The 110,616-nt window shown below is 37.1% G+C and overlaps 1 protein-coding gene across 2 annotated transcripts; it reads left to right on the top strand.

The window, feature by feature from the left end:
* The first annotated feature begins 16,769 nt into the window (after positions 1 to 16,769).
* col5a1 (procollagen, type V, alpha 1) lies at positions 16,770 to 103,011 on the top strand. 2 transcript variants are annotated; one of them, XM_053478602.1, is made up of 66 exons: positions 16,770 to 17,213; positions 42,708 to 42,875; positions 48,187 to 48,400; positions 51,208 to 51,370; positions 57,690 to 57,821; positions 66,946 to 67,068; positions 67,558 to 67,926; positions 68,155 to 68,574; positions 69,116 to 69,172; positions 72,144 to 72,185; positions 72,629 to 72,691; positions 72,885 to 72,959; positions 74,653 to 74,745; positions 75,003 to 75,059; positions 75,244 to 75,297; positions 75,415 to 75,468; positions 76,136 to 76,189; positions 76,517 to 76,570; positions 76,713 to 76,766; positions 76,890 to 76,934; positions 78,696 to 78,749; positions 78,940 to 78,984; positions 79,276 to 79,329; positions 79,531 to 79,575; positions 79,699 to 79,752; positions 80,804 to 80,848; positions 80,972 to 81,025; positions 81,508 to 81,552; positions 81,679 to 81,732; positions 83,001 to 83,108; positions 83,977 to 84,030; positions 84,124 to 84,177; positions 84,293 to 84,337; positions 84,454 to 84,507; positions 86,205 to 86,249; positions 86,392 to 86,445; positions 86,547 to 86,600; positions 86,898 to 86,951; positions 87,194 to 87,301; positions 87,477 to 87,566; positions 88,470 to 88,523; positions 88,901 to 89,008; positions 89,381 to 89,488; positions 89,597 to 89,650; positions 89,767 to 89,820; positions 91,003 to 91,110; positions 91,249 to 91,302; positions 91,591 to 91,698; positions 92,038 to 92,091; positions 92,338 to 92,445; positions 92,559 to 92,612; positions 92,710 to 92,763; positions 92,869 to 92,922; positions 93,035 to 93,088; positions 93,213 to 93,320; positions 93,534 to 93,587; positions 93,726 to 93,779; positions 93,979 to 94,086; positions 94,975 to 95,028; positions 95,177 to 95,212; positions 95,301 to 95,354; positions 95,598 to 95,859; positions 96,074 to 96,186; positions 98,160 to 98,228; positions 99,926 to 100,159; positions 100,664 to 103,011. In XM_053478602.1, exons 1-66 carry the CDS (start codon positions 17,102 to 17,104, stop codon positions 100,808 to 100,810), a joined length of 5,892 nt encoding a protein of 1,963 aa, XP_053334577.1. In that variant the 5' UTR covers positions 16,770 to 17,101; the 3' UTR covers positions 100,811 to 103,011. The 2 variants fall into 2 exon arrangements, with proteins under 2 accessions (XP_053334577.1, XP_053334576.1); XM_053478601.1 differs by lacking the exon at positions 98,160 to 98,228 and adding an exon at positions 98,026 to 98,094.
* The last annotated feature ends 7,605 nt before the right edge of the window (positions 103,012 to 110,616 follow it).

Here is a 110,616-nt window from a genome sequence, read left to right as displayed (position 1 = left end):
TGGTAATGTCAGCATACCATCAAGAAAGACGAACCACATCCAACAGGAGTAACTGTGGACACAAGAGGAAGCAGCCTGAAAGGGATGTCTGGATGCTATCCCGGATTGTATCCAAAAAACATATAACCACAGCTGCCCAACTCACTGCAGGATTAAATGTCCAACTCAACTCTAATGTTTTCACCCAATGGTTCAAACATTGTATCCTGAAGGCCTCCCATGACCTGCACAGTCACCAGATCTAAATATTATTGAGCCACTTTGGGGTGTTTTGGAGGTGTGAGTCAGGAAACGTTTTCCTCCACCTGCAACACGTAGTGAGCTGACCACTATTCTGCAAGAAAAATGGCTCAAAATTCCTTTGGCCACTGTGCAGAACTTGTATCTGTCATTCCCAAGACAAATTGATGCTGTATTGGCCGCAAAAGGAGGCCCTACACCATACTAATGAATTATTGTGGTCTAAAACTAGGCGTTTCAGTTTCATTGTCCAACCCCTGTATACGTCATATATGGCATGTATACATGTATACATATATCACAACACTGAATACATTCAGTACATTACTGTACACCAATTTACAATATGTGAATTGTGTACATTTTTTAACAATAAAAATTATACATTACCTGACCAAGTGTTGCCATTTCAGAAAAGCCTTAATATTGGGCTTTATCAAGCAAGGAAAATGACTAAAGAGATTTGAATTACTGGAACTGGGTTAGCATATTTATTGATAATGTGTTAAAACACCTTTTAAAACATTACCAAAACCTGGAAAATTAGGGCTAAACTGTGAGTATGTCAGCATGTAAAAACCATGCATTTGTGTAAGAGCAATTCCATATACACACAATGAGATGAGAATTCATACAGTAGAATTGGGATTATAGAACTGTGTAGACATAAAAAAAAATTATTGACAATTTTTTATTGACAAAAGGCAGAAAAAAGGCTTGGACATAAAGATTGGACTGGAGCAAGGGAAAAAGGTCATGTGGTCTAATAAGTTTAGATTGACCTACAGTAAAAAAAAATTAAAAAAAAAAGCCACCCCAATGAAAAAATGTTTAGTAACAAGTTGCATCGCATTTTTAAGTTTATTCAACTTTTAGAGAAATTTGCTGGCCAAACAAAATATTTCACATTGTTTATCTGGTACAAAGTTTAAAATTGTAAGTTGACTCAACTTACAGTTTAAATATTTAAGTCAGCTCAAGCAATATTGGTTGTGGGCTCAATGAATTATGTTTCTCTAATTATGTTTCTCTTTACTTAGCCTACATTTTCATCTACTCAAAAAGGTAAGTTGTCTCCGATTGTAGCCCATTGATGTAGTTGTTTCAAGTGATTGTTTTTCCATAAAAACAAATTGGCCTAACGACACCCCAACAATTAACATGCACAAGCATTACTTAAAAAACTTTAATCTTAAGGTAAAAAAGTGGTCTGCATAAAACAAGAGAACACAGATTCTATTTTGTTTAAAGGTCTATAAAAAATACCTGGATAACACCAGATGCTTATAAGTATTCTACTGATTTTTTTTATATTTCATTATCATAACCTTTTTTAAAACTAGCAAAAATAAACAGTTCTTCCTAATGTGTTAGACACAAAAAAAAAGAGTTTATGGCAACAAGCGTTTGTTTCTGAACATATTAATCTGAGGTGAGTGTGTCTCTCCAAGTCCAATAGGAATTGTTTGGATGGCTTTATACAGTAGGTGGACGTCCAGTCCTTTTGGAATTAAATGTTTTGAGCACAGACCTGACCAAACATCACTTCTAAAGCTGCTACATAGTCACCCTGGGCTTTTACAGCTTCAACAGCTTGTTTATGCGCCTCTAGTGGATCCAAAAGGCCATTCGTCACCCCTCTAACCCAATCCTCCACAGCAAATTTTTGTTTAAAAACAACAAGAGTAGTTTTGTAAAGACAATAATAAATACATTTTACAGAACATTTAGTTATGATAAAAATTGAAGCTATGAATAAGGCTATACACCAACAGTGTGTGTAAAAGAAAATCTAGAAAATTTAGATGTATTTCTGGAAATGTAATGATGTGGTAAAGCTACGTATTGTTTCATATTCCAAAGGGACTGATATTTTCACTTTGTCATTCTCGGGTGAAACTACAAGTTTGGAGTGATGTTTTAAGTTAACCGGGTATGTACTTAATTCAGTTTTTCCTGGCAGTTTTTATATATATAAAAAAAGAGAAATGGTTATGAAAGATTAGTTCCCCAACTCCTGTACAGTGCGGTAACATGTTTGCAGATCAGGTGGAGGAGGTGTGGATCTTCACGATGCAACGTATGGTACGCTGCTGTTGCAAGATCTGGCAGAAGATCAGGTCAGCTTTGCAAGCAGTAGCACAAAGAGTCTGGCATTGATTCCAAGTGTTAAAAGTGCATTTGATAACTGCTCACTGGAACTATCAATATGTGGTTCAAAAAGGTACCAATGGAAGTGAATAGAATCAAAAAGGTTGCAGAAACTTTAGGAATTGTAAAAGACTAAAAGATGTACACATTCTACATGTGTTACATTCAAGTGCAGTATACTCCTAAAGAGGTGGGCATTGTCAAAGTCCCATTCAAGAAAGGCCTTCATGAATATACAGTAATTACAAAGGGTTTTTATCAGGCACAGATTGACTATTTTATCTGGACCCCGACGCTTTTCTGATAAATTTGAATAATTAATTTACAGTATAACCTCGGATTACAAGTAATGCGGTTTGCGTGTGTTCCTCAAGACGAGCAAAGACTTGAAAAACGAGTATTGTCTTTGTTTACAGGTACCGAGTATCATGTATGCGCTTTTATACGCATGCGCTTCTTGTTTTGATGCTGAGCATTACGTGATCACAACTGAGCCAATGGTTTCTCTTTCGATCGAGAGAGAGAGAGAGCTGCGGAATTGTAGGTAATTGTCTCCCCTGCTAAGTCTTAGTGCTCATCTCTCACTGGTATAATCAACATCCGTGCACACGTGTACTGTTTACTATAACACTGTGACCACATGTGTGTGTAAAACATATTTTATTTTGTGTTTGTAAGCGTGTGTGTACAGTGCACGTGTATTGTTTACTATAACGCACGTGTGTGCACGCGTGTAAAGCAAAAGCAAGTCTCATTAGAGGGTAAAGATCAATTTTTCCCTCCCTCTCTGCATCATCCTGTCGTGTTTCACTTTACCTTTGAAAAGAATCGTGACAGAGCAGAGTTTCTGTGATTCATTTCAAAGATAAAGTGCAGGTTTATTTATTTATTTATTTTTTTACTTTAAAGCAGTGGTATTCTGTAAGTATGCGCTCACACGAGTGTGACTAGCGATGTTCCTTGCAAATTTTTCCTGTGCGCATAAACTGAAACACTTATCTGTCTGGATTTATTTTTAAATTTTTACTTTTTTTTAAGGTAAATTCCAGGTTAATTTTTTGATTTTTACTTTATATTTTGAATTAATTATTTTTATGTATTTATTTTTTGGGGGCTGTAGAATGAATAATTTGAGTTTCCATTATTTCTTATGGGAAAATTAAATTTGGTTTACGAGTGTCTTTGAATATGAGCCCACTACCGGAACGAATTAGGCTCGTAATCCGAGGTCCCACTGTACCAGTAATCTATTGCTTTTCTCTTTTAAGGAGGGCATGGCTATACACAAAAGTTTACTTTGTATAGACAAAGTATGCTGAAGAAACAAACCAAAAGCGCAAACCAGGATAGCTTATTAAAAAAGGAAAGTAGAATATGAAAACTTAACCTTCAAAGATGAATGGAAAGATCAATATATGTTTATTCTTTTAGTGGGAAGTGTAAAACCGGTTTGTCTTATATGTTCCAAAACTTTGGCGATAACAACAAGTGGTAATGTGAATTGCCACTATGAGATAAACACAGGTAGTTAGAGCAAACATATCCGCAGTGACGAAGATGCCAACTCTCATGCATCGAGTGTGAGACTCATGCAATCATTCTTTTTTAAACAATCGCACTTTCAAAACAGTTGTCTGTGGAAGACATGAGAAAAATCACTGAGCTCCAGCCTCATAAATCATCGTTCGTGCCTTCTTTACTTTTTTCCCTCTAAGTGAAGACAAAGAATATTTGCGTAATACGGATGACATTAGTACACATTTAGAGCTGTGTGAAGGCATTTCTCAAACGCAAAAGAAGGAATAACAACGGTCATAACAGTCATAATAGTTATAATATAGTTCAGCTGTTCCCACTGCTCAGATGTGTAATGAGATAAAAAAAAATGTAAGTTGCTCTGGATAAGAGCGTCTGTTAAATGTAAATGTTACGCTGGATGCCCTTCCTGATGCAACCCTAACATTTTATTTGGGCTTGGGACCGGCACTACTTCCAGTGGCTGGGGTTAACAATCTAATGATATAAATTGACATTCAAATACATTTACAGACTGCAGCACACTGCAGTTACACACCAGGTGGAGCATTAAAGAGTGAGTGAGGGCAGTGACATAGTATCAACCAAAGCGAGAAATACATATTTATAGTGGCATAAAAATATTTGCTGATTAATACAGAATCACGTGTTTGAGAGAGAAATAGAGAATCACAATCATACATGCAGTACAACCCCACTCAATTATTTTTCCTTTATTTCCCTTTTTATGTGTCCATAATGATTCTTCTTTCTACTTTCTCAACTTAGAGAGTACTGTAGTAGTAGTAGTTTGCTTTTTGCATCGTTTCTTCAACGATAGTTTTATTACTAATATCACGATGACTGCACAGTTAATATGTGTTTATATATATTTTTTATATTTTTTTTCCTGTTGGTATTTTGTGACTTGATTCCGAGCTTTGCCAATACGTGTGTATGCAGGAATGTGTTGTGTTTTATTCTCTTTTAATAAAGTGTATTAGCCCCAGAGTGTTCTTATAAATATAAAAAATAATACATTTTGTGAATAATTAAGCTCAATATGAAATTGTAATTTTATTTGTCCTTTGTCCAAAGAATCTCACTCCAAGCTTTTTTAAAAAGTTGGCATCTAGGGCAGCAGTCCGAGGTGAGGGCATGTAAAATGCTCGAACTGAGAGCACAGTATGAGAGAGCACCCAATGGCTTTTCACATTCATTTACAGCCTAGCAGCATGCAAATTAAGATTCATTTATTAAAATCTGTTTATTGTATAACATAGTTACTGAAGAGTGACAATAAATATTATTGAAATGCTTTGGAAATTTAAAATAGCTTATTTTTCATTAAAAAATAATTGCCTTCCCATATCTGATACAAGATTAACTTGTACTAGAATGATTGGAAGAGAAGAATATGTAAAAAAAAAAAAAAATTACCAAACCATGCAACATATGGGATCATCTTTAACAACAGCGTAGCCAGTGTTATGGTACGGGTATACAGTATATAGCTGCTAATGGAATTGAGTCACTGATTTATTATTGATGTGAATTCTGATAGATGTAGCAGATTAAATTCTGAAGTGTCTAGAGCAATACAATTTTCCTAGGGTCGGTAAAGTGCTGCAAAACTGATACAATGGCACTTTATAGTAGAAGATGGATAATCATACCCAAATAATAATTGAGCATGCTATTCACTCATTACATTCAATTTAAAAAAATTGTATTTAATTTACACAGTGCTTTTAACAATTGACATTGTCACAAAACAGTTTTACAGACATATAAATTTAAGATTTTATATATATATATATATATATATATATATATATATATATATATATATATATATATATATATATATATATATATATATATATATATATAAATTAAGTTTATAGCTTTATACTGTCCCTAATGAGCAAGTCAGATGTTGCAGTTGCAAGGAAAACGCCCTTAAATAAAATAAGGCAGAAATCTGGAGATGAACCAGACTCAAAAGAGAACCCATCATTATTTGGAATATATCCAACCAACCATAAATCCCTTCAATAACTGCATGATATATGGTGAATATGCAGTTGTATGCCATGAAATTCAGTTTACATCAAGTCTGTTTTGTTGAGGATACCAGTTCACTGATAGGGCCTTGGGTATAAAACTGGCTTACTCTCAACTAGTAGCTCTGCTTTATGGTGGGTCCACTATCAACAACTTTATCTTGCTGATGTTCAGTAGAAACTTCTCATGGTTCTCATGGCACCAGATCTCCACTCTTTTAATCTCCTACTGGTAGTCCTTCTCATCATTACCAGTGAATATCATAATTTTATCCTTAGTAGAGCTACTCTACTGAGTGGCTAATCCTGACTTTGTATATGACAATATCAGTTTTTATTTAATTATTAAAAGTAATACATTATTAAATTCATATCCAAAAGTAGTTTAAAAATAAGATCTGTGCTAAAATATTTAAAAGATTGAAAACCTGAAATGTTTTTTTTAAGACATTGTATGCCATTATCTAATGTAGAATAAATTTAAGTAGACTTTGGACTGACCCAAGGATTTTGTGAAGGGATACTGTATGTACAGTATGGGGATATGTATTGCATTGTGTTACTTGTATAATTGCTAGTATGATGCTGTTAAATTTTAAGCAGTTTAAATGGTTTTAAATGTGCATGTTTGAAGTACTGGTCTCATATTAGGCTTTTTAAAGCAGACATGGCAACCCCTCTCAAGTCCTCTTGTACCTAAAACAAAAACAGCAGTTTTGTGACAATGCTAAAAATATCACTGAGATGTCAGTTATGTTGTTAGTTTATTTTGAAACACAAAAAGGAAAGCAATGAAGAGAGTATTTGAGTTTTTTTTTTTTTTTTCAAAGTACTTCCAAAACTTGAATTAAAACCCAGAAATCAAACTGCCTACAAATATTTAGCACATGATCCTTAGGGAACCTTACCAGACTGTTTCCATATAAAACTGATGAAATGTACCTGAGACCACTGATGCATATTTAAAGATAAAGGGCTGTTAGACAAAATATTGAACTTGTTTGTTTTATTGCTATTTAATACAAAGATTTTAATTGCATTATTCACAAGAAAAACATCTTGGCCTTATAGACTTTTGCATAATAAAGTATTTTTGTCATACCCTTCACTGTATATTAAACTTTGCAGATGGTGGAACGACAGGTTTTCCCACACTAATGGGCAATGACTTTACTGACAGCCTAGTTTTGACAGCCACCAGTGTGACCAGAGCACTGTGACAGGTCAGTGATGTTGTTGCTTGTGTCACATTGATGGCCACACTGGTAGCCTCAAAAGATAAAACAGTACTTCCAGACATGTCCTGTAGTTGATTGATAATGCTCTGATGGGTCTTTGGTTAAAAAAATGACTGATGAAATGAATGAAATTTTTTTCGTTCCAAATGCCTTCCAATTTAGAGTCATGCCCTTCACATCTCACTGGCATCACAAGAGTCTTCAAGATACAGATAGCCCTCTTCTTTGATGGCCACTGGCCTTAGAACGCTCATGGCCCTTGTGTGTTTTAACCTAGAAGCAGGACACCCAAAATACATCAACCCTTCTCTCTCTACACTTGAAAAATCCTCAACCATGGGGTTAGTCTGGCCCTATAGACTGGGTGTGCTCTGTAAGGGCCATATTTCATTCTTGTAATTTGTTTTTGTGTTTATTTCATTTCAATTTATTAGTTAAGCATTAAGCATTAAGTCTGCTAGTTTAAGCATTAAGCTTTAAGTCCGATAAGTGTATTAGTTTAAGCATTTAGTATTATACTCGTAAGTTGTATTGTGACATCATTTCATAAATTGTTCTGTGACATCATCCCACAGTGATGTAGCTGTATGTCTATCACGCATGTTAGTTGTTCAGTTGTTGTTAAGACGGAAGGATACAGAAAGGTTTGGAGCACACAAGCTTTTGACTTTACATGTTCGTGCATGTTATTCACAAGTTCTGACGCGTGTCTTTTTGTTACACAGTGTCACTGACGACTCCAGACGTTTGTTGATTTCTTTGTCTCTTGTTTTATTTTCAACATCAAAGTACAACAGTTGTTACAGTTTCTTGCATAAATCCACTGTAGTCACGACAAGTCGTTTGCTGTGTTATGTAGCTTCAGTAGATTACAGTTACAACAACTTATTTTACTGTATCTTTTAGCTTACAGTCTCATAATATCACGTGACCTTGGGTAGACCGTTCCTTTAAGGTGCTTGTCATTATGGGTTTGGCACTTACGGGCACGCTGTTGTCTGGAGACGTGATGGCAGTCTGAGGTATTCTGTTGCCGCACTGTGCTTGTAAAGTTCATCATATTCATGTGCACCACTTGGTTCGATGGTCACGCTCTGTCTTGCGGAACCTTTTCGTTCTTCATGACCCTGATACATTTTTCACGTTATCACGGTCAAAAGCTTGCTCCGCTGCAAAAATGAAGATAAGTGATTTAAGTGTGATAAGTGATTTAAGTGTGGTCCAAATGATATTTCTAAATTTAAGATGCTATAGTTTCTGTGTATTAAAAAAATGTGGCAAACCTTGTAACACTCAACAGCACCATGAATCACTCATATCCATGGTCTCATAGGCTTATTACTGCCTTTCTAATGTGGTCCAGGTGTTTGCACTCTCCATGGCCCCCTATGAGCAGAACATGGGATTTCTATGTTAAAAACTATTCCTAAAGCTGCCTAAGAAGAAGAGCCTACATATAAAACGCTGAGGAGTTTATTCTCTGATAAGCTTGCCATGCTGAATCAGTTAGGTGTCTGTAGGTCCTACTTCAACCTGGATAATGGTAAATATATGTAAATCGCCTTCTAAAAGGCGAGACTTCATTCCAGATTCCGACAGCACAGTAAGTCAATCCAGACCCATCCTGGGTTGATGCCAGCATTCTCTGCCACCATAAAGCAGCTAGCGGGGCAGACACAGGGACAACAGGGCGTGGAAACAAATGCTATTTTATTTAGGAAGAAAACAGGGGGAAATGTGCAGGTCAGGGAAAGTCACTCGATGAGAGACTGAGAGAGTACAAGTAGTCCCAGACTTACGAATTAGTTCCATTCCTGGAGCACGTTTATAAGTTGGATTTGTTCTTAAGTCCGACAAAGTGAGTCTTATACGCCTTTGACATGAATAAAGCATACCAATCCACTTGACTAAATCTCTGTCCTATTTCTCCACACCAAAAACTGTAACTGGGCCCAAGGACATAAATCTCACACAAGAAATTTACCAGTGTTGTCTCTGCGCCTTTAAATCACAAGGGGAATCCAAGACGGCGTTTTTCTCAGAGATGTTTTTCCCTGCATGGACAGTGAAGTATGTTTTGTTGAGAATTTTCTGAAATTAGGTTTATTCACCATCAGGCCAGCTTTATAGGACAGCCATTTTCTATTATCGTGCTCCTGGACCAATTAATTGAAACCATTGAGACAGACTCATTTCACACCCCCACATGCACACACAAACAATATAATGGACTTTGGACATTTTATACATTGACTTACATACTGACGATATTGTGTATAATTGTAATTATTGGTATCTGGTGCACTGCAGTGTCTATTCTTTGTACAATACACGTGAGCTATTTCCACAATTTGTTTGTATATATAAATTTTTGTAGCCTTTTCATATCTGCGGAAACTTGGAGCTTTTAGGTGTCCAAAAGTAGCAATTGCCGTTATTAGTTAGTTAACAGGCCGGCTGGATGAGGCTGAAGGGAAAGGAGCCGAGGAGGTAGTGTGGCTGATATCTATACCAATTTGCCTAAAGTGATTGTAGCTAGGTTTTTTTATTCCCATATCATTGATAAAAAATATTAGTGCACACATTCATTTAATGTGGGTGGGAATGACCAGAGGATCATAATCTGGTTCTCTTCCATGAAAATCACATTTAAAAAAAAATTCAGCCTCAAGCCTTTAATCTTGGCTCCCGTAGTTTGTGCAGCTGTATAATCCCCTGTGATTATTCTTCCATGAAACTGATTATTGCATGCTCTACTATTTGCAACATAAGTTGTTAAATATGTGGTGCTTCCCTTAGCTTGGATTTGAATAGGCCTGTTCATACTGTTTATTCACCTATTCCTTGAAGATTTGAAACAAGTATGTTAAACTTTTATCAGAAATAAATGAAATGCAACTGGAATTTTTAGTCTATTATCTTCATGGTATTCTTCACTGATGTTTGTGTCATACCTAATGTTTGTGTAATACTCCAGTGCTCAAAGTCTTTGCAGCTTGGGGCAAATTCTCCTTTTCTTTATATAAAGCTGTGCTGTGCTGCACTTCTTTATACTTACATTTTCAGGCGTATGTGTTTGTTTTTGCCTAAAACTGTTTTAGTTATGCCTGGTAGTAGATTAACTCTTGCATTGTAAAAGGAGTCTGAGTTAATTGCTGTGACCACTACAAACACTTGGGTGGAGTAAAGCACAGATCTTGCTTTTTATTTATGTTGCCATAGACTAAGTCTTAAATTATTGTCCATATAGCTGTGTGTTTGCCTGGAAAAAGAAGCATTTAAGTGTAGAACCACATGTGGGACTGTGTAAGGTTCGTCACATGTTTCAGTTAACATGTAAGGTCTGTAATCTTGTCAGATAAGTGTTAAATGTTTCCTGTTTGCTGCCATTACGTTTTACCATCACATGGTACATTTCAAACAATTTGTGTCCAATAAAAAGGATGTGAAGTTGATTTTACATGAACAGAACATTTTAAGGACAATCATTTCTGTAAACAAGCAGCACAATTTTTAATCATACCTAAAATGTTCCTTCTGGTTGTCTTCACTGGATTTTCTGACTTCTTGCTGTGACACAAGGAATGGTTTATCACTAAAACTAAATGGCTTGGTTAATATTATTCTAGAAAAAACCTTTCTAGTTTCAGTCTTTTTATTTTGTGTCTTAAAACCTTCATATCAACCAACAAAAGCTCAACCTTAGAAAGAAATAACATTTTTAAATAATTAATTATTTATTGACCTTTTGCTAGTAGTCTTAACAAACATCTCTAAACAGAAATTGGAGAAGAACATCAGAGGGGACTGCATCACTAGCTGGAGTTTTTTGGAAAAGAAGTTGTTAATGGTGAATTACTTTAAAATAGAAAATAATGGTGGATTCTGTGAGATGGACAAACAGCAGACTTAAGAAAGTGGAAAAGAAAGAGAAATAAATGTAAGGGAGACAGCTTGGGCATTAAAAGTTTAACAACTAGGATTTCTATTAGTCATCTACACAAATCAAACAGTTAGCGATGCCAGGGTCAGAGACATCACAGGTCCTGACTTTCTTTTAATTACTTTGTCATAATTACGAGTGTGTGGATTTCACCTGGACAGGTTACATAGATGCTCAACAGTGATTTGCTGAATTGTACTGCCAATACTGTCATCTAGTTCTGCCTACAGTAAGAACACTAACTGCGCTAGTTTTGCACTCATAAACTGTGATAAATCTGTGTTTTTGCATTGGCACTGCTAGAGTTTGGCCGGTGCTCCATCTTGACTGCATTAAAAGTGCTTTTAACAACATGAGAAATATAGCTTTTTCCCAAGCCGTGACAAACAATTAGTGCATGAATGTTTTTTACCATATAATACTAGACCCATTTTGTTGGTATAAAGTAAGAAAGTGCTTAAAATATATCTAATATATAATCTAATCTAAAAGAAAGAAAGAAAGAAAGAAAGAAAGAACTTGCACATGAAGACCGGATTTACCCCCTGGCTTGGCCTCTTGCCTGACAAACAGCTTTGTGTGTGTGTGTGTGTGTGTAAACGCACATCAGCGTGAGCTCAAGGTGTAAGTGTGTGTTCATACATGCTGGGGTGGCAGTGTAAAAGCTCTTCATCACTCTTTCATTTATGGTGGTGGAGGATCTGAGGAATGACAGATGTGTGTGTTGTGTGTGCTGTCATATGTGGTTCCAGCATCTCAAGAATCAGAAAAGGACAAAGAGCAAGTCATAAAAGCTACATTAATTGCAAAATATCTCTCCAGGAGTTTCACTGGAAGTGTTAATATATACTTTTGAATTTTAACATGGAAAAAGTATCATTTAAATTTAAAAAAAAAGTATTTGTTTCCTTTCTAAAACCATACATACTAAAATTATAAATTATTATTTCTTTCTAAATGGTCTGGTTGCACTCTAAGTACTTTTCCATATGTTCAGAAAGATTTGTGCTGGTATGTGAACAAACTCTACTATTTGTATTTGCTTGCATTTTAGGTTCGATTTCTTCTCTTTCCCTCACAAGTCACTACTGTTGGTTTCTATATTCGCTTCCTCTGTACTTCTTTCTGATCATTCTCCTAGTTTAGTGTCCTAGTTTAACCAGATGTGGCTTGGTCCCGCCATTATAAATTTAAAACACTGGATAAATTAATATTGGTTATGAGACCTATGATTAGTTTCGGAATAGAAATAGCATTAGTAAAAAAAAATTTTTTTACTATTTTATTCATATGAAATTGATTAAAATCTTGTCACATATTCCTCTTTCATACATTTCTGCCTCTTAGTATCTGTGCATCTTTTGTGAGTTTACACTATTACTAAATTTTTATGACAAAAATAAAAATTGGCTGATACACTGTAAAAAATGATTTTGGTGGGTGGTAAATACTACCCTTGCAAATAGTCTACCATTTACCTATTATTTTTGTCATCAAGTTTAATTATATAATAATGAGTAAAATTCACCCACACTACCTAATTATTTATAGTAATAACTGCAACCTAAAAAAACATTGTAATATATACCCCAAAACATTGGATCTGTTGTAAGCATGAGCTATTTGAGGCACATGTTCATTTGTAAAGCTTCTGGGCTGAAGGTAAGATATCTTTGTAATATGCTGTCTATTTATCATATCATGAAAGCAAAGGGTAACATTTATTCTTATCTCTCATAAGGTTTGTGGTCATGTTCGATGAGAAGTTCACATTTGTAGCTTTCTTTAGGCAAACATTTGTCATAACAAGCTAGCTTAGCTAATGTTAATGTACAGGAGAAAAAGTATTTTTCCCCGCATTAGTTAGGTATAAGTACGGAAAAAAAACACGATTTCAAACGTTTTACCGGTAATATAATACTGTCTCGTATTTTATGCCTGTAAAGTAATAAAGCACAATCCGTTTTAAGTTACTGAAACATTAGCTAGTAAGATTGCCAACTCTTATACAGTAGCTAGCTACTGGCTGCCTTATCCAAAGTCTAGGCTAACAGATAAAGTTAACGAAAAAGATAGAAATAACTTTAATTACAGAAAGCTAACGTTTAAATATAAGTATTTGTGTTTTTTGCTGGTAAAACAAGAAGTTTGGAGTTAAGCTTTAGCAACAGCATTTAAAATATGCACTTGCCTGATCTTAAAGATGTGTTTAAGAATGTTTGTCACTCAAATAAATGTTATTTTTGTGTTGGAAAAATGATAGACATATTAACTTAATTGTAGATAAATTTTTACTTCAGCAAGCGTGCATAAATTAAAAATACAATTGTCCAGTATATGATGCTGACAGTGCTGTTGTTGATATTGAGTTTAACATAGTGTTGAAATCTAGAACACTTGTTTTCTAAATTATGTCTTTAATCTATTTCTTCATTAAAATGAAAAGGTTTGATACAAACTACTTAAAATTAGGACAGTCACACAACATTTTCCTTTTGTAACATGGATATAACTGACTTTAAGATGTGCTTTTATGAGCTATGATTAGGTCAATGCCATATATGTGTTAAAAATAAAGAATTGTTATAATCCTATGTTCAATGACAATTTGAAATGTTTATAAAAGTGTGCATATGTCTGTCTGTAGGATTTGGATTTTCCTGTCTGTATGAATTGGACTCATTTGTCTGCATGGGGTGCATTTGTCTGCCTTTGACTGTTTAGGTAAACTCAGCTAAACTCCACACTGAATGGAATAGAGTGCTTCCTTGCTTTATGTTGGGGACAGTTACACAAGTACGGTTATTCAGTGTTATTCTCTTATTCTGGTATTTTTATAAAAGATAGTTTTGTACCTCGTTTCTTTGTTATTTGATTGTTTAATAAAAAAAAAATATATATATAATCATAATCTACTGTGTCGGGTGAACTTTTTAAATGAAGTTAAACTTTTCTGATTAAATTATGGCTAGTTAGTCATAAACTACCTATAGAATCTACCCAAAAAATGTGAGGTAACAATTTGCATTTAATTTGTTTGGGTACATTTCACCCCATATTTTTCGTAAAAAGTACCAAAATAAATTAGCTATAACATGCTAATTTAAAATAGGTAAAGCCTACTCATTGCATAAACATAATGTTACTTAATTTTAGTAAGTAATTCATCATGTGATGCAATGGGTAGGCTTTACCTAATTTTAATTTTCATGTTATAGCTAATTTATTTTGGTACTTTTTACGAAAAATATGGGGTGAAATGTACCCAAACAAATTAAATGCAAATTGTTACCTCACATTTTTTGGGTGGATTCTATAGGTAGTTTTTTACAGTGTATATATCAGAGTTTTATTGATTTGGTTACCATTTTAGATCTTGGGGAATCAAAGGACACAGTTTTATCCCAGCTTTTAGTTTGGTAGAGTTATTAACCAAGTGTTATATGCCCCTAGTGGTTATGGATTAACATTATAACAAGTGCTAACAGAGGTGCACTGGAGATAAATGTTTTTTGTATTCATAGGTTTCATTTTTTTCTCTAATTAGGTGTTTTTAACTGCTTATGTAACTGCCTAAATTTTTACTGGCTCTTTAAATTGCAATTATCAAATTTAGCAAATGCATCATAATTGTTGCACCAATTGTTTATGAATTCATCTGATTTCAGAAAAGCTGAAGCTGTATATATTGAATGCCTTTACAATTTAATTAAACAAATTAAACAGGTGGCAAATTTAGGTTTGTAATATGAATAAATTGTTATTAATGTCATCCTGTCACTCCAAAATCATAAACAACTCCTGGCCTCTAAGCTCCATATCATTTCTGTGATGCATTGACTAAGTTTGGTTCCAGCTGTCCATTGTGTCACAGGTACAAGCAGAAAACTAGAAGTTTATATTAGTATCCTTTTATGTGGACATTGGCATGGAGTATTCTTTTAAAGGAAAACAACCTTCATTGTGATTGTAAAATATGTCTTCTGCTTCTTCTCTATAAAGCATTCATAAAGGCTCTAATCTGACACGATAAATCTCTAGCATGAGCATTGCGAAGCGTGTGTGTTGTGCACGCTTAATTTTATGTGGTTATGTAAAACCATAATAAAAATCATCTGATCATACAGAGTCTTGATATTAGGCAAATGCAACATCACATAAACTATCCTTTCTGACTTTATCAGTCTCTCACATAATTGTAAAGGAATTTTGCCCCATTCTTCTTTATAACATTGCTTAATTTCATTGAGGTTTTGGGGCATTTACTTATGCACAGATCTCTTAATATTTATCACAGGATTTTAACTGGGTTGAGGTCTGGACTTTGACTAGGCCATTCTGAAAAAACTTTTTTTTTCTTTTGCAGCAATTCTAATGTAGATTTTGGATGTGCAATTAGGATCATTGTACTGTTGCAATCACCCAATATTTAGCTGTCAGAGATGGTTTTAAATTTGCTTCTAGATACTCTGGTATACAAAAGAGTTCATGGTTGATTCAATGACAACAAGGTGCCCAGCTACTTTGGCTGCAAAACGAGCTCAAATAATTATCACTAAATTGCTGTGCTTGACAGTGGGTATGAGGTGTTTTGCTAAAATGCAAATGTTTTCCAAACATGGCGCTTGGCATAAATACTTAAATAAGTAAGTTTCCAATTCTTATGCTTTTATGAAGGTCAGCACCTGGCTGCAAGTTCCTGTGGGGTATTGTACTGTATTGCCCATGTTTTTCTTTTTGGCTTAGTTTTTTTTATTGTGTAATACTAAGAGCTATATTCAAATTATTTTATTATGTTTTTACATAAACACACACACACACACACACACACACATCTCTTATGCTTTATCCAGCCTATACTGGAGTCACATCACAGAAATAATTCCAGCTCTGTGTTTGTGTGTGGGGTGGTAGATCAAACGGCTAAGGCTCCGGGTTACTGATCAGAAGACTGGGGGTTCAAGCTGCCATTGTTGGCCCCTTAGCCATGACCACATCATTGACCCTGTGTTCTGACTCCAGCTTCCTAACAACGCTGTGTTGTATACATAAAGCCTTTTGTCACTGGGTGCAATGACACCAGTCCATTGCAGGGCAAGATGCACCTATAACATTCACACCCCACATAGATGGATGGATGGATGGATAGATAGATAGATAGATAGATGGATGGATGGATGGATAGATAGATAGATAGATAGATAGATAGATAGATAGATAGATAGATAGATAGATAGATAGATAGATAGATAGATAGATGTTTTGGTACTCAGCTTTTAAAAAAATGTTTAACAGTTTCGACTTTACTATTGCAGCAGTATTTAGTGAAGTTGCAGGCTAATGTCGCAAGCTAATGTTGACTTTTGATTGCATATCAGACGAGCGGAGAAATTTTCCGGAATGTAATGTGGGGAAATAGAAAGAAAACTAGCCCCCCCAACATCCTTTGTGCACCAATGAGATACTCTTTATTTTCCCGTGTGTCGCTCCCATTCGTCTCACAGAATGTGGGAATGCGCCCCCACCGCAACAACCCCTGCGCACCAATGAGGCGCCCCTTTTTCTCTGGGGGTGTATCCCATTCGTCTGTCAGGGTGTGGGAATGCCTCCTTTCTGCCTTTGGCTCGGAGCGCTTTGAGTGACGCGCTCGCAGGAGCAGCGCATCATTTCAGCTGGGAAGGAAAGCGCGGCGCGGGCGAGAGAGTGAGAGAAAGAGCGCGCAAGTCCCCCGTCTCACTGATCGTCACGCGCGAGGACCTCCTGAATTCTCCCTTGAACCGAATGGCTGTATAAGAGACTCGGTCCCCGCAACTCCTCATCTTCTTTCTCTTCTCCATCTCATCTGGGCCACACGAGTTGCTTCCTTCTGTACCGGGCCGCGCTTGGCATAAAAAAAAAACCCCAAAGCAGTCCTACTTCTTTTCCGTCGCAGGCGCGTGTGGACGGCCATGGATAGCCAAATTAAATGGAAAGCAAAACGGAGGCTAAAGGGCGCGCGGCTTGCTCTAGCGATGCTCGTCCTTTTCGCCGTAGCAACCACGTCGTCGCGCGCTGGACCAGGTAAGTGACGCGTGCCTGTAGACCGGGGTGGGGCTTTAATAGGTGAGGACTGGTCAACCTGCAATATACTATAGATACGTGAATAGACTTAAAGTAGCCCTGCTGCTTCCAAAGTGACCAGTGCATTTATATGTATTTATATTGTTTCTTATACCATTTTCTTAAGCGTTTAGTTAGAATATAATCTGTTGCTTTGTTAATAAATCACGTAGGCAGTGATTTGAAGAGGGGTTGCAACTTTTTCTTTTCGACCCTGCAGACGGAGAGAGACTGCGCTATCTGTTGCTACATGATTAGGACAGGGCCACATAATATCTCTTGCTCTGAGCTGTAACGGTGTGTGCTGTCCGCATCCTTGCCAGGCTCGAACACTCCCGGAGAGATTCTCTGCGAGCTGGTTGTAAAGTTAAATGATACAACAAAAGTAAATCTAATTTAAGTTTAATGCTTGCGGCTGGAATTTATCCGTGGCACATACATACTTCGTATACATATAAACGTGCAGTTTGGATTATATTCCAGGGCAAAGTTGAAAAATAAGATCAAACACTTCGCTCACAAATTTGAAAGATTATAAAATAAACTAGATGACTGCAAAGAAAGCACTTTTACTGTGCTCTTTTAAGATCCTTGGCAGAAAATATCCGTTTTCCACGAACCGTAGACGTAATTGGAAAAATATGCGCACCCAGGAACCAAAGGCATGAAGTTAAGTGTTCGCATTTCTGCTTCTTTTTCTTCTTAATAATAATAATAATAATAATAATAATTCATGTCGTGCGCCACATTTTATCGTATTATACTTAGTTACGTGTTTTAAATCTTTAAATGAAATCTCCAAAGCGCAAACTATCTTGAAGCCTCGAGCGCAAGAAGGGCGGAGCTTGGGAGCCGCGCGCGCCCGTTATGTTGGGTGGAGCGGCCGCGTGTCACCTCTCCTCGCGCACGAGAGAGATGCTGAAGTCGGGACCACTAATGACTTTTTTTGGACTTTAGCAAAACCCATTTCTTTAACGCATTTCAAACATATATATCTGAAGGTTACAGAAAGTGGCCTGGATTAATCAAATTTCTTAACTAGCATTATAAAGTAAGTTATGCCTTATAGTAATATGTTTATGCTTAAAAGTTCAAACAAGTATTTATGTGTCTGCTCGGAAGCTGTTTGAAATGACTATTAAGCCTTAAATCTCACCAGCCTTTAAACTGATTGTGTACAAGCTTTGTACATGTAATATATATGTTTTTTTTTTAACTCCAATTTAGTCAGTAAGAACAATGTTGTGTCAAATGGGCTTCCCTTTTTTTATCCTTTTCTTCTCAGTCTCTCCAATCTGTCCCAGGGAATAGAGGGAGGGCCTGAGGAGGAGAGAATAAGGGGTAAAGCGAATGGGAGGAGGAGCTCTTTCTATGTGGGATTCTTCAGGAGTCTGTTCATAGCTTGTACATTTTTAATTCTTAGCTCTTGACTCTTACCAGTATACAATTTTAACCACCAGTATATTAAACAGCATGGAAAAAGGTGAATACGCTCTCCTATTTGACATTTTTGGGTCAATTACAGCAAATTACAGCTCTACATTACAGTTTGACTGTAAAGTTTAAATATAGAATAAATCATTGTTTAAATGGCAATATACCCCCAGACACCGGATTTGATCCTCACCTTCAGTTTGGGTGTTTGCTTGTTCTTCTTGCAATTGGTAGGTTTCCTCCATAAATTCTACTTTCCTCCTACAATCCACAGACATGCGGTGTTGGCTGATGTGGGTGTGTGTATCTTCCCTGCAATAGACTGACATTGACTTGTGCCCTATAGAACTGAGAGGCTCCAGGCCCTCTGTGGCCCTACATAGGAATAGGCCATATAGATAATGGAAGGATGTTTAATGTAAATGCTAAATATAACATTTAAATGTTAAACATAAATGTTAACATTTAGCGTATTAACATATTAAATATAAAACCTAACATTTAAATTTAAAATAGAGAATGTCATTGTTTAATTCATATGCCAACCCCTGTCCATTCAGAGTGTGCAGCACTAAGAGAACACAGAGCTGCTGGGGTTACCAGTTTTGTGCCATTTTGTGCTAGCTGTTTACTAGAAAATCAAGTCTGCTCACTATAGTTTATAGCAGAGTTACTGCCAAGTTCTTATAGAAATCAATCATTTATAATTAAATCAAATAAATTTCCACTAACATATACTATTACACAATTTCCAAACCATGATGCTGGATGACCTACTCGCTTGCATAATTTAGCATTTTTCCCTGCTTGCTAGAATCAGCTAATCTAATATATCATGAAACTGTCAACCCTACAGGCTTTATGTTTTTTAGTACACACGTAGAGAGGGCAGGAGTAATTAAAAAAATTATGAAGAATTAAGGTTTAACAGTTGGGCTTTAAATTTCACATTAGGATATAGTAAATAATTATATTTATATTTAATCTTTTACATTGACATTTATATATTCATGTTGAACATTTAGTCTAAAATTTAAAACTCAATATGGAAATATGTCAGAGTAGCTTTAACTTTTAACAGATTAACTTTTTAGTTGTTAATCTGAAGTCAGAGATGTATTTTTTCTTTTTATCTGTAAAAATGTCAGTCATTTAAAGCGAAAGCTGTGTGACAGTTGAGGTGTTCTGATTGATAGTTGCCCTATAATTAAGATTCATAGGCTTTTCTAGAGACATAGCTCTCCATGCAGTAAACAACTTAGAGATTCCAGCTAAAATGAATTATGAGGCTGTGCTTTTCAAAATAGCATATACAGTACAAGATAGATAGGACAAAAAGGACTGTCATGTTTTGCTGTGGTTGCTGTGATGTGAACTGTTTCTTAAAAGTAAAATAGGAGGAATGTTTACTAAAAGCCAATTAGCTAACACAAGTGTATCTTATGACTCATATAAAATAATTAAAATTTATTAAACTCAAACTTAGTCAATCCCCAAGGAATAGATAATAACACTTGCCCTTTCTCAACTGTAACTTGTCCTCTATTTTTTATAAAAATTTTTGCATGTGTAAGACCAAGTTGGGTAGTTAATGTTTAAATCAAAAAGATTATTAAAGGTTTGAGTGCAAATGAATTAGCTCTGAAATATGAAAAGGTTTATTGGATGCCATATTTAATATTAGTTTGGTTTTGTAATTATTACACATTGGAAATCTTCTGAGTTAAATACTGTCTAAATGTTTGATGTCAACACTAACTTTGTTGTGTTGCAGTTATGTATTTAATGTATAATGTTACACATTAAAAAAAACATTTAAATATTTATTTGCTGTTTTTATAAACTCTAAATGATTAAGGACAGTTGTCTTGATAAATTTAATTAGAACAGTATTTTAAGGGATTAAAAAAGAATAAGAAGAGTTTAAAAAAAGGACAGAATGGGGTGGGGCAGCAAAAGACAATAAGAAAGGAATTTCTCTTGGTGGGTAAGGATGTGTAGAAGGTAGAGTTCCAGGAGAGAGAAGTCATGGGAATAAGGGTTAAAGATCAGATGTTTAGGATCATGACCCCAACAGATGATGACTACACCAGGGGGTTTATAGCTGTCTCCCCTGAGGCACATTGAGTAAAAAAAGCATGGTGCAGCTAGGGTGGCTGTACTTGGAGTTTGTGGCCATGATGCAAATTATGATTGTTGGTATGTGTCTAAGAGACATATGTTTGTGTCCTTTGCTGGGCCATGTAAATTTACATCCATGTGCAGGTCTCACTGACAAATGCTTGTTTCTTAAATTGTGGTCAGGGACCTAGTTTATTTATCCAAGATATTTTCTAATCAATCAATTTGGTTTGATTTTTCATATTATAAATACAATTGCACCTTTATTAAAAAACCCATGCCTCGCACCAGGCTGTACCTAAGTATTAATGAATGAAGCTTGTTAATGCATTATGCAGCGATGTTTAAACGCTTGCATTTAATTATTTGGACTTCCAACAGACTTCCTATAGCACCTCCAACAGACTTCCTATAGCACCACCTCATCTGTAGTGAAATTTTTTTTTAGCTTCTCTGCCACATTTTTGTGCTTTTTCTCAAATGGTTTCCTGATGTCTGTGCTTGCTGTATACTTGCTTTTTCTACATTAAATAACACAAAAAAAAAGGTAAAAAAATTGGTGAAATGTGTGTCTGCGAGTGTGGCTGAGTATGTGTGTGTGTTCTAGGTTCCCAGACTTGGAGTGTTGAAAATTGTGAGTTTTATGTTTCAGGAGATGGTATGCACTATGAATAGACTCTTTGACCACTCTGTGTGGGAACCCCTTTTGTTTTATTATGATTAACAAAAAGAATGGGGGGTTAGACACACACATATCACACATACACATATTACATCGTACTATATCCAACCACAAATATGCTTTCTTTATAGTAAAATTGTTCTTTATTGATTGTCTGTTGCTCTTCTGTGTGACTGAGGGAATCTCTGGTGTATAGGTGAGTGTAATATGGCTCCCTATAGGAAGAAGGTTTGTGTTGTGATGGACAGACATTTTGAACAGTTTTCCTCTACAACATCTGGAAAGAGTCATGAAGCAGTCTATGGATCTGGAGAAAAAAGAAAGGGAGAAAAAAACAGGGAGAAAAAGCGGAAAGAATGTGTTCCAGATGTTTTTATCCGTCTTCTGGTGGAACGAGGGAAAGGGGAAAGAAATAGTGTTTCATTTACAGAACAAACACATCTCTCATGCGGAAAAGGAAGAAAAAAAAACGTTTCGGAAGAAAAACTTTTGCTACCTGGGGGGCTTAGGGTGGAGTACCGGGTGTGAATTTTACATAGATCATAAACCAGCAGAATGAATTGATAAAGTGCATGTAGAAACTGAGTTGGTTTTTTTTTTTTTTTTTTTTTTTTTTTGGGGGGGGGGGGGTATGTTGTGTGTGTCTGTGTGTCTGTGTGTGTGTCTGTGTGTCTGTGAATGGTTATAGGTCCTGGACTACAAAGTAGGAGAATTTGCAGTAAATTGTCTATGTTCTGTTGAACGTTGGCTTTATAAGTATGTGCTTGTTTGCATGTTTGTTTGCATTATAATTACATTTCCAACTAAAACTCCCATAAACATAGTTTCCAGGAAAAAACTCATAATTATGTTGCATGACCTTTAATCAAACAATGCAACACACTGCTGCAAAAGCGAGAGACAGTGAGTGAGAGACTAAAAGAGGAGAGTGAACTATGATTGGTGCTCTGAGAAAGAGAGAGAGAGAGAGAGAGAGAGAGAGAATAAGCTTTTAGAAGGAAAGCCCCATTTGAACAGTCTGCATCTGATTACACACAGAGTGTAAAAAGCCTGTTTTGTGTTATGGAATATTAGGATGAGGACTGGAATCTGAGTGACATACATAGTTTGTGTGTGTGTGTGTGTGTAGTGGTGACCTCTTTCTGTGAACCCGATGCTTGGATGTCACTCTTTTAACTCTGAAAGAGGGCATTATGGTTTCTAGTGAACTTTTATGGCCAGCAAAGTGAAAAAAATCTGTCAGTTTTATGACTGAGAAAAAAACCTGGACAAATTCCTGCTAAAGAAAGAATAATTATAAAATATTACTTGCTTTTATAGTAATCACACTATATCATCAGATAACAAGATACAAAGTTTTCCATATAATGATCAACTGAATTATGCGCAATAAACAAATAATTTACTCACAATATTTACAGTTTTTATTATTGCCTCAACGTGCCTCGACGTGAACTCCACAAGACCTCTAAAGGTGTACTGTGGTATCCAGGACCTTTAAGAGCGTTTTTTTTACTTTAGGCACAATTTATGTGTACCGTGCTTTAAAGCAATTGTTCCTCCTCTCCACTTCTGCGATGTCCAGTGTATGCATTGTTTTTTGTGCTCAGTTCTTGTGTGCGCTTGCTTATTTATACCCTCCAATACAGCAGGTGGCAGTGTGCACCTACTTGGTTTGTGACCCGCTATTAAGCACGAGAGAATTAGAAAACGACGAAGTTAACTTGCAATGCCTTATATTATTGATATTTTAGGAAAAATGTCAAGAGCAATCCTCTCCTGCCTTCCTACTTTATCAGCTATGCCTTTGTGACACTGATGACATCGAGTCTAAACAGAGATCTATGTTCGTTCTCAGATATGATTGCTTCTATAACTGATTAGATTTGTGCCCGAGTACGCTGTATTGTTCTTAAGACCACCTCTTCAAGTGGACTCAGGCACAGTTCCTAAACCTGGAACGACTGTGTTTTCACAAACTGAACCAGAGACACGAAAGTGCTCTCGGAAAGGATCCCAGGACCCTAATGTAAAAATAAGACATCAACAACAGATCCTTTAAATTATGAGGTGAAGTGTTCATGCATCAGATCTGGAAAATCTGGAGACCATGTTCTTCAAACCACGAGTTCTCCTCCCTTGGATTTCTTTTGAAAGGGCCGACCAGTGCAGACCAGGCACACTCATGGAGTGTCAGAGAGAAATAATTACATAGTGAGGGCATGTTGAATGAGCTTTCTGTGAGGGGCAGTTAAGGTTCCTAGGTACAAAGTACAACACTCTCTTTTTTTTGTGGCTTTCTGGTTTGTGGCTCTGATATATAATATTTAGTCATATATTTTATGAATATTTTATCATAATTTCATCATTACTTCTCGACTTTAGCAATGCTAACGGTGTGCATTAGCATTATAGCATAACAAACACAACCGCACAAGTTGTAAACACTGGGTGCAAAGTGAGAGAGAAGGCGTGGTTATGTGAAGAGGCAGAGTGAGAGTGGGGGCAGGGCTGGGTTGAGACCCAGACTGTGGGTGGGGATCCAGGATTGTGGAGATGCAGAGGGAGGGTGGATATAGGGTTGCAGGGAGAGGCAGAGGTGAAAGTGGGTCAAAGCTATTTGGAGGGAGAATAGGCGGGGCTAGGTGGAAGCGTAAAGGGAGAGGCAGAGCAGGCCACGTGGAGGCGCAGAGGGAGAGCGGGACAGGGCAGTCCAGACACGCAGAGGGAGAGAAATTCCTCCTGACAGGTGTCACTGTAATGAGATAATCATTGTTATTAACTTCACCTATCAGTGGTCTTTCTAATGAGCTTGATATGACAAATGTGTTTTATATGTGATATTTGATGATAAATAAGTCATTAAATAAGTATAAGATAGGTTGTGATAATTAATAACCCGACATGGACGAGTAAAGTGACAGCATAAACCAAGGCAGCTAACACTTCATAATAATCTACAATTGACTGTATGACCTTGTGGAACTTTGGAAATGTTTATTTTCTTAACTTTAGTAAGTCCCTTTTGTTTATGAAACTTGCAGAGATCAGGGATTTTGCTTAACTACAAATTATTGCTGAGTGCTGTTTTCAACTGATACTTAACATTAGGCATGTATACTTACATTAGCTTGATTAAGGCGATGTAAAAGCTTGGAAAATCTCTTCACTAACTTTGCTAAAAGATTAGAAGCGCAGCTGGTTTTAAGAGCTTTAAAAGTCCCCATGACTGCTGCAAACACCACTCCTTTATAGTTGATGAATAAATATTATGTGATGTGATGTGATGTGATGTGTGTGTGTGTGTGTGTGTGTGTGTGTGTGTGTGTGTGTGTGTGTGTGTGTGCACTTTTATGTTAAGAGAATGCCAAGCAGGTCTGGACAGGAGACAGGGACCTATTAATGCTCTGCAATAGCATGGAAATCTGGCACTCCTTGCCTAGCACTGGAACATCTCTTTCTGCCGTGCACACACACACACACACACACACACACACACACACACACACACACACACACAGTTGTACCTTGTAAAATTCTTACATCTAAAACGTTGAGACTTGCTAATTAATGCTAATTAATTCCTGGAGCCACCTGCATGCATTTTTTTTTATAAACTTGGATGTAACTTTTTATATGTGATTATTTAATTTGGTTTCAATGCCATTTTTTAATCCCTGGTAAATTATATAGTTTAGTAAGCTAAACCTTAGTACAGTCATGCGTTAGCAGTGCGATGCATAAATCATGTAGATGCAGGTAAATAGCTTAATGGTTTTATTTAATGTCAGAAAAAAAATGTAACTGGCAAATGATTGAGTGAGCAGCATTTAGGAGAAAATGCATTGTTGGTGTAAGAGCTCAGAGGAGAATAGCCTGGGAAGACTAATTCGAGCTGACAGGAACTAACATAGCCACTCTTTACAACCATGGCGAGCAGAAAAACATCCTAGCATGCACAAAACATTAAGGCTTGTGGGGGGATGGGCTACGAGAGCAGATGTTTACCTTTGCCAATCAAAGGCCAGTAAGAAATGACACATTCTACCTTCTTTCACTTAACAGTATGTGTACTCATTCTCACTCTATCTGTCTGTTAAATCATGTTATCGTGCATGAGCTCTTAGATCAACAGTGTAATGAGTCACCGTTTCCAGCTGCATGAGCACATCGTGACCAAAAATATTTTAGATGGAATTTTTTATGTCTTTTGCTCACCACAAAACAAGTATGCTATTTACACTTTATAGGACGTTTTTACTATCGCGCATGTTAGTGAAAGATGAAAGACAGACATAAAGAGTAATATAGAAGCCTAGCATGGTGAGTCAGCTTTTGCAGCTTCAGGAGGACTGGAATAATAAAACCCCCTTTTCAGCAGAGATGAAAAAGCAAAGACATTTTTTTTTTGTATCTGTATCTGAATATTTATCTACGTTATTCTTAATCTCCTCCTAGATTCATCAGTGTTCTCATTAACATGACAGCCTGTACCTCATTTTCCTGTTCATCTCTTACGAGGCAACAAAAACGGGTCTATAGCTGTGTAAAAAAGAGTAGAGTTGTTAAACTTTTTGCATGGCTCTTTACAGGTGTCCAAGTTAGTAATCAGGTTACTTTTGGAAGAACCGAAGGAAAAAAGAAATGGTGTGGATATGTCTCATGTATTCCCGAAATGACTTCACCTCACAGGTTAGAACAATTAGAAATTGCTGACTCTGTTGAAATAAATTTCGTCAACTGTTTCTGTCTGTGCTTGTACGTCACCTGTTCAGATTCTTTTTTTTTTTGGTGATTGTAACACGATTTCAGAGGCATTTACTATTAATTTAGCCTCTATCTAAAAGCAGTCCATGCACATTCAAAGCCCATCTCACTTCTGTTCAGATAAGATTTTATGCACAAGAAATACCAGGGGGAAAGCCGCAGTTAGGTTTAGAAGTACAATGTAGTTCAGTGAGGATATACAGCATCGAAGCCTGAGTCCATCAGAGCATGCTGTGTAGCACAGCTGTTCTGCGGCAGCTTATTTCATCCTGTGTGTGTGTGTGTGTGTTGTATTAAACATCTCTTGAGTCAGATTTTCCATTTCAGATTAAAAACTCAGTGGAAGCGAGTGAGAATGCCAGAGATGAGGAAAACAGGAAGAGAAAGCACACATTTAATTTACAATTAAATCCTGAATGAGCGAGACATGCTTTATGAAAATAATCTGTGCGAGGGAGAATTATCATATGTTTTATACATATAGAAATGAAACATCAGTGAGCAGGAACTGAAAATAGTTCACTCACATTTACACCTTAATGTCACGACGGTTTCAGAAATCAGAATCACAATAGTGTGTGTGTTACTCTGTGCACAGAACTCTGCACTAATTCTTGCATCGAGTCATTGTTAGTGTGTTCAGATATTTCCCTAAACAGTTTAAACGTCCCCCTCTTCCCCGTTCCTTATACGGCAGTACTTACTATGGTTTATCGGCCTGGATTTTCATACATGTGCATGGCTTGTGCAATGGCAGTATTTGGGGTTGATGTTGTAACAGATGGACGTGACATGAAAAACTTTTGTATTTGTATTACTCAAGTGATAGTACAAGATTTAAATACATCCTTTTTCTGTGAAAACTAGATAATGTGTGTGTTAAACACACATTATCTAGTTTTCACAGACCCATAACCATTAAAAGCTGATCAGCAGCGTGTCTAAGAACAGCAGACAGATATAGGGGTTCATTATGCTTTCGTGTGTGTGTATGAGAGAGTGAGTGAGTGAGTAAGTGAGTGTGTGCTCCTTATCTTGCCTTTTTCCTGTTCTCTCAGGATAAAGTATGCGTTTTACTCTCAGTGGAAGAAAAAAGAGAAAGAGACACGAGGGAGTTGGGGATTCTCTCTTTTTCTTCAATGGCTGCCAACTCATTTTTTTGCTGTCTCCTGCATTTTTACATTCATTTCCTCTCCTGTTTTTCTTTTTTTTTTTTTTTTTTCAAAATGTGTTCCGGAGTGACTTCACTGACAAATGAAATTCCTTTCGTAAGAGCTGTGGTTTTTATCTTTACTGTTAAGAAGCATTAGCTTTTAATGCATATTACAATAGGTGAAAAAAAGTTTATAAAAATTTCTAAAAAGCTTGATTTCCTGAACCACATCCTGTCATTTTATTTTTTTGCAGTCATGAGTACATGTTGGCATGGGACACTTTGTACAGTCAAACACAGATGTTCTCTCTGCTAGCATGAGAGCTATTTAGTAAACCAGCTGTTCTGGATCACGAGAACGCCACATAGACGCAGTAACGTCATGCACAGTTATCTGTGTTTCTGTAATTAATAGCATTATATGCTTCTCTGAAAACAATTAGGATTGGTGTGTGTTCTGTTGTAATGCAGTGTGACTGAAAATCTCAGCTGTGGATCATCAATGCCTGGCAGTAACACACTGTTATATTAAAATCTTTAATTTAAGATATACCAATGTTTATTCATACACACACACAAACACACACACGTGTATTTTCTATTACTTTTTTATAAATGTTGTTCTGCTCTTAAGCATTAAATAACAGTTGATATATTCTAAAGATATTGGAACTTTTATATTGGAATGTGTAAAACTTCTCATGTTTGACCCAAAAAATTTTCATTATTATGGGATGCTTGCGTTTTCCCTTAGTTGCCAGGCAACATCATCAAACAAACATCTCTATAATTGTTTAGTGTCCTGTGAAAGAGGTCAGGTGTGTGTTTGTGTGTGTGTGTGTGTGTGTGTGTGTGTGTGTGTGTGTGTGTGTGTGTGTGTGTGTGTGTGTAAAATAAAGGAATGTTAATCTTGAAAAGTGAACTGTCTAAACAGATTCTAAGTTTCCTCCCCTGCTGTGTGTGTGTGTGTGTGTGTGTGTGTGTGTGTGTGTGTGTGTGTGTGTGTGTGAGTGTTTAAGTGTTTAAGTGCTCTAAAGGTTAGTGGTTCCATTTGCACACGACAACAGATCTGTTAAATGCCAGAATGAAGTAGGCCATTACAGGTGGTGTGTGTGTGTGTGTGTGTGAGTGTGTGTGTGTGTGTGTGTGTGTGAGTGTGAATGTGAGCACTACCATAGTGAGCACTTACTAGGACATGTTTTGACTTACCTAAACAGGGCATTGTTTGGCTTTCAGCTTAAATGTGGCCTGCCATGCCATTGTCAAGGTGTAACTATATTGGGATTTGAATTGAAGCATCGATTTAACAGGCAACAAATAGAAATTAGTCAGCTATGTAATTAGTATCAAAAAAGTTTAGAGAACTGGTGTGAAAAAAAATATCTTTTTTTATCTTTTTTATCTATCTTTTTTCTAAGTTATCTATCTAACATCTATCTGAACAACTCTTAACTTTTTTATTTATAACAGTCCTGCTTTCTGTCATCATCATTCCCTAATGAACTTTAGGAATGTATCAAAATCTGAACAAAAGAATAAAAGGAGGCTGCTACATTAAATTCTGCACTATCAGCAGACAGAGGGATAATGAATATGAATATTATTATTATTACTGATATTCTTCTTCTTTTTCTTCTTCTTATTATTATAGATTTTCTTACAATAATGAACAAATAATTTGCTCTGTTATAAGACATAATTATTAGTTAATGGCTATCGCTCTGTGTTTAACCCAGTTTCTGATTTCAATTTCAGAAATTCAAAAAATTATATAGCTTCCAGCTTAAATTCTTGTCATTGCTAAATATGTTTTTTTTTCACTTTCTTTTGAATCTACCCTACCTCTATAAAGTACTTCCTGAAAGTATTATAGAAAAGAAATTGTGCTTTTAGAGATTGTATCTCTGTAAAGCTGTAAATGGAATATTGTTTGCACACGATTATTAGCCCGAAACATAAGTATTTGATTGATGATGATTTAATCTAAACTCTATATGTTGAATCTGAAGCCTGTGTGATTATCAAGATTAACCTGTACTGAGAAAGGAATAGAAACTTAATGTGTATTAATTAATGCATTACCTAAAAAAACATTATCCTACAATTGCAATTACAAGTGTAGATTTTCAATTAAACATTATTTATTACATACTGTATCAGTCTTATTCAAGTAGTATAGAGGTTGTTAATGTTGGTGCAGCACATCTCATACCAATGATTCAAGTTTGCTACATTGCTAAGGACCATTGCATGCAAGAACAATAATATTTAAAATTAAAGTTTGGATTTAAAGTTTGTTTAAAATTGAGGTGCATATAAGTACATTACAAAAGGTTTTTAATAGTAATACATTTATAAATTTTCCTGCTCTGGCTCCAGGATGAAAGTACAATGCAAGTAATTGGGGTCAAATTCCACAAGTCTTGCTCTCTCAACTCTTTTTCCCAGGAAATAGCTTGTACGGCTATTTCCATGAAAATAAAAGAGCTAAATCTGTACTAAATACATCATAATGATCATCATGTTCCGAGTGACACACTTTGCAAACCATGATCAGAACTGCATAATTTGTAATGAACAAGCCCTAAGGTATTGTACTCACAGGCACCCCAATTTTACTTTACAACAGACATGAAAAAATCAGAACTGGCCATTTAAATACCAATCATCTGGAACAATCATATAAAGTAGCTAACTCTGACTTGAGACATGGAGTGCAGTACAGTGCTTACTGGTGTAAGAGGATTTACTGAGGGATACAGGTAACTCTCGTCTTAGGAAAACCTATGCAATCTCACCATGGACACAATGACATGAATAGTGGGAGGATCTCAGTCGTCTGTCTCGTGTATTACATCGAGCATCTTTTACAAGCACCACGTAAGGGGGATGTGCATCACTGTGAAGGGGAACCACACTTGGTCTAAATGTTCACACCAAAAACCTATTCTGGGGATGGGGGTAGGGGGAGATGTGTCAGAGTAGGTTCATTTGTTTTCTATTTTAACATTCAAGTGGCAATAAGAGAACGCTAATTTTGGAGGTAGGGCATGCCTTACTTTATCCTGACTACCTGCAAATAGATTGCTGATCTTGTATTCAGGCAGAAATGACAAATGCAGCTTCACTGACGTTGGAAACATTTGCACAAATCTTATCTAATTATAAGGCTCGGCTGTCTATAAAGGTCTGGTTTTAGTTTAGAAACCATAATTACCATGTCCTTGGCATCACGAAAGGCAGGAAAAATAGTTTTAAAAAGTTTAACCCACCACGTTACTTAGTGCTGGTCTTTATACAGATCTGGACATACAGATTCAACATGTTAATAATAAGCATTTATATGTTTTTGCAAATGAAATAAGCTTTGTTTACTTAAATTATATGATTTCTTTTAATTGTATTTTTGTACTGAAACATGCACAATCTTTAGTGAAAGTCAGTGTCATCATAATGTCAGATGATGCGTCTAGGTTTATTGGCACTATGAATAATTCTTAGTAGTGGAATTAAAATCCCTTTGTGTTTGTGTGTGTATGTGTGTGAGAGAGAGAGAGACAAATTGATTCCTGACAACCACACACACGCGCGCGCACACACACACACACACACACACACACACACACACACACAAACTTCCTGTGGTATTTATGGGGGGAAACATGGAGCTGTATAAATGTTGTCTTAGTAAACTAGTACGGCTGTTTTTACACTCCTTGTGGCTCCTCTAAGGGTATCGTAGACATACCCAAACAGGAGGGTATGTATACACACACATACACACACATACATACACACACACACACACAAAGTGCAAATACATCATTGTAATAAGACAAGACTGATGCCCCTAAACTGATTTGTACTCTGTGGTTTAGCATTCATTATGACCGCCTCGGTGTGTGTGTGTGTGTGTGTGTGTGTGTGTGTTTGCTGGGAGGCTTTAGATGTTGTGACATTTTCCTAAACCACAGCAAGCTGTGAAAGATAAAAATGTTAAATATATCAAATGCACACACACACACACACACACACACACAGCTAATGAAGTTACAAGTTAAGTTAGTTGAGTTACAAACATAACTGCACTTTAATTATTCACGCTTGATCACGCACCTTATACTGTATGTATCAGTAAGGAAATGGTCGTTTTCAGCGTATGTGATCTGCGCTGAGGGAATGTAATTCACTTATGATTATTTAAGAATATTATTATTTTAATAACCAATTCATGTAGGCTTAGTTGTATTTATTTTACAAATCTGTTCATCCAGATCTCCAACCCAACCCATGTGTTAAAAAAGCAATCAAAGCATATAAATATTTTCAGGAATGTTTCAGGACGTTTATATGCATGGTTCTGCCATCAGTAGGAGTCATATACAGTACATACAAACTTTATAAATTCCATCTAAAATCTGTCAGCCAGATCATGAAGTTGCTGAGTCATTTGGTGCAAATCCATATGGATAAGTTAAGACCTGTTAAAAAGTTAAAAATCAGTTACAAATCAGATTCTAAACTCTTTACCGTGCTCACACGCTCTGGTTTGTTTTGCAAACATGGCTATGAGTCTCGCGTGGCTGGTAAGTGAAGCTAATGATACACAATTAGCAATCAGGCAAACTGCAGACCGAAATTAACACACGCCTTAAATGAAGCTGAGGTGTTATCCCAAATAGGATTACCATTGTGGATTCTGGAAAATGAGTTTAACATAGCACAGGTGAAATGTGTTTTTTTTTCTAATAGAAAATTGCGATTCAGATTAGTGCTGCACAATTAGTAGCATGCAAATGAAAATCACAGTTTGGACCTGTGCAATTCTTTTATCGCTAAAGGCTGCAGTTTGTTACAGATGATATACCCATAATCAGGAGTTTATATACTCCAGTTAATAATTAAAGTTTTTAAAATAACTTTAAGTTCATATAAATATTAACTGTGAGTTAATATTGCAAAATATTCTTTTAATGTGATAATTTGTCCAAGTATTTGCCATTAGCCTTGATAAATATGCTTAGTTACAAAATGGTATATTTAATACTTATATATTACAGTTATATATTACATACGGCCCTAGTATGAATCTCACCTTTAAGCTTAGATCTCTTGTGTTTGATAAATGTGTGTAAATGTATATGCTTATGCATTTGTCGTCACCTTTTCCAGGGTGTATGCCACCTTGTGCCTGGCATAGGCTCCAGACCCTACCCAGAATAAGCAGGATAGACAATAGATGAGTGAATTAAATATGGGTATGTGAGGCATGTGGCATGTGGCAATATGGGTATTGAGTAGTTTTGCCACTTCACAGTTCCCTTTTAGTCCTGAGCTAGGGTATCCTCAGTCGGCTGGGCATAGCTGTAGGTCTTTTTGTTTGTGTTTTTGTTTAAGCACAACAGATTAGATTGCGCCACCAAAAGTCTAGATTTGTCTTGATATCAGAGTTGCTGTGTGCACACTGTTTCTGGGTTAAATTATAAGTAGCACACCCGCCCGGCTCTTATACAGGTGCATAAGGTTTTACTGGATTGTCATAAAAGTAAAGTCATAAGATTTTTGACAGCTGAGATTCCAATTCCAACTGTGACTGATTTTATATATATTTAATATGTGAAGACCTCAAGGGCAAGATAATGAAGACTTTTTTTTTTACAAAAAACCAAAACATGATATTTTTTTTAGCATGTCATATGTATGAAATTACTGTGTAATTCTTGTTAAGGACATTCAGTTCACCCTCTAAATATCCACTTATGTGTGTGTGTGTTTGTGTGTGTGTGTGTGTGTGTGTGTGTGTGTCTGCGTCACCTTGTGGGATTTGGCATCAGGTCTTGTGGGCACTGGCTAACCCTCACGGTCTTTTGGTCACTTGTCTAACTTTATCCATGTTGGTGTGTGTGTATATGTGTGTGAAAGAGTGGGTGTGTTCGTGGAACCACATGTAAATGAGAGCTTTCTCCTTATTGTTTTGCCTCAAGTTTAAATATATAAATCACATGAAACTCAATAACATGGCGGCGGTTTGACAGACGACAGTAGGCCATCTATGATTGACAATTAAAGGGCGTTTCTGAAATAACAGATCACTTTGAGGATATTTAGAGGCTTTAAGGCTTCTTCACTTTGTGGATTTGTTATTTATTCATAATTCAAATTATGTAGTATTGCAAAGAACAATATTATTTTTCTTCATGGACATTCAGGATATTCATTCGTTCGTGAGCAGACTATCCTTTTCAGGGTTTTGGTGGATGTGGAGCCAATCCCCGAAACACTGGACATGAATAAACGCTAGATGGGATGCCAATTCATGATGTGGCACCACACACATTTAACCACATATTTCTCCTAAGGGCAATTTAGAAATTCTAGTTCACCTTCTGGCATTTCTGTAACGATGTGGGTTGAAACAAGAGACCCCAGAGGAAATCCAAAAGATATCCATAAAATCTTAGAAAAGCACTTTTACTAATGATACTGACATTATAAGGATGTTCACGTCAAAACAGTACTTGAAAAGTGATGAAATTTTTTCATGAATGAAGGTGTAAAACCTGCATTTTTAGGTGTAATATAAAAAATTGTCATAAAATGTCAAATAAAATTTAACAAATTCTATTGTCAATTCGTTAATGATGTCATTGCGCTTGATTTTCACACAAACTATAAACACTCTGACATCATGTAGGTGTTGGGTTTACTGGAGTGACATGAGTAATATTGTGATGGCTTAACACTTAATCTTACTTTTCTTAACATTTCTTAACTCCTATAATTGCCTTCTTTAAGCTGCATCTAATCGTTATATATTATTTCTAATAAATTTTTGTTTCTTGCTTTAGATTTTATTTTATTAGGAGAGTTTATTGTATTTTTAATAAAACATTCCTCTTTATTATCTTGATTGCTAGTTACCACTTTCAGAATTTTATAAATGCCACAGTTATATGGAAATTAGCTTTGACCCTCAAGCTAAATGTCAAAGCTAATTTCCATATAACTGTGGCATTTATAATCCAATTAATCGATTTAATAATCAATAAAATAATCAATTATCAAAATAGTCATTGGTTGCAGCCCTGGTAATGAGACTCGAGTAAACGATACAAGTGTTTTAAAGAAGGCCATACATATTGATCCTGGCTGAGGTGGATTGGAACACCCAGTCCTTAAAAATCTAGGGATAACTGGTTGCTAACGTGGAAGAGTAAACACAATCAAAAAACACCACTTGCACATTACAGGAGTTCCTGGGAGGCCAGTGTTTCAGACATGAAGTGGGCAGTCCGATCATGGCTCTACCTTGATGGTATTCAAGCACTAGTGCTAGTGGGATAAGTGCATCCGTGTAGCAGGGGATTATATAGAGAAATAAAAGTGGTTTTACACTCTTTGTGATCTGTCTAAATAATTCAGATACTTTACACAATAAGGTATACATATTTTTATATCTCTCACTCCCCACTTCTATCCATCTGAATGTGATTAAAGTAGGTGACTAGGATCTCAAAGGTGACTACAGTGACATTATTGAAATGCTGCTTTGACTCTTTAGTGTGTGTTTAAAAACAAAGGCTAGTGTGTGTGTGTGTGTGTGTGTGTGTGTGTGTGCACCTGCATAAGTGAAAATTGGGGACAAATATCAGAGTATACATCAGTTGGTCAATTGGGGACCTCTCGCCATACACACAGGTCCCCAATTGATTTAGGATTCAAAACGTGTTCAGGAGGCCAAAAAGTATACTGGTATAAAAATCTCCCCCACCCCCCCAAAAAAGTCCCCAATTTTTTTGGGGAAGGGGAGGTGTGTTCGCTTTGCAGTGCCTCTAGTGAAAGTGTGCGGTAAATATGTAGTCTGCGATGTTAGAAACAATTATAATACATTAATAATGTTTATCAATCTACACTAAAAGTTTTGTTTAAATGTAGCACGACTTTACCCCTATGATGCTAATACATGCTAATGCCACACACTGCTGCTACACACTGATTCTACACAGTAATGATACATGAACAAACCAATTTTTCTTTCCTTAATGGGAGGTTCAATTGTTTTATTTATGATTTTGTGATTAATGTTTAATGACGATGTTTAACATGGTAAAATGCAAGAAGACGTCTTTTGTCGCAACGCGCGTGTGACCCGGAGGCCTTACACACGGTGCGCCCCAGGAGCTCACCGGGAGTAAACAACAGCCCTAGGTAAGTGGAATCTTATATCTTCTCATGCCAAAAACAAAACAAAACGCGTAGTTTGTTAGCGCCTAGTTATTTACCGATGTATTATGTTAGAATTAAAGCGGAATGGAGCGAGCCAAGCGCTCAGGCTGCTGAGAGCTAATTTATTTACACTCACTCTCGCTCTCTCTCTCTCTCTCTGAATTCCAAGTTTTAATTAATACTCAGTAAATAGTCTGAATAACAGACAGCTTTCTCCGCTTCGTGTTTATGCTGTTTGTACTTGTTATTTATGGGAAAAGTTCAGTTAGCAAGTTTTAGAAGTTTGTCTAGGTGTACAGTTGATTAATAATGTAGTGATGTTTTGTTTCACTTAAACACTTTTAAATAATGATTACATGTGTTTTTGGGCTTTATAAACATGCAGTGTGTTGAAAGAAGATGATAATGTGGCAGTTATCATTATTAATGTTGTGATAAACAGTAGATGCTTGTGCTGTTTATAAGTCAAGCCACTGGTAGCGTTTACTCCAATCTAAACATAAAAATGTCCAGAATCAGGAAGATTAATTTAGGTATTTGCATGTTATTATACATTAATACACTGCTGTTAAATATTTATTCAGCATGAAATTAGCATTAAACCAATAAATTCAGAAGCTGAAGTGTGAGACTGCGTCATATGACTGGACTGTTTTTTTTTTTTGCAGATGTCTGCAGAGATCCAGGGTTCAGCCTAAAGGTGAAGCTGAGCATCATATCAGAGCTGCAGTTGAGATGCCAGATGTTTAAGGATGTTATATTGATGTTTGCAAAGGTATGTGTTTATTTAATCCTATTCTTTACATTTTATTAATACTGATACCTTTTGCCTAACATATGACAGATTTGTTTTTACTGCAAAACAAATTTTATTTGATTTTAAATGGGGTTTAAACATTTTACAGTATTTACAATACAAAACCAAAAAATAGAAAGTAGTGTAACAATGTTTTTTTTTAAATACACTGCTGTAAAAAAAGGGTTTTATATTTCTTTTGTATATTTGTCACACTTAAATGGTTCTGATCTTTAAAAAGAAACCCAAGTAAATGAAAAATGCAGTGTTTTAAAAACTACACACTACAGCAACAATTCCCACCATGGTAATCCTTTTAAAAATACAATAACAATCTGCCACAACTTCATATGTGTCTTTTTACACAGCGTTCATCTAATTGTTAATTTATTTAAAAACTATCTCCTCAGTAGTGCTTCCTGTCAGTAAGTGCATGTCTGTTAGGTTTGAAAACATGAGTAAGACATTTCTTCGTTTTAGTCTTGGAGGTAAATTCTGATTAGTATGAGGTAGCCATAGTCTGTTTCAGTAGGATTTGGCTGTAGAGACCCCATTTGTCAGTACACATGTGTGTAATGGTCCCCATTTTTTCACGTGGAAATGAGTGAAATCTATAAACCCAAATGTGTTGGCTTAGGTCCTCATTTGGACATGCAGTGTGCATGTTTGGTGTATGAGGTAGACCTTACCTGTGGGAGTAGACCTTGCTTTAGGCAGCTAAGACTCTAAGTTGTTGATTTGGTGGTCTGACGATCTGGGTTCGATCCCTGCCTTTGGTGCCAATTCCAAGTCTTGTTAGAAAAAATTGAGGGTTTTTTCTCCACAGGAAAGGCATCTGGCATAAAACCTGTGCCCCTGAATATTTCATACAACCACAAGACAGCACTTAATCTCCCCCTATAACATTTCACAAAATTGGAGAATACAGATAGAGGAATAGAGATTTGACCATTCCTCTTTGCACAATCCTTCTAGATCATCCAGAGTCCTGGGTCCTCTCTAATGCACTTTCCCCCTCAGCTCAACCTTTATATAATTTTTTTTTCTCTTTTTTTATTAATATTCTGTCCTTAAAATAATCCTATGGTAAAAATTATAGACACTTTATTTCTTTGCAAATGGGCAAACTTACAAAATCTTTACGTACAGTTTTTGTTCCTAGAGCTCGTTCGTAAGTTCAATTTGTTTGTAAGTCCAACAAACATTGTCTAAACTGTTCCATGATGTTCCATAATTTTAGAAATACCAGCTTCATCGCTGCTTTTTTTTACACTTGCTTCCAGACATCCTATAAAGTACAATAACGTACACTACACCACAGCCACTTGCAGAGGATGCACGCTGCACGCAGTGACAATGTACCCTGAATATGTAATCTACTTTTGCAATTAAACATTTGCGAATCTACATGTTTGTATCTTTGAAGGCCTAACTCGAATGTTCATATGCTATTATCAGAAAAGCATCAGGGTCTGGATAGAGCTGTCACTCGGTCCGGATCTGGACCGCAGTCCACCATTTAGTGATGGATGATCTATAGTGTACTATAGTGTCTGGTCTGTAGTGTAACCTTACAGTTTCAGTGCTTTTAGTGATAACTGTATGTGTACACACAAACATACACAGCAAGGTAAATGTTTACAAAATGCATAGAACAATCCAAATTAATGTATTGTGCCTTCCAGTACAAACTGATTCTGTCATTTGTAAGGAAAATTGTAGTAGTAAGGACATGATAGTAATGTCATGTTTCTGTTTGCATAATGAACGAAAGTAATTCATAGTATAAAGTAGTATAGTATAAAGTATAAAGTTCTTGATGAAAAGTTTTATTGTGGAATGTTTTAATGCTTTCTAAATGTAAATGTAAAAAGATATGTTGTATAATCTTGCTGATGGTGTCCTTTTTTTTGTTTGTTTCTTTTTTTCAGTGAGTGAAATCTCATCATCCAGTACTGAGGAGCAGGAGGAAGATAAGAAGCATTTAGTTGGAAGTCCTAATTCTGAGGAAGCATTGTTACGATTTGCCCTTAGTTATATTAAAAGGACTTTAAATACTTGGCTACATTTGCTTATTTACAACTCGCATAAAGTGGTGGTATGTGGTACACACCTGATTTAGTAGCACTTTACTTGCTTTACATTTTATTCAACAAGCAATTTTCACTAAAATAACTTTTAATTTATTTCAAATTAAACCCAAGAAATCATAAAAAAATGTTTATGATTTTTTGTTTTTTATATTGGGTAAAACTTTCTACAACAATCTTGAGATTTTTGTTCTTTTTAAGATTGTCCCTAAAGTGGACCATAAGTCCTGAATGTCTGCAGACTCAGGCGTAAGTAAAAGTTTCAGGTGTTAAAAAAAGGGTTTTTATCAAAAATCCTGAGTATGATAGTGTTCATCTATGGCTCTCAAATAACACAAATCACTGTTTATTATTTTAATACTCCCTCTGGAAAGCAGTGTCCCCAAAAGTAGTAAATATGTCATACGTCCCCATTTACCTTCTATGCAGGTGTGTGTGTGTGTGTGTGTGTATGCGTGTGTGTATTAGCACATGGATTACTTTAAAAAGCTTGTCACAAAGCAGTTATTAAGTGTGTGTGGTCTGGATACCTGAAACCCTTGAGGAAGAGTGAAAGCGACAGATTGAGTAAGAGATACACAGAAACACTGTGCTGGTTTACTGACTGCTGGTATCTTTAAGTGTCTATCCCAGTACAATCACTGATTTTAATGTAACCTGTACCTCATAAAGGTTAGAGTATAAACCTCAGGTTAAATAAGGTGACAACTAATTAAACCTTGTAGGAGGGAATTAACTATGCTAACGGTTTAATTTAATACAGTGGCATGTAATTTAACCAAATGCTTAGAATAGAACAGCATTTACATTCTGGAACATTTGCTGGCAAAAACATTATGGGGACCCTGAGGTAAAGTAGTTACCTTTTGATGTGATCTTACTTGTCCAAGGTGTGACATCACCAAAAACTAGCCAATCGCATTTAGTGCACAGTAGCTGTCCTTAAAGTTAAAATTTCTACCCATAAAATAATAAACTATTTTTTGTTGCTGTTTAGTTAGTTAGTACAAAGATGGTGAACAAATAGGAAATATTAATAATTCCTGTTTTGTTCAAATATCTTAAACCTTCAACTAGAGAAAAAAACATTTGTAATGAGAAAAAAACATTTGAAAAAAAAATGTAATGCTTTCCACATTCTTAAACGAGGCATAAATTAGCATGGTAGATGTCCCTCAGAGCTTTATAAGCAGTGTTGCAAGCAGTATGGACAAAAATTAAGCTACCTTTAAAATGCTACTTCAGGTTGTTTTTTTACTATTCTAAAGCATAGTTTTATTTATAAAAAATAAACGTGTAAATATTAGAATGTTTGTGAATGAGTTGTTGTATACTGAGCTGCTTTTATCACATAGATCTAACAAATCTGACATCAGGCTCACTTGCATGTATTTCCCTACATCTGGCAGCAATAAAATACATGGCCAAATGTGTGCATACTATTGCACACCTAGACATGCGTTTCTTTGTTTACTAAAACGAAGACGCCCACATGTGTCTTCTGCATCACAGTGTGCCTGTGCATAAAGCAAGGTCCATAAAGTCAAGGTTTACCAAAGGTGATGTGAAGGAATTAAGTATCTCAACCCTACTTCACATTGAATTGGAAAACTGACTAGGCCTTCTGATTTAGCCACACTAATGCTCCTGCGAGTGAAGAAGGGCAAAGGGTTTAGTTGGTTTTGAAATGGACATATATGAATGTGATTTCATATATGTCCATTTCAGTACGTACTGTATATCCAACACTGACTGAAACTTTCAGTGTCTTCGTTTCATCATCAAATTGTCTTGCACTCTTTCCAGCTTTGTCTGTCTTTATCTCTTTCCTTCTGTTATTTTGTTATAATTTTGTCTAACAAATGATCAGTAACTATGTAACAATGTAACAAGGTGCAAATGTTGTGATGATGTGCATTGATAAATTCATTATGTACTTGATGCACTATTTGAAAACCAAAGATCTCAACCTGTACATCCCATAAAATTAAAATATACAGTGAGCATGTACAATATACATGCTGGTCATATACTCAAATTTCTCTGTGGAGAGCCTGTGCCATAACCAAAATCGTCTGCACTTGTAAAATATTAGGCGATAGCTCTGGGTCACAACAGTCAACACAGATTACAAGTTATACAGTACGATTGTTTAATGTATGTCAGCTGTTGGGAGATGGCTTTGGAGCTCTATTTCTATTTAAGTCATGCCTTAGGCACTGCTATGCAACTTAACATGTCTCAGTAATAGGTTCACATATGTGTCTTTTCTCTACATAGTGTTTATTACAGGCAGTATCTGAGATCAAGGCGCGGATTAGACATGTTTAAATGGGGAACACTTTAAAGGAATTTATGGTGTCTTTGAAAAGTACAAAATAGCTGTCAAGGTACTCATTTGTTTGTAGACATATACATTTATAATGATCGCACTGTACATGTTCAGAGCAAGCAAAGCAAGTGACAAAGAAAGTTTTAGACTATACATACCGTGTACATATAACTGACAGTTACATTACAATTCTCACATGAAAATAATTAGAGGTGTCTGTTTTACAGTTCAACTACACCTCTTTTTTTTAGGACTTTTTTTCCACCAGATTTTCTTTCAGAATTATTTATGGCGAATTTTCACCCATCAGGCAGTTCTCCCCATCTCACCACAGCTACCAACCAGGGACAGTGAGGGCATTTATTCATGACAATCACTTGATTCCGCCACATGAAGTCAACTGACCATATCTTTTCAAACTTCAGGGCACACTGTAACATACTCAAAGGAAATCCCACTTCCACCTATGTGAGCACACAGACACCCATGATTGCTAATGTTGCTGTGATTGAAAAAAATGTAAGAATGACACCCCAAAGTTCCTGAAAGCAAGGCCAGATTTGCGCCCTTGGACTCCCAATCAAGTTTTGCTGGGATTCCTACTCACAGTCTGTGGATGATAGGAAAAACTATAATAATAATAATAATAATAATAATAATAATAATAATATAGGAAAATAAATTACAGTACTTGATGATTAATGTTCTATGAAACTTTTCAAATGCAAAGATTAGTGACTTATCATGAATATGCATGTGGAAACACCAAGGAGCAGCCTGGTACAAAAATGTTTTTGGTCTCCATAGCTAGATTTTCCATTCATGATAACTGTGGGAGTGATTTTTTTTATGTTAAAAGTACTGAAGAGATCATTGTGGGAGCAACATTGATGGAGTGACACCACAATAAGAAATTGGTCAGAACGCAATTTGTTAGTTAGTTACATTGTTAACTGTTTAATTCCATTGTTACTACGTCCTTATTAAGCTCTTCATATGTCTTGCTTTGACCATGTCCTCACCAGTGTTTAAAAAATTGTGGCAGCTCAATGTCAAAAGGGACAGTCTTACATTGTTACTGGTTTCCACTGCCTTCCAGCCAAGTTGTACAAATTCTTACTGCATTCACCCATTTTTCTGCGGACATAGTAGGTCCGGTCTTGGAGACATCACTTTAGCTAACCAGTAAACTGAATTGGTAAAGTTTAACTTGTACAAGAAAGGAGTTGACACAGGATGACGTGTAGCATATGGATAATAGAGTTCAATCAAATGCAAAGTAATTTTATCATATAAATCAAAGTCAGCCGTTTTAACATTTTAGCTAAGATAAAGCTAAGCTAGCTAGCTTGTCGTAACTGAGGTACGTAAATGTGAAACTGCTAGGCTCTGTTTCTTCCACTTTTGTTCCATTTCAGGTTTAATTAGGGTTTAGATGGGTCAGCTCCTGCCAAGTTGGCGATGACCAGAGCTCCCACAGTTGAGCTTTAAAATAGCTAGCTGGTTCTTTTAGTAGTTAGCTAGCTGGTCCTAAACTTATTTAACAGCAAACAAAAAGGCAAAAACGTTTTTAAAAAAAAGGCAAAAGTGATTTAAACTTAAATCGCCTTATTTATTTATTTTATTTTTATATTATAACTTTTAACTTTTTATACATGGACTCATTCATCTTTTCCTGGATTACTTTTTTTGTCTTTGTGGGAAAAAGTTGGAAGAACTGAGAGTCAGACCCATGTTTAAGCAAAACAGAGACGCTTGTGTATTTTTATGCAAATTATTACTTTTTTGAACATGAAAGCATCGAATGTGTATATTTATATGTGTCTCTCTCTCTCTCTCTCTCTCTCTCTGCAGTGGGTCCAGCTGACCTTCTGAAGATTTTAGATTTTCCAAGTTTGCCGGACGGCGTAACGAAAACTACAGGCTTCTGCACACACAGAAAGTCATCGAAAGGGCCTGATGTAGCCTACAAAGTAACCAAAGATGCTCAGCTCAGTGCTCCTACCAAGCAGCTCTACCCCTGTGAGTGGACACATGTATGCATTCACATGCAGTTAAGCACATCCACACACTCCACACTTCATTGTGGCCTAAAGAGAAGCCAGAACTGCTCAACAATTTTGTGACATATATATTATTAAATGAGAATACTTTTTAATGCATTACTGTCACGGATGGCTAAAATTAACTAAGTAATAGGTATTATGTATAATAAGTAATAAGCATAATGTCAAAGTTTTGGCAGATTTGGAATTCTACATGTGTGCATATGCAAGAATAACTGTGTTAAACAAATTTGCTTGTGTTTCCAATTCTGCACTGGAAAAGAGACAGAGAGAGAAGAGAGAAACCACACGTTCAGAACTTTCTGCTGATGTGGCAAATGCATGTGCCTCTTAATGTTTTTATGAAGCACACACTCTTTCTATCCAAGTACTTTTCAATTTTAGGATTTAATGCCTATTTCTTGAGTGTGGATGCTGTGGGGGAAGGGGAATAGGGGGTAGGGGGTGATGGGGTTTGTGGGTGATGCATCTACATATGTTCTACAGCCCCTTTTATTGCTCATAGCCCACAAGTAGAACACAGAGCCATAAAACTGCCAAAGACTCTCAATTTAGTAGGAATGCACCTGAGACTATCCCAAGAATTTAAACGAGGGGGAAGGGTAGAGAGAGAGAGAGAGAGAGAGAGAGCAAAAAAAAGAAGAGGGGAAAGAACGAGTGAGTCTAAATGAAAAGACAGAGACACTGAGAAAAGAACAGAGGAGACAGAGAGGCCGTTCAGCTCATTTTAGAGTGTCTGGTTTCTGTGTGTGTGTGTGTGTGTGTGTGTGTGTGTGTGTGTGTGTGTGTGTGTGTGTGTGTGTGTTCCGACAGCAGCACTCGCCTATAAGATTATGTCCTAATGTTTTCCACAGACAGACTGAGGTCATTCTTGCACCCTTTCCCCCTTTCATTCTTTCTTTTTTCCCCCACTTTATGTAGACATGCTTGCTCTCTTTTAAAGAGACGTACTCATGTAGGGACATAAACCTATAATGCTAAATTAAAGTTGCCAGCGTTCTTGCCTCAAGCAAAATATAGACACAAAGTGTGATGGAAAAGTTTAGGTGTATAATCAGAAGTAACGCTTCTGGAAGGAGTGATTCTACAGCTGTGCCAGCCTCCTTTAGCAAAGAAATTGATTTAAATTAGGGCTATACGATAAAAAAAAAAAAAAAAAAAATAATATATATATATATATATATATATATATATATATATATATATATAACATTGCGATTATGTTGACACATATTGAGATTTAAAATACAATATGTTACTATTAAATGTACTAAATGTACCATTTTGTATTCAAACATATTTATCTAGGCTAACAGCAAGTAATGGCAGAAATTACAACATTAAGAGAATGTTTTTCCTCTTTTATAATAACCTAAAAATACATAAATCGTAATAATAATAATAATAATAATAATAATAATCAATTATTGACAAACGTGCCATAAATTTCTGATTATGCATGTATTACCTGTAGTAAATTACAGCCTTCTGCAATAGAATAATTGTACTTATCCATATTCTGATTTCGATTAGTTCTGCAGCAATAGTTTAAATGTATTAGAATGGCATTTTTAAAAAGAACCCTGCTTTCATCCTCCATGCAAAATCTTAAGACAAACAGAGAAGCAAAACGTGACCCTTTTAAGTCAAGAGCCTTTTTTATTTTAATAACCCAAATACTCGCTCAAGTTTGACTGCAACCCAGATTAAGAAAACATCCTGCAAAAAGAGTAAAGGAATCCCAAAATAAACAGTCCAACTGTACACATTATTCCCAGTCTGTGTCTAAATATAGTAGTCAGAACACTGCTGTCTCAGGTTTCTATTAGAAAGCACAACCTCCTGTACTACCATCACCAGTATCTCTAGGAGAAAGTAAGCTTGTTGCTTATTCTCAGTTTGGAAGTAGAGATTACGTCTCATGTTTTAATACAGTTTATGCAGTATTGTCAATTGAACAAGAAAAAAAAGATTTAAATCAAATCAAAACTATTGTTGATAGTATCAACAATTAGATTAAAAAAAACTGTGTTGTGTACTAAAATTAAGATTCTAATTAAAAGTAGTTTTTTTTTTTCAATAGAGTAAAACTGCCTAATTAAAATTTAGAGCCTGGATTGGTTTAGTCGCCTTACACCTCCAGGGTCTAGGTTCGATTCCCGCCTGGGGGTCTATGTGCTTGGGATTTGGATGTTGAGTGTGTGTGGGTGTGTGTGTGTGGGTGTTCCCAAATTGCCCAAAGTGTGTGAATGAGTGTGTGAGTGTGTGTATGTGTGTGTCCTGCATCCAGAGTGTACCCCACCTCGTGCCCTAAGTCTCCTGGGATAGGCTCCAGGCCCCCCGCGCCCCTGTACACAGGATAAAGCAGTAAACAGTAGATGAGTAAGTGAGTGAGTGAGAATAAAACTAAAGCATAGTGTAGGTGTTAAGTTTAAAAAAAGTTTAACCTATTTCTTAAAACTTAAATAAACACTTGCACCATGCGTGTGTTTGAGCAGAATGTGCTACAGAGTTCACAAAAATAAATTAACCAGTCTTTGTAAAAGTTACACAGCACCCCTTGTGCACAAAAGGAGTAAATTTGTTATAGGTAAATTGAACAAAATAAGAAAAAAACATAAACTTTTTGTTAGTCCATTTTTAAGGCCTATTAGGACTTCCCTCTTCGTTATTCTCTAAATCAGGCCTTTGGCTCGCTTAGTTTATTTGCATGCATGTAAAGCTTTAAACACAATAAATGAAATTTAAACTGTAATCTTGATTCTGGTTATAAAATATACAGTACATTAAAAAATTTAAAAAAACAACACGAATTTTTAATATTTTAGATTCTTCAAAGTTTACCTTGATGCACACTCTTGGCAGCCAACAAATATTCAATATACTGATCAACCATAACATTAAAACTATTAACATTAAACCTAATTAGATTTTAAATTTCCCTTGTACAACTGTGGGTCTCTACCCTGATGAGAGGGCCTCTTTTCATGTGCCATGGGTTGCGGGGTGGGGTCTCAGTGGATTGGACTTGTTTGTCCCATGCTTCCCATGCGTGCTCATTAGATTAGGATCATCTCTTTTCCTGAAGGTCCCATGCCCAGCAGGCTGTGTTGTACTGGGTGTTTTGATACCTTTCTACCTTGGCCAGAATTAACTTTATTCAGCGATTTGTGCTGCATTATTTTTTCTGTGGGATTAAACAGGCTAGAGTTGGTCACTATGGGCACGGGTAAGAATTGGGTGCCAATGATTTACCAGTTTACTGGTGTATAGTTAGTGATGACTAATGTTCACTTAATCTGTCAGTGGTCATAATGTTAAGGCTGATTGGTGTTTACGGAATCTCTGATTGGTGTATTTGGAAAACACCACTTTCAGGTGATTACAGTTGAGACTGAAAGATCAAAAAAAGGCCAAGAGTGAAGTGACAATGAAGTCTCTCATCAAAGCAAAAGGGAACTACTTTAAGACATTTTAAACATTAAAAGCAATTTTTTTGGCTCACTATATAATTATGCAAATGAGTTTTTTAATAGTTATGTTGCATTTAGGATTGTTCTACAAGGCAGATAATCCTAAAATTTAAGACAAACTCTTGAATGAGTAGTCATGTCCAAGCTTTTGAATGCTACTGTAACTCTAACTCAGTAATTTGAGCTCAATACCTAGTTAACAATTTCTCATTAACTTTGTTCTTAACAGACAACCAATGGAACATCACCCTGTTCATCCCTGTACAATTATCCTAAACCACCTTCTACACAACTACACTTACACCTGCAGCAGATTTAGGACATTGACTTATTGTTATTGAACCTGCCCTTAAACTTGTTTTTCCACCAACACAACACTTTTAAAAAAGGTTTTCTGGAACATACCTAAAATACCAAAAAGAGAACAGACAGTCTCTAGGTCTAGACAAACCAAACACCTGCTGTAATGCACTACAGAACTCGCCACTAACAGATTCAGCTAAGCTACTGCTGTTGTTCACTACTGTCACATAAGACATGAAAATGAAAGAAAAAAAGATTACCAAGCTGGGAATAATGTAGAAAACTTGCTTCAAAAGCACAAAAGAAATATTCATACTGTAAAGTGCAAAAAAAGACCAATATTTTAAAGATAAGACAAGAACAGCAGAATGTTCCATTAGAAGAAAAAGGCGTGGGAGCTTTAAGAAGTAAACTGTGAAACTGAAGGAGGAGAGGAACGAGGGATAATGAGAAAGCCATACTCTCCACATGAACCTGGAACGCCTTCACCCTCCCCTTCTCCCTTTCTTTCTCTTTCTCTCTCTTCTCATTTTTTTTCTTAGCCTTTTTGGAACCATAAGGTCTACATCCGTAAATAAAGAATTGTAAAACATTTGGTTGTGTGTGTGTGTGTGTGAGAGAGAGAGAGAGAGAGAGTGTGTGTGTTTGCAGGATAACTACAAAAACTAACTTCCTGTTTAACTAGCTTAAAATTTCCCAGAGGTCTTCGCGGCAGCTGTTTGGCAAGAGAAAGAGAGAGAGAGTAAAAGAGAGTGTGTTTTACAGAGGAAAAAACTAAGACTGTAGTCATGTCTGGTTTTCTCTTCAAAGTCTCGGACTGCTTCATTCCGCCCTCTTCTCCTTTTAGTCTTTGTCTGGTTTAGGTTGTTTAGCCTTGAGTTCGTCAAGTCGCTCCATCCTTTATTTCATAATTTCCATTGCTCCAAGCAGACACCATCTTTCATTAATTTTCATACACATTCTCTCCTCCTAACACTTTCCCTTTTTCATCATTTTCTCTCTCTCTCTCTCTCTCTCTCTCTCTCTCTCTCTCTCTCTGTCTCTTGCTGCTGCAGAGAGACACAGGCAAAGTAAGCAAACAGACAAATATATAGGAGAAGGATAGAAATCAATCAATCAATATAATCAATGATGGGGTGGTGGGTTGTGGCTTCACACAAGGCACAAAGATGGAAGCTGATTTTAAACAAACAAATTCTTATTTGATTGGATCTGTTCAGATGGGAAAATTTCTGACCTTAATATTATTTAAGCAATATCACACAAGAGGGTGTGCCATTATGCTAAATATCAGAACGGCTGTGACGCGGTCGTAGGCATGGCGGTGCAGTCCAAGTTTCAATGATATCTTGGCCGTGCTGATATACCGTGTGTTGTTTTACACACACCATATAATGTTGGATCATATCTCTAATGTGGCATTTAATTTTTGAAAGGTTTCATGATTTGACATTTATGATTTTTTTTCTAATTGTTTCCCCATACCTGCAGCTTCCGTTTTTCCAGAAGACTTCTCTATCGTGGCGACTGTGCGGCCGAATAAGGGTAGCCAGGCGTTCCTGCTCTCCATCTATAACGAGCAGGGCATGCAGCAGCTGGGCATTGAGGTGGGCCGCTCTCCTGTCTTCCTCTATGAGGACCACCTGGGAAAGCCAGGCCCTGAGGACTACCCTCTCTTCAGAGGAGTAAACCTGGCAGACGGAAAGTACGACACACAGACCGTTACACATATACCCACATAAACATACAGACAAAAAGACATATACAGGTACATACTGCCAAAATCAGAAGTGAGACATCTGAAGAGAAAAAACGAAATATATATTAAACTATATGTTCTCCTGAACCTGCTTCTTTTTAAGCTATCAGTCAGTATCGCTATTTGTTGCAGTATCAACTAAAAAATTTAAAAAGGAAACATTGTTAGTTTGTTTGTTTGAATGACATAGTTCCATCATTTTTCAGGCAGGGAAAGTTATTTATATTTAAGGATGGGTTCTGTATGGCCATGTTTTGGATTCTGCTAATTTAGCTCTCTGCTGTTGCCAGACAAAGTTAATAGTGACTATACCTCCACATTTCAACACGTTTAAACATTGCCTTTTAAACTTGAAAAACAAACTCAGGGGATAGAAATACAGAAATTTGAATAGAAATACTTTGTTGATAGAGAGAACATAGAGAAGGGCAAAAGTAACTCAGGTAACCAGTCTGTATAAATAGGGTCAGCAGAAAAGCAACTCAAAATGCCCATGAGCTTCAATACTTGCTCACCCTTCTGGCAACCAAGAACAGACATCTGAAGTTGCAGTGGGCACAGACTCACCAAAACTGGTCAGGTGGAAACTGGAAAATCTGGTCTGATTTTTGCAGAGCCACAGGTCAGAATCTGGCTACATAGACCTAACCTGCCTTGTGTCAACAATCCAGGCTGGTGAAGGTGATGCAATGGCGTAAAGAATGTTTTTTTTGGTACTGAGCAAGTTGGTTTAAAACTCGTTTCATTAACAAGCTCAATGTTCTTCAGTGGCCATCCTCATCACTGGATTCGAATCCAGTAGAACACCTATAGCATGTAGTACGGGACAATTGCAGCATGGACATTAACCTGCAAAATCTGCAGCAATTGTGTATTGTAATCATATCATCAAGCGCCAATCTCAAAGGAATGTTTCCAACATCTTGTGGAATCCATGCCATAAAGACCTGAGGCTGTTTGGAAAGCAAAAGAAGGTCCTATGAAGTATTAGTATAGCAGTCCTAATGAAGTGTTCAGAGAGTGTACTGCTAGTATATTGCTCCATTAATATGCATTGTCTCAGATTCTCTGATGTTCTCTGTGCAAACAAACAAGTTTTTTATGGACTTTAAGAGACTTAATTCTGAATTAATAGTGTCGCATTCCAGACGAATTACTTGTGTGTCAAATCCTCTGAAAAGTAACACAGCTGAGCTGTCTAAGTTCCGTTTTGGGGGATTTCCATGTATGTGTGTTTATTTACTTATCAGTCCGGTCATTTGATCCTTATATCCAGTCTGAGTTTTTTTTTTGTTAGTTTGTTTTCACGATTTCAAACTACATTCTTGGATTTTTTTGTGGACCTTCATGGAGGTGGAAATGCTTTTTTCAGGTTTTATGACTGCGTTGTGAACAGTATCTTACTTCAGTTCAAATTCTCACTAATTAGTCACTAAATATTTTTCCCGGGAAGATCCAGCTGTTTTTTACTTATTTTCTTAGAGAGTAGTGTATATTGTATATTTTACTATTCTCATGTTATAGTGCATCTGCTGTACTGTAACTAGTTGTTTACTCTTGCTTAGAGAGAACTAGCACTGGTGTTCTATGAGTTTATGGTTATGAGAATATTGAGTTGAACTCAAGTATACCCTATACTGTTGAGTTTGTTTTTAAATTCAACCCGTCATATCAAGTCAAGTTTTTTCAATACTCCAGGAGCTGAAATGTATCATATTTCAATTTTGCAAAAAAAATGTTTATAAAAACATATCTTTCTGAACCTTCAAAAAAAACTGAGAAATGTTAATACTAAACACTGTTTTAAAGAACTTTAATGCAAACTATCCAAGCTGGATGCTCTAGTTATGAGAGAGAAAACATGCATTTGTTTCATGCATCGTTATTTTTGGGGCTAGCGAGAAATCCTGGTGTGAATTTGAGGCTGAGGATTTCCTCTTTCTTGCTTAATAAATACTTAAAATTCAACAAAATTTCCCTTTGGCTCTTCTTGAGAAAATTTTCATTGGCCATATCTCAGCAACTGGACATGACACAATAATGCACTTAATATTAAAAATGGAGCTTATTGAACCAGGAATCTATGCAGAAAAGATGCAGAATCCAAATCACAGAAAATTTCCCTTAATGTTTAATGTGTCACAAATAAAGTGGAATTTAAGCAGAATATAAACTGCTGCTCAAACTGCCCATTGCTTCTCCAAACAATCAAGTTTGATGAATAGTGTTTATTTCTTACTGGTAAACAGTAAAGACACTGTTGTTACTATTAATGTGTGTATATGTTGTATTTATGCCAATCCAATTCACATATGTGCTAAAAATTAGGTCATTTAATCTAACAGTGCCTGTGATTTACTGAGGAATAAAGCAGTTGTCTATAGAAGGTGATAGTTATTAAGAGGAAGAGCAGCATCAAGCAAAAATTGTATAACTATAATTTATTTTTAAAAAGGCCACGTTGCCTAATAAGGTTTTCCAGTAAAGTCATTGTCAGGCGATCACTAGTTTTTCATGGTAAAGGGTTATCAAAGCTGTTCACCAAGTTACACACTGTAGCTACAGTACACATACATTATTGATGTGTTATTCACACACACACACACACACACACGCACACACACACACACACACCACACACACACACACACACACTTTCCCATTTCGCATCCATGCCTAATTATTTTACATGTACTGAACAAGCCTTTTGATTAAGCGCACGCGTGTGTGTGTGTGTGTGTGTGTGTGTGTAGGTGGCACCGAGTGGCCATCAGCGTCCATAAGCAGAGCGTTACACTGATTGTGGATTGTAAGAAGCAGACGACACGCAAATTGGCACGAAGCCCGAACCCCATCATCGACACTAAAGGGATTGTGGTGTTTGGTACACGCATTCTGGATGAAGAAGTGTTTGAGGTAAGAAAACACACACGCACACACACACACACACACACACACACACACACACACACACACACACACACACACACACACACACACGTTGTCTTATAGCCTTCTTGACTGCCAGATGCTTTTAGGGCATGTATTTGTAAAGTGCAGGTGTGGAGTGTGTGTGTGTGTGTGTGCGTGTGTTTGAGTGTGTGTGTGTGTGTTGCATGTGTGTTGCGTGGGTGTGTGTGTGTTTGCCATCGTGTTAAGCTCATAGTTGTGGGAATGTACCAGACAAATTTGGCTTCATACTACCTGACACTAGGGAAGAGTTATTGCAGTTGGCGTGTGTGCGTGCGTGTGTGTGTGTGTGTCTGTGTGTGTGTGTGTGCCTGATTTTTCGCCCTCACTCCGCTCACAGTTGAGTGAAAGCTTATAATTAACATTTACAAGATGTGAAAGGCTTTAGTTGCATTGCACACAGCCAGGATTGAGTTTTAGAAGCCTCGGACCACTATGAAGTTCGGCCACCACACATAACCCACACACGCACACACACAAACACACGCTAACGAACTAATTGCAAATAAGATTTCTATACTTTTTTCTCTCTACTTATCCATAAGCATCCGTGAACCATCACTCCTGCACATTCAGACTGGTGCAGCACTGAGCCATGTTTTTATATATTTATATATATATTTTTTATATATATATATATATTATATATATTTTTATACCTAAATCCTAAATAAACCTAAATAAATTCTTTAGTTCTGTCATTAGATTACTAAAATAATTTTAGCTGAATGGAAGAGAAAGGCACAAAGGGAAGGCAGACAGAGACAGACAGACAGACAGACAGACAGACAGATAGATAGATAGATAGATAGACAGACAGATAGATAGACAGATAGATAGATAGACAGATAGATAGATAGATAGATAGATAGACAGATAGATAGACAGATAGATAGATAGACAGATAGATAGATAGATAGATAGATAGATAGATAGATAGATAGATAGATAGAGTACTTTTTAATGCATAACTGAAATTAAAATGTTAAAGCAGTCAGTTCACAGATTGAACAACAACTTGCAAGCTGTGAACTGATTGCAACAAGGTGTAGAACAATATTAAGGTTAGGTTAAAGTAAAGTGGTAAAGTTGTAGAAAAATAAAAACCCTATAATACACTGTTTGCAATACAGTCAAGTGGGAATCTGAAAACTGCACATTAAGATGCATAAATGAGACCAAGAGAGGTACAGTAGAGAAACAGGCACAGAGGGAGGGAGAAGGACAGAGGCACAGACAGACAGACAGAGAGAGGGGGGGAAGGAGTGGGAGAGAAAGAAAAGAGGAAAACTGGAAAAGTCTCTAAAGGTGTTCAGCATGGAAAGTTATGGTCATTGTGACATGTTCAGGCGTTGAACTTCAGTCTTGTTTCATGACATCATCTAGAATCTGGAGTTTTCCATGGCACTCACATCCATCACCCTTTGTGTGTGTGTGTGTGTGTGTGTGTGTGTGTGCGTGTGCGTGTGTGGTGTGCGTGTGTGTGTGCGTGTGTGTGTGTGTGTGTGTGGACACGTATGCATTCGGTTGTACTGGTGCAGACAAGGCTGGGGGGGGCGGGGCTATATATTATACACTCTATAATAAAGCACTGTGTCGGTGTAACTGAGTTAAAGCATGTAAGTTCAGTTGACTTGCATTTGATTTACACTCGTTCTCCGGGAGGGACATCTATCTTCTCTGTTGTTCATTTTCTCATCTGTTGCTGTCTGTTATTTTGTTCTGTCCATCCTCAGCATGAAGTCTCCGTACTGTCCCTGGATGCCAAATTTGCACATGCTCGGCATACGGACAGATTTTTAGCAGACTTTCCACTGGAAGTGGTTTGGTCAATAGGATTACTGCTGAGCTAGTCAGTGCCGCTTTGTACTGTGCAGCTTATCGTGCTTTCATGCTATCAGCTCAGTTATAATGTCACGCTAACTGTTCAGTTCAGCTGTACCTGCTAGCGTTGATTGCTAACTTGAAGTGAGTTTGAAGGCAAGTTTGCTTAGTGCTGAGTAACGTCAGCTTCACTAGAAAGCCAGCCTGGCGATTGTGATCGGCGCTGTTTTGTGCTAGCAAAGGCACTGTTACACACACCTCTCATAGGGTTAGTATTATGATAAGTTTGCGTAAAAGTCATTTGGTCAAAATATCAATTATGCACTTTGGTCTATCAAGAATGTAGCATGTTGCACCAGTGTGCTATGTTCAAGTGTATCTAAGAAAATAAGGGTTGGATGTATTGCAACATGGATGGCTGGATTTGGGTTTTCTTTCTGCAGGAGAACTGAATTAGAATAATTTGTTACAGATGCAGGTCCATAATTCACCGAGAAGTCCCAGAGACTTGAAGCAGGACATCTGCAACTTTTTTTCTTTGCAAAACTGCAAAGTTCAGCAATCCTGTAATGCACCTTTGTCCGGTCGGGACTGCAGACAGGAAAATAGAGCTAATCCCTAAACACCCAGAAACCCCTGCTGGGCAGGCGGAAAAGTGAGACTCGGAGAGCAGTGAGGTGGTGGGCATTCTTGTTGCTTTTGGCAGACAGTTTAAGGTCTAATGACGCTCTTTGTATGTGTGTGTGTGTGTGTGTGTGTGTGAGAGAGAGAGAGAGAGAGAGAGAGAGAGAGAGAGAGAGAAAAGCAAGTGTGTGTGTGTGTGTGTACAAGACAGAATTGTCCATTTGGAACTTGCTCTCCTCCTTTTGGCTCACTTTAGTTTATGTTTATTTGTTCTTCTCTGCCCCCTGGTGGACAAGAAATAAATATGAAAAGGTGTAAGAGCATTTGTGTAGTCGCTAGACTTTATTCATTCATTCATCCATCCATCCATCCATCCATTCATTAATTCATTCACTTCTTTATTTATTTAAAGCACTATTTGTGACATTATCATTATAAAGACATTTTATACCTTTATGTTATGTTTCCACCTTCACATTTTCCTCTAATTTTCCACAAATAAATAATCATTATTTAAAAGTAATTATTTGTGAATAGAACGATTTCAATTAGTTGTGTAGAAATAGGTTTAACAATCTGATATTAGCGTGATATTCTGATGGCTAGACGACAGGGTCAGTGCAACTCCGAAACTGCAGCTTCTGTGTGGCGTTCCTGGGCTGCAGCGGGCAGGACATACCAAAAGCGGCCCAAGGTATAAAAACCGGTGAACTAACGACCGGGTTATGAGCAGCCAAGAATTGGTGTTGCACATAGAGAGTGAAGGCTGGCCCAGGGTTCCCATACTGTACTGATGAACCACGTTCTTTTTCACATCATGTGTGTGCATCAATTTACTGGGAAAGAAATGGCATAAGGATGCACTGTGGGAAGTGGCAGTTCCATGTTTTGAGCAATGTTCTGCTGGCAAACATTGATAAGACTTAAATTCCTAACGTTTGCATATTTCAGTTGGTCTTGTGAGTGAATTTTGTTTTTTAAGTAAATAAAAACTTCACCTATCTGTCAGGACCTGCTACATGGACCCAATGTCACACCATTTGTTACGCAGTAGATGAACAAAGTATTGTGAGAAGAGACACTTCTGTTTGCATCCTCAGCCGTGGCTGATCTTAGCAAACGCTCACAGGTTGGGCTAACCTTCAAAAAGAAAGGAACCTGCAGTAAGGATGTATCATGCTTTAGAGGAAGATACTGGAGGTCCTCCCTCTAATGCATGATATATCCAGACTAAGCATTTGCTTCAACACTTTAACCTGAAGGAATGCACCATGATTGATGTGTTCCTCTTCCTAACTACAGTAAAATCAGGTACAAAACATCAGTGAACTGACATTTACCTTTTATTTACATTTAGGCATTTGGCAGACTTTTATACTGAATGTACAGGAATAATTTGCAGAAATCACTCATTCATTTATGAGTGTTGAGTTTTTTTTTTTTTTTTAATGAAACAAAAAGTATTGTCATATTTTCTACATGTCTTTAAGTCCCCAAGATGTTAAAAATCAAAATGGCAAACTATTTTGTCAAAAGTCTTTGGGTTATGTTAGTGGGAATTTTGTATGATTTGGCAAAAAGCTATAAATCCCAACAGCCTTGTCATAATGGATAAATCAGCCTGCAGTTGTGTCTGTTGTCATTTAAGTAGGCAGGTTAGTATTGATAATATATTGTCATTTTGTTGTGAGTCAAAAAGAAAGTAGTGGCAGCACATTAGATTAAGGAAAAAATGTTGCAAACACAAGGCATTCTTCTTTACCAGTGTTAGATCCATGTCTGTACGGCTCACTATCATATCACAGGTATGGCTCATATAACATCTGTTCTTGCATCATCGACAGTGTGTCCCATCAGTGGGATACGTAGGCTTAAAACAGGATGGAGCTGACACAACACAACGCAAAGTCACTTCTGCATCTTTTACGTTTTGTAATGTTATTGCTTTGTTTAATCTTCCTTAGAAAATGTTTCCGTAAGTATTTCATGACTTCTAAATGCCGGGAAAAAACAGTCTAAGTGAAAACAGGAGCAATAGGAAAAGAGATGATAGTTTGGGAAGTGAAACAAACTGTTGCTCTACAAACTTACTCCACCACAGTGCCTACACTGCAGCATCCCTCATAGCTTCGTCAAGTGTATACCATGATGTTAGCACAATATCCAAACTGCTGTAACGGAACCGATTGGGGACAGAAAAAAAGACGACAGGAGACACCAATATTTTTATTATTATTTATTTAGATTTACAAGAGAACGAAAAAAGTTTTAAAAAGTGAAAACATAGTTGCATCCGCACACACTCAGGCACACACACACACACATACAGTACACACACACACACACACACACACACACACACACACACACACACACATACAGACACACACACACATACACAGGTGCACTTAGTGTCCAGGGTGCTCAGGGTGTGGGAGAAGGTGAGGTGCAGAAAGGGGAGCCGGCCTCTTTGCTGGGGCTTTTTTATCTACTTGCCATTATTACACATTATGGGAAGCCATTAGGGTTAAACTTGGTGACATGAATATTTGCGTAAAAAACAATTAACATGTAAAAAAAAAATCTAGATTAATCACATGCATTAACACATACTTGAAATATAGAAACTTGATCCTGTATATTATTCTAAATCTAATATTGTTATTTTTCAATGACATTTTCCTAGATATTAAAATGGTAAAATATAAATAATGGAGTTTTTAAATGTTACATCATTTGGTCCGAAATTCTTGCTAACAGCTCATATACAGTATAACACACAATCCAAGCAGCTGAGTGTGATATGGTGTATTTAACACAAATGAAGTCATAAGAAAAGTTACAGCTGCTTACTTTTAGCTCCTGCCCCGCCTGTACACTGTGCGCTCGAGCCGTCCCTATGATATTATTTGAGGCCCTGCTAAAAGTTTTCTACCATCCTCCAATCTCCGCTAAGCCTGGAGAGCCTTCTGTTCCCTACCCTCTATCTTCTGTCTTTCTCTCTCTCTCTCACTCTCTCTCTCTCTCTCTCTCTCTCTCTCTCTTGTGCATGCTTTCTTCCCTTTTTTCTCCTCTTGGTGACCCTTGTAAATCTTCCTCATTAGATGATGTGTATGTGTGTATGCATGTGTGTGCATACAAGTCTGTTCATGCCGGAATCTAAAAACATGTCAGTGGCTTCATTTATCTACACAGCTGAGTTTAAACTCATGCCGGGATGTCTTTGTGTAGGAGTGTTTCCAAATGTCAGTGTGCCAGAATGTATGTGTGTTAGAGAGTAAGAGCAAGATTCAGTAAACTGTTATAACTGTATAATAAACAGTCACACAGTCAAGAGATGTGATTGAATGCAAGTCAGCTGCTGCTGAAAGTAAGTGCAATGTGCATGTGCTCTGTGTGCATCCGTGCGTGTGTCCTGTTCTTACTCGTACTCTCAGCAGAATTTTTGTTTGTTTTATTTATTTAATTATTTACTTACATACTTATTTATAAAGTGAGATTTAAATGGCAGATTTATGGTGTGAGTGCTGCAATGAAATTATTACTTCCTGTTTCCTGCGCAATCTTCATTTCAGTGTCAACTGTATCAGTGCTATCATTGTTACGCATTGCCAGTTCTCAAGTCATGTTGACGTACTCTAGCAGAGCTCTGGGACTCAATGCTAGCTAAAAGCTAACGCTTCACAGTCTGATCATTAAATGATCATTGTTGCCTCGTGATTAATTTTTATGTGTGTTGCATTCTGTGTTTCTTAAATTAGATTGTCTCGCTGATGGTTTTTTTGAAAGTCGTGTGTTTTTGTTTTGTTTTTTGCAGGGTGATATTCAGCAGCTGATGATCATAGCGGACCATCGTGCTGCGTATGACTACTGTGAACATTATAGCCCCGACTGTGAGGTTCCTGCTCAGGAGCAGCCACAAAACCAGGACCCCAACACAGATGAATATGTGAGTGTTTTCTTCACTCAGACTCGAGACCCTGATGAATATGTGAATTTTCTCTAGGCATTCTTTAAATCTTTCATCTGAGCGCTCTTTGGAGTGCAGTTTTCTCTATATTTTCCTTAAAGATGTGCAGCTTTGTAAGCATCTTTACAATGCAGAGACAAATATGTCAGTTTTTCCTCTAAACATGGACAAATGCAGATGCTGTGAAATTTCAAACATTAACAATATAATGAGGATTTGCTCAAAACACTCTGCACAACTTCTATCCAGTCTTAAAACACCGGATGATTTTCTGTATACATTGTGTAAACATAGACAGCTAGAAGTTTTCCCTCCCTATGCACAGTGTTTTTATGGTACTGTAACTTAAGTATAAGGTAAGGCATTTAAATTGCATTGTAAAAAAAATACAATATAAATGAATCTCTCATGTATCCTACATTTATTTTACATCAAATTAATATTTCAAGCCTTTTTCTATTAATTTGGATTATTATGGCTTACAGCTCATAAAAAATCCAGTTTCTTAAAATCGCAATAGTTTATTTAGAGTTTAAGTAACTTACTATTCATACAGTTTAAACGCAGTGTCTCATGTTCATTACATGCAACTACAATCAGGGGGAAACTGCGAACCTAACACTTGTCCAGAAGATGGTTATTGACAACCTCCACATGGAGGGGAAGCCACAGGAGGTCATCAGGCTGGCTGTTCGCAACGTGCTATGTCGAAGCATATTCATGAAAAGAAAACATGTGTTAGTACCCTGTGCAAAAGCAACAGGAATGACCACAGTCTAAAGAAGGTTGTAAAGCAAAACTGATTCAACTTGAGAAAGCTTTACATGGTGTAAATTGAAGTGGGAGTGAGTGCATCAAGAGCCACCAAGCATAGTCTTCAGGTAATCAAGCCATTCCTGACCCAGAGACAATTTACAAGTGTCTTGCCTGGGCTAAGAATAAAAAGAACTGGACCATTGCTCAGTGGATAAAAGATCGCTTTAGGCTCTTAGTCAAACCCTCTTTGTTAAATGTCCATTTTATTTGTAAATCAAGGTCCTATTGTCTGGAGGAAGGAGGGCACAGATTCCAAGTAGCTTGAAGTTTCCAGTCCTTAATCATGGTGTTTCACCTCAATTCCAAGGCCATTTATCAGGGGATTTTAAAGCTCTTCATGCTTCCATCTACTGACAAGCTTTATGGAGATGGCAAATTTCCCATTCACCTTCCCACCGTGGCAAAACTACAACCAAACTAGTTTGCTGAACATGATATTACTATGCATGATAGACCCTAAACTCAAATTCTTTTGGGTATTGTTATAAATAAGAAACATCCAACCCAACACTACAGAAGAGCCTGACAGAATCTTTTAATTTTTATTTGATCTTAAACAAAAAAATTTTATTTTGAGATTAAAATTTATGAGCTATTTTCATGAGCTGTAAGCCATATACAGTATACATACACTACCATTCAACAGTTAGGGGCCACTTTCTAACTCCATGATCATTCCTGGTTTTTATTTCTTTCTACATTGTAAAGGAATGCTGAAGGCGTCCAAAAATGCATTAATCTCCTTTGAACAGTTGATATTGAGATGTTTCTGCTACTGGTGCTCTGTAAAGACTTCCTAACGCCTCTAATCTAAGGTGCTGTTAATTGGTCATTTTTCAGGCTGATAACTCTAAATGAACTTCTTGTCTGTGGCAGAGATAGGTTTTGGTCTCGCCCTCCTGGGATGGCCTTCATGAGAGCCAGTTTCATTATGGTGCTTGACGGATTTTGCAAATGCACTTGACAATACTGTTCTTGCAAAAACTATTACAGAAACGCACAAAAACTGTTGTTTTTGTTAGTTGTTATTTTAAGACACAGAGGTCTTAAAAATATTTTACAATAAAAATAATTACCTAATTCTATATGTGTTATTTTATAGTTTTGAAATCCCCAGTATTGTTGTAGAATGTAGCAAATAAATCATTAAACAAAAACAAAGAAATTTGCAAGTGACCCCAAACTTTTAAATGGACAAAATGACAGAAATACCTGTGGAGACATGCAAAAAGCTGGTCAGTAATTATAGGAAGTCAACAAAGGCTGTTCTATTGATCATTGAGAAGGATATGAATAATTTTGGACATGACACTTTTTATGTAAATAAAAGATAAGTAATAATTTATTCCACAATGATTCCTTTTGTACATCGTCTTGTTATCTTCCAGGAGAATATATATATATATAATATATATATATATTGCTTTACATGCAATTAGAATATATGAGTTTCACATTTTGAATTAAACTACAAAAAAAATCCATCATATTTAGACTTTTTGAGATGCACTGTAGCCTGTATGTATTTAAGTTGAAACAAATACAGATTATAATTTAGTATTTCAAATATAAAACAAAACATGAGCATGTCATAAGCACGATGCACGAAACCACAAGCAAGATGAATAGCGCTGTTCAAGGCGACTTTCATATTGTTACGTAAATGATAATAGCAACACAAATGATTATGATAAAGGTCATTTGACATGCCGGGTCTCATGGGTAATTTAGTTCAGTAAATATCAGAAAAAATACATTGGACAAAAATATTAAAAAAAAGTCAGATTAGAATTTCATCTTTCATTTGCTCATATTTCCAACCAGATGTGTTAAACTCCTTAGAACATGTCACGTACTGTTTAAACCCACTTGTTTGTCAAGTAATCTGAAATATTGCAACATGAGACTGACAGGTGTTTCTTGTTGCCCATATTGGTCTTTTGCCCTGAATGTCTACTCTCAGTTTGGGTTTCACTTGTGAAGACTGCATGTGTTGTTAGAATGCATAAACCATAAAGTCCAAAGAGCTGTTTATGGAAGAAAAGCAAGATATTTTGAAGCAGTTTTGAATTTTTCAAGAAAAAAAAGAAGAAAACCACAGGTGTACTAACAGCCAAATATCAAATAAGGCAAACAAAACAACAACAGGTGATGACAGAAAGATCAACATAAGAGATGTATAAATAAGCCCAAAAACAGCTGTCAATACCATCACCAACCACCTCAACAGGGCAGGGGTGAAGGTATCATAATTCACCACTTTGAAGAAGACTTATATAAGAAATATCTTGGCCATCCTTTAAGATGCAATCCACTCATTCGCTTGCTCAGCAGAAAGAATCAGAAGGACAGATTGAATTTCATAAAAGAAATAAAGTGATGAGCCACAAAAGTTCAAACGATAACTAAAAGAAGCTGCATACAAATAGTAACCCAAGCAGAGTTGCAAAGTTTAAGGGTTTCCTTTAATTTACTATAATTCATCTGTTTTTGTACTTTTGCTCACCTTAAACTTGCAAGGTCTTTTGGTCTCCAACTGTCTTCGGTGTAAAAGAGTAAAAGCTTTTTGTGGGGACTGTTTACCAACATAAATCAATAACCTAAATCAAGTTCATCTTAAATCAATAAGCATTTGGATGAAACTTGAAGATCAGAGATTAAGATCTTTTGTGTGTGTACTGTGTGTGTGTGTGTGTGTGTGTGTGTGTGTGTGTGTGTGTGTGTGTACTCTGTGTGTGTGTACTCTGTGTGTGTGTGTGTGTGTGTGTGTGTGTGTGTGTGTGTGTGTGTGTACTGTATGTGTGTACTGTATGTGTGTGTGTGTAAGGCTGCATGAATGTGTGTTTTGATTAAACCAGAAAAGAACAGAATACACTTTGTTTTGAGAAAGTGTTAGAAAAAAATGTCTGAATTAATTTGTTCTGGATTGTTTCCTTGTGCCTGAGGCTAGAATTTTTTTTCCATAGTAAAAAATGATCTCATTCTCTGACAGAAAGAGATAAGGAGAGAGAGAGAGAGAGAGAGAGAGAAATGAATGCAGATCTTGTTTTGTGAAAATGTATATTATGCGAATTAAGACTTAAAAAAAGACTGGGTCAGCCAGGATACAGTGCCCCCAAGCTGGTTAAGAGCTCAACAGTGGCAGTTTGGCAGGGCCAGGGCTTGAACGCTTGACTTAACTGTTTTGACCAATGACTGCCTCATATAAAAATGTAATACAACATTTTTAAAAATATTTCTTACACTTTTTACACAAGTGAATCAACTAAAACCAGACAAATTATATTCCTAATTTGCTTAAAATATTTTTCTGTAACACTTTTTTAAAAAATAATAATCAACTATTATTAAATAGATTACCGTAATAGTAATGGTTGCTTGGTTTGATACCCAGCATTTGGATATAGGGCATCCTTATTGCTGGTCCCATACTTGGATAAAGTGTGCCATATAAGTAATTAATTAAGTAACAACAACATCAGCCATTATTTCTGATGTTATTTTCATAGTTATTTCAAGACACAAAAGTAAGCTGTTCTGAAAGTTTTTGCAACAACAGTTTCGTCAAGTGTTTTTCCAAAATCCATCAAGCAACATGATGAAACTGGTTCTCACGAAGACCATCCCAGGAAAGCTAAAATCTAGTCTAAAATAACCAATTAACAGCATCTCAGATTAAGTAGCAGAGACATCTCAATATAAACTGTTCATATGAGATTGTGGCATATTTTGGATGCCTTACAAAAATGTGGATGTTTTTACAATAGACATGAAGAAAGATGAAGAAAGACCACTTTTGACTGGTAGTGTATTATAGTTCCCTTTTAAAGGCTACACTCGATGCTTGCATATATGCAATATGTGAAAACGCTATGGGAAACATCTTGTCATGTTGCCGGTTGTGAAGCATGTGTGTATCAAACACGCCAAATTTTTGGCTTATACAGTATAACTCCGGCCGGATGACGTCATTTAATAAGACGCACCTGCAGGTTATAAAAAGGAGTGAACGGAAAACATTCCTCAGATTCTTGTCTTCACCTAGTTGTGTGTGCGTGTCTGTGTCTAACCAGCAAAATAAATGTTTAACTCACCAATAATGGCAGAGATGTCCCTCCATGTGTATAATCCATATCGGAGGGCGATCTCTACACTTTACTGCTTCGATTAAGTGCTACGCGCGCGCCTCGCATTCCTTGAGAAGCTTCGAGCCGCCGCGCATTCCTGGGGTTTAAACTCGTGCATCCGGCAGAGCTGCGAGAGACGGATTTAAAAACTCCTTTCTTTCGCGTTCTCATCGGATCGGGAAATTCCTCTGTCTCTTCGTGCAACAAAGCACAGGGCTCGTGCTATCGGCCGTTTTATGGCTGCGATGGTTTCCGCGGAGAGGCACTTGTGGTTGAATCTCAGGGGCATCAAGGAGAAGGATCGTGCATTCCTCCTTGATGCCCCCATCTAGCCTTCCGGCCTATTTGGCGATGTCGTTAACTCGGAACTATTAGGTTCATGAGGCGAAGTTATATAACAAGCCTTTAGGAAATTCCTTCCCCGCCGTGCTCAAGAGTCGGGACTGTCGGCCACCCGGGTCTGACTCTTGCGAGGCGTGAAACACACAAGGAGAGTGTTTTTGAGCCAGGCACCCCCTCGTAAGATTGGGGTACGTCGCACAATCCGCCTCAAAAGAGGTCAGACTAGCATATTGTCTTCTTCACAAAGAAGCCCTAAGGTTCATGTGCCCAGGACCGTGGGGGGTGGCCCACCAATGGGGAGAGGCATGCAGAATTCCTTTCAAAGAATCTCCTGGCACCCCCAGGAGATCGGTGTTCTTGCTCCGCCACCACTTGTGTTTCGGGCAACACCAGTCTCCAATAAAATGTTAGTTCTTCGTTTTTTTCCTGCTATGTTTCAGGATGCCGAACATCTAACATCCCCTGCTCCCTGTTTAACCAAGCCGCCGAGACTTTGCCCCTTTTTGAGAAACTGGCAGCGTGGAAGCTACTGCCAAGTATATCTCCTTGGGTACTAAGCACTGTAGAGAGAAACTACAGGATTCAGTTCTCACATTACCCTCCGCGTTTCAATGGCGTGGTCTCCACTTCCATGAAGCCGGAAAGTGCGCATCTGCTGACAGAAGTTGCTGGAAAATGGGGCCATGTAACATGTTCCCCTACCAGACAGAGAGTCAGGCTACTACAGTCGGGGGGCTGCGTCCAATTTTTAGATTTTGCGGGCTTTACCGCTATCTAAAAATAAATCAATAGAAATATTGCTAAAACACAGGAGGTACACACGCACATACACAAAATACATGGATGTAGTTCTGGCTCTTACGACTCCAGAGCATCCGTATTTGAATTACATGACTGGCTGGCCCAGTCTCAGTAGCTAGCGTTTCGACATCAGCATGTCGTCCTAGCTCATCTTTGTTTTTTAGGATTGAGATCCAACGTGAGAAACGTGAGAAAGCGTGCTCTTTACTGTTCATAGGACAACATATTTGGGTGTCACATGGGATTTAAGCGTAAGTAGGCACAGCTGTCTCCCGCTCGTGTCGAATCCATTCTCAACACCCTCAAGGAAATCAAGCTAGACCAGAAAGTGACCATCACTTTCAGAGATCTTAGCTCTTATGGCAGCTGTATCCACGGTGACACCTTTGGGCGTTCTGCACATGAGAGCATTTCAGTTGCGGCTAAGAACCAGGAAATTTAACTCTAGGGCCAATCCCCAATAAAAGTTACGTGCCAGGTGCTTCGTACCCTTCCTATGTGGTTCAGACCCCGGTTTCTGACTCGCAGATGCTAACGACAGACGCTTCCCTCATGGGCTGGGATGCGGTCTTAGTCCAGCCCAAGGGAGCTGGAGAGGCTATCTTCTCGCGCGGCACATCAATTGCCTCAAAATGATGGTTCTATTTCTGGCCCTAAAGCACTTCCTCTAGCAGTTGAGACTATCACGTCCTAGTGCGGGTGGACAACAATATGGCAGTCTCATATATTAATCGCCAGGGCGGACTGTGCTCGCACACTAAATAGCTAGCGCACCAGGTTCCTGTCCCCCAGGGCGATTTACAATCTGGGAAAATTTCATGTAGCAGAGGTGGACCTCTTTGCCTCGCAAGATCAGCAAATGTCCCCTTTACTACTCTCTGACTCTTCCAGCCCCTGGGTCTGGACGCCTTGGTGATCCCTGAACGGGACCAACTAAGTCAAGCTGGTCTTCCAACCAGCGTAATTAAGACTATTCTAAGTGCTAGGGCTGCCTCCTCTAGAAGAGCTTATGCCCTCAAATGGAAGCAGGTAGACCCAGTCCACTGCCAAATTGTTTCAGTGCTAAATGGCCATTACCTCTATAAGAGGATCAGAGATCTGTTAGTCTCCCCATCCTGCCTAGACTTTGCTCCTGGGCTAGTCAGGGCCATTTTGCATCCTCACTGAACTATCTTCTAAAAGTTCCATTCCCAACATGCACCCTATTGTTTTGAAGCCTTCTGTCCTCCGCCTTTACAGCTTCGGACAGGAGAGACTTCACTCACTGCGTCCAGTACGTGCTCTTCACATTTACATCCACCGCATCAGCCAGTGGCGTAAGTCAGAGCAGCTTTTACATGTTTTGTGGCCGCAAGCTGCGTGAGAGATGCTATTGCCCTTTCCTATGAGGCGCGTGGGCTCACTTCGCCTCTAGGAATCAGGGCTCATTCAACTCGGGGAATCACCTCATCTATTACACTAGCAAGAGGTATTCCCCTGCAGCAAGTGTGTGACGCGGAGAGTTGGTCCTTTCCACACACATTTGCCAATATGCATCCTATTGTTTTGAAGCCTTCTGTCCTCCGCCTTTACAGCTTCGGAGCAGGAGAGACTTCACTTACTGTGTCCAGTACGTGCTCTTCAGATTTACGTCCACTGCATCAGCTAGTAGCGTAAGTCAGAGCAGCTTTTACATGTTCTGGGGCCGCAACCGGGGGGCGGCCGCCACTACACTGGGCTATTGCCCTCTTCTATGAGGGGCGTGGGCTCACTTCGCCTCTAGGAATCAGGGCTCATTCAACTCGGGGAATCACCTCATCTATTACACTAGCAAGAGGTATTCCCCTGCAGCAAGTGTGTGACGCGGAGAGTTGGTCCTTTCCACACACATTTGCCAATATGCATCCTATTGTTTTGAAGCCTTCTGTCCTCCGCCTTTACAGCTTCGGAGCAGGAGAGACTTCACTTACTGTGTCCAGTACGTGCTCTTCAGATTTACGTCCACTGCATCAGCTACAGTAGTAGCGTAAGTCAGAGCAGCTTTTACATGTTCTGGGGCCGCAACCGGGGGGCGACCGCCACTACACTGGGCTATTGCCCTCTTCTATGAGGGGCGTGGGCTCACTTCGCCTCTAGGAATCGGGGCTCATTCAACCAGGGGGATCGCCTCATCTATTGCACTAGCAAGAGGTATTCCCCTGCAGCAAGTGTGTGATGCAGAGGGTTGTACACATTTGTTACATTTATAGTCTGGATGTTCATGCTACTCCGGGCTCACGGGTCCTCGAGTCAGCTACCCAGACATAGTTCATTGTCACAGCAAAGTAACCTGAGACGTTCTCTCTGTGCACAAAACAGGTGATGTCACTAATTGGCTTTCATCTATTTGGCTGAAGAGTTAGTTAGTTGCTAGTTAGACTTACTTCGTTTAGTTAAATGATGAAAAAAAAATATGTGGCTGGACTCTTACTTTCTGAAGCAGAAGTGTCCCCCTCTGCCCAAAAATGGCTAAAACTAGAGAATTCTCAAGTTAATTGCAAACTTCTGTGGCAAATTTCTGTACATGATCTTCAGGATTCAATAAAGCAGGCATGGATTAAGTAAGTGATACCAGAGTACTGCAGACACCTTTTTGACTCTAAGTCAGAGAGTCTATTGCTTTATTCTTCTTATCTATAATTTACAAATTTGTAAAAAAGAAATTGTCTCAGTACTTTGGCCACCCTGTATCACCTGTAAACATATTAATGCTAACTTAATAATAAGATTATGGCTTGACTTAATTAGAGGTGGTTTGAATGTGCTCAGAATAGTGTGGGAAATTTATCTGTTTTTTTTATTATTATTTGTGAAAAATATTGTGAAGCTAGATTCATTTCTGACACATATAGTAGTTGTTTTGTAAAAAGACTGAATCTTTCTTGTAATCATTTTAATAAAATAAAAGACAAGTGTAATTTAGAACACCCCTATGATTAAATTAGAATTTTGTTAGAAAGGTTAAAAAAAGGATATTAAATGGTTTCTTTTTTAAATAGAACACCGAAGATGACACCTACTACTATGAGTACCCATACTATGATGACTTGGATGCAGAAAAGAACGAGGAGTCATCAGTAACCCCTGACAGGGCCCCAGATTCAGGACCAATCATCACAAAGGTAAACATTAAAGGCAATTTTAAGATGCTTTAGTACAGGAATGTGTAAATTAGTTAATTTCATAAAACATCCTTAAGGCATAAATTAATGACTTATTCAATTCAATTTACTTATGACTGTAAATTGTTGTAAAAACCATTAATTGTTGATAATATGTATGACATTTTATAGCTTTAGAGTTTAAGACAAACCGATTGATAGGTAGTTATTGCCACAGTTTAGAAGGGCATTTATTTGTATGGATGTATGTAGTTTTTACACTTTAAACCATGTTCTGTTATTCTGCTCAGTCAAAAGTCCCAGATTGGCTTGAACGCCCCCTATGTATTACCAACAGCGTTGCTGTTGTTGTTTTTGTTGTTTTGGATATTTTTCTTACATTTATTAAGAGCTTTTGATTATTACAGTGCAGAAAATGTCTTTATTATGACACGTGTTTGTATGCCATATCCTTTGAGGATGTAATATCACTCTCTTTTTTTGACACAGGAAACTGTGTCCACAGTATTTGAAGGAGAAGGACATTCAAGTTCTTCAAGTGCTCCCCCTACCGCAGAAACTGCTGGTGAGCCATACGATGACTACAGTGATCCGGAATACTACGAAGTGGCAACTTCCTCGCCCGCCACACGCGCACACATAGGTACCGGGGAAGATCTGGACCTGAGCAGTAGATTAGATCTGAGTCTTGGTGGAGGAGTGGACAAGCACATCATTACTTCAGGAGGAGAAGGTGGAGGAGAACAGACATCCAGCTCTAGTAGCTCTGGTTCAAGCTCTGTTTCCGGCACAGGACATGCATCTGTTTCTATATCCAGTTCTGAATCTGGAACCAGTTCTAGCGCTCCCTCCATCTCGGTAAGTTTATGTAATTTAGATGGAATATTTTTTGTTGTTGTAGAACATTGGAGTTTATGTCAGTTCACTGGCACCTCCTAGTGTGTCAGCAGATTACCTAGTGAAGAGAATCATTAACTAAGTAGGGGTTGGTCACACAACTAATAACAGATGCAGCAAAACAACAATTTCTTTAAATTTATTATTCTCCATTATCTATTGTTATGTGACTTTTGTCTCTGTTTGTAGGAGGATAATTATGATAACTATGATACCTATGGTGAGTACACTGATACTTATGGTGAGGGTGAGGGCACTACTGGCCAAGGTGCATCTACTTCTGTTGGGAGTGGAACTGTTTCTGTTGGGAGCGAATCATCCTCAGTGAGCGGCGGCTCTGTTTCTGCTGGAGTTGGTTCCGAGTCTGTGAGCAGTTCAGCTGGGGCTGGTGGTGTGTCTACTAGCGCCGGGACTGATCTGGGCGTGGAAACATCCGAGAGAAAATTTACAGAAGAGAATATTGATGATTATACAGACCCGGATTCATTTAAGGAAGATACCATCACAGGTCTCACCGACTCTGACCTGGACAAGGTTTACTCTGATTACAAAGACTATTACGGTGAAGTCGAAGAAAAAGTTTTGCCTGCTGAGACGGACAGTTACCAGGTAGCGCTCACAACAGGTCATAACCCTCCAGTATTTTAATTAAGCACAAGCACAAGCTTACAAAACGTCTCCCATGTGCCGATTTTGTATGGATTTGTTGCAGATTTAAGATTTATGTAAATGCAGTCCAATCTAAACATAACTACTAAGAGCCATATTATAATATAATATATTATTTTAATATAATGATTATAGATTATATATATACATAACTATACTATAAACTGATCAGTTTATTTGGTGTTAAACAAATGCTACAGTTTAACTGTTTAAGAGTAACATAGATTAAACAACACCATATTCTACAAACAAAGCACCAAGTTATTGTTCATCATGCTAGACTGTAAACATTACAACACTGCTTGAACCAGTACATGCAAACTTTATATCATACCAGGTAGATACTGTCGCAAGATATAGCTTAGAACGCAATGTTACTTCAAGATACCAGCTTGCGAGAATGTTAAGTGTACATTGTTGTTTTCTGGAAGTGTGGTTGTGTGTCTTTGAGTAGTTTAAACTAATGTTTTTGTCTATGAAGGTGGAAGGGTCAAGAGGAGAGAAGGGACAGAAAGGAGAGCCAGCCATCATTGAACCAGTAAGTGTCTGCCATCTAATAAAATCCCCCCAGCCTGATCCCGATTCCCGTAGCATATGGATACCTCCTGTACACTCAGTGGTTAAGGCATTGGACTACGGTTCGAAAGATCCCAGATTCAAATCCAACAACCACCAAGTTGCCACTGTTGGGCCCTTGAGCAAGGCCCTTAACCCTCAGTTGCTCAGATGCATAATGAGTATAATGAGATTTTTTTTTTAAATGTAAGTCGCTCTGTAAATAAGGGCATCTGCCAAATCCCTAGATGTGGATGCATATATTCAACCATAAACACAATTCAGAGAAAGAAAAAGAAGAACAGAAACCCAGCTGAGAATTTCCTGTATTTATGTTTGAAATATGTTTAACTGCACTTCATTACTCCAGTTAATAGTAAATATTGTTGCTACTGCTGTTCAGTAGCTCTCAGTATCTATTCTCAATAACTGTTTTGAGTAAGAGCATTGAAGCTGTTCTGCCAGTTTATGTCTTTTTTTTTTTTTTTTTTTGATTATAATTTTTTTCCTGTTTGTAGGTAGAAATTCAGCAGGCTACAGCTTTTGTCAGAGAAAAAAAAAACACTTGAGGCATACCAATCTGGAGAAGGTCATAGGGTTTATCTAAAAGGAAGTCTGCAGGATTTATTGTCATATCCCCCATATAGTCCTGACCTCACTCCAAGCCTTTTATACTAGTTTGGACCACCTTGAAGGTAACCAAGTACTAGTGAAACACAGGGATAAGTGCATTAATGAAGGAGGGAATCATTTAGAGAAATAAAGCTACTTTTTACTCTTATAACTGTATTTATATTATTCCCAGTTTGACTTGAGCCCCCCCTGTATTATATTATGAGATAAATGTTTATTTACTGTGCAGATATGCAGGGTAGCACAGTTAATCGCATTGTATGGATATTATTTGCTCTATAAGTTTACTGTTTATACAGCAGGTTTTTTTTCTAAATGTGTTAGTCCTGCAGATGTTTCTAAGTGATGAAGGTTCAAAAGGGTTAACCGCATTCTGTTGATATTGTGAGAACTTTAATATGGCATATGTAAACACGTTTCAGAAAAAGAACAGAATCAGAAGAGTTACAGATTCTCCCGTTGGGCACGTGGGGAGTAAAAAATGCATGCAAAATTAACACTGAAATAATTCCTAAAGTTTTCTTTTGAGTTTGACTCACACCATGTGGAGTTCAATCAAGCAAATGTGGTTATGGTTAGTTCAGCTCTGCTGGTTTGCTGGAATATGAAACAGTCCAGACTGCAGACTGTAATTAATTACATGCAGTGGAAACCTCTTCTTTTCTCATTCGGCCTCTTAACAGCCTGCCTTTCCCCCAGTCTCTCTCTCTCTCTCTCTCTCTCTCTCTCTCTCTCAGCCCCACCACCTCTGTCTCATTTGTTTATCTTGCTGTCCCTGGTAAATGCGACTGGTGATGCTGAACAGCTGTGTTTTTTCAAACAAATGTCACCGTGTCCCATACACACATTCTGGCTGTTATTAAATGTTTTTCTTTGTGCAGTGATGCTGAAATCAGAGGAATGCTTTTCATCCACACAGCCACACCCGTCTATAACTTGCTGGCCAGGCATTTGATCATTTAATATTATGTTATTTGTATTTAACTGTGTCCAAATGTGCGCGCGCACACATACACACACACACACACACACACACACACACACACACACACACACACACACATACAAAACACACAAATTCCCCCATTCTTAAAGAATGTCCATTCTCACCAAAACCATTTCCCATTTTGGCCAGTGGCATGTCCCCATCATTGGGTCACAGATCACTTTCGGGCCTATTCATTGTTCCATAGAGCACTGGAATCACATCCAGATGGTCAACTCACCATGCCCCATTCTCCATCTGCTTTTCTCCTGTATTTCATCTGTGATTCTGTACTGGCTGAATTGGCCAAACCCCAGGCCACTGGATCAAGTTTTGTCATGGCATCATTAAAATTACCATGAAATCATTAAAGCCATAGTTTGTTGATATATGCTCATGCCTTTGTTTGGTCATTTTTTTCCTCAGTCATTATTAGGATCTGCCGTGTACTACTGTGGTACAGTATCAAGTGCTATTTTAACTGGTACCTAAAGTGGTGTATTAAAACAAATTTGGAGAGGTGCAGGGGCTACTGAATTGCACAACAGAAATGCATTTACTCCATCTTTAGGAGATTGTGAGTTTGAGGCCCTACAGTGCAATAGCAATTTAGTTTTAGGAAGCAAAATAGACCATACACTCTGACTGGAAGGAATACATGAAGTCCTCAATACATTCTCAGTATGATATTAGGCTGCTACTCAATATACAAATAATTTAATGTAAAAAGGATCAGGAAGCAAAGAATAAATATCAATATTTGACAATTTATCTATATATAAAACAGATAAAGTGGCAAATAAAATGTGAATATGCCTGTGTTTTTGAAAATGCACTTCAAAATAGAGAACAAAGCGCCCAGACATGTTTACCATCACACAGAGCCTTGAAGTATTTACATTTATCTAGAGCGACTTACATTTTTATCTCATTCTACATCTGAGCAGTTGAGGGTTAAGGGTCTTGCTTAAGGGCCCAACTTACAGGATACGGGTTACGGGATTTGAACCTGGCATCTTTCAAACCATAGTCCAATGCCTTAAACTCTAAGCTACCCTTGACCTCATGTATTCAAGGCTCTAAATCTTATCCCATAACGTCTACCAGCCAGCTCCATATATTATTCATACTGTTCATGAATCATTTGGTGTTGTCTTAACTTGCACTCCGCTGTCTGTCTTTTAAAATCAACTGAATTGTGAGTAGTGACGAGGCTTTTGTTGATCAATCTCTGTCTCTCTCCCTCTTTCTCTCTCTCTCTCTCTCTCTCTCCCTCTTTCTCTCTCTCTCTCTCTCTCTCTCTCTCTCTCTTTCTCTCTCTCTCTCTCTCTCTCAGGGAATGTTGGTGGAGGGCCCCCCTGGTCCTGAGGGCCCAACTGTAAGTCTGTCTGAATGTTTTATTTTGTGTGTGCATGTGTGTCTACGTCGGTAAGCTTACGTTTGAGCAAAGCTGCATAATTACTAAAGCAAACCACGATTCCTTTTCTATTCTACACATGCTTTGAGAATTTACAAAGGAGAACTCGCACACACACAGGGTTGACTTTGGCACCATCACAGCATTGGGAGAAGAGAATGACGACGTGCATAAATTAAATACAGTTATCACTTTCTCTCTCTCTCTCTCTCTCTCTCTCTCTTTCTTTCTCTCTTTCTCTCACCTCTCTACCCTATCTCTCTCTCTCTCTCTCTCTCCACATAGTGTCATAGGTTGAATTGTGAGTTGACCTCAGAGAGTAAAAGAAAGGAAAATCAACCTAAATCTTCAAGTGTTTGTTTGTGTGTTTATGTATATATGACATTTGTCCAATTTATGTGTAGGGTCTCCCTGGTCCTCCAGGAACATCAGGAGCCCCAGGCTCTCCAGGAGATCCAGGAGAGAGGGTGAGTAACTACAGCAGCATTTTATATATGTGAACAGTAATATCTGTTATCATCAACTCATCAACTGAACCATGTTACAGGTTTCTGTAATAATAGGAATAGACACTAACTGACACAGGGACCCTCGTTTTAATTCCTCCTTAATATTAAGTAGTGTCTCATTATATCACTCACAATCCTTTATTTAATCTAGGGCCCTCCTGGTCGCCCTGGTCTTCCTGGAGCTGATGGACTGCCAGGACCTCCAGGGACCGTCCTGATGCTGCCTGTATGTAAAATACAATCACAGACCAATTGGTTAACAGGTTTGGACAGGTTTTTCCTAGAAAGCATGCGGATGTTACACTGTGTAACCACTCGGAGGAGTGCCAGCTAGAGTAAAGTCTGTCTTGTCAGCATGATATACTAAAAATTGTAAAAGGAGCTCTTGGAAGGTGCAGAAGAAAACCGTTTGCCTTATTCTCAGAAGATCACATACTGTACTCAGTGCCACAGCCATGAGCACGCAGAAAGGGGAGATGGCGATGACGTCATCGTCTTTGCTGTCCCCTGTTGGAAGCTGTTGTGCAATAGAAGACAGCTTCCTAATAAGTGGGAAATTAGTGACAACATCTGGGAAAATGAGTTTATTACATAATTATTGCCCAGATACAGATGCAACATCAAACTAGGAATGTGGCAATTTTCCACAAGGCAATCATAGCCAAAAAAAAAAAGAAAAACAACACACTGAGAAAAAAATTCATATCCTGTATATTCCTTCAGAACAATTCCATGCAGCCATGCGATTGATTTACACCTGATAGAGTTGCACTGGTAATCTTGAAATAGCCTCTCGGTTTGATAAGAGACTAATGTTTTATGGCAAATACACCGATCAGCCGATCATTAACAACACCAACAGGATATTGAATAACACTAATTATCAATTTTATACCAGTAAACTGGGAACAGGATCATGGTCACCCAATTTTATTAATGCCTGTAAAGAAAAACAGGCTTGTCCAGCCTGATCCCACAGAAAAGCTAATACAGCACAAATTGCCACAAAGTCTAAGTTGGACTTGAGAGAAAGGTACCCACACCTAGTGCACCACAACCTACTGCACTTTGGCCTAGCAGAAAAGACCACTGACCTGGCCTCCAAACTTTCCAGATCCCAATCCAACCAAGCAGCCATGTGACACTCTGGATAGTGGCACAAGGGACCCAAAATCTAGGTGATTTTACTGTTGATGGTTCAAATATTTTGGCTGATCTGTGTTGTAAATGTGTTTACCTTTTTAAATAATCTTGACATTTATTAGCTTCATTCTGCTTTTAGTGTATATCACACTAGGGCTATGGCTGTGATATGTGATCCAAAGATGATGATAATAATAATGATAGTATACTGAAATCATTTCGGTTATTATCTCGGGCCAGGATTCATTTTGAATTTGTTTTCACCCATTCTGTTACATCATGTCTCCAGTAAATTGTGTTAATTATTTATCAAGGTAATACAGCAAGACAGAATATAATAAACCACCTTATATGCTTACAAACGTGATACGTATTTAAATTAAAATAAATTTAGCATGTCCGACTTCAGTACTCTGGGTCACTCTTAGGATAAGCATTCAATCAGATTAACATCTGATTAAATAGAACAAATTCAGTGCTGATTCATGAGGCCGTCGTGGGTTCGGTTTGATTTAATTGTATTAATTTTATTTAATTATGGAAAATAAAAATGGTCATCTGGAACTCTAATCGAGCACATCCTGCAATCCCAAAATAGTAGTGATCCTATTCAGCCACCAGGTGGCAGCACTAGTACATAGATAGAAACTTCAGGCAGGTCTGCAATAAAGTGTTTATTTTTTTGTAGTTTGCAACTTATTGCATGTTTATAGTAATAATAATATCTTAATAAATAATTAATACTATTTTCTCTCTTTCTCTCTGTCTCTCTCTAGTTCCGGATGGCCTCAGGGGGAGATGGTGGCCATAAAGGCCCTGCAGTTTCTGCCCAAGAGGCTCAGATGCAGGCCATTATGCAGCAGGCCAGAGTATGCACACACACACACACACACACACACACACACTTTTAATCAGATACATAATCAGCAATATTAAAGCAAATCTTGGTACGAGAACATTTTGTACTTCACTAAAGAATAGTATGTGCCAAGCTGCTAGCCAGAACTTCATAAAAGTCCAGGGCCTTGTCAGAGCAGCTATTTTGTTCTGAAAGCACACCATGTTTATTTCAGTTCATACACATACTTTCACACACTTATCAGTGTTTTGTCTGTATTCCATATAGCTGGCAATGAGAGGTCCAACTGGTCCAATGGGCTTGACTGGTCGTCCTGGACCTCTGGTATGGTTCATTCCTGTTTTTCCCTTCGCTCTTTTTTTTATTATAATTTTTTTTTCAATGCTATCTTGACTGTGTAAAGCTGCTTTGCGGCAATGAAAATTGCTAAAAGCGCTATACAAATAAAATTGAATTGAATTGAATTGAATTTTGCTGATTTCTATATTATTTAATTTTCCTTTTTTAGGGTCCTCCTGGTTTGACTGGAATTAAAGGTGAATCTGGAGAGCAGGGACAACAGGTGTGTGCTACTATATTGTCCATAATTAACCCCAATGTCTGGTGTACTATGGAATTCTGAAACAAGTGTGTGTGTGTGTGTGTGTGTGTGTGTGTGTGTGTGTGTGTGTGTGTGCAGGGTCTTCGTGGTCCAATGGGTTCCATTGGCCCTCCTGGAAAGCCTGGTAGAAGAGTAAGTATATTTAGTTTTTAAAAAATCACTTTTGCAGTTTATTTTACAATTTATTTTGATAGGAATAATTTTTTTCCACCTGCACAATCACTAATATTCTTCCAAAAAAAGTAGTATTCCTCACACCAGCACTATCTTCCACAACACCATAATATCCCTTATACAAGCTCTGATGCCATTTATATACAGTTTTGTTCCACATATTGTCACATCCCACTGTTGTTTTATATAATCACACTAAAATCCTCTGCAAAGCCATAAAGTCCCTTACACATTAACTAATATCTCTTCCACAACCACTAGTATTGCTCACAGAGTGGCTAATGTTCATTAAATTAACAAATATTTTTCATACAGTCATTAATATCCCTCACAAAGTCGCAAATGACCCTTATATTAAGTAGTATCACTCAAGCAGTTGCCTTACAGAGTCAATAACATGTCTTACATTCACTAATATTTCTTGCACAGTTGCTAATAACCCCCACACAGTCGCTAATATTCCTCATGTTAGCATATATCCCTCACACAGTCGCTTATAACCCCCACACAGTCGCTAATATCCCTCATGTTAGCATATATTCCTCACACAGTCACTAATATCCCTAACATATTAGTGTATGTGTTAGGCTTTTTATGCACGTCTTGTGTGTCTATTTGTTTCCAGGGTCGCCCTGGAGCAGATGGAGCCAGAGGCATGCCTGGACAAACTGGACCAAAGGTAAACACAAACACATTATTCTGTATATTATATACGTTACACACACACACACACACACACACACACACACAGACACACACACACACACACACAAACAAATTCTGTTGAACTTTGATGATTTATTTTTCAAAACAGTATGGTAAGTCTTATTGGTTTGCTATATATTAACTCATCTGGAACTGATAGTTTAGGAGACTATCCCAAGTTGACAAGTTGAAATTGCAAGTTGAGGGATTGTTTTTGGGTGGCTTTTACCATTCGTAGACAGGAAATTGCACTTGCAAGCTTTTCCTACTGATCCACTTTGTGTGCGTGTGTGTTATGCAGGGAGACAGAGGTTTTGATGGCCTTGCTGGATTACCTGGAGAAAAGGGACATAGGGTAAGTGACAAGTTATTGCTTATTATTATTATTATTATTATTATTATATTTACAAATTTTGCTTCATAACATTGTCTTCAAGTTTCTAGTCTTTTATTAAACACAAATGAAGTTTATGAATCGTTTTTTTGGATTTTTTTAGGGTGAGCCTGGACCTCAAGGCCCCCCTGGACCTTCTGGAGAGGACGGAGAAAGAGTGAGAAATTTGTCTTTTATGTTTTCTCCTTCACCTCTGCCACCATTATCTTTTTTCTTTCTGCATCCCTTTATCTTTCACAACTGCAACTTTTTAACCATTAATGTCTTTTGTATGTGCCAGGGAGACGATGGTGAGGTTGGACCTAGGGGTCTGCCTGGCGAACCAGTGAGTTCTAATCTAATCGCACACATACACACACAATTTATGAGAGGCAGACAATGATGGTATACTCTACCGCATTTATTATAATGATAAATCTGAACAAACACCAAGCCCAGAGAAAAACACAGGATTTCAAACTGCATAACTGTAAAGCCCTGTACAAGGTATTTTACAAGGTATTAATTACAAACCAGTTCTACAGGAGTAATAGTGAGAGATAGTCGGTCTTAGTTATGTTTAAAGCGTGTATTGTAAATCCTTGAAGTACCTTTGCAAATTTGCTGAATTCTTGGAGCTAGTGAAGTTCACTATGCAGTCTCTAACATGAACCTTGTCAGCAACAGGTGCAAATAATGACAGATGGTAAGGCCTGTGATTGGTATACTGGTGATGCTGATTGCTGAGTGTTTGGTTCAGATAAGGGGGGTAATGAGGTTGCTGCTAATGTGTTGCATAAAAGGCCTAAAAATATTATTTAAAATTTGTTTATGTAACTCTTTGCGATTTGTTTTATCTAGTGGTCGACCAGCACAGCACCTTTAACCCAGTTATAGTTCCACTCCATAGCGTATCACTTAGTAATGACAGGATCCTTTGCTTTTTATTCTTTATATATCCTCTGTATTTTGATTTTTGATTTTCCACAGTAGCAGCGACCGAAGTGCTTACTTTACATAATATTGAAATGCGTGTAACTTGGGTTAATTTAAAAGATAAAAGATAGCTCCTGTCATTACTTAAAAGAGTAATGTTATGCAGATTAATAGCCTATGTAATATTCATTAATTATTAATCACAAAATATGTTGATTCTATACAAATTGCTATTATTGACTACATTAATAAGAAATTGTCATTGATAGCACTAAATACTGTGTGAAATTGATGCCAGATCTTGTGTGAGCTCCAGGTTATGTCCAGATGTACATTATACTTTTTAAAGTTCTCTTTGTGCTGGTTAGTTTCACCTCTTACAGTGAAACTTCTTAATTACTGTATCATCAGATAAAGCTAAAAGAGCAGAGCTCCTGAAGTTTCTTGTACTCACAAGTCCAGTTTCAATCACTGTGGCTACATGATTTCACCTTCTTATGTTATAAAAGACTTACATTTTGGGTCCTAAAATTTAGATTTTGGCTTCTAAATATCAAGGCCTTAGGAGCCTATTCATGTTTGCCTAAAGGCTTGTAAGTTCTGCAAAAGTATTTATGTGACTCTGATGAGACAGATTTAATGTGTGAGTTATTATTATTATTTTTATTATTATTATTATTATTATTATTATTATTTATTTATTATATTTAATTAGATTTATTGCTCATTCTCTAAGCAGATAAAATATTTAGGGGAAACAAACTCAAATCTTTTTTTAAGTGACACCAGATGATTTAATTATATATTATTACAGTCTACAGTTTCAGAGTATCCACTATTAGTATATTGTAAGTCTTGGAATGAGGACAAGACAGTCCTTATGGTTTACAGCACTAATACGAATACAGGTCAGTCAGGTGTATGAAGAGAATTATGCAGCTATAAAACAGTCATTTCTAATTATATGCAACAGCCAGCAGGGGCTGCTCCAGTCAGATTAATGTTGTCAAATTAGTGTACATTATGAGTATAAATGTAAAAATCTTATAATAACTTTTTTCAGAAAATTATTGAATTTGAATTATGTGACAAATGATGATTAGCCTTCACTGAGCAATCATTATCATCTTAACTTTCACTGAAACATTCTCCTATTCTCTTATTATTTTAGGGTCCTCGTGGTTTGTTAGGGCCCAAAGGACCGCAGGGATCTCCTGGAGCTCCGGTAAGTCTCTCATTGAGTCTTCTAACATTTCGGTGCATTTTAAATTAAGTCTATATATAAAGTAGGCAGATACAATTATAATTACAATTATTACAACTTTAATCACCATGAAGTGGTTACTGAAAATAAATGAATAAACTATTATAATTCAGTAAGGTCTGATTATAGGTTCTGAACTGTTTGTCCACAGGGTGTGACAGGAATGGACGGCCATCCTGGTCCAAAAGGAAACATTGTGAGCGTGTTTCACTTACACAAACACAGACGAACAAGAATGACATGCCATTCATTTAGAAAGCTATAATATTAATGTTCACGTATAATATAAATGTAATAAATTATAACTGCCTAATTTTTGATCACATATGATTATCAGACATATAAACAATGGAAGAGAGAGAGAGAGATTAAATTAATATATAAAGACAATTTACATCTTGCTGTGTGTAGTTAAGCTTTGTGATCTTTTGGCCAAGTGTTTATGGTCTTTTCTTGAATTGGACAAAGAGCTTTTTGTTTTTCTCAGGGGCCTCAAGGAGAGCCTGGTCCACCAGGACAGCAAGGAAACCCCGGTGCTCAGGTAAGTGTGAGACCATGTTTGCTCTCCAACTGCATGATCACCAGATCACTGCTGGTTTCTCTACAAGCCAGTCAATTTTTTTATTCAATTAGCATCCATAAGATCATTCATGCTCTTAGTGTCTAAACTTGTTTTTCAAGTGGAAGAGAGCATTCTTTTATAAAATGAGGTAACTGAACTAACCTTAAATTTCCTTTACAGGGACTTCCAGGACCTCAAGGAGCCATTGGAACCCCAGGAGAGAAGGTAATGTGTATCTGTGTGTTTATGTGTGTTTCCAAGTATCAACAATGGGTAAAAGAATAAATACAGAGTCTGAAATGAGAACAAGACTGGATCATTCCTTTACGTATTTCAATATTTTTGCAGGGTCCAACAGGAAAACCAGGTTTACCAGGCATGCCAGGAGCTGATGGACCTCCGGTCAGCATGAAATTCACACACGCACACACACGCACACACGCACACACACACACACACAAAGGTGCAGCTTTACACACTATACAGTATTTTACAAGAAACAGCCTTTTTCATTTAGCAGCTGTAGAGTTAAGGATAACGAAATAAGAAAGTACATGACAAAAAGTACATAAAGACTACATAATATGAGGGGTGGTTAAGTCAAACCTAGACTTACCTAGCCAGTGTTTAGGACGTAAAACAGGTAGTCAGATCATGGCTTTGCCGTACTGTGAAAACTTTCTACTTTGAGGGCATCCAAGCACTAGTGAATTACTGGGATAAGTGCATTAGTGTAGCAAGATATTATATAGAGAAAAGAAGGTATTTTTTTTATTACCTCTCATAAAAGTTTTTTTTTTAATTGTGCGCAATAAAAATTCCCGGTTTGACCTGAACAACCCCGTATATAGAGAAACGGAAGTACATGGATTTAATATAACTATGTGAATATGTTTCAAAATTATGTAGTTATGTACAGTACATATATGAACTATGTTTAAACTAAACTTATATATTATTATAATTATTATTACATATATGTTATATATTGGTAGTGGTGGCTCAGTCGGTTAAGTCTGTGGGTTACTGGGTTACTGATCGGAAGGTTGGGGGTTCGAGCCCCAGCATCGCCAAGTTGCCACTGTTGAGCCCTTGAGCAAGGCACTTAACTCTATCTGCTCCAGGGGCGCTGTAAGCTGGCTGACCCTGCCCTCTGACCCCAGTTTCCTAATTGGGATATGCGAAAAAGACATTTCACTGTGCTGTAAAGTACATGTGACAAATAATTTAATATTCTTCTTCTTCTTCTTCATAAACATATTAACATGTAAAAATATTTACATATAAACCATTTGTTAATGATTTAACTTATCTATAAACTGTTCTGGTTTAAATGTCTACACAATATATATTGCAGCAGTTCATGTCACATCTGAGAGATTTATATTTATTCTATAAAATTTTTGATTATATTTGTGTAATTAATGATCTCTCACCATTTCTACACACACAGGGTCACCCTGGAAAGGAAGGGCCATCTGGTGAGAAAGGTCACCTGGTAAGAAAAATCGAATTTACGTTTATATTTGCTATCTCTCTGTTATTTGATGATTGAAAGTCTGATATGATCACATACAACTTTTTTCTCTTCTTTTTCTTCTTCTCCCTCTTTTGCTCTCAGGGACCACCTGGAGCACAAGGACCGATTGGATATCCTGGCCCGCGAGGCGTGAAGGTAAGTGCTCTTGTGATGAATTCTAGAAGGGACTGCGCTTACAATGTTTTGACTTACTTTTTTTTAACTAAACAATTTTATCTTCTGATTAATTGTGCTACAGACAGTAATGTTGGACGCAGTTGAGTAGCTTAATTAGTGCACTTGTTCTGGTACCTTATTGTTTCTATAGTAAAAATGTACACAGTGACTCATATTAGTGATGGTCTACATACTCTGAAATACTAATAAATTGATTAAACAAGAAAAATATGAAAAGTTATTTAATTTACATGGCCACTTTGTAAGCTTTTTAGTAATGAAGAGTCACAGCATCCCGGCAGTAATTGCATGTGTAGTGGTGTCCTTATACCTTACTTATGTCCTGATATATAAAACCAGATAAGTGAACTATGGATCTTGCTTTGTAATGATTTTGCAGTGACTTGCAGCTTTATTTGTCTTTATTATTTAATCATTTTTTTTGGTCTTACTCCATCTAGGGTGCTGATGGAGTTCGGGGATTAAAGGGAAACAAGGGTGAAAAGGTACAGTGTGCCCTTATGTCGTGTTTGTCTATTTTATGCACTAATCCAGAAGGTGATGCTAAAACTATGCTAGTTGAAAAAGATGTATTTATATATATGCCCTCTTTTTTTACTTCTTTCCCTTAGGGAGAAGATGGTTTCCCTGGATTTAAAGGAGATATGGGTATCAAGGGTGATCGGGTAAGTTGTTGGTTATTATGTTCTTTATGTATGTTTTGTGGATAAACGTTTCCATCAAGACAGACTGGATATTGGAAATGGTTGAAATCGCGATTAGATATTTGTTTTTTTTACAAATGGCACAGTAACTTTTAATGATGTCATTTTACAAGTGCTTTAAGAAAATGCAGTCAAGCCACATGCAACAATAACAATTAGGAAAAAGTGTCCATAGAAAAACCAAAATGCAATATTTGTATCCAGTGTTTTAATGTAATGATAGTGTAAACAAAAAGATCAGTTATACAGTACAATGAATACAGCATGATGTTGAGTTACATGTCCCATTTGAATGCCAGATCCCTTTATAGGTACACAGTTAATCCACACTGTGTCAGCGAACATTGAGCTCAGTTATCAATTAAAAATGGCTACAGTATGTTATGGGTGGTGGATCATTCTGACTAGCATCACCATGCATTAGCGTGTGAAGCTATAGTAGCAGATAACTGCTGCGTTCAAACACTGGATTCACTTCTTTTTAGATATAAATAAACATCGTTTACATTTATAGTAGTTTCATATTTTATTTTAATATTTAACTTTATTACTTTCATTTTTTGCCTGGAGTGTTGTGTTCTCAACCAAGCAATGACATTAAACACTTCTGCAACTCCCCCAACACTAGGGTGACCATATTTTGATTTCCAAAAAAGAGGATGATCGGCACGGCCTCCAGACGAATTCAGACAAGCTTCTTGGTGGTTGATGAACATTATTTATTATACTTCAATGTTGAAGAAATAAACATTTTATTATTTCATTTAATAAAATGAAATCTGTAAAAACTTATAACAAAATAATAGCTCTATTTAATATTAAATATTGTTTTCAATATGCAATGCAAAAAATTATTTTTGCAATGTCAGAGTCAGGAAATGCCTTTTTAAGCAAAGTACTGGTGCAATCCATGGACCTGTAACTGTGGTGATGTTTCACTGTTGATGAGGTCTTCACGCCGCAGACCTGCCCACAAGGCAGCATCCCGTAATTACATCACGCAAAAAATTAGTACCCTAGTATTGTGTGCAAAACGCCAGTCAATTTACGTACACGCGTAACGGTCCTATGAAAAACCGTACATTTTCGTGAATTTATAAAACCTGCTAGGACGCCCCGGTATGTAAAAAGGGGACATGTCCGGGCAAAAGAGGACGGTTGGCCACCCTACCCAACACTTATGTGCACTGTAGTAATGTGTGTGTAATGTGTGTGTTTGTGTGACCCAGGGTGAGATTGGACCTGCAGGACCTAGAGGAGAGGATGGTCCTGAAGGACCTAAAGGACGAGCTGGACTTCCTGGAGATGCCGGACCTCTTGGACCAAATGGAGAGAAGGTGCGTGTGTGTGTGTGTGTGTGTGTGTGTGTGTGTGTGTGTGTGTGTGAGAGAAAGAGAGAAAGAGAGAGAGAAAAAGCTTTAATATTCAAGCTTAGAGAATTAGGCTAGAACAAACATGAAACTCTAAAATTAACACACTCCAGCTCTCCCCATCCCTTCCTCTTCCTGCTCCTGTCACTACAGGCTGTCACCACATTTTGGCTTTCATGGAATATACTTAAAGTAATGCAAGACCTGCCGGTCCTGCTTCATGTGTACTGTAAAAACAATACAAAAAAGGGGGATGATCAAACCAAACCATAACTTTTGATTATGTAGAATAACTTGCTGAATGTTCACACGAATGAGTCACTAGGATCGTCATTCACAGACGTAAAGCATTCTTTAACACATTTGCACTATTCAGATGTTTTACTGTGGCTGAGTATCATCACCATACTGTGCTATGAAGTCTTAAAAAAGTCAATCGAGTCTACACCATCATCATAAGACATTCCACACAAGTCCCAGTTTGACTTGAACACCCTTTGCATATAACAAATTCCACCACAGGACATTTGTTCCCAGCACAGTTTGTAAACATTGGCAGAAGAGTAACGAGTGGGCCCTGCATATCCACAGAAAAAAAGTAGTTTACTTGGTCATGTCAAGAAGAAAAAATATTCCACTGTCCATTTTTTAAGACACATGTCCAGTCCAGCAATACTGCTTGTTGCAAAGACAGCAGTAAACCTGATTAGATAGAAAACTGTTAGATAGGAATATATCTGCAATGCTACTGTACATCAAGGTGTATAGTAATCTGTGTATAATCTGACTGTGGCCTCCTGATCTAAAATATGATCATTTGTTTGAATGCTTTTAGGGCAAGCTTGGAGTTCCAGGATTGCCAGGTTATCCTGGAAGACAAGGGCCAAAGGTAAGTTTTATGGCTCTCATTGCCTCTCATCTCTTTTTTCCTTTACATAATAAAACATCATCTGTTATATTTTCTCTGTTCTTTACTTTAAAGGGTTCTCAAGGATTCCAAGGCTTCCCAGGAGCCAATGGAGAAAAGGGAACAAGGGTATGACATTATGATGATAACTCTACACAATCCACAACATTCAACAAGTTTTCCAAACCAGTTCATTCAGTGTAAATTCACATAATGTGACTAATTATGTCTCCGTCTTTTGTAGGGAATAGCTGGAAAGCCTGGACCACGAGGACAGCGAGGACCTACTGTAAGATTCTTCTTACTTTTAAAAAAAAAACATGCATACAAATGGATGTTAACAAAAGTTTAGCACAAGAAACTGATCCAGTGCCTATGCTTCTGTTTTTCTCTCTCTTTCTACAGGGCCCTCGTGGGGAAAGAGGACCTAGGGGGCCGACAGGAAAAGCAGGTCCAAAGGTAACTGTCTTTTAATTTCACTAGACACAGGAGTTCTGGTAAAGTATAAATAGCCAAACCACAGTATTGGTGCTGATTTGATCATTTTATGTTAAACATATAATACAGAAAATGTGTGTGCCAAAGAAGCTACTACTGAAGTGTATGCAACATTGAAGTGACCAATCTTGCTTCCCTAAACATTTTAAGTTGCTAACTTTAGCAATTTTGAGGAGATGATTTTATATGTGCCCAAAAATGGCATATTTTTCAGCATTATAATGTCTTGCTTATAACAATAAAACTTTTTTAATGCTAATTGTACATATTTCTTTGGTACTAAAACTTAAATAAAAGTATTCCGTGCAAAATTAAGGACTTTTGCCTCTCCCCCCCAAAAAATCTGTAGTGTTCGTGACAATTTCAAATCCATGTTGCAATATCTTAAAAATTTTACAATTTAGAATAATACGCACTTTCAGACTTGTCTTTCCATGTGACATTTAAATTGGCCAAGTTTCTTCTGAATGACAATTAAGACCATTGATAGATTTGAATACAAGAAAGGTGTTGATACAAATTAAGTTAATGTGTTTTTTTAATCTAATAAAAATATAATATGTATGCATATTTACAAAAAAATAAAGCATAGTTCGGGTGATAAGAACCATTAAGTATTATAAAAAATGGTGTTATATCTGAAAATTAAAATCTTAACCTAAGTGAGACACTTTCGTAGAATAAATTAAAGTATAAACTAATATTTAGAATAAATTCTAATGTATGTTCTATTGTCCACATGACCACAATGCTGAATAATACAGTCCATTCTGAAATAATTGCAACAGCAAGGTTTTTTTCAATTGTCTTACAGTAGCTACACAGTGGAGAAATTAAGATATGCAATTGAAAAAGCGTGGCCGCTTCTGAAATGTCAAAAGTGGACAGTGATTGGACAGTAATCCAAAATACACCGTCAATCAACAGACTTTAACTCAAAACCAAGCAGCAGTTAACTTTCTGAAGAGGAGACTCAAAAGAGGAACCTCCCAAAACTAACAACAGCTGCAGTGATGCTGCAAAGATGGTGCAGTCCAAGTCTCACAAAAAGTCTCCCAGTTTATGATGTCATTGTGTCTCTGGCTTGATGCAGTTGTTGCAAGCAAGGGACATGCAATTAAATATTGGAGTTTATTCACTCTTCAGTTGCTTTCTAATAATTTTGCTCACCTTAACAATAAAATCAATCAAAATAGTGGTCTGTCACTTTCTTAGTGCAAGTGTGTTTAACAGTTTCAGATCTAAATGTCATGGTATGAAAACTTACATTACTCCTCACATTTATCTTTTGATGAAACCAAATGCAAAAATCATCCTTTAATAATAATAATAATAATAATAATAATAATAATAATAATAATTAAATTTAAAATAACAGAGGATTAATTAGTTAGCTAGTTCACACTGCTTAATTCACCATATATATGAAGGTTAGAATGAGATATTATTAAATAAATATTCTTAAATTAAAAGTGGAATTGTTATCATTGATCTATGCTCATCAATGCTCAATGCAGCATTAAATAATTAAAATAAAACATTAAAAGGTTAAAATATATAAGGAATATAAGTCTTTACAGCTCATGCTTAAAGACACCAGGAAAGAAAACAGAAAGTGTACAATACTCACTTCAATATTGCTCTCCGCTTTTCCACAGGGCACCTCAGGAAGTGATGGACCACCAGGACCACCTGGTGAACGGGTATGAATTTACATTTACTTTATTTTTTTATTTTTTTTTACAGATCAGTAATTGGTAATACATGAATATTCAAAGATGCCAAATAAACTGTTTCCATGTACAGTAATCTTTCAGCGATCTCTTAAAAATGTGTGTTGTGTAGGGCCTGCCAGGACCTCAGGGATCAACTGGATTCCCAGGACCTAAAGGCCCTCCTGTGAGTGAAATTTGTAATAGAAATAGAATGGAAAAATGAAAAGTTTTTTTTTCTTTTTTCCTGTTTTTATCTCTCATCTTGTAATGACCTCTGTTGTTCAGGGACCACCTGGAAAGGATGGACTGCCTGGGCACCCTGGACAGAGAGGAGAGACAGTAAGTTATACCACACATACAAACACACACACATATACGCAAACAAAAGAAGATATATTCTGATCACCAAAAATGCACTTTGAAAAGGTTTCTCTTCAATCCCACCTAGTTTATGAGACACAGTTATCCCATTCGTTTCCTGAACAACCATCTATAAACATCTATTAATATGCCTTTTTTCCTGCATCTGTGTCCATCTATCCTCTAAATTTTCCTTTATAACAATCCAAAGATCTGTCCATACACCTGTACCACCACTGTTTTCATTCCTCACTCATAGACTTGTCCTTTTCTCAGGGTTTCCAAGGGAAGACCGGACCTCCTGGACCTCCAGGTGTGCTAGGACCTCAGGTAAGTGTATGCATACACACAAACACACACACACATACACACATGATGACCAAGCTTTTTTAAATTGCAGCTTCACTGTTCTTCATTATCTTTAGTAAAATAATTAAAATTCATTATATTTAGCACACCAGTCCAGCATGGTATGGATTTAAATCTAATTCATTGATTAATTATCTTGTGTGATTTGTCCAGTGAATTTCTCTTAAGCTTTAGGCTAATGTGTAAACCTACATTATTCATAGGGACCAACAGGTGAAACTGGACCAATGGGAGAGCGAGGCCATCCCGGACCTCCAGGACCACCAGGTGAACAAGGTCTGCCTGGACATGCTGGTAAAGAAGGAGCCAAGGTGAGAACACACACACACACACATACTGTACATACATACACACATGCATCAGTACAAACTTACCTTACATGCGTGAGTCTTATTTTGATTTGAAAGCATAAATACATTATACCTGTTTGTCTCTGGTGTGTGTGTGTGTGTGTGTGTGTGTGTGTGTGTGTGTGTGTGTGTTTAGGGAGATCCAGGTCCGGCAGGCCCTGCTGGTAAAGATGGACCTCAAGGACTGCGAGGTTTTCCTGGAGAGAGAGGGTTACCTGGGCCTGTTGTAAGTGACATTTACAATGCAGAGTTTTCATTTCAAACCAGTGCAATTATGCAATAGATTGTAAAATACTCAATCTAAGTAAGATTTGCCTACTTATTTGAAAATAATACAAATTATTAAATCAAAAACATATTAAACTTAATTTCATTTAAATTTAATATGCAGCAGTACACATACAGTAGCATGTGCAATGTGTAGCAAAGACAGGCAAATAGATAAAGAGTGGATGGGAAGGAAAGTGCACTTTTATTGAAGACTGTGCAGGAAGGATAGGAAAGAAAAAACATGCTATTTAACCTTCACCCTGAAGCAGGGCTGAGGGACAGTGGTGTTGGTAACAGTTCAGGTGCCTTCAGCAGTTGTGAACGAAGTGGAGTATGATTCACATAGTCTGGGAATATGAAAATGACAGGAGTCAAGTTAACCTCCGAAACACTACTTACGATGTGATGCCGTTGGTCCTAAACATTGTGGGTGTCTAAATGGCGCTGTCTCTTCAACACCTGACAGACAGGTGAATAAGGGACACGTTCTGTCTTGCCGCAAAACATTAAAATTTCTGCAAAATTCACTTTTCAATCATGTTTGAACATTAAGGAATGATATTAAAAATTCATTATATTTATAGTACTTAAATACCAACATTCTTAAGCCATAACTGAGCAAATACCCACATTCAGTAACTTACAGCACTACTATCAGGGCCTTAGGAAAAACATATTTGTAGAGAATGAGTATTTTTTGCACATTTTAAGTTTAAGTAAATGTGTCTTTAACCTATATGTGTTTTTAATGTTTTTAAGTATAAACATTTTGGAAAACGTATTACCCTAAATGAGTAATAATCAAAGTAACCCTTCAAATTGATAACACATTTAAATGTATCTGTGTTTTTTTCTCTAGGGAACTGCAGGTTTGAAAGGGAATGAAGGACCACCGGGTCCACCTGGACCAGCTGTGAGTAAACACTATATCTCTCCATACATCTTTCTTTTCTCACCCTCTATCATTCTATCTCTCTGTCTGTCTCTCTATTTCCAGTGACACTTTTATATTTACTGTTTTATTTCCTGTTTCCTTTTTTGTCCTCTGCTATACCCCATGGCTCTTCAGTAAGTAAATATGTGCAGGTTTGTCTATTATCCTCTCTCTCTCTCTCACTCTTTCTCTGTGTTACTTCTCATTTGACACATACATACTGTATGCCATGGTCAGTAAGCATCTGTGGTAAGAACCTTACAGTAATATTCCATTCTGAAGAAAGACATTTTTGTAATGTGACTAATTTATTTTTAAAAATTATAAAAATTTCCTTTATGTCTCTTTGCTTACAGGGTTCACCAGGTGAGCGAGGTCCTGCTGGCCCAACAGGTCCCACCGGACCCCCTGGACGCCCAGGACCTCAGGGACCCCCAGGGCCTTCCGGGGAGAAAGGTGGACCGGTGAGTTAAACTTACCCTAGACCCTTGTGCAAATGTCCTCTTACAGCAGCTAAACCCATGTCCTAAACCTTAACATACTGTAATTTCTAAATGTAAACCAGACCCTTATCTTACTTTGCTTAGTTTTATCTTTTGTTACAATTCCAACTGAATAATCGCTTAATCCTAAACCCTAATCCATTAATACCTGACACACAAACTCTGAAATCCCAATTCCTAACTTTTGATTAATATTCCATAATACTAAAATTGACCTTGACTTCAAATTTATAAACTGTAACCTGTAACCCTAATTTCCTGACATAGACAGCCCCCCCAAATTGAACTCTTAAGCACAGTAATAACAGATCTTCCAATATTGTTGTTCTTTAGGGAGAAAAAGGACCTCAAGGCCCTGCTGGTAGAGATGGTATTCAGGGTCCTGTCGGTTTGCCTGGTCCTGCTGGACCTCTTGGACCTCCAGGAGAGGATGGAGATAAGGTATGGCTGCTTTGAAAGACCACATGTCTTATTTGCCCTTATTTTAAATTGCCCCATATTTTATCTACATTGGTTCCTTTTACAGTAGAAATATCTTTTATCTGATAGGGTGAGATCGGTGAGCCTGGCCAGAAAGGTAGCAAAGGAGATAAAGGAGAGCAGGTGAGACTGTTATTATTTTTCCATTCTCCCTTATTCTTCCAGTTAGTAATTAATATGAACGTACATGCAATAAAACTTCTTTTTTCATTTTTACCTCTCTCTCTTTGTTTTTGCAGGGTCCTCCTGGTCCAACTGGACCTCAAGGGCCAATTGGTGCACCTGGTCTAGCTGTGAGTATTATTTATCTTTTACATATTACATATTTTAGCATCTTCCTAAAAGTATGTTTTATGTTATGTCCTTACGATCTGTAATATTCAATTTAGTGACCCTTCCAGATAAATTTGTAATAATATAATTTCAAATGTATTATGATGTCATGGCCACATATGCAGTTTTCCTACAAAAAAAAAAAATCAAGAAACATCTGGTTTCTGTACTTGGGATTGATGTTTGAGATTCTTATCTGAGACACAGTTAACAACCAGCTCCATGTTGGAGCTTTATCCAAATATTCTGATAGCTTATTGCTTTTCTAAAGTTCTAAATAAAGAACTACTAGTTTAAGGTAAAAGATACTTACTAAAATAGGTTTTAATTGAGTATAAAATAGCAAGTTGCATCTTACAAACATGTTTCAAACATAAATTAACAATTAAAAATTTTGTCTCGTATGGCCAAAATGTTAGCTACCCTGGGAAAAATATTACTCAATTAAAATTTTAAGTCCTCCATTAACAGTTTCACTTGAGCACAAGTACAGAAGTACACAGTTTCTAATTGACTTAAGTATCAATAGTACTCAACTTGTATTACTTTATTTTGGCCTTAAAGTCAAAAAAATCTTTAAAAGTCCTACATTGAACTGGGTTATGTTTTGGACATCGCTTGCCAGAAGATGACAGAAAAAATTATAATAATTAAGTTAAAATGCTTCTCTTTCTTCTGACATTACTCCAGCTTTACAGTATTGTGCAAAAGTCTTAGGCACTTTTTTTTGTAAAAACTTTGTTATACAGTACATTTTGTTCCTAATTTCCAAACATTAATATTCCAATGAAAAAATATAAAAATAATAATAATCTTAATGAGGAAACATCTGTACGCCAGAAATCAAAGCAGCATATTATGTAAAAGAACAGTTTTCAGAAAAAAAAAAGAAAAAGAAATCTTTTGGGGATTCTGGAATACATAGACCAATTGTACCTGAGACTATATTTTAAGCAAAGCGTTGTCACACCAATTATTAACTTTGCTTTACTAATTGCTGTTTACTGATTTTTTATAGTATTTTTGAATTTAGATACTTTTTAAGACATTCTTTATCTACAGCATTTATTTATACAGTTATATAAGTGATTTTAAGTCTAATAGTCTAGTTTAATTTTGTGTATCTTTTTCCACTGCCTTAGGGAGCTGATGGAGAGCCTGGTCCGAGAGGACAGCAGGGTTTGTTTGGGCAAAAAGGAGATGAGGGACCAAGAGGATTCCCTGGACCCCCTGGACCTGTTGGCCTTCAGGTTGGAACAAGCGCACACATTGTTGTCTTATGGCAACTGACACTTAATACTGATTTCTGTTTCCATTGCTTTTATAAATCAGAACAAACTTTCATAAAATAGACCATGTTATTCATTTCTGGTTCTTTTTGCACACAGGGTTTGCCTGGACCTCCTGGTGAGAAAGGAGAAACTGGAGATGTTGGTCACATGGTAAGAGGAAATACACTCTAATTTTATAATATTGCATATATTTTAATAAAGATTTTATAATTTTAGCAATATCATTATTTATTTTAAATATCTATTAATATAATTATCATTATAATCTTTGCAATATAGTTTTGATAAATCTCAGGCTCATATTTTATACTATTAATAAAAATTTTAAGTACATCTGTTTAAAACTAAACATATGATGGTTAATTATGAGCAATGGTCTAAATTTACTTTAATCCTGTATGTGTCTTTTCATTTCCTCTCTCTTTCTTACTCTCTCAGGGTCCACCTGGTCCTCCGGGTCCCCGAGGCCCCTCTGGACCCCCAGGAGCTGATGGACCCCAGGGCCCCCCTGGAGGAAATGGAAACCCTGGAGCTGTGGGAGAGAAGGTTTGAAAACTCAGTGGCCATTCTAAAAACAGCATGTTATTATAAGATGTTTTAGAAGAGAATAGGGCTGCTACATTATTCTATTTAAAGAATTATGTTTTGTATAAACACTGCCAAGATAATTGCTTTTAGATGTAAATATCATATAATAAATAGCAATAGAATTATAGTGAACATTTGAATGTCTATATGTTTAGAGGACTGGAAGAGTGACTAGTGTCATGGGTTTCATTTAAGTGATCGTTTTATAAACATGGTAGCAATTTTATTTAGAATACCATTGTGACATTTATTATCACTTTGTTCCTTTTTTAATTCCTTTACTTTCTCTTTGTTTAGGGAGACCCAGGTGAGCCTGGAGAGCCTGGTTTGCAAGGCGATCTTGGCCCTCCGGTATGATACAATGATCTAAACCCACAAAAACACATGTTTGTAAAAGAGCAATAATCACAATGCACAGTCTAAGGCCTATATCGAGACTTTTTGCTATATTAGTTTTTTTAATAGGATTTGTTGTCTTTAATTTTTCTTAGTTAATGTACTCTTGATATAGTATAATATGAGTTAATTACTATATTAAATACGGATAAGTAAAAATAAAACACAAATCTCACGAAACTGTCTGTGTGTGTGTCTCAGGGACCAAGAGGTGAGCGAGGAGAGAAAGGAGAAGCTGGTCCTGCTGGCTCTGCTGGTCCACCAGGACCTAAGGGCCCTCCTGGAGATGACGGTCCTAAAGGAAGTCCAGTGAGTTCTGACCCTCATTATTTTTAGAATTATAACTAATTGATACCTATGCATGTCAAGCATTAATAATATAATACAAAGCACTTTTGTTTATTAATTTTTTTTGTTTTTAGGGTCCAAGTGGTTTTCCGGGTGACCCTGGACCTCCTGGAGAGCCTGGTCCAGCTGTATGTTTGATTTCTTTGTTGACATACGTATTTATGTGTTCACAATTCGCAGTAAATAATCATTAGGAAACTGACATGACAGTAACTGTTTTTTCAGGGCTTGGATGGTCCTTCTGGTGACAAAGGTGATGACGGAGAACCTGGTCAGCCTGTGAGTTACCTTGTCAATCATCCATTCATCAAACTTATACGGACATATAAAGTACATGCTTTTTTTTTTATTTTTTTTTTACTTATTTGTAATCGTTTGTGTCAGGGATCACCAGGACCAACTGGCGAGTCTGGACCAACTGGACCACCAGGAAAGAGAGTGAGTAACTTCTGTCTATGAATTGCATTTACTGTATCAGTTTTCATCTGCATGTCAGTCCTGTATCAATGTTCATTTCATTCCCTTTTTTAATATATTTTGCTATGAATAGGGTCCTCCAGGAGCAGCAGGACCTGAGGGACGACAGGGAGAAAAGGGAGCTAAAGTAATGGACATATTACATGGCATCACATTCTTAAAATCTTAAAACTTTCATGAGTGAAACATTACATTTACATTAATAGACTACTTGCACTTTATCTAGATCTTTTTGTTTTTGTCTTTCTCAGGGCGAGTCCGGTCTCGAGGGTCCACAGGGTAAGACAGGTCCTGTTGGACCTCAAGGTGCTCCTGGCAAGCCTGGATCTGAAGGATTGCGGGGAATCCCTGGCCCAGTAGTGAGTTCCAAACCACACACATACATACACATACTCAGGTATGCAGATTGACAAACATATTAATAAGATGGCTTAAATCCCACACAGCTTGAGTTTTCAACTTTTTCACAGTGGGAGCCAAAGTATTTGTTTGGCAGAATGTATATAAAACTGAGGCAGAGAGAAAGTACTGATGTATTTCAGGGAATTAACTCAGGTGTCTGTTTTGTTTAGGGAGAGCAAGGCCTGCCTGGGTCTCCTGGACCTGATGGACCCCCAGGACCAATGGTACCACACACTTACCCCTTACCACAATTAAATTACACCTAAATAGTCTACCAAGGTATTTACTAATAACAATTGGCATCAACAATATATTTTTATTCTCTCTCTCTCTCTCTCTCTCTCTCTCTCTCTTTCTCTTAGGGTCCTCCTGGTTTGCCTGGATTGAAAGGAGACACTGGAGTTAAAGGAGAAAAGGTACGGGTTCCAATTCTTCCAAATTATATTTCAACAGTTAATAGTATGATGACAGTGGTTTAGGTATTTTTGCCCCAACGTCTCATGTGAAAATCTTTTTAAGGCTTTAAGGAAAATATAAGAACAGTTTCTTTCTATTAGTTGTGTATATATGTATACTTTTGCATGGTGTTTATCGTGTGACTTGTGTGCATTTTAGGGTCATCCAGGTCTGATTGGTTTGATTGGGCCTCCTGGAGAGCAGGGAGAAAAAGGAGACCGAGGACTGCCAGGACCACAGGGATCATCAGGACCTAAAGGAGACAATGTATGATGCACACACATATACGGTGTAAAAAAATATAGTTACAGATACAGAACTTGCTCACGCATAGAGTAATCTGCAAAACTCTTTAGCCACCCTGTCAGTTCTTCATATTTTGTTTAAGGAATGCTTTGAGTCTTGAAGTCTTTGGGCTCTCATTCCATTTGTTTCTCAGTTCAGTCTCTGCACCTGAGCAGTTTCAGAAGAATGTTTTTGTTTGTGACCTATGAATCATTCAAGCATAGAAATTAATCTAACTTAAGGCATGAACCAGTAAGAAACAGGAGCATATTAGTGTTTAGTATGCTGGTGATGCTAAATGCTCAGTGGTTGGAACAGACGAGAGGGGAAATGAAATTGCTGCTGAGGTTGTTACCAAAACAATCAATTTTTAAATTGCATCTTTATACACTTTGCATCTTGTCACAACACAAAACATTTTCCCATTTCTTAAGTTCAGTATACATAATTAAGTTTAATTTAATTTAATTTGAAGAAATGTGGGGTGGCACAGTACTTTATATTCGTACAGTTAAGCATACACACACTTACACTTGAAAAGGCAGTGTCTAAAGTATTCTCTAACAGTAGTAAATGTATCTAAAGTAGCTAAAGTAGTAAAGTATATATTATTTATATATTTCTTAAAACATACTGTCACCTGTCCATTTGTGAGCCTTCCTTAAACTATTACCATGTTGTGTGATGGTTAGGTTTCAATAAACATTTAATCATATAGTGTATGTTGGAAATGTGTTAAATGCATGAAGTGAAAATATAAAAATTTTTCTATTCCCAAACAGTAATTATGATTTCACTGAATAATGCTCTTTATATCATTTGTTTTCTCTCTCTCTCTCTCTCTCTCTCTCTCTCTCTCCCTTTGTGCAGGGTATCCCTGGCCATGCTGGATCTCTGGGGCCGATTGGACCTCCTGGATTGCCTGTATGTATTTGTCAATTATTTATTTATTATTATTATTATTATTATTATTATTATTATTAAATCCAAAAAAAACTTTTCTTTTTTTTTTTTAGATGTGTTAATATCTAAAAACACATATATAAATGTGTGTGCTTGTTTCTTTATGCAGGGCCCCCCTGGTCCCAAAGGAGCAAAGGGATCATCAGTAAGTTTCCTCTCTCAACCAAAGGTTTTATATTAGAGCTTGGGTTTCAGTCAGAATTTAACCTGAATATGTCTTGCGTTCTCTGTAGGGTCAAACTGGACCAAAGGGAGAAGCAGGAGTACCAGGACCTCCAGGCCCTCCGGTCAGTAGCAGTCACTTCAAAAAAGCTTTTTAGTCATCAAATATCTCAACTGATGTGTTCAAAACTCTCAGTTTTTATACTGATCAGTTTTGCCTTATTTTTTTTTAGTTTTGTTATTTCATAACAGTAAAGTTAGCGTTCAAGTTTTTTCACTTCACAATGTTTCATGGAAGGAATTTGTATGGATTTACAGTAGTGAAAAGCTTAGTCACCAATGCACTGCCTTTCAATGCAAACCTAAAGGGTCCACCAGGCGATGTCATCCACCCACTGCCCATCCTTGCAAGCCCTAAGAGAGCACGAAGGAGTATTGATGGCAGCCAGTTGGCGGACGATGCGCCTGATTCCAACTACAAAGATTATGAAGATGGTATGGAGGAGATTTTTGGTTCGCTCAACTCTCTTAAACAGGAGATTGAGCAGATGAAGCATCCACTTGGAACCCAGAGCAACCCAGCACGCACATGCAAAGACCTGCAACTCTGCCACCCTGACTTCCCAGACGGTGGGTGTGCGCACATGCAAACACATATAGTACACATGCGCACACACTTATCATGCCTTTCTAATATCCTATTGTAGGTGTTTTTAATGTTGCAAATCAAAACAACAATGCATAAAATTACATGTCAAAATATTATAAACTGATTATTAATAGGCCATGTAGGTGTAAAAAACATGTGAAAATAATCAACCTTTTGTTTTGTTTTCCTTTTAAGGCGAGTACTGGATTGATCCAAACCAGGGCTGCTCACGAGATTCTTTCAAGGTTTACTGCAACTTCACAGCTGGAGGAGAGAGCTGTATCTTCCCAGATAAAAAGAGTGAAGGGGTGAGTATTCACATAAACAATGCTTGCAGGGTCATTGACAAAAACTGTGGTCTTAACATAGTTTTAGCTGTTCCATTACTGACTGTAGGCCAATTTGGGCAGCCCCCTGTTTCCTCAGTGAGAAGCGTTCCACTTAGACCATATTCCCCTAAGATACAGCACAGTAAGCGTGTTAGTGCCGGGTGATACTGCCAATTGTACTGTGGTAATGTGCTCTGCACCTAACATCTGATGAAGACCTAGATAAGAATTAATACAAAATTACCAGACCTACAGGAAGCCATCACTGCTACACACTTACATGCCATAGTCACTGGTGGTGCAGGTGCTCCAGAAAAGTGTGGTAGTAGTTTAAACTGGTCTAATTTAAGCAATATATTGGAAGGATGAGCCACTGGTTAAGCCACTCCTCCCACGGTCAATGTAAGGAAGGATGTTAAGCTGTACTGTTCTGTGTAGGCCTATTTTCATAACCACCGTGTAAGTGTAATGCATGCAGATAATCCGCATTTTGCATTTTGTACAAGGAAAAAAAGTAAACACACTTCATCTGGCTTTCCATTAACGCTAAACAAGTTTTGAACTTACACATACACACAACTTAGCCAACGTTTGGTTCAGCTCAGTTTGCTTGTTTCTATGCCAAGGCGAGACCCATAACCCAGCACCTCAAGCAACCCAGCCACTACAGTGTTGGAATGGGAGGGATCGGAAGAGTGTCTGGTGTGAAACTTGTGCAAGATTCTGCATAACAAATCATCCATTGTGGTGACTTCTTGATCAACAGGGGCAAAGCCCAAGAAAAAAAAGTACAGCACTTTACCAATGGACATGTCGTAAAGCAGCTTTGCACAAATAAAGATTCAGGATAAATATTTGCCCCTGATGAGCAAGCCGGAAGCAACTTTGCCAAGTAAAAACTTCCTGAGTCAAGATGAAGAACCTGACTCAAAAGGGAATCCATCCTCATTTGGGTTATACCCAATAGTGAGACTTTAAATAAATCCCTTTTATAACTGTGTATGCAGTATAGAAGACTTCAAGTACGATACAGTGATGAGACTCTTAGCAGCATTAAAACCTTTGAATGATTAAACGTTTTAAAGAAGATCATACATCTGTGGATGATGATCCCAGTCGAGGTGGCTTAGAGCCCAGCAGTTGTTCCCATGAACTTTCGACAAGTCAAATGTCTGAACCATGAAAATCAATTTATAATTTGTGGTGAACTGGTGGAAGAGACGCTCTGTCCGTGGGAATGTTAGATACAGTAATTCATAAACACCACTTGCACTTTTCAGGAACTCAGCTGGGTGTTATTGCCAAATCCTTGTATAGTCTTGACCTCACTGAAAGACATTTCCCCATATTTGAGCCATTAAAGGTGTTTTTAAGAAGTTTAAACTTTCTACCTTAATGGTATCCAAGCACTGTTGAAACGCTGGGATAATTTAAAAGTCCCAGTTTGACCTGAACACCCCTCATAATTTGCCAGTATGAGTGGAAGTCAGAAAATGGCATTCATCGCATTTTGTTGTGAAACTTTTAATTTGCGCCAGGATGTGTGTTTTGATTTAAAGCAGCCTAATTCAGTAGAGTAATTGGTTATTTTTATGGTTCAGTTGCCCAAATCCCCTTTTCCTAATTCCTAATTCATTTTACCTTTTTGTTATTTTTTCATGTTTTTGTTTATTCATATTTTTCCTTCTGCTTTTCCTAATCACCCTTCTCTTCTTTATTTTGCTTTTCCTCATTATGCTCTTTCTTTTTCATCTTCTATTCTTGGCCATGTTGCCCATTTTTTAAACTCGCATTCTTTTTCTTACTCTGGTGTCTCAGACTAGGCTAACCTCCTGGGTGAAGGAGACTCCAGGCTCCTGGTACAGTGAATTCAAACGTGGTAAACTGGTAAGAGCACCTCCGTGACCCTCCATCCACCTTCCACCACCTGAACTGCTCTTGTTATTTTTCAGAGTAAAATGGCTCGCTGGCCCAAAGACAGCCCAGGCACTTGGTATAGTCGCTACAAACGGGGGTCCATGGTAAGTAGAAAGGGCCAAGTTGGGATCCAAGAGAGAGGACTTTGGTTCTAAGGTTCCTTTTCCAAGGACCTGAGGTTCTAAAGGTCTAAGGTTACTCAGTTCTAAAGTTCTGCAGTTCCCACATTTGTGTGGTTCCAAAGTTCTTATGTCCTGAGAAGCTAAGGTTCTGAAGGTCCTAAGTTCCTAGTGTCCAAGGTGCCATGGTTCTGAGGTTCTATCTCTTGGAGACCTGTGGTTCTGCATGGTACTTGCTATGCAGTTGGAGCTCTTGTTTGAGCATGGTATTACATGAGCTTCTCTGTACTATGACAACAACAGAGTGAGTCCTCAGGCTTATGGCCAATCTGAGAGATGAAAGCAGATGTGTTATCCAAAGCCATGACTTCGTCTAAAAACACCACTCTCATAATAGCTTGGGAAAATTAGTGAACTTACCTAAATTAATTAGTTTGTGTGTGATTGACTTTGGCTTAAGGCCAATGGTCTTCATCCTCAGTGTCTAAAAACTGGAGATAAACTCTTTTGAAGGGTGTTCTGGACTCTTGCATGTTGACTAATAGGCACTTTCCCATCCTTTCTGGCAAGTCTGATAAAAGTGGAGACATTTTGTCGGCTTTCAGCCTCATGGTCACATCTTTCTCGCATAACTACTGGGTTCAGTCACTTATGATAGGTGACTGTGAACATAAGGTAATGTTTCTATGTGCTGACAGTCCACACGAAGCATAAAAATCTGTGGACAATATACAAACACACACCGGCATCGACTGGATAGTATAGTGATTTTCTATTAAATTTTCAATTTGAATTCCATTTGACCACAAAATGATATTAAATTAGATTAAATATACATAAATAATTCTGAATCCAGTCTTTGTGTTTGTGTGTTAGTATGCACATTTATGTATCCTCTTGCATGTGTGAGGTCATCGCATATGAGTGTATGATGAGGAAAACACGTAAGTACTGTACAGTGTGTGTGTGTGTGTGTGTTTATGCATGCATGCATGCATAGCATGTTAATTTCTTTTGCTTTGCTGTCACAGTCTAAGTCATGTGTGTAAAACCTAAATGGAGGAAATGGCGTGTTCTAACAAGGTTTGGTATGGACAGAACGAACATTTGCGTATTTCTTAAAATGCAAATGTTACATCACACCATGGAGACAATAAATAACCTCTTATTTAAACCTACTGTACTTTCTCTGTAAGAAAAAATGCTTCTGACTGCTTATTAAGCAAACAGAAAATAATGTAGGAACCACATTAGCAGCCTACTTTACATTGTTTTATCAGCATTATAACTAGTTTAATGAGAACACCTTATAAGCTCAATTTGACATGCTTTATAAGTGCTCCACCAAAAATTCAAACTACTCTTCTGATTGTAATCCTGGCTCATGTTTTAGTTATATGGTATCTGTTATACCTATATTATATTCATTTATATATTTACAAATATATCTCTTATTAAAATTTGTACATTCTAGGAAAATAGGTTATCCACAGGACATGAGGGTGAAGGTTGTCTTAGACTCATCAACCTCAGTACACTTTAGTCCATATTGCTTTTTAAACATTTTCTTGGCTAAAAAGGTGTGATGTGTAATTTGTAAAGGAACCTCTAGTAGAAGGAACCTCTACCAGTATATCCTGAGCTGCTAGCAGGACCCCATGTTTCTTTTTTACCCTTTACAGCTTTCATACATGGACGCTGAAGGCAATCCGATTGGTGTGGTCCAAATGACATTCCTGCGCTTGCTAAGTGCCTCGGCGCGGCAGAACCTCACATATAACTGCTACCAGTCTGTGGCCTGGCATGATGAAGAGCTGGACACTCACGACAAGGCCATCCGCTTCCTGGGCTCCAACGATGAAGAGATGTCCCATGACAACAATCCATACATTACTGCCATTATGGATGGATGTGCGGTGAGCGGAAATTATTCACTCAATCCACAAGTAGTAACAGATGAACAGTTGCGGTATTTAATGCTTAGTCCTTTCTTAGTGTTGGAATGGTCTTTTGTTTTTGCTATACACTGAAGACATGAGGGTTTGACATCAAACGCTAAACTTAACGATAGATCAGAAATTTAGCATTCATTTTCTTATGCTGTATTTACATTTAAATGTGGTAAACAGCTTAGAACATAGGAACCTCTAGGAACATTGGAACATTTGACTCATACTGTAGGTGTTTTTTGTTGACAATGTGTACCGTGCTAGATTAACCAAAAAAAAAAATCTCTGGATGTTTACCTTTGGTTTGGGCCTTCAGTGTTACCTCTGAAGACTTGTTAAAAAATAAACCAACAAAAAGACCAGCAAAAACAAAAGAATTGTTCCAGTACTTTTATAAGAGAATTGTACTCGCATCCAAATTTCACCAATTTCTTTTCCCTGTCTCTTCCTCTCCCATCTCTTTTTCTGCAGTTGAAAAAGGGCTATGAAAAGACTATTCTAGAGATCAACACTCCAAAAGTGGAGCAAATACCATTTGTTGACATCATGTTCAACGATTTCGGTGGAGCAACGCAGAAGTTTGGCTTCGAGGTTGGCCCGGCCTGCTTTATTGGCTAAGACTGTTCACTGAACGCACCAAAGAAAAAAAAAACATTCATTTTCTCAGAAACCAAAGAAAGGAATAGGACAACATATTTTCTAAAGATTTGTGTTTCCAAAATAAAACACCAACTTAGCATAGAAAGGATAAATAAAATTAAAAAAATTAATAAAGAATGGTCTCTCACAAACCCAAACATATTTTGACCTCAGTGTACCTGTCTCTGTCACATGCAAGTTTTGAAACTGGATTAGCTGAATGCTAGCTAGCTAACCCTATGCTTTAATTGCCACTTTCTGGCCACCCGTGCTGTATAGGTGTATAGGTATAGGAGATAGCAACAGTATTCTTCCAGCTTTAATGCACTTCTTGCAGGTGGAAACCTCCTCACACTCTCCACCTGCGTTTAGCTCTGTCAGGTTTCTGCTTGCATTTATTCAGTGTTTCAACTCCCATCCACCCCCTCCCCCTCCCTCCCTCGAGTACTTCAATGAACTTTATTTTGTGCATATTTGTTTTCCCATTCCCTGGAATGGTGCTTATATATAAATATATATAAATATTTTTTTCTATGTTTGTAAGTACTTTCTGTATATTTTTCTGTTTTTTTCTCTGTTTCTTTTTTTGTGTGCGCTTCAAAACATGCATGTGAACCATTGAGTGAGAAGGACAGCAGGGATGCTGGTGATTGGTGCAAATAAAATATTCAACTCTATCGATCATCCTAGAGAAAATTAGATAGCAGAACAAAAGAAATAAATTGACAGAAACGAAAAGAGAAACCAAGAAGAAAGTATTACGTCCTGATGCAGGTGTGACCCACATCCTTCGACTTTTTTTTTCCTTTTTTTTTTTTTTTTGTTTCACATAACTGAATGAAATTAAAAGTTAGAACAAGCAACAATAGCAAGTTCATGGCAAATAATTTTCTGGATTGTTACAATCACAGGGTATCTGAACGATTCCATCCTTTATCCTTTTTCTATCACACCTTGTGCTTAAGTCTATCACAAAGCACACACAATGAGAAACAGTTTCATTGAGGAAACACTAAATGAGTGAACTAGGTGCTATTTCCTTCTGCCTGTGGTGCTATATACATATATATTTTCCATTTTTTTTTGTTTGTTTTAAATGATTCACCAATGATGATGCATCTTCCATTTCTTTCATCACCTTTTCTCCTTTTTTTCTGGGTAGCAAGTCCTGTGTCCTGTGTGGGGAAATATTCTTATGCATGCGGATCCATCATAATCATTCATAAACCAAAAATTTTGACCATGTAACTAACAAATTTGTCTATGTGCCATCACCCTACACACTGTTGTCAAACGTGCAGTATGCAGACTGTAAAGTGGCGCTTTACCGGGAGATTATTTATGTATTTTTTTCTGCATAGTCCTCTATAGCACATTTATTCCCATAAATTTAGAATGTAGTTTAAAGAAAGTAGATTTTTTAAGGTAGTAATTATTTTACAGTGTTTGTGGACCTAGAGCTTTACAGTGGACATGAGTGCAATCGGCAGTTCACCTCAAGCAGACAGCAGTCCATAAAGTCTTCAGTGGAGAGATTTATTATTTTTTTTTGTACAGGGAAGAACTTGACCTCTGTTACCAGAGCCAAATACAGAGGACTAACTAATCTACTGTCCTCCATTTCTCAGGCCAAATATATTCTCACAGAATAGACTTCATGAAATACACTCAATGACCAGCAGATCACTTTGTTTGAGATTGTGAAACTGTGTGGTAGATAGAGTTCCCATTTTTGGTATAGAAAGAAAATTAATTTTCTTGCCTCTTTTTTTCTATTTTCCCCGCATTTCTTTGCCACTAAACCCTAATGCACTCAACATCTTACACCACTATGCCAGCTACTTTGCTACAAACCTTTGCATTCTATTAATTTGAAATATGACTTGAACTGTTAAAAGAAAAAAAATCACAACACATAATTCTAATCATTAAATAAAAAATAACCATTTTGTAAATTAAAAACAAAAAATAGCCAAGATGCTGCCAATAAAAGAATTCTGTTTTGTTTGGTTTTTGTAATATTTGTCTTGTGTTGTGTTGTCTGTTTAAGGTCTTGTTAAACCTGTGTAAGAGAGGATAGAAGATATATTGTTATTTTGTGTCAATAAATTCAAGTTTACTGTGGCCACGCACCCTTGTATGTCTTTTGAAGCATTAAAGCCTTTCTGTATGCATGAAAATGATGAAAGTTTTTCATTCTCTCAATGTTCTACCAAGCTGAAATTGATTCCAGTCACATCTTTATTGCTCTGATATACCTTTCAAATGCTCAGCTGAATAAAGGCATGTCCTGAATTGTACAATGGTGACAGAGCCAGGATGTTGTAACTCTACCAAAGATGATGTTCAATTGTAGTATATTTATTGTATTATTTAAAAAATAATAAATGTTAATTGATACCATTAGTGTCACCATGGCCCCCACTCTTTATCACTGACACTGAAGGACTATTGCTAGCAGAGCTAGCAGGTGATTGATATTGCTTCCTTGCTTGGTTATTCGTGACAGCTTACCAGACTCTTATTATCACTTATAATCAAGCCAAAATGTACTCAAGTTAGAGAATGTTGCTTCTTTGAAATGTATTTAAGATTTAAAATGAATGTGAAATATCAATAATAATAATAATAATAATAATAACAATAATAATAATTAATGTTTTACTATGATTACATTAACTAGATCATAGAACAGATGATGTTCTAATTGGCTTGATTTCTGCTTTTTATATGCTATAGACCTAAGAATTTAATTGAATACTTTAAATTGACGTAATTAAAAGTGATAATATAATGTACAGGAGCCTGTTCAATTGACTTGAAGCATCTAATTTCAACAAAGCATACACTTGCTTTGTTAAAATAACTGGAGTATTTTTTACTTCGGTGTATTGAGTTATAAAACATAAAGTTTACAATTAAACCTTTTCATCATATTTTTAAAGATTTGTAACATACAGTTATTGGTCTTTTAATGATTTCTTCGAACTGGTCTTTTTCTGGGTAAAAATCATTGTACACACATCTTTAACAGATGAAAACCCCAAGAATTTGGAGCACAAAGATAGATGTATACATAAATGACATACCCAAAATTATTAATTTAGTAATATGGATTAACTAATATGAATTGACTAACATACAGTACAATTGTAAAGTCCAAAGAGCTTAGTGCAGATCTGAGAAAGAGGACGGTAGGCTTATACAAGTAGGGAACTTTTTTTTTTTTTTTCTAAACAACTGCAGATTCCAAGATCAGTTTAAACAATTGAACAGTTGTACAAGTTTTTGGGAGGTGGGGCCACTTCCACAAAATTTGGATGAAGACCCAGACATCACCCTCAGCTAAGGGGGTTTCTTCATTTGCATGGAAATTACGCATTGCACAAAGTAGATGGAACCTCGAAGAGGAACGCTACCGATAAAATTCTTTGCCATAACGTTAAATCATTAGCTAGACAGTTAAAACTTCGACAAAATTTGGACAATTACCCCAATCAGACATCAAAGCTCATTGTGAAAGGATCAAACAGGCTTCCTTTTTAGGCCTCGACTATATCAAAAATTTAAGCACAGACTTTAATTTTTTGGATATGTCAGTGTTAATCATTTTTTCCCTCACATATTCATATGGTTTCTGAGCGGTGTATCTGAACATAAGAAGGGTTACATCTGACTGTGACCATACCTAACTGTTATCTCTCTTTCTCTTCTCTTTTCTTCTCTCCTCTCTGTCTCTCTCTATGTTGAGCTACACATGTTGCTCATGAGCTGCCAGTGATCCCCCTCTGCCCACTGGACCTGTCTGACTCGTCCTGGTGCCCCACGTCTGGTTAGAGATCTCGTCGCACGTACAGTAGGCCCTTGTGATCTGCTTGGGATGCGTGTGGTGACTGGGGACAGTTCCACTTTACCAAGAGGGTGGTCTTGGACTCGGCTGATGCGGACAGCTGTTCTCTGATGGCTTGTGACTGCAGTCACTTTATAGTTCAGGACTCAAATTCCTGCAAACAGTTTGAGCCTCCAATAACAAAGGTGTACTCCATATTAACTTAAACACCTCTCCTATTTTATTGAACTTCCAGCCTCCTAACACAAGGCATGACTGCAAATCAGTCCCTTCTATCTGATTTTACCCAAATGAGAATGGGTTCCCTGTTGAGTCTGGTTACTCTCAGTGTTCCACCCTATTTCCATCTCAGGGACTTTTTTTCTTGTCAGGAACAATCTGATAACTTTGATTTACACATATTTGCTCACACATTTCATACTCATTTCCCTAATTTACTTTTAATTCTGTAGAGCTGCTTTGGGACAACGACCACTGTTAAAAGTGCTGTACAAATAAAATTCAAATTGAAAGGGCAACTTGAAAAAAAAATCTGGGAGGGATGAATACAAAAACTAGTCCTCTCAGGCAAAATTCTAAATACTTTAAATTAATGTAATATACTTAAGAAATGGCTGGAACTAACATGAGTTAGCATTGTGACTAAATGCATGGATTAAATATAAAAAAGGATTTCAGACAGGACAGCAGCAAGTCAGTCAGCTGTTATGTATACTACATAATGCATACTCAGAGGTGTGGTATTAAACGCATAAATGATACTGATTTAAAAAAAAAAAACAGCAACTAAAAACATCTTTTGAGTTCATGCCCACTGCCGCCTCAGATTTCTGTTGTTGACCGACACTGCTGACAGAATCCCACATGGGCTTCTCCCCCTCATTCACCTCAACATTTAACATGTCCTGCAATTTTCTGAGCATCACAACTCCACAGTGCGTTTATATGAGTTCCTGTAGCCGTTCTGTCAGATTGGACCGCTCTGGAGATTAACTGTTTAATTTTTTTCATCAACAATGCATTTCTGTTTGCAGAACTGTGGCTCACTGGATATTTGTATTGCACCATTTTAAGTAAACTGAGTAAACTCATGCAATCACTGAAAAAACATTAAGGTTCAAGGTTTTTATTTGTCACTGCCATCATATGTGCAGGTACAGAGAAATTGAAATATTCTTCTTTTCTTTCTCATCAAGTGTTTTCATTATCAATGTAATATAGACTCAATAATGCACAATTAAACAGATGTTGTGTTGAGTGTACTGTATGTTACGTTTGCTGCGTCCTTTTGGCCCGCTATCTTGGAGTCCCTATTCCCATTTCTCACATTCTTAATAAAGTGCTCAGTAAATGTAACACTGTGGAGTTGTTAAAATGTGACAAATGACAGCATGGACAGACATTCCAAAAGTTGTTTCAGTTGATATAAAACAATTTATTTGCTTGTGTGTATTTGGACCCAGCATAGCTTGTAAATAATAAAAATTAAATTAAAGAAGTATGTTTTTAGATGTTTAAAATGCTTAACTAAAATACATAATAGAACATTACAAATTTTTTTTTTTTTTTGTACTGAAGGTACTCAGACATGCATTGGTTCTGTTCTGTTATTAAATGCATATTTTAAAATAGAGCCATTGCATATTACAGTTCTACACATCACAGCCAACGTTTTGCAGACCTCTACATTGTTACCTTTAGTAATCTCTTACTGACAAGAAAATATATTAAACTAAAAAACTGTGGTGGTCTGAATGTCCTAGATATACAGTAAATAATATTACTCGAATATATTACTAGAATATAAATAATATTACTAGAAAATATTATAAATATTGCTAGGTGCTTAATCATGGTCCAGTTAGTCATGTAGGCAGGAGGCAGGTAAAGTACTTTACTAGGGTAATTTGAGCTGGAGTTATGCTAAAGTCTGACCTAAACTGCTGCTACTTTATGTAACTCCAAGTTAAAATCCTACTGTATGTCTATCATACTTCTGTACAAGAAAGTGCTTAAAAATGACATGTAACTCAAAGGAAAATATTTTTTTTGTTAACATTTGTAAGAAAGCATCCATCATTCTGTTCAACACTGGAAAGGCATAATGTTTCAGCTGTTACAATAATAATAATAAAGCATGTTTTTGATTCAAGATGTCCTAAATCAATCTAAATCTTTTGCACTTTTTCCAAATTTGCATTTAAAAGCTACATATGTGGAGTCCATACAGTACTTCTTAAAAATGAAAACCAGTTCTTAGAATGCTGTTACTCTTCAGAATCCAGTGGAGAAGATGTTTGGTACGTATATGGCATCCATCAGTACTGCTTAACCCTGTGAAGCCCACTGTTGCAGAATTACATCATCACTTTTAACAATTCTAAAAAAAAAAAAAGGCCAGCAATTTTTTTTTCAAAACCACATTTACATATTTAATGGGACTTATTGTTTGTCCTCACAATGCTTATTGGATAGAAAAAGTGTTTATAGGTCTGGTCATCTCGCCATAAACTTACTCTACCTACAAACTTCACTTTGAGCGGATCTCCGTTTTTTTGCATGACTGGATTTGTCAAGATTTAAGTAAGTAAAATTCCTTAAATATTTTTGTGTGTTTATTACAATGTCCAGAACACATATAGTTATTTTAGAAAACATTAATAAAATTTGATTCAGAGCTTATTATGTCCACATTATTATGTTGTAATTCTACAACGTTGGGTCAGAGTGGTAGCCTGTTGCATTGTTCAGGGACAGGTGTGAATGTGAATCTGTTAGTGCTCTAGGGGGGGATGAAGTGTCCCTTTTAGTATGATAAGTAGAGAATATAACAGGCCACAGTACTGTTTGAATGTAGTGGAATTTTGATTAGCATTTGCATTGAAATTGTAATACTTTGATGGATAATACTTAGATCTCCACCCTTGATACGTGGTCTACCACCCTGTCTATTCTTTGTTTATCTGCTACAATATAAGACCTATATGTGTTATTCACATATTTCTTTAGATTTTTCCCAAACTTTTTTAGTTTTAGAATGCCACCAGTACAGAAAGGTGATGCATTCAATGTGCAGGACGTGATTGCTGCAGTCCAAAATGGAGAAAGCGATTTTGAAATGGACTTAGATTACACCGATGCAAGTGACTCAAAGAATGAAGATGCAAGTGAAATGGTAAAAAAAAAACAGCAACCCACTGACTGCTCAACCAATGATGATGTGGACATCAAGCCTCAAGCAAAAAAAACACACCGTGGCCTGTGACAGGTTTCTGACTTTTCTGGTTCAGAAATCACCAATGATGCTACCTCCCTTCTCACCCCACTGGCGTACTTCCAAAAGTTTGTGACAGAAGATATGATTGAGGCTCTGACAAGAAACACAAATGAGTACAGCTTGCAAAAAATGGAACATCTGTAAACACCAATAATAAGGAAATTGAGAAGATGCTTGTCATATACCTGAAGATGGGCCTAATGCAAATGTCTGGTGTCTGTATGTATTGGGAGACAGACAGGTACACCTGTTTCTGATGTGATGTCTCGCAACAGATTCCATTCTCTGTTGACTTCATTACACTTCATAAACAACTGTGTCAGAGATGGAAAAGAAGGACAAATTCTGGAAACTCAGACCATGGTTAAACTGGATGTATGCAAAGACATGATTGCACATTTCCCAGTAAAGACGAAGAGAGGACGCTGCAGACACTGTGTAGCAAGTGCAATGTTCGCTTGTGCTTCTCAGATGAAAAGAATTGTCTTAGGGACTATAACTGCAAGTAAACATAGACTTCATTCAAACCACGCTGAATGTGGGCAAATAATTTTATGAATAAATGCTTATTCATAAAAATATGATTATTGTGTAATTATTACTTATGACATATACTGCTATGGGACTACATAAGTGAACAACCCTGCAAATGAATGCCTATATGTTCTGTATACCTGTTCAGAAAAAGTGAAAACAAATACAACGTTGAAATATTAAATTTCCCTAAAAACTTACTAAAATGTAAAAAATGTGAAAAATCTTTAATTCCTACATCAGAGGCCTCCTTAAACAATATCTGAGAGGTCAAAAAAATGCTCATGTTTTTCTACATTTGGGTCTTACAGGGTAAAACTATTATAAATAATTATATAATTCTATATTTAAAAACTCTGCCATGAAGGTTGCATGGTTTAGAGCATCAGGGCAAGTTATTACCAATCACTGTTTTTTTTTCTTTTCTTTAAATAATGCAATACTTTTTATTTACTTAATTTTATATATATATATATATATATATATATATATATATATATATACAGTATATCATTTTTAAGATTACTCTTACATTAAAAGTGCCCCAGACCCAATTTTTTAAATGTATTTATATCAAAATAATAGCAGTGTGTTGAAAAAAGTGAGTACATCTCCAATTACATAAAACTTTTGATTTAAATCACACAAATGCTCTGCTCAAATGTTCTCTTCTGAATTATAACATGAAAAAAATGTGCTAAATGCATTTTTAGTTTACAGAAAGTGAAGAAAAACAAATATTAGTCTGTTAAAAAAAATAGCAGTGTCATCATTCATCTTTCAAGAAGCATCCCCATATCATGATGCTTGTGCCTCCATGCTTCACTGTCTTCACAGTGTACTGTGGCTTAAATCCAGTGTTTGGGGGCCTGACAAACTGTCTGCAGCCTCTAGACCCAAAAAGAACAATCTTGCTTTCATCAGTCCACAAAATATTGCATAATTTCTCTTTAGGCTAGTTTTCCGTTTTCTTCCACGTCTTTCTGGTTTCCGTCTCCATTTTAAAGCATCTGATAGAAATTTAGCACTTTGCTGCACTTTTTTTGTGTTTTCCATTTCTAATCAACTTTTGAATCAAAGTATGCAGTTCTTTTGAACAATGTCTGGAATGACCCATTTTACTCAGATATTTTGATGAGAAATGAACTGGACAATCTTTTTTTGCATTTACCCTTAAATAAATAAAGAGAACTTGTTTGACACCTGTTTTTCACAGAATAATTTCTGCGCAACTGAACTCCACACTGTTATTTACTATTATTTTGAACATGCCCCTTTTTAATTAATGATCCAATTACACAGAATCAGGTGCATGCAAGTCATAACTTTTGGGTTTGTTGGTTTTCTTTTTTGCAAAAATTTTTTATTGAAAAAAAAAAAAAAAGGACAATACAGTACTTGCATTTATATATATATAAAATGCTAAAGGGAATTTAGAATTATTGCCCGTGTTAAAAAAAAGGACTAATAAAAAAATAATAATTATAATAATTAGCACAAATGTATCTATACCAATCATTCATAACATTAAAATCCCCTGCCAAATGTTGCATTGGTTCCATGTTGTGCATCCACAAGTTGTGAGCCATCATCTCCAGATGACCTGTGAAGGTATGTTGTGGTATCTGGCGCTAAGACATAGGCAGCAGATCCTTTAAGTACTGTAACCTGATTTCGATCATTATGCTTCTAAACATTCTTGAACCATTTTTGCAGTGTCAGGTTGGCTCATCCTGCTAAAATAGACCACTGCCATCAGAAATACTACACATAAAGGTGTGTACTTCATCGGCAACAACGTTTAAGGTGGTAAACAATAAAGTACTGCATACATTCTAACTTCTGTTAGAAAAATCTATCCACCCATACCACTTATCCTGTGTCGTGTCACAGGGAGCCTGAAGCCTATTCCCAGGGCTAAGGGACAAGACAAGGTACACCCTAGATGTCATGCCAACTTCACTTCTCAACCCAGAGCTTAAATTCTCAAAACCACTTGCACAAAATACCCGGCAGTCACAGATGCAGCATAGGAGACTGAGGACATCGCAGCAGACATCTGCTGAGGCTGGATATGACATTCCAAAATATTATTTTTGTGCTGCAACGTGATGTGAAAGAGAA

The sequence above is a fragment of the Clarias gariepinus genome, chromosome 19 (assembly GCF_024256425.1).
Source record: "Clarias gariepinus isolate MV-2021 ecotype Netherlands chromosome 19, CGAR_prim_01v2, whole genome shotgun sequence".
Taxonomy (NCBI): Eukaryota; Metazoa; Chordata; class Actinopteri; order Siluriformes; family Clariidae; genus Clarias; species Clarias gariepinus.
Note: the sequence above shows the minus strand (reverse complement) of the source record. Positions and strands in the feature narration are given on the sequence as shown.

Coding starts and splice junctions, on each gene's coding strand:
- col5a1 (XM_053478602.1), top strand. CDS start 17,102: ATGGATAGCCAAATTAAATGGAAAGCAAAACGGAGGCTAAAGGGCGCG. Junction 84,178..84,292: donor ATGGAGAAAAGGGAACAAGG/GTATGACATTAT, acceptor CGTCTTTTGTAG/GGAATAGCTGGAAAGCCTGG. Junction 89,821..91,002: donor TTGGTGCACCTGGTCTAGCT/GTGAGTATTATT, acceptor CCACTGCCTTAG/GGAGCTGATGGAGAGCCTGG.